Source organism: Callospermophilus lateralis, chromosome 4 (genome assembly GCF_048772815.1).
Source record: "Callospermophilus lateralis isolate mCalLat2 chromosome 4, mCalLat2.hap1, whole genome shotgun sequence".
NCBI lineage: Eukaryota > Metazoa > Chordata > Mammalia > Rodentia > Sciuridae > Callospermophilus > Callospermophilus lateralis.
In genome coordinates, this window is record NC_135308.1 from 125,824,896 (window position 1) to 125,940,740 (window position 115,845).

Genomic DNA, 115,845 nt, shown 5'->3' on the forward strand with positions numbered 1-115,845 from the left:
TACCTACAAATACAATTTAGAAATGGGCCAATCAGCCAGGTGCTGTGCTGCAGGCTTATAATCACAATGGCTTGGGAGGCTGAGACAGGAGGATCGAAAGTTTAAAGCCAGCCTCTCCAATTTAGCAAGGCCCTAAGCAGCTTAGCCAGACTGTGTCTGAACTTTTTTTAAAAATTAAAAGGTAGCTCGGTGGTTAAACGACCCTGAGTTCAAAGAAAGAAAGGAAGAAGGAAGGGAGGAAGAGAGGATGGAAGGGAGGAAAGAAGTTAATAAACTCTCCCCTACCCTCTCCTCCCCTTCTCTTCCCTTCTCTTTTATTCATCCTTAGCAAATCTGGAGAAGCTTTTCTAAGCATAATCAGCACAAGAAGAGAGGGAGATCTTGTAAGAGGAAGTACTTTTTAGGGAATATTTTGCTGTTAGTTGTGGTTAGGGGCTATTAAGGGACCATCCTTGTGGACAGGACCATTTGGGGCCAGGTGCTTGATTTCTCAATCTTCTCTTTCTCCTTTTCTTTAGCAAGAGCCATTTCCTGGCTGCCTGATGTGGTCTGTTGTCCTGTCTCAATCATATTCTATTTGAACACTAATGTTTCCAAAAATTCACTACATTTAAAAATGTCATCCTTACAATTTATAATTTATGGATGAGATTTGATTGTTTCTATAAGGTAATAGAAATCAATTGTCATAAAAAATTATATTTAAATTCTGATGATCCCTCCCTTCTTCACCGATTATTCTTCCTCTCAAGCTAATGAACAGAAAGAAATGAGTTACTACTGTGATCTGGTTTTCTACTGCACTCAAGTATTGGCTAAAACGTTTATTTGCATTTGCTTTCATACCCCTTCTCTAACTTATCAGAATAGTGACTCATTCAGAAGTAAACACTAATCAATGTCCTTAATTTTGACTTAAAAATCATGTGTTTCTCTTCCATCGTGAAGTTTTTGGTTCTCAAAACAAATATCCTTTTAAGGGTATATATGTAAGTTCTTGGTGGAGAAAGAGATAAATATAAAGATATATATATTTAACATATATAAAGAGATTATATATAACATATAAAGACTATATATATTTAGAATATGTAAATATTCTACATATAAAACATAGATATGTAATATATAGATATTATATATAGTATCTTCTATATTTATATTTTATATATGTAATATATATTATGTATATATATATATATATATGAAAGAAGACAAACACAAGGAATGCATCTTATTCCATATGAAATCTAAAATCAGGCAAAATTAATCTATTTTAAAGTTGGTATAGTGGGTACATACACATTTGGAGAGGAAAGAATTAGTGATTGGAAGAGGACATCAAAAAGATTTCCTTGGACCTATGCTGTGGTTACCTAGGAAAGTGCACTTTTAATGATACGTCAATCTTTCCTATCATAAGATATGAGGTTTTTTTACATTCAAATCATACTTCAATTAAAGAATGTACTAGAAGTGAGTTCGTTCTAATTTCAGATTTAATTGGAAGCCATTTTTAAAATAAATTGACTGTTACTTCCTGTTTGCAAACTAATGCTTCCTAGTCGATGGAATATGGAATAGATACATGCATTTATTCACTCCCATTTCCTGCCGAGTATTCAAGTCACTGTTGTTTCTTGCTAAAACTAACATAGTCACCCATTTCTTCCTTTACTACAACCTGTTTTATACAAAGAAAATCAAATCAAATTAGTTCTTGTCTTAAATCCCTCATTACAATGAAAGAAAAATCTAATTCTGTACCACATGACCAACAAGTCTAAGTGTGATCTGGCCCATGCCTCTTCTCTGCATATATATATATATATATATATATATATATATATATATATATATATATATATTTTATCTTCTCCTTGAAACAGACACTAAGCTCCATTATCACCACCCTCAAATATTCCAACTTGCTGGGAGCCACCCTGAACAGGATCTATGCACACACCTTTAAGTCTTGAGCAAGGAGGTACTGGAGTGACATTCCATCTATTGCAATGCATGTGGACTTATCTCTGCTCAGAAAGGTGCCGCTTCAGGAGTGGGCATTACACACTGGAAGTGGGCTGCCTCCTTGTTCCTTTGTAATACTACCCCTCCGCCTAATTTGGACAGAATGTTCCATTGAATAGTTCCCCCCATAAAAGCCAATCTTCAGGGCTTACTCCCTCTCTGGCACCAGCCTCCTGGGGAGGGGGTTCTCTTGCCCCCCTCCCCTTGGGAGCTTGTGGCTGGGGACGGGGAAGCCGTCCTGAACACCCACCCAAAGGTATTTTGTGTGTCTGCGTGGTCATTTCGTGTCACACCAAATTCACTGGAGTGACCCCGGTTCAGTAGCCAGTGCTGGACAGGGGGCTACATCAACTTCTATGTAAAACTCCATTATCCAGATCACTGTAGATCTGTTTCTTATGGCCAGATTGTATGGTTTTCTCCTGGTGGCAAACTGTCTTTGGAGATGATTATCAATAATCCTTTACCTCCAAAGCAGAAACTTTTTTTTCTCCTCTGGAATAAGGACCTGTATCAGCTCTGAGCCTAGCCTTTAAGAGATCTGACAGATTTGGCTGTTCCTGCACTAGAAGCCCACCCCTTACCCTGTTTTATATAAAGAAAATCAAATCAAATTAGTTCTTGTATTAAACCCCTCATTACAATCAAAGAAAAATCTACTTCTGTACCACATGATCCCCCAACCCACCGCCACTCCCAAACATGTAAAGAAATGCATGTTCTCTTGCTGGGAAGGCAATTTTGAGAAAGGTCTCAGAGGAGGAGAGGCTATATTGCTGTTTCAACCCCAGCTGTGCTATATGTAAACACAGCCCCAATGTTGGCCCCTGATCATGCACAGCATAGCAAAAGAAATACCTAGCAGAGTGAACCAACCAATCCAAATGATTGTGAGAAACGATAATAAATTGTTTTGGTTCTAAGACATTAAGTTTTGGAGACATCTGTTTGACAAAAGTTGATAATAAACATTGTCCACACCTTGTGATTTTTTTTCATTAAGCATATAACACATGACAAAAATATAGAAGTTTCTACATTTTTCTTTGCTGAGTAGACAAGATTCAGGGTTGTCTTGGTCCAAACGAAATTTAGTTACTTCCCAGTTAGAATTTATGGAAGGCTTAATTTAGACTGCCTCTGCTGTCCCTGCTCCAGGAGTGTAAACTTCCACTCGTTTCTGACAACCAGCTGGTGGGTTTCACCCATGCTCCCTCTCCAGTGGGTTCTGGACTCTAATCCTATTGAAGGATTATAAGATTGCTGAAAACTCTGCTTTGCTTTCCAGACTCTTTCAGCCTCTTTCTCCTCACACCCTCCAAATTAAACAAATAAGTACAAATGGGTATCCCTTTGGCTCATTTCCCTCATCTCCTCTTCCCATCTCGCCCTTGACCCCTCGGCTCTCTGAGCTTTTATCTGTTTAGGCCTTCAAACAGAAACCCAAAATACTGCTAGTTTCTCTGTTTCCAAAAATTGGCCTCCACCCACACAAAGTTCAGATTTTCAGCCTTAAACCTAGGCCCAGAATCAAGAGGGTCCCAAGGAGAAAGTTGCTTTCATCATACTATCTCATCTCTGTATAGATCTCCTACTCTGAAATTTCAGGCCTGTTGCTACAACAAATTTCTGATGCTCTTAAACCATGTTTTGTTGTATTTTCTTTCTTTCTTTCTTTCAAATTTTTTTTAGTTGTAAATGGACACAATACCTTTATTTTATCTATTTTTATGTGGTGCTGAGGATCGAACCCAGTGCCTTATACTTGGGAGGCAAGTGCTCTGCCACTGAGCCAGGATCCCAGCCCCTGTATTTTCTTTTCCATTTTCTAGTTGCATTTGATGAGTACTTTTTATTAGTGCTTTATAGTTATACATAATAATGTGGTTCATTCTGACATAATCATGCCTGCAGGGAATATAATTTGCTCCATTTCAGGCCCTAGTAACTTTCTTTTTCCTTCTTCTCTTCCCTCTCCTGTTTCCCATCCTCTACTCTGCTAGTCTTACTTCTATTTATTCATTGTTGCTGTTTTGTTTGTTTTTTTTTTAATTGATGCTCTATAGATATACGTACAGGAGAAATTCTCTGTGATATATTCATATATGTAGATAACACAATTTGGTCAATTTCATTCTAAAGAACTTCCTTTTTCTGTCTTTCCTCCTTCCCTATTTCCTTTCTCTACTCCCCTGATCTACCTTCTATTTTCATGGGATCCATACACACCCCACCCCACTTTTTCTGTCCCTTATTTTGCTTTAGCTTCTGCTTATGACAGAAAACCTTTGACTTAAGTCTGGCTTGATGAGAGCTTTTATATCACAAAGTGCTTTATCCGGGAGATGTCAGCCACCACTGACAACAGGCTTCAAGACATCACTTATAGTCTGCAAAGGCCAAGATAAGCTTTTTGATAACTGGTTGGGGGTGCTTTCACGGCATGTCTTTTTTCCAAATTATTCAGAAATCATATGACTATACTTGACCCTTTGATGGTGCAAATTAATTTTAGGGAAAGCTATCAATTCTGAAGAACTGATTTTGATTAGAATTGCCTTAAACTTGTAGATAAATTGGGGAGAAGTTATAGATAAATTTGAAAGAATTAACATCTTTACAACACTGATTATTTCCATTAAGAAAACTGGCTTATTTAGATTTTTTTAAATGTCTTTCAGTTAAGTTAGAAATTTTCTCAGACTTGCTATTAAAAATATTTTAAATTCCCTAATTTATTTTGAAATTTATAGAAACATAAATGTTTTTACATATTAGTCTACTCTCCAGGAATCTTACCAAACTCTCTTATTATTTCTAATAGCTTATTGATTCATTTGGATTAGCTATGACAGTCATATTATATGAAGGGAAAAAAGCAAGTTTTGTTCTTTCTTCTAATCTTTACATTCATTATTAATTTTACTAATAGTAATAGACATTGTCTTCTCCAGTGCAGTGTTGAACAGAAGCTATAATATTTTCTTGTTACTGGTCTTAAATACAATGTTTGAACACTATGCAAATTTATTTTAGATTGCTTTTAATTTGGCTTCATAGTTAGATTATGGAAGTATTCTTTTTTCCTAATTTTGCTAATGTATTTAAACTTATTTAAATTTAAATAAATGTTGAATTTTAACAATTTTAACAAGTTACCTGCATCCCTCAAAATGACCCTAATTTTTTCCCTTTAATGCCTTAATATTAAAACTGCATCAAATGATTTCTAACATAACACAGCAACACTAAAATCTTTAAAGATAGTAGGAGTACGGCAGTGGCCCACAAATCCAAATTTAAACCATTTTTTCCTTCCTGTTATAAATCCAATTTGAGCATGAGATTTCCTTTATAGATAGTTAGAATTTTGTAAAAATTTATTTAGAATTTTTGCATTTAATTTTAGAATTAAAATTGGCCTATAATTTCCCTTCTTTGTTTCTCCTTGTATGATTTTCAACTTCAAGGTCGTAGCAGCTGCAAAGGAAGTTGGAAGCTAGAAACATTATTTCTTTTAATATTTTGATTATAGTTATACAACATTCTGATTATTTCACTTTTGAAAGTTTGGGAGACTTTCTCTGGAAAGCTTCTTTATTTTGGAGTATGTGTGTGTGTTTATAAATTTTAATTACTCATTTAATGATTACATGATATCCAGGTATGGGAAAAAAACAAGCGAATTCTCTTATATTTTCATCTCTGCTATATCTATAGTTATGTTCCATTTAAGTCCTGTCTTTTGATTTGTGCTCTTTCTCTTTTTGTTGATCAGTGTTTATTTAAAAAAAATAGCTTGATTGACTTCATTTTTTGAGGAACAAGAGTTATGGCAGAATGTTTAAATATAAAGGTCTTGGAGTCAGATGAAAGGTGATTAAAAGGATTAAATGTGATAAATCATACAAAGCAATTTGAGTCCCAAACAAGTTAAAATCTCAATATATTTAGCTATTGCCAGAGTGTGGTGGGGAACCATGTAATCCCTGCAACTGGGAGATTGAGGCAGTAGGATCTCAAGTTTGAGATCAGCTTTGGGAACCTAGCAAGACCAGGTCTCAAAATAAAGTAAAATTAAAAATGAGAAGGACTAAGTATGTATCTCGATGGTAGAGTACCCTTAGTTTAATCTCTAGTAGCATAAAAGGAAAAAAATACTATAGTGATTATTATAATTAAATCCTTCATTATTTTCTATCATTTGATCCAGTTTATATTTTTCTTGGCACTTATTGTTACCGCTGTTTACCAGTGACAAGTCCTTGCTTCCCCAATGCTAAAGTATAACACCAGAGAAACACTCCGAGGCATGTTTAGAGTGAGAAGGTAGAAGCTTTATTAAAGGACAGTAGAAAAGACTTCTCCAGGGAGGAAGAAGGGGACCCAAGAGGTAGAATCCATGGAAGGGGGAGGTCTTCTCTCTTTTATAGCTAAGGTCTACTTTCTGCTTTCCCGCACTCCTGTCACATTCCTGTCCTTTGTTCTGTTATCTTGCAGTGAAGGAATGTAGGTGGAAAGGCCCAAAGGGTGGGGATCAGGGGGGGGCCAAAGGAGTAATCTGGGAAGGAAGGGCTTTTGGATTAGCATCTTCATGTTTGCTGGGAGCTGCTTCATTAACATTTCCTTGGGATGGGCTCCATCTTCATCTTACTTGATATTAGATCCTATGTACCTAACTACACTAACTACCTATCTTTAAATCTGACTTCATTCCCCCCTGTAATTTTGGGAACTCCTTACTGCTGTAAGGAAAGGGGGCGATGACCGTTCTGGCTTCTTCGAGCTGAAAGGGGGTGGTGTTGAGAAAGCAGTTTTGGAGTCCCCCTTTTAAAAATCAGGTCTATCCAGTGGTCCATGATAGAAGTCCGATTGAGAAGTAACAGGTTGGAGGGCCATTTGAGTGATGGGCGGTCTATAAAAGAAACAAGAAGTTATTAGTACTGGAACAAGATTAATGCAACAATAAATGCCACAGCATAGGAATATCTTAACGAGTATGATGACAATGACAGAAACTAACAATGTTTTCCACCAGGAAGAACCAGGAGCTAAGATATTGTTCCCATGACAAGGTTGGCGAGGACATGGCTTCTATCTGAGCATATAAATCTTTAAGGATATTTGTCACATTGCCAGAATTGTCAGGGATGTAAACACAACATTCAATTTTAATAATGCCATAAGTAACGCCTTGAGGCCCAGGTTCGATCCTCAGCACCACATACCAATAAAGATGTTGTGTCTGCCGATAACTAAAAAATAAATAAATAAATAAATAAAGTAACGCCTTGAGCTGCAGTGAGGACATATAAAGCCATCCGGTTTTGTAAGATGGCCTTCCTCATAAGTGTTATTTCAGTGTTAAGGAGAGAGATAACTTTCCTCAACATCATGGAGGGCAGTTTGAGTATGATTGTTTAAAGTCTCGACATGCCACATTACATCTTTTAAACCAATTTGTGGGATAAATAGTGAAGCTCGATGATCATACCAACAAAACACAGATCATCTCCATCTATGTTTGAGATTGGGGAGGTTTGCTGGCTGTTGAGCTGGTCCCTTCTTTTGTGTGACCACTCCTAGGGCTGTTCCTCCTCTCTCAGTGACAAATAGGTTGAACTTTTCTTCAGTAGGCAAGCTAAGGGCAGGGGCTTGGAGTAAGGCCCCTATCGATGCCTTAAAGGCTTTAATCTGTTCTGGTTCCCATATCAGGGAAGTTGTTCCTTGGCATAGTGTCTCTTTGAGGAGGCTATAGAGAAGCTTTGTTAATTCCCCATATCCAGGGATCCAAAGCCTACAATATCCAGTTATCCCTAGGAAGCCTCTAAGTTGTCTTATGGTTTGAGGTAGAGGATACTATCCTATAGGAGTTATTCTTTCTGGTCCTAGTTTGAGGGTTCCTTGAGACAGCTGTAATCCTAAATATTGAACTTGTTTTTGGCACAATTGAGCTTTTTTCTTTGATACTTTATAACCCTTATCAGCTAAGAAGTTTAAAAGTTCTTTAGTGGCTTCCTGACATTTCTTTTTAATGGAGGCACATAAAAGTATATCATCTACATATTGTATGACAGTCAGAGATGTTTTATCTCTGATCTCTGTTAAATCCTTAGCTAGGGTTTGGTCAAACAAATGAGGGCTATCTCTGAACCCTTGGGGCAATACTGTCCAACTTAGTTGAGATCCGCTATCTGGTTCCTCAAAGGCAAACAGATATTGTGATTAGGAGTCTAAGTGTATACAGAAAAAGGCATCGTTTAAGTCTTACACAGTAAACCATGCAGCAGCTGCTGGAATCTCAGATAACAGAGTGTATAGATTAGGAACCATAGGGTGGAGAGGAACAACTGCTTAATTATTCTCAGGTCCTGAACTAGTCGCCATTCCCCATTGGGTTTCTGAATTCCTAAAATGGGTGTGTTACATGGGCTGTTGCAGGGCACTAAAAGTTTCTGTCTTTTGAGGTTCTGAATGATCTTCAATAAGCCCTTTTTTGCCTCTGGGCGTAGGGGATATTGTCTCTGATGTGGAAAGACAGAAGGATCTTTTAAGACTATTTTGATTAGAACTGCACTTTTTGCCCATCCAATTTTGCCTTCAGTAGCCCACACTTCAGGGTTTATATTACATTCTAATAAAGGCAAACATAATGCCCCTCACGGTCCCAAATTCATTGTAATGGATGTCTGAAGTTTTGAAAGTAAGTCTCTTCCTAATAAAGGAGTAGGACATTCCAGGACTTATTATCAGAAATGCATGAGAAAACATCATCCAGTCCCACTCACAACTCAGTGGGGGAGTAAACTTTCTGGTAATAGGCCGTCCAGACTCTCCTTGTACTGTTATAGTATTAGAGGAAAGAGGTCCGGGGTAAGAGGTGAGCACAGAATAACTGGCACCAGTATCTAAGAGGAAGTTGACTTCTTCGCTCCCTACGGAGAAACATACGTGATAGGAGTTACGTGAGGGAGCCAGAATTGAGCCTGGCCCCATCAGGCCTGTGTGGAGGAGTCTGGCCTCTAGGACCTTCGCCCCTCAGGACAGTTGCTCTTCCAGTGATTGCCTTGACATTTAGGGCAGGGCCTTTGCAGTGGTCACTTGGCTACTGGGAAATCCCACTTGAAATGTCCTTCCTCTCCGCAATGGAAACAAGTCCCTTTTGTGGATTGAGGAGCATTTTGTCTTCCTTCTTTTTCACCCTGGGAGCTTACTCCAGTGTTTCAGTCCTTTTTCTGTCTCTGAGCTCTTTCTCCTTCTTTTCCTCTTGATCTCTATTATAAAAAACAGAAGTGGCAAGCTGGAGGATGTTATCTAAAGATTGATCAGGGCCATATGCCAATTTTTGTAACTTCCTCCGAATGTCTGGGGCTGACTGAGTGATAAATTTGTCCTTTAAAAGTAATTGGCCCTCTGTGGATTCAGGATCCACGGTGGTGTGTTTTCTTATTGCCTGAGTTTCTCCATGAAAATAGCAGGGCTTTCCTGGGGTCCCTGAATAATTTCTGAAACCATAGAATAGTTAATGGGCTTTTGCTTGATTCTCCTGAGGGCCTCAAGGACCAACATTTGGAAACATCTAATTTTCCAAGCATCTTGCTCATCATTTGAGTTCCACTCAGGATCATTTCTGGGAACTTCCTGTGCTCCAGATGGATGATTTGGTTTGCTCCTAGTCTGTTCTGCTGGGGCAAGAGCAAGGTGTAGGTCCATCTCCAAATTCCTCAGCTGCTCTTAGGGGTGCTTCCTTCTCATTGAAAGTCAAAGTCTGGTTGAGTAATAGCATAATATCTTTCCAGGTGAGGTCAAACACCTGGCATATGTTTTGAAATACCTCAATATATTTATCTGGGTGCTCCGAAAATCTCCCCAAGTCTGTTTTTATCTGCCTTAGGTCTTGAAGGGAGAAGGGAGTATGTACTTTGATTGGTCCAAATTCTCCTCCTGGCATCTCCTGGAGAAGTAATATATTTGATCTGTCTATTGGGGCAGATGCAGAGAGGCCAGGAAAAGGAGGACAGGATGTCCGCTGTTGCACAACAACAGCAGATGGAGATTTTGTGGGTCCTCATGATTCTTTCTCCTCAGTAGGTGAGTCCCCAAGATTTTCTCTCTTCATGGCAGATAGCATAGCTAAGTCTACTTTACATTGTTGGCATAATTTGGGGTTTTCCCTTAGGGCAAAGAAAACCCGGACATATGGCACCTCGCAATATTTCCCTTCAATATGCAGGTAAGTGGTGTACCTAGCATATTGGAGAGAGAAGCTCCTATCTGAGTGAGAAGAAGAAAAGAAAAAAAAAGAAAAAAAAACCAGGACTGGGGGGGGGGGGGGCGGCTGCGCCAGAGAAAACTGTTCTCATTAGGGACGTCTCCCTAAGTTTGAGCTTCCTTATGGTCCAGAAAACCCGTCTCTCACCTTGCTTTGCCAAGGGTGTTTCTGGTCCCCTTTGGCAAAGTGCTAGGGTCTCAGTTTGCCCTGTGCCAGAGACCCTGGGAGGATTCAGACTTAAGGGCCTTACTGCTTTCCTCCCTGCCACTAAAACCCACAGCAAAAGCGAATCGCCCACTCTTCTTGTTGCCTTTTGCTCCATAGACTAAAGGGATCTCCTGAGGGTAAGGGATATTTACTGGTTGTAAGGCATATAGTGCTTTCTATCAGAGCAACTACCGGAAGACTTGATTCTAAAAATGCCTTCCTCTGGCAGCTTAAAGAGAACACAGCACATTCTAAACATCGGAGTGATAATGGAAGATTTTAAAACAGACTAGTGAAAGTTACCTATGTGCATAAGGGAACCTGGGCACCTTTTTACTAATTATCCCATGTCTTTCTCAGTCCTACAACCTGAATTGCTAGCGTTTCTGACCGGCGAAGAAAGGAGAGCATCCAGGAGGGGATGGATGCGGGGTCAGGAGTGTTACACGAAGGCAAATGTAATTGGGGCTTTCCCTCAGTGCCATTCATCTACAGATCACCCTAGATACCCCTTAGGGCTGTCGGGAGGGGGTTCAAGAGAAAGGAACCTTAGGAATACATCTGAGTGTAGCCCAGACCAGAATTCCACAGTTGTTCCAAACTCCTTTCTCCACCTCCATGCATCCAAGGCAGATCGGGATTAGGGACATCAGGATTAGGGACACTGTGTACTCACGCCAATTGCTCTCCGGGCCCAGACAGAAAAGTGGGAAGCGGCTTTGGCAGAACCCAACATGCCTGCTCTGTATGGAACAGGTGATTGAGAGCTGCCTAGGTCGGGAAACCTCTCACCTGAGTCTTGAAGAGTGGCGGCTGCACTAGTTGCATTTAAGTATTCGTCGGGTGCCCACATCACCTTCCAGAAAGAAAGAGAGAGAAAGATGCACCTCAGACAGACATGGGGTGCATGGAGAGGTGCTTACCTTGGTGTAGATCTCGGTGGGGAACCGCCAATCTGTTACCGCTGTTTACCGGTGACTGATGAGTCCTTGCTTCCCCAATGCTGAAGTATAACACCAGAGAAGCATGCTGAGGCAGGTTTAGAGTGAGAAGGTAGAAGCTTTATTAAAGGACAGTAGAAAAGACTTTTCCAGGGAGGAAGAAGGGGACCCAAGAGGTGGAATCCATGGAAGGGGGAGGTCTTCTCTCTTTTATAGCTAAGGTCTACTTTGTGCTTTCCTGCACTCCTGTCACATTCCTGTCCTTTGTTCTGTTATCTTGCAGTGAAGGAATGTAGGTGGGAAGGCCCAAAGGGTGGGGATCAGGGGGGCCAAAAGAGTAATCTGGGCAGGAAGGGCTTTTGGATTAGCATCTTCATGTTTGCTGGGAGCTGCTTCATTAACATTTCCTTGGGATGGGCTCCATCTTCATCTTACTTGATATTACATCCTATGTACCTAACTACCTATCTTTAAATCTGGCTTCATTATCATTTTCTGAAATAATCACTTATATTTATTTTATTGATATATTTCATTTTTAAATTAATGATAGATTTTACCACTCTTTATTGTCCTATAGTGAATGGGACTTTATTTTTTCTGATAACCATTATGTACAAAGCTCAAAAACATGCTCAATACATAGTAGAAAATGAAAGAATGTGAAGAAATCAATGAAAAAATAAAAGCAAATTAAATTGATGAATTACTAATAAATTAGCATCCTGTCAGAATGCTAAGCCAAGAAGAAAATTTTGATGTGCAAAAGACATTGAGCAAACTTTGGGGCAAGGACCTCTATAGAAATGAAAGTGATGTTTAAAACTCAACACGAAGGAATTACATTTTGTCAGGGACTTAAAATGGATATATAGCAATGTCAAAAACAAAGTTACCTACTTTGTAGTTTTGTCTATTTTTGATTTTTGAGTCTTCAACATAAGAGGCATTGTAGAAATATTTGTTGACATGACACTGTCGGCAGAAAGTACTGTAAAGATTTTTAAGCAGTGTTAGGGTAGAAGCATTTTATTTTTTTAAATTAAAAAAGTATTAATCTTCTACATTGATTACCTTATTCTAAAACTCAGAAGAAACTAAGTGAATTCTTTTCATTTTATTTTACTTTCCTCTATTTTAGGAAATCTAGATATTGTTGTACCTAACAGAATGTATCAAAATATTTCAGTGTTGATTCAATTATTTCTTGCCTTTGAAATTGATAAATCAAGCTTTTAATTTTTCTGTTTCATTGACAGAAGATCCAAGTGTGCAGTCAAAAAAGGACACATCTCAGCGAACAACATGTAATCCATTCAGCCTAAGTTTGGTTGTTTTGAAAACATTTTGTCATTTACGTGCATAAGAAATTTCGAAGTGTGACAATAAAGGAACATCTTTATTTAAATGTAACTTATCATCATTTTGATTCAGTAGTAAACTTTCTGTACTCCTCTCTGGTATCCAAATTTAATGTGTGTTTTTAATTCAAAAGATATATTTATTATAGTATGGAAAATGGGGAAAAGTAAAAAGTGTGTGTGTGTGTGTGTGTGTGTGTGTGTGTGTGTGTGCATTAGGGTTCTCTAGATCAACAGAACCAACAGAACCAACCATATAAATATGACTGTAAAATGGGAATTTATTAGATTGGCTCATAGGACCAGAAGCTAAATAGTCCCACAGTGGCCATCTGCAGGCTGGAGAGCTATGGAGGAATCAGTAGCTGCTCAGTCCAAGAATCTGGAGCCTCAGAACAAAAGGGATCAATGATGCAGCCCCAGTCTGGGGACCAAATATCTGGAAACCTCCTGGAGAGTCTCACCAGAGTCCACCTGGAAAAAGGAGCTGGAGTCTGATGTCCTCAGGCAATTGCAGGAACAGTCAAGCTTGTATCTGCTGCTTCTTCCTAGTTCTTCAAACTTTTTTTCCTATGGAAGTGTCTAATCTGTTGAACTGTGCTGCCTACACTTAGGGTGGGTCTCCACCTCGGTTTGTTGTCTCAAATGCCAATCTTTCCTAAAACACCAACAAGCCTCTTAATTTTAGGCATCTCAAAATCCAATCAATTTGAGAATTCAGATTAATCATCACAATATGTATTGAAAAGTCCCTTTTCTAATTTTCTAACGGGAATGAATTGTAACTTAAGTTACAGTAGATATAAGGAATTAAGTATATTTCACACATGGAACCAACCTAGGTGCCCTTAAATAGATGAATGGATAAAGAAAATGTGGTATATATATTAGATGGAATATTACTTAGCTTTAAAAAAGAATGAAATTATGGCATTTGCTGGTGGAATGGATGGAGTTGGAGAATGTCATGCTAAGAGAAACAAGCAATTCCAAAAAACCAAAGTCTGAATGCTTTCTCTGATATGCAGTTGCTAATTCGCAGGAAGGGTGAGGGTTGTAGGTGCTAGGGAAGAATAGGATTACTTTAGGTAGAAGAGAGTAAAGGGAGGGAGGGGATATGGGGACAAGGAAGAATAGTACAATGAAATACATTATTACCTTATGTACATTTATGACTGCATGACCTACAATCACAATATGTACAATCAGAAAAATGAGAAAAATTATACCCCATTTATGTATGATATATCAAAGTCCACAAGGGCATTCTGTTATGTATAACTATTTAAAACAAATTAGAAAGATTAAAAATATATGAAATAGTTTCTTTATATTCCAGTACTTAATTTTAAGAACACAACATTATTTAAAAAATGTTAATGAGGAACGTTTCAGATAGCATATAATGTTATATATTATGGTCATTATCATTAGTGGCTGGGGAACAAGTCGATGGATTGAAACTCTTGATTTAATAAAAGTGATTAAATCAATGGATTAAATGCAAAAAGAAAAATTAACAAACTTTTAAGACTTCACAAAAAGGTATGGAAAGCTCAAAACTTCTAAATAACATGTCAAAGAAGAAATGTCAAGAGAAATTGCAATATTTTGAATTAAATACAAATGAAAACACAATTTACCAAAATATGTGGGATATAGCAAAAGCAGTACCCAGAGGAACATTTATAGCACTGAATTGATATATTTAAAAAGAACAATCTAAAAATCTAAGTTTCACTTAGGAAACTAGGGGGGAAAAAAGAGCAAACAAAATCCAAAGAAAATAATAAAAATCTGAGCAATCAAAAAATTAAACTCAGGGAATCAATTTAGAAAATAACTGGAAAAAAAACCCAAAAGATCAATAAAATTCATATGTTATTACCTAAGTTAAGGGGGGAAAGGGAGAAAGAGCATAAATTACCAACACCAGAAATGAAAAGAGGGATGTTACTAAAATATCTCATGAACATGAAAAGGATAATTGAGGAAAACTATGAGCAACTCTATACCACAAATATACTTAGATGAAATGGACCAATTCAATGAAAGACACAGTGTGCCAAAACTCACAAAAAAAGAAATAGACAATCTGCATAGGTATATAGCTATTAAATAAATTAAACCAATAATTAATAACCTTCCAAAAGAGAACACCAAACCTGAATTAATTCACTGGTAAATTCTATTACCATTTGACAAAATCCAACACCTATTCATGATAATAATTCCCAGTAAACTAAGAATAGTAGAGACACTCAGGGTCACTCCAGGGGAACTGGGCTGCACGAAATAACCATACAAGAGACAGAGATACCTTTTTCTTTGGGGGTCCTGTGATGGCTCCTCTGACCTTAAGGGTCCGCAGAAAGGAGAGCAAGAGTGTGCTGACCTCTTTTATTGAGGAAAAGCCAATCAAATGAGGCAAGGGGTCAGGTTTCAGGGGGCTGAGTCTAGCTTCATAATGTCTGCTGTCAGCAGCTTGACTGACATCTAGGAAGGCCACATCCAAAGGCAGAGCAAGAGAAGGGGACACACAAAGGGTGTTTCCATGGAACATTCTATCCTAAACAGGGCAAGGGGATAATATCACAAAGGAACAGGTGAGCGTAGCTCAACCCATGGGGCTGCAGGAAGCCATGCCTATGCATGAAGACACATTCTGCTACTTCCAGGATCAGGGCAGCTGTGTGGGGCCACTTTGAATGTGACCAGATCACTGGAAGTGACTGACAGAGCCTCAACCGTTCAGGGAAGGAAAATGCTGGTCACTCAGCATGACGGCCCCCCACAGAGGACTTTGTAAAGATATTGATAAATAATATCCACAAAAATCGTTAGAATTAACTTCACACTTAATGGTAAGAATCTTAAAGCTTTCCCACTAACATCAGGAACAAGGTAGACCTCTCTCCCCACTATTTTTTATCACCATATTGAAAGTTGTAGCTAATGCAATAATACTTGAAAAGAAACTAAAAGGCATACAGATTGGAAATAAATATTTTCTTTGCAGATGACCATCATTTGTGTAGAAAATCCAAAAGAATCAACAACAAAAAAGAAAATTAACAACAAAACAAAAATCCTGGAACTGTTACTAGGCAGAGGTTCCTTGGTTTTTGTCTTCTTGAAAGAATAACTTCACTCAAGAGACATAGATAGAAAAAGCATAGACAGTTACATAGTAAAAATAAATTCCAGGGAGAACATAAGGTAAGCCACCCCAAAGGAAGAAGTGGTCTTTTTTTGCTTTGTGAGTTTTTATTATCTGCTTGGGATCTTCCCATTCCATGAACTATTTATTTGGGAGTAGTTACCACAATTGCCTACCATGGCTTGGTGCCAGGAATTTTGTGGGTGCTCTAAAGTTGGAAAGTCCCTAAGGCTGGTTACACACTCATTTCTTAGTTTTAAGAAGGTAGTAATTGGCCATGAGAGGTGGTTTATTGGCAAGGTTTTCTTGTCACTCAAGACCTTTTGTTCTTCAAGATGAAGTAAGCCCTATTCTCCCTTTCTCCACCCCCCTGCTCATATCTGTCAATCTACTCTAACAGATCAAATAAGTGATTATAGAAAGGTTGCAGGATTCAAGGTTAATATAAAAAGTCGATTGCTTTTCTATATATTAAAAATTCACTAGAATTGAAGTTAAAAATATAATATTGTCAGGCATGGTGGCACACACCTGTATTCCCACCAGCTCAGCACGCAGGGGCAGGAGGATCACAAGTTCAAAGCCAGCCTCATCAACTTCGCAAGGTCCTAAGCAACTCAATGAGACCCTGTCTCTAGATAAAAAATGAAAAAGGGATGGGGATGTGGTTTAGTGGTTTTGAGCCCCTGGGTTCAATCCCTAGTAACAATATCCCCCCTCCCTTCCCCGTTGTGATGTGAACTGATCAATATAATCAATAAGTCACAGACATAGGTTCTAGATAATAGGAATAAGATAAGATAACAAGGATAAGCAACAGTAAGACATAACTTCATAGATAAGTTCATCAGGAATAAGCCTAAGTAATAGTAATAAAATCATGTAACTGTAAGACACAGGATTTAAACCACAGGAAAAAGATATGGGACAGTAAAAGGTGACAAGTCAGTATGCCAGTATAGTTATAGATAAATATAGGCTGATAGGGGTTGATTTGGATAAGGTTAATCAATATAATTGTGAACAATTGTATTAGCTTGATATCTATAAGCTTATAGATATCAGTAGTAAAATGATGAGTAAATGAGATAACTGCAAGCATCAAATAAGATACTAGTACTGGGACAGTGGGAATGGAGTCACTGTCGCTATACAAACAAAAAGGTATGGCCAGAGGGACTCCATCTTAGCTGTTCCAAACTCCATCTTAGTTTTTCTGTTATTGCTCCTGTGAAGAGAGACCTGCATGACCCATTTCTGAGAAACAGAAATTAAAGCTGTGTTCTTAAGAAAAAAAAAAAAACTGTTTTTCTGTACTTTGTACCCCACAGAACATACCAAACTCAGGATATGGTGGTGGTCATGGTGAGCTACATCCTGAGTTTGAGTACATTTATGGGTCTACATGACTTTAAAATAGGTTATCGTCCCTGCTCAGCTGAAACTCAGGATACGGTTGTCTAACACTTGTTTGGACTGGAGATGTGATTAAGCTAACGTCTTTTTTTTTTTTTTTTAGCTTCTGTACCTTGCTTTCTTGCATGACACTGAGAAAAGCAACTGAGTTGTGGGCTTTTTTTTTAATCCTTAAATTCCCAAGACACAAGTGAGGAAATTGCTATTCTCCCAGAGTCTCAGTCTCTACAGGAGGGAGACAGTCCCTGGTCAGGTAAATAAAGCTGTTTTTTGTTTGAATTCGAACTTAGAGTGTTTTCTGAGGCGGGCTCCCCATAATATCCCCCCACAACAAACAAACAACAACAACCAACATAATACTATTTATGTTAGCACCCCCCCAAAAAAAGAAGTATAAATCTAACAAAAATATATACACATTTATGTGAGAAAAACCAAAACCAAAGGTTTTTTTTTAAATTTTATTTTATTATTATTATTTATTTTATTTTATTTTATTTTTTGGTACTAGGGATTGAACTCAGGGACATTTCACCACTGAGCCACATCCCCAGCCCTTTTTTGCATTTTATTTAGAGACAGGGTCTCACTGAGTTGCTTAGTGCCTTGCTTTTTGCTGAGGCTGGCTTTGAACTCATGATCCTCCTGCATCAGCCTCCTGAGTTGCTGGGATTACAGGTGTGTGCCACCATGCTCCACAAACCAAAGCATTTTGATAAAAGAAATCATAAAGTGAAAATACTCATGCTACAAATGTTTTCTATATATACATATATGATGTGTTGTATGTAACCAGATTCCAGAATGAATTGGAGTCCCTGTAAAGAAAGCAAAAGGAGACAAAAGCAAGGTACAGAAACAACAGGTTACATTAGGTCACTGGCATCATTACTACATTACTATTCATGGTCTCATTAGGCAAGTTACAGAGTTAGTAACATTATGCAGTTTATTAATCAGTTACAAATTATGTTGCAATGTGCAATGTTAGAAGCTTAGTGTAACTTTCAAGAAAGTCCATTGTTTAAAGTTATTGACATGTGGATAGGCTTTAGGAGCAAGGGAACTGGGTGCAACATTGTAGTTGTCTTACAAGAAAGTTCCTTTATTCCCAGGAGCTGACTATCTGAGATCAAGAGGCTGATAAGACTCTAGCACACAGCTTCCTCATGAAAGGCATTACAGCAGCTAGGCATTCTGCACTTTTGCAGAAACTTTCCAGGCACGGAGTATGTATTAGTTATCTTACTAGTTCCTGGGATAAACTGCAGAATGTTTCAGCAGTGGAAAACAACATGCCTATTATTCCCTGGGAGTTTGTTCATGAGAGGAAATTCGCTGTCTTGTATATTTCCACAACTAAAACCCTTACAGGTCTCAGGACCTAAAATACAATTTGTCTCTTTCCAAAGTCAAGGGCATGAAATTGAGCATACTCTGGGAATGTTTATATAAAAATCTCACTCTTAAATATGCATTATTCCTGTATTTTGGGGATAGGTATTTAGAATTGATGTAGGAACAGAGGAGGCTGGACACCCGAGGAATTTTCGGGACTGCAGCCAGCCAGTCCAGAATGTGGCTTGTGCCTGAAAGATTCTCTGGACAGAGATTTTGGGAATTTTTTGAACTTTATATCTAGTGTGTGTGTGTGGGGGGGGAGGGTTGGAGCTTCACATGACAAGTGCTTTTCGTTCCATCCTCTAGACCAGGCACAGGTTCCACAAGTTTACCAAGAAAACAGAGATAATATCTTTTTGTACAACAAGCTTACAGACTATTCTCTATCATCACACTTTTTGTGTGCAAACCTGGCATTTATAAGAAAGAGGAAGCTTCACAGCAAGTGCTTTCTGCAGATATCCTGCCTGCTGATATTCTTTGTAAAGATCTTTCTGACTAGGGAAGCTTAATTATGGCAAGAGATCTTCTTTTTTTTTTTTTTGATTTTTTAATGTTGAATAATAATTTATTTTTTTATTGGTTGTTCAAAACATTACAAAGCTCATGATATATCATGTTTCATACATTTGACTCAATTGGGTTATGAACTCCCATTTTTACCCCAAATACAAATTGCAGAATCACATCAGTTACACACTCACATTTTTACAAAATGGCATATTAGTGACTGTTGTATTCTGCTACCTTTCCTATCCCCTACTATCCCCCCTCCCCTCCTCTCCCATCTTCCCTCTCTACCTCATCTGCTATTGTTCAATTCTCTCCCTTGTTTTCCCCCCCTTTCCCCTCACAACCTCTTCTATGTATTTTTGTGTAACATTGAGGGTCTCCTACCACTTCCATATGCTTTCCCTTCTCTCTCCCTTTCTCTCCCCCCACTGGCAGGAGATCTTCTGGCTGGGGGTCTGTGGCCTGCTTCAGTATAGTTATATGTATGAAATTACTCTTTATAATCTCAGCAAGGGACAGCATTGTCCAGCCTAGGTTAACAACTTTCAAACAAAGTATTTATAAATTTGGATGCATTTATAAAAATATATTTAGATCTGCTAGTAGTTCATGAAAAGAAAATTAAAAGGAAACAGTTAAATAAACAAAAACAAACACTTGCAAGATAACTTTAGACAAATTATTTTTCTTTTTCTTAATTTTTCTGTTGAGAAGGTATTAGTGATAATTATATCTTAAGGTTTTTATGATCTGAATGAGTTGATACTTGCTAACCATTTGAAATACTGAATCACACATAGTAGTAAGAATATATGAAATGAATTTTAAATATTTACAAACCATATATGAAATGAATTTGAAATAATATTTACAACCCTATATTGTAATTGCTTGGTAATTCATCTATCATCTTTAATTTTTTCCCCCCACATTTTTGTATTGGTGCATTATAGTTGTACATATTAATAGGATTTCTTGTTACATATTTGTACATGCATTCAACATAACAATCTAATTTGACCAATATCACTCCCTTACACTTCCCCACTCCCTCTTTACTTCCCACCCCTTGGTCCCTTTTATTTACTGATTTTCCTTTGATTTTTAGGAGAACCACCCTCACCTTTGTTTTCTTTTTCCTCTCTAGCTTCTGTATATGAGATAAAACATATGCGGCTTAACTGAGTTTGACTTACATTACTTAACATGATGGTCTCTAGTTCCACCCATTTTCCTGCAAATGTCATAATTTCATTTTTCTTTATGATTGATTAAAACTCCATTGTGTATATATACCACATTTCTTTATCCATTCATCTGTTGATGGACACCTAGTTTGGCTAGTGTGAACTGTGCTGCTATAAACATGGCTATGACTTTAATTCATTTATAAAACTGTATGACTATAATTGACTTATAAACATAAAGATGGCTTTAATTTTTCAAGGTACATACTGAAAAGTGGGATAGCTGGGTCATATGGTGGTTCCATGCTTGTATTATCTTTAACCAAAAGTTTCCTATGGACAGACTCCATGTTTGTTAACTTTTGTAACTCTAGTTTCTAGAGTTGGCTCTGACACATAAGAGCTATTAAAGAAATATCTTTTAAATTGGTGAGTGCCATGTCTCGTAATGAAATGAGCTGTCCAGGATACGGTGACTTCCCTGTTAATATAATTATTTGGTCAGAGGATGTGATGATCACCAATCACTGATGTATTAGAAAATGTTTAATCATAGCACTAGTGAAATTGTCTAAAATTTCTTCCAAATCTAAAATTCTATTATTCTATTTACTTGAAAGTGAGGTTTGTATTTTGTCTACTGGTCTTTTTCAATTACCTAACACACGGCCGGGTAATGTATATTAAAAGAATAAAGACATGAACAAAATCATCTTTTGAAGGTCTGCTACTTTTCAATAGTGTGAACAGAAGATAATTTTCATTTTTAAAAAATTATTGGGGATACCTGTGATTGAACCCAGGGGTTCTTTACCACTAAGCTGCAACCCCAGCCCCCACCCACTTTTTAAATTTTTGAGACAGGATCTCCTTAAGTTACTTAGGGCCTCATTAAGTGGCTGAGGTTGGACTCGAACTTGGGATCCTTCTGTCTGAGCTATCCCAGTTACTGGGGTTACAAGTGTTTACCACAGTGCTGGGGTATTTTTTAAAGTACTTTGCTTTTTTAGATATTTTTTAAGGCAACCAGTTACAATGTTTTCTTTGTGGGAAATTTATGTCCAACTGTCCCAGTGAAGCCAGAATTAGACAGGCAGTCAGTATAATTAGGTAAATGGAGTCAGGTTGGGTCAAGGAGGCCAATTTTGAGTGAGTCTGGGAAGTTGGAGACTGTCCCCTGAGGGATTGAAATGTTAATTCCTTCAGAGCCCTTCCTCCCTCTTATCAAGAACCTGCCCTTGCTCCTCTATCAGGTTGTTTGTTAATGTGTGCAGGGCTGCTCCATCCTGCCCTTACCCCTTCAGCCCACCTGTTGGGCCATCCCACCAAGCTCCTGGGCCTAGTCACCTAAGCAGAAAGGAGAAATATAAGAAGGAAAAGGCAGGAGAACAAAGGAAGCCTAGGACATAGGGAAAGGGCAGAACACCTCATCTCTTGGGAAACCAGGATACCAGCTATGGCCCCCTTCTCCATCCTGGGAGAAGTCTATGTTACCTCTCTCCTTCTATGAATGGGACAGTCAGTGGCAGAAGATGAATACTGATATCCCATCCTCAATAGTACTGATGAGAGAACAGAAATATTCTCATTTAATGAGAGTTTTATAATCACTACCTCATCCTCAATCCTGAACTTTCAATTCTTCTATTTGTTTTGTAATTTCCCATAAAGAAGAGAGAAAAATCTCAAGGAAGAAGTCAGGCTTAAAGAGGATATTCTGTCCATAATAAGAATAAATAAATAAAAAGAGCAGGCTACACCTAACTCCCAATTCAACAGTTAAAGATTAAAAGGAATTAAGTTAATTTTTATCAGTAACATAGAAAGGATGGCCACTTCCCCTTGCACAAGTTCAAGTCCTTGAACATGTTAATTATCAGCAACTGGCATTTACCATATCAACCGGTAATTGGTCAATGAAAGATGACACATCATTCTGGGTCAGAAATCAACTCGGGATAATAAATAATTTGCTACACTGCCTTGTGAAAAGCCTCAAATCATTTCACTCAAGTATCCCTTCGATTAGTTCGCAGACATGTATTTTAAGCTTTGTCTGTCACAAGGCTCTGGCTTTCCTGTCCCTGCCCACCTCCTTTTTCCTCCTTAATGCTCTTCCAGATTCTGCTCTCCAGCTTTCTGGAAGATAAGACTTGCTTGCGCAGCCCGGTAGATTGGCAGGTCACAGGGGCGGGCTGGCGCCTGCGCACTGTCCTATCTGCGTCGGATGAAATATGGAGGCCACCAGGCCCTTAGCCTTCGGGTGGTGCGATCAGTCTTTCCCCCTGGCGCTAGGGGGCGTTTTGAAGCTGTGGCTCTGCGAACTGTGGCTTCTCCTCTTGGGATCCGGTTTGAACGCGTACTTTTTGCCGCACGAAGAGGACGTAGACTTCATCAATGAGTACGTGACTCTCCACAATGACCTCCGGGGCAACGTTTACCCCAGAGGGTCTAACCTGCGCTTCATGGTGAGACTCCTGGGCGGTTTCCCAACCTCCCGGCGCTCTAGTCACCACGCACCCCTCCGCCTCCGGAAGTCTGGGCCACTGCCCTGAGGCTTTGGATTCCTGAGAACCACACTTACACCTTAGGTTTCAAAGATAATGTGTAAAATCAACGGCCCTCTAAGACATGTTATTAGGAGGATTTTGCATAGGACCGAGTCTAAGGCAAGTGTGGCACTCACCTGAGGTGCATATTTTAAGAGGGCACCACTTCAAGAAGATACTTTAATGTAGTAGTTTTCTTTTTTTAATTAAAAAGTCAATCAAACATTATTGACTTATAATCAAGAAAATATCAAAATTTTAAACAAAGACAAGGATCCTTGGAACTGAACTATAGAGAAGCAAGTAAAGCACTCTTAGGGCAGTGCAATTGCAAGGTTAGTCTGTTTTTATTTAAAATTTTGATTTTTTTTTTAATCGTGGATGTTTTTCACATTAATTCCGACTTTAAAAAAATAGTGTTTGTCTTCATTACTGAGTGTACTCTCCACGTTTTGCTCCCAAGGGAGTATCAGTCTCTTCCCACTAGTCAGCATTCCTTAGCTGCCCTGCTACCTCTCTCCCAGTTTCGTCTCTCTCCACCTTTTTTTTTTACTTTCTATTTTCATTTAATACCTCATCAACTATTCTCTCCTTGCTAGGAGAATTTCATGATGGTCATTAAAAAATGACCACAAAATCCAACAAGTAAAAGACTGTCCTCTTACTAGACAATCAGGAGTTTATAATTTACAGTATAAATTATATTACAGGTACTACCTCCATATACATATTTTCTTCCTTCAGGAATAGTTCCTGGCCCAAAAAAAAAAAAATAGAGATGGGATAAATAAAAGCATTTGATTTTTAAACATTTGTTACATAGCAATTGCTCTTCTAAAAACTGTGACAAACAGCCTATAAGCAAATACCAGCTATATAGAAGTGTTGTTTTCCATATGGTCACTGGCATTTTCAATCATTTGCTGAATTCATCAGAAAATGATACTTAGTTTTAATGTAAATTTTTAAAGTACGATATGGATTAGACATATTTTAGTTTTTTCTTGTTTATTTTCTTTAACTTTTATATTGCCAGCATTTTCTCATCAAATTATAGGTAGTTCCATTTTGCTGAAGATAGTTTTGTCCAAGTCAGATTTTTATCTTTTTAATTCAATCATAGACTTTGGAGATATTTTAGTATTTTAACTACATATTTTCTATCCATTTGGGATCACTTCTGTTCCTTTTAAAATTGGAATTATCCTTCCTCCTGAAAATTAATAAATTCACAATACTTTTTAATTCGACTTTTCATAGGTTTTTATATCTCTAAAAATTAAGTTAGATATTTCAAATATAAAAAAGTAGTTTAAAGAATAATAAACCTGGAATTCACAATCCGTAATTTAACATATGAACATTTTTACAAAAATAGTATTTTGGTTATAGCTTAAGACCCCACCCTAAATTTTTTCCTGTTTCTTCTAAAAGTTGGTGTATGTTTCCCAACTATTTTTAGGAAATAAATAATTAGTATAAATACTGTATTCTATCATAATAGTATGTTCTATTTAGAAGTTTTCTGTAATATGTTAGGAGATCAGATGTTTTATTTTTTATTCTCTTACTAGTTATTCTTAGCATTTTAAAATATATACCCCATTTTACAAATTCCAAAGTTAATCAGTATCACTGTCACCAGACATGGGTCAGAAGTAGGCTCTCCAAAGAGGAAAATGAAACCCCAAATCACCCTGATTGGATTCTTGACTTTTATCGCTGGAAAGAATATCAGGATGCCTTCAAATCAAGGCACAAAGATTTATTTAAGTGCATCAAAGGTATACACACCCCAAAGGCAGGGTGTAGGTACCCCTTACCTTTTAGAGAAAAGACAAGTGACAACTGCAGGATTGAATTCTCTGATTATGTATATGATTTTCCTGGGAAGAAATGTGCAGGTTCTCAGGAAACCTCCTTTGAAAACAAATGCCATGACAGACATTTGATATTTGGGGTTCATTATGTTTTGGGAGGAGGGTTAAGGAGTCTAGTCATAAATCACTTTGGGGCACACTATTTTCATTTTGAACCTGGTTACATTTAAACTGTTTGTGTTTTTGTTCTACTTGATCTGTTACAAGTATATGCTGGAGGTTTTGTCCATACAACTAAAGAAATAAGCACGACTGGTCATGCTCATAGATCCAGTCTTCATCTATTAAGGGTCTCTTTTTCCCCAAGAATTCACCTATGTTATTAACCTCCTTCCCAATATTAAAATTTTTTATTACACTTAAATTCTTTATATTGCTTTTCTATGTCCATGCTGTTGATGCCAAAGGGACTCTTGGGTTGCTTCCACCCTTTGGCTATTTTGCTTAATGTTACTGTGAATGTTAACAAATATTTGCTCTAGTCGCTGCTTCTCTTCTAGGTATGCACTCAGACTAGAATTGCTGTATCATTTGGTAATTTCATGTTGTTTTTTTTCTTTTTTCAAAGAACTAGCATTTTGTTTTCCATAGTGGCTGCCCAACTTTTGTTCTTACTGGGAATGCACAAGGATCCTAGTTTCTTCATATCTTTGTCAAGTCTTGTTATTTTCAGGTGTTTTTTGGATAATAAATGTCTAATGGGTATGAAATGATAGCTCATTATGATTTCATGATTAATGACTTTGTGCATCTTTTCATGTGCTTTTGGCTACTTGTTCTTCTTCTTTGGAGAAAGGTCTATTTACACAGAATCTCCCAGACTAATGGAATAGAATATAGGATCCAGAAACAAATCACTATACACACACACACACACACACACACACACACACAGACAAATGATATGCTGTTGAACTCATTTTTAAAGTTTTATTGGGGACTTTTACATTAATATTCTCAAAAGATATTCATCTTTAGTTTTATTTTGTTTTAGTATCTTTGACTTTGGTATCAGGATAATGCTGTACTCATAGAATTAAGAAGTGCTTCCTCTGTTAGTGTTAAGTCATCTTTAAGTCTTTGGTATAATTCACCAATGAAGCCATCTAGCTGAAGGACTTCCTTTATTGGCAGATTTGAATTACAGATTTAATCTCTTTACAAATTATGAATTCATTAGATTTTGTATTTCTTCATGATTTAGTCTTGATGTATGTTTCTAAGAATCTGTCAACTTCATCTAGGTCATTCATTTAATTGACCTACATATGTTAATAGCACGAGTGGTCTTATAATACTTTTTATTTATTAAGATCAATAGTATTGTCCTCCCTTTCACTTCTGATTTTAGTTATTTGAGGGTTTACATTTCCAGTTCTCCCAGTGCCATTTGTTGAAGAGGCTATCTTTTCTCCAATATATGTATTGACACTTTTGTCTGGTATGAGGTAACTGTATTTTTGTGGGTTTATTTCTGTGTTTTATATTCTGCTACATTTGTCTCCATGTCTGTTTTGGTGCCCATACAATGCTTTTTTAGTATAATTTTAGTATTATTTTATAGTATAATTTTAGTATTATACTAAATACTAAATATTTATGAAATATTGTGATGCCTCCTCCTCCTGCTGCTGCTGCTGCTTCTTCTTTTTTTATTTTCCATTAAGGATCGCTTTGGCTGTTCTGGGCCTCTTAGTTTTCCAAATATCAGGAGCAATTTTCTATTTCCACGAAGAACATCATTTGAATTTTGTTGGGAATTGCATTGAATCTGCATAGCACTTGTGGTAGTATACCCATTTTGACAATATTAATTCTGCCTATCCAAGAACATGGGAGGTCTTTTCATCTTCTAAGGTCTTCCTCAATTTCTTTCTTTAGTGTTCTGTATTTTTTATTGTAGAGGTCTTTCACCTTTTTTCTTAAATTGACTCCCAAGTGTTTTGTTTTTCTTTGAAGCTACTGTGAATGGGATGGTTTTCCTGATTTCTCATTCAGCTGATTCATCATTGGTATGTAGGAACACAATTGATTAATAAAGTTTAATTTTATATCCTGCTGCTTTGTTGAATTCATTTATGAATTCTAAAAGTTTTTTTTTTTTTGGTGGAGTTTTTTTTTTCGGGGGGTGGTCTTCTATATATAGGATCTGTTGTGGGCAAACAGATCTTGTTTGAGCTCCTTTTTCTTAATTGTATTTCTTTTATTTCATTCTTTTGCTTACTTGATCTGGCTGAAGATTCTAGCACTATGTTGAATAGAACTGGTGGAGATGGGCATTCCTGTTTTGTTCCAGTATTTCGAGGGAATGCTTTCAGTTTTTCTCCATTTAGAATGAGTTGGCATTTGGTTCATCATATGTAGTTTTTACAATGTTGAAATATAGTCTTTTTATTTCTTTTTTCTAGTGTTTGGACCATGAATGGATGCTGAATTTTGTCAAATGCTTTTTCTGCATCTATTGAGATTATCATGTGATTCTTGTCTTTTAAATCTATTGATGTGGTGAAATACATTTATTGATTTCTTTATGTTGAACCTATTTTGCATCTTTGGGATGAAACCTACTTGATCATGGTGCACTATCATTTTAGTGTGTTTTTGTATGCAATTTGCTAGTATTTTATGGAGAATTTTTGCATTTGTGTTTATCAAGGATATTGGTCTGGAGTTTTCTTTGCTTGATGTGTCTTTGTCTGGTTTTGGATTTCAGGGTGATATTGGCTTTGTAGAATTGGCTTTGGAAGTTTGTTCTAGTTCATGGAATAATTTGAGGAGTATTGGAATTATTTATTCTTTAAAGATTTAGTAGAAATTTTCTGAGAATCCACCTTGTTGGCAGGCTCTTGCTTGATGACTTGATGTAAACCCTCATAAAATTAACCTGTTTAAATTTTCTATATCTTCCTGGTTCAATCTGGGTAGGTTATATGTCTCTAGAAATTTATCAATGTCTTCAAGGTTTTCATGGACTGAAAATGGATTTTAGTAATTCATTGGATTTTAATAATCTGCGTTTTTTTTCTCTTTCTCTTGGTTAGGTTAGCTAAGGATTTGTCAATTTCGTGTTGTTTTTTTTCAAAGAACCAACTTTTTGATTCGTTTATTTTTTGAATTGTCTTTTTTAAAATCTTGATTTCATTGATTTCAGCTCTTATTTTCCTGTCTTCTGCTGATTTGGTTTGGTGTTGGTTTGTTTTCTTTTTCTAGGGCTTTGAGATGTAATGTTAGATTATTTATTTGGTATCTTTTCATTCTCTTAATGTATGAGCTGAATGCTATGAACTTTCCTCTTAGAACTGCCTTTATAGTGTCCCAGAGATTTTGATATGTTATGTCATTATTCTCATTACCTCTAAGTATAATTTTTACTTCATTTTTGTTTTCTTCTGTTATACATTCATCATTCAGTAGTGAATTATTTAGTCTCCAGGTATTAGAGTAATTTTTATTTTCTCTTATCATTGATTTCTAATTTCATTACATTTTGATCTGATAGGATGCAAGGTATTATCTCTTTTTTTATTTGATAAGAGTTGCTTTGTGTCCTAAAATATTATCCATTTTGGAAAATGTTCAATGTGCAGCTTATAAGAAAATGAATTCAGTCACTGATGGATGAAATATTCTATATATGTCTGTTAAGTCTAAGTTACTAATTGTAATTTTAGTTCTGTAGCTTCTTTATTTTGTTTTTGTTTGAATGATATATCTTTGACATAAGAGAGAGTTATGTTAAAGTCACTCAGAATTATTGTGTTGTGGTGTGTTTGAATCTTGATATTGAGAAAGGTTTGTTTGATGTACATAGTTGCTCCATTGTTTGAGGCATAGATATTTATGATTATTATTTCTTTCTGTTTTATGAATCCCTTAAGAGGTATGAAATGTCCTTCTATATCTCTTCTGATTAACTTTGGTTTGAAGTCCACTTTATCAAATATGAGAATAGAAACCTATGCTTGTTTATGAGATCCATGTGAATGATAGTTGTTGTTGTTTTTCCCCCTCTCCTTTTACCTTCAGTCTATGGATATCTTTGCCTATGAGGTGAGCCTCTTGGAGATAGCATATTGCTGGGTCTTTTTTAATCCAATCAAAGAATCTGTGTTCTTTGATCGATAAGTTGAGTCAATTAACATTGAGTGTTACTATTAAGATGATTTTATTTCCTGTCATTTTTATTTATTTTTAGTTTTTTAGTTGAGTTATATTCTCCTTTGATACACTATTATTCTAGTTTAGTTTCACCCTCTCCTATTTTTTATTTGTATTCTTCATTTCGTCTTCATGTAATATTTTACTGAGTATGTTTTATAGTTCTGGCTTTCTAGTTGTGGATTCTTTTAACTTTTGTTTATCATGGAAGGTTTTTACCTCATATTAAAATATGAAGCTTAATTTTTCTGCATATAGTTTTCTTGGTTGGCATCCATTTTCTTTCAAAGCTTGGTATATATTATCCCAAGATTCCCTAGCTTTTAGGATCTGAGTTGAAAAATCAGCTGAGATTCAGATTGGGTTATCTCTAAATGTGACCAGTTGTTTTTCCTCTAGCAGCTTTTAAATTTCTATTCTTATTTTGTTTGTTTGGCATTTTCATAATAATTTACTTAGGAGTGCCTCTGTTGTAATTTTGTATATTTGGAGTCCTGTATGTTTGCTATATTTGATTTTCCATTTCCTTCTTAAGATTTGGGAAATTTTCTGTTACTACTTTATTGAAAAGATTGTGCATTCCTTTGGTTTGTAGCTCTGAGCCTTCAACTACCCCTCTGAATCTTAGGTTTGGTCTTTTAATAATATCCCATATTTTTTGAAAATCCTATTCATGGTCTCTTAACATCCTTTCTCCATGATTGACTTTATTTTAAAGATTATGTACTTTGTCTTCGTTGCTTTAAACTATGTATTCTAGATGGTCTATTCTATTGGTGATGCTTTCCATTGAAGTTTTAGTTTGGTTTATTGATTCCTTCATTTTGAGAATTTCCATTTGATTTTTCTTCAGAATTTCTATTTCCTTATTGAAGTGATCTTTCAATTCTTGTATCTTGTCTCTGATTTCACTCCTTACAGTATATTTTATCTCATAGATTAGTTTAGCTATAAGCTTTGTAAATTTCTACTCTGATATTTCCTTCACTGTGGTGTCAGTGGAGTCTGCTATTGAGTCATTCTGGTTTGTTTGGGTTGGTTTTTCCTGCTTTTTCATATATATATATATATTTGTGTGTGTGTGTGTGTGTGTCTACCCTTCTATCCAAATGGATCTGAAGCAGCAGGGCTTGTTTTCTATGTGCTTTTGGTGATCCTGTCAGTTTCCTGTGCCTCATGATTAAGGGGGAGCCAAATAATTGCACCCAACTATGAATACAGTAGATTACATCAAATTAAGTACTAAATTCCTATTTAACACTTACAAAGTTAATTGACACCAGAGAGAGCTATGGTAGGCTCAGCAATTTATAGTAAAACCAGTAAGTAATCATGAATTATATCTGGCATAAAATCAAACAATAGGTGTTTTCTATGACTACTATTGTATTTATTGTTTCTAAAGCATTAGTTATGGGGTCTGGCCTTTTTAAAACCAATTAGTGTTAGGAGGAGTTAGAGTTCTTTAAGAGGAAAGAAGAAAAGATGGGGGGTAGAAAAGGGTTTGTAGATTCAACAGGTGAATAGGGCAAATACAGAGGCGACATAAGGTATGTATTTTTATGAGGGGGGAGAAGAAAAATAGAAGTAAAAGAATTAAAGGAAGAGTGAAAGAGCAATAGAGTTTGGTTGTTAGCAAGAGAAAAGAGAGAAATAGAAATAAAGGGAAACAGAGTTGTGAAATAGACAACACAAAAATCAATCCAAAATATACTAATATAAAACCCCAACCCTCAAAAAACAGAGAAAGGAAAAATGACTACCTTCAAGATATGCTAGAAATGAGGAAGCAGAAACAAACATGTATATGTACAAATGTATAAATGTCCAACATGTATCAATCAGTACAAATTCAAACAATCAAACAAACAAACAGCAAAATAGTCAATGAGAGTGTATGCTTGCTGTCTGTGCCAAAACATTTTTCTCTTTTTCAGCTTCCTTTCTCAGCAGGATGGTGTGGGGACCTGTAGAAGATGCTTTCAACTTCACCTCCAGGGTATAGTTACCGCTGGGTTCTATTAGCTGACTTTCTGGAAGCAAAGCTCCCTGGGGAAGGGATTAGGTCTAGTATTGGTCCAAGTGTTATATTGTGTGGAGAGTTATGGGCTGTAAATGAATCAATGTACTTCTAGGAGTGTACCCTACTCCTCTCCCCAGGGTTCCACTCATTGGAAAGAGCAGTCAGTCCTTTGCTGGTTCTGTTGTTAGGGAATACTGCTCTTTTTGGCTTCTCAAGGACTGCCTCTGAGCTCTGAGTTTATCCACTCCACCAGTTCAGATCCTCTATCTGCCACCTGCCACTGGTCCTGGGTACTGCCAAGTTCAAGGGATTGGGGAAGGGTGAGCTTTCTCCACTCTCTCTGTCCTGTATTATCCCAGGCAAAATGGTCTCCATGCCAGAAATTCTTTGTGCCAGAGATTCTCCTGATTTTCTAGGCTCAGTTTAGATCTTGCAGTTGGTATCTGCTAGATTTCTATGTTGGACTCAGATCCAAATGCACAGATCTAAGATCCCAGTCTAAGTTGATGAGCTGAATAGCCTCTGGGTCAGCCCAGGGCAGGCTGCCCCTCCGATCCTGGGAATAATTTCTCTATGATAAGTATTAGTTGTAAACCAATAGTATTGTATATGGAATGATGTATTAGCTTTTCATTATTGTGACTAAAAAGCTGAGAAAAACAAAGGAAAAAATATTTATTTTGGCTCACAATTTTAGAGGATTTAGTCTCTAGTTATTTGATCCCATTGCTGTGGGTGAGGCAGAGTATGATGGTAGGGAGCACACAGCAGTGCAGAGTTGTTTTCCTCATGGTGGTTGGGAATCAGAGAGACTGCTAGGGCCCCGGGACAAAATATATATTTCAGGGGCACACCCTCATTCCTCAAACTAGGCCTCACCTTTTAAAGTTTTCACCACCTCCCAATACCACCATCAGCTGAGGGACCAAGCCTTTCACACATGGTCTCTAGTAGACATTTTAGATTCAAGCCCTGTCATTCCAACCCTGGACCTCAAGGTTTCATGTCCATCTCATAATGCAAATTGCCTTCAGTCCATCTCCAAAAATTCAGTAGTTCCAACATGACTCAAAAGACCAAATCCTAGATTTCCTGATTCTAGAAAATCTCTTAGCTGTGAGCCCCTGTAAAAGAAAAAAGAAAATTACATACTTTCAATGTAATATGGTGGACAGAACATAAATTCCCATTCCAAAAGGGAGGAATAGGAAAAATTGGCAACCAGAAAACAGAAAGATATCCAGGAGCCAGGGACAAAATATACCCTACAAAGACACATCACAGTGACCTCATTCCAAGGAGGTATTGGAGCAAAGCAAGACTGAAATCCCACCAGGCAAATATTAAACCCTGCAATTCCATGTTCAGCATCCGGGACATATGTTAGTATGGTACAAGCTCCAAAGAGCTTGGGCCAGTCCCTCCCCTATAGCCTTGCCTGCCAGTTATTGTCCACATGGCCACTATCTTGGGGCTGGCTCTACTCATTGCCTACAACCTTCCTTAGCAGACATCCCATGTTTTTGGCATCTCCAACTTCCAGGGTTCTCCATTATAGCTTTGACTTTGCTCTTACAACTTCATGTATCACACTCTCAGACACTACCCATAGGGATTCTAACCCTGCCACACTGCCCAGCCTCCCAGGCCTTCTTTTAAAATCTAATTGGAATTCTCTGTGACCCCACAACTCTTTCACACTGGATACCTACAAAACCAGCATCATATGGATGTGCCAAAGTCTACAGCTAACTCAAACAGTATCTGGCTCTACTTGAACCATGGCTGCAGCAGCCTGCATAGCTGAGTGCCTGCATAGATGAGCATGGTAAAATGATTTCTAAGCCGGTTGTCCTGGTGCTCTCTTCTCAAAGCATTTCAAACAAGTTATAGCTTTGATCGCTTGAGCCTGTGAGGGAGGTTGACCAATTTCACAGATAACCTCCAGGCCTTTTTCTATTGTCCCTGTATAAAGTATTTGGTTTCCTTTAATTAGCACTAATCTCTTCAGCAACCACATCTTCTTTGGCCCCAATTTTGTACAGTGTTTTCACATCTTTTGCCCTGGTTTTTACTGCTGATTCTTGCTACTAATCTATATAAATTAGTCAGCAATACTCATACTAGAGCCTGAATGCTATGCTGGAAATTTCCTCTGTCAAATTAATTATCTTTCATCTTTATAGTCAATTTCACATAGTCTCAGAATCTGGAGAAATGTAGGCAAATTCTTTGCCAGAATCGAATGTGGCCTCTAGTCCAATTCCCAAAAGAGCCCTTAGTCTCGTCTGAAACCTCATGGGCATAGTCTTTACTGTCTGCATTTCTATCAGCATTCTGGTCTTTGAGGTGTAATCATAACTGCCCATAGAGCTCTGCTTACAGCAATCTAAGCTTTCCCTGGGCTGTCTCTCAAAACATTTCCAAACTTCTCCCAGAAACAGTTCTAAAGGCTTATGACCACATATGGTCAGGTATAGTCATATCAGTGATCCTGTAACCATGGTCCACTTTATGCTTTGAATATAGCCATTGATGCTCTGCAACTGTGAATTATTTTTTTAAAAAGAACTATTTATTTCTCTTCCTCTCTCCCTGTTTCTCCTAATCTTTCCTGCTCCCCATTCTTGGGAAACAGGATTGCCTTTCTTCCCCATTCTAAGCAGAGTTATCTATCCATTAGCCACAAACCCACCACGGGAATGAAGTAATTCAGAAGACCTCAGAAATGACTATCTCCCAAATTAACAAATGAATTACAACTCCTTTGCTAGCAAAGTAATAACCTTCTTTTTCCTTTTTCTTGAAACCATGTTCTTGTTATTGAATTGGCATCAGGGACAAGGACTGAGCTTTTGGTAACAATTACACTTTTCATCAGTTTTTTGAGTTAGTCAACTTCTAATACTGTGACAAAATACCAGAGGAAAAAAAACAGAGGAAAGGTTTATTTGGGCTCTTAATTTCAGAGGTATCAGTCCATGTTCAACGGATTCTGTTGCTATAGACCTGTGTCAGGTAGAACACAAGGCACAGAGGGTGTGGTGAAGTAAAGCTGTTTACCTCATGGCAACCAGAAAACAGAAAGATATCCAGGAGCCAGGGACAAAATATACCCTTCAAAGACACATCACAGTGACCTAATTCCTTGAAGTAGGTCCCACCTCCTCAGGTTTCCACTACCTCTCAATAGTGCCATCAGATGGGGACCAAGTATTTAGCATATGGCCTTTGGGAAACAACCATAATTTGTAATCACAATAGTACAAAGAAAAACCAATAACAAAATGCCCATTTAAAACAACCAAACACATTTGAATGCATGTGTATATGTGTGTACATACAGAGAGAAATGTGTGAATAGGTAGTCTTTTGAACAGTGGTTACCTTTGTGGAGGGAAGTAGTAAAGAAATATTCTAAAGGGCTGATTTGTTTATTTTCTCTAATGAATTTATGTACAATCTGTGAAATTAACTAAGAAACCTAAAGCTATCTTAATGTTTTTCAGAAATGTTTACTGTAACATACATACTTAGTATTTTGATGTAATGATTATTCTGTTGATTTTCATAGTATGTTTTTATTGTTGTTAAGTAAAGAACAAACCTAGTTATTTGTTAAATGATAAAAGCATACATCTCTGTATATTTACAAATGGTAAGGGAGCAACATCATGTGGTATCTTGTGACATTTCTGGACTTGCATAAAAGTGTTTATGTATCTTTTTTATAAAATTAACACATGCATTAAAATTTTTATGTATGTGTATAAACATTTTATCTATATACACATATGTGTGTGTTATCCTAACAATAAGCAACTTGAATACAAAATTTATGCTGACTTCTCATTTTAATGCTGATAGCACAATATTTGGTATATAATGAAGGCCCAATAAATAGTTATTAGATGAATTCTATTTAAAATTGTTGTGTTACTAAGTACAAAAAACATGGGATTAAAATATATGTTCTAAACAGACTATACTTAAGAATGTTATAATTTGCACTGTCTATCATTCCACTACTTCAGTTACAAATATATGAATGGTCCTTTGTCCAAGGATATAATCATTTCACTTACAATTATAAAAAAAAAAAAATATTTCCTCATAGAAATTACGCAAACAAAACTCCTAAGTACAAAATTAGAATTCTTAAACTAGAGAATTCCTGGAAAATAATCAAGAGCACAAAAATCCCTATTTATTATTGTTCTGTTTTCTCTGCTTTTTGTGTGTGTGTGTGTGTTTGTTGTTGTTGTTGTTTTGTTTTGTTTTGTTTTCTCCTTACAGACTTGGGATGTAGCTTTATCACGAACTGCTAGAGCCTGGGGGAAAAAGTGTGTGTTTAAGCCTAATATTCATTTAGAAGAAATACATATGGCCCATCCTACATTTAATGGTATTGGTGAAAATATGTGGGTTGGCCCTGAGAATGAATTTACTGCAACTGTTGCTATCAAAAGTTGGTATGCAGAGAAGAAATATTTTAATTTTGAAAATGGAACTTGCTCTAAAAACTGTTCTAATTATATGCAGGTATCTAATTTTTATATTGCTATTAATTCAGTAGACTTCTTAATTGCTTTACTAACTAGTTTTATGTTTTAAATTTATAAGTAAACACAAATGGTAAAATTATTACTTCTAATAAAATTCAAATTCTATTAAGTCCTATCTTCAAATGTCCATAGTCCCATACATATGTAAATCATACAATCAAAATATTCTTTGAGCGCCAGGGTGTAGCTCAGTGGTAGAATGCTTTCCCAACATGCATGAAGCCTGGTGTTTCATCCCCAATACCACAAAAAAGGGACATTTTTTAAAAATATAATAAACCTAACCTTGATACCCAAAGATAAAAGGCAATTTTCTAAAATAGTACACACTGGAAAAGGAAGTAAGAATCTAGTAAATAAAAACTATTTACAAATCATTGAGAATAAAAACAAAAGATGATATGTTTTGCACATATCAGTATATATATTATATTATAGCTGACTGATTAAAGCAGTAATATAGTAGTATTCAATGGAAATTAATAATATTATTTTACTAATATCCAAAAATCCATCCTCATACTTTATACTTCAAGAATATTGAACCAATTTTTATTTATTCATTATTTCACATACCACATTGTTTAATAATCATCTAAGTATATGTCTGATAATACACTGAGGGTGGAGAACTTGTTTCTCATTCACCATATTGTGAACATAAAAATATGACATTATTTAGATCTTCAATAAATATTTGTATCAGAAATTAAGAAGATATTGAACTCCCAAGTTTATTTAAAACATGGTTATTTTTCAGTCAGTATTTCCTGGTGTCATGATTTATATAAAGCTCAAAACTTTGGAATTTATTCACATTGATCTCATCTTTCTCTTCCATCAAATGAATCATTCTCCAAAATTTTTTTGATGAACTTTTTTTTTATTTCAATTTTTTCTTTTTAGTTGTAGATGGACACAATACCTTTATTTTATTTGTTTTTATTTTTATGCGGTTCCAGGGATCGAACCCAGTGCTTCAAGCATGCAAGGCAAGCTCTCTGCCACCGAGCTACAACCCCAGCCCCTTGATTAACTCTTTTCTGTTAGCCCCTTCTTCTTCTAGAAAGTTATAGTTGTTCTACATTGTCTTACTCATATCAAAGTTAGACCCATTAATGTCTTTAATACCTTCAGTAAACTAATCAAATCTACTCCCTGACCTGCTACTATACTCCGTATTTTCTGCTTCTTAATGCCAGTTCCTAGAAATTCTTTTGTCCTGAATTTGGCCTGCTTGACTCCATTTCAATTCTTACAGTATATTTTCTGGGCTTTTTTGTTTGTTTGTTTTGGGGGTTTTTTTGGTACTGAGGATTTAACTCAGGAGCACTCAACCACTGAGCCACATCCCCTATTTTGTGTTTTATTTAGAGACAAGGTCTCACTGAATTGCTTAGCACCTCTTTTTTTGCTGAGTCTGGCTTTGAATTTATGATCCTCCTGTCTCAACCTCCTGAGCCATTGGGATTACAATGTGCCACCACACGTGGTCCTATTTTCTGTTCTTTTAATGAAGAATTCTGTTCTTTTAATGAATAATTTCTCTAAGAAACAAACTTTTAAAAGTACTAAGATTAGATGGGCTGGGGTTGTGGCTTAGTGATATAGCACTTTCCTAGCCTGTGTGAGGCACTGGGTTCAATCCTCAGTACCACATATAAATAAATAAATGAAATAAAGGTCCATCAACAAATATATATATCTCACTAAGATTAGAGATAAATAAAAAATTAAAATGGAAATGGTTCCTCTTTTGCAGAGGTTAACAAAACAAAATGAGTACTTTTTCTTTACTCCAGGTATTAGAAATATTAGAGTTGTACAGAGAATTTTTGGAATCTTTCATTATTCCCATCTTTTTTACTCAAATGCAAAATCTTTATTTTTTCTGAATGAAAAGTCCACATTGTGTATCCTCTTTTGGTACTCGGGATTGAACCCAGGAGCACTTAACCATTGAGCCACATCCCCAACCCTTTTTTTTTATATATATATTTATTTAGAGACACCATCTTGCTGAGTCTCTTAGGACCTCCCCAAGTAGCTAAGGCTGTCTTTAAACTCATGGTCCTCCTGCCTCAGCCTTTCAAGCTACTGGGATTAGGAGAAGCATGCAACACCACACCTGGCACCACACTTTTTTTTTTTTTTTTATCTTTCTTTATTTATTCTTTTTTTTTTATATATTTTTTTTAATTAATTTTTATTGTAGGTTGTTCAAAACATTACATAGTTCTTGATATATCATATTTCACACTTTGATTCAAGTGGGATATGAGCTCCCATTTTTACCCCATATACAGATTGCAGAATCACTTCAGTTGCACAACCATTGATTTACATATTGCCATTCTGGAGTCTGTTGTATTCTGCTGCCTTTCCTATCCTCTACTATCCCCCCCTCCCCCCTCCCCTCCCCTCTTCTCTCTCTACCCCCTCTACTGTAATTCATTTCTCCCCCTTATATTTTCCCTCCTTTCCCCTCACTTCCTCTTGTATATAATTTTGTATACCCCTGAGGGTCTCCTTCCATTTACATGCAATTTCCCTTCTCTCTCCCTTTCCCTCCCACCTCTCATCCCTGTTTAATGTTAATCTTCTTCTCATGCTCTTCTTCCCTACTCTGTTCTTAGTTACTCTCCTTATATCAAAGAAGACATTTGGCATTTGTTTTTAAGGGATTGGCTAGCTTCACTTAGCATAATCTGCTCTAATGCCATCCATTTCCCTCCAAATTCTATGATTTTGTCATTTCTTAATGCAGAGTAATACTCCATTGTGTATAAATGCCACATTTTTTTTATCCATTTGTCTATTGAAGGGCATCTAGGTTGGTTCCACAGTCTTGCTATTGCTGGCACCACACTTTGTATCTTATAATGTAATTTCCTCAACAAAAGGAGAGAGAAATGCTAATTTCAGTCAACTACTCTACTCTTTTTATCTCTTTGGTTTCCCTTTTGTAATCTTATTGTCTCTCTTTTTCTCCTTTTTATTCACAATTTCCATTTTTGCATAAAGTTTTCTCTCCTTTTTCTCTGCCAGTGACCTAGAACTTTCAAATTCAAATGGGTTGAAAATTAACTTATCATGTATGGATTCCTTTGGCTCTGAAGTAATATTCTGGATCAGGGTGGTCAAACTGCTTCTCCTAATACACTATTAGTAGAACCTGTTAAAATGTGTCTCTTAATGTAGTTTTGGAAATGCTGTCCTACATTCACAATAACTTTTAACTGTGTCTAAATTAAAATACTTCATAATCCTTGAATTTCTTGGTTATCGATTATGTGTTAATGGAATATATTATTGTTTAGAAGATAAAATATTAATGTTTAGAATTATGTTTTCTTTAAAAATTTCATTGTAGATTGTTTGGGATAACTCTTACAAAGTTGGTTGTGCTGTTACTCCATGTAGAAGAATTCAAAATATTAGACATGCAGCACTTTTTATATGCAATTACGCACCAGGGTAAGTTACTTTAAGATAATAAAAACATAAAAATATGTTTTCTTAACGTTAATATATTATTCTAAGTGTTTTATGAACTATAAAAAGTTAGGTATAAAGTATTAATTAAAAATTTATGTTGAAATATTTTAAATTCCATAGTGAAATAAGCCATAACTTGTACATATTAATTTTTATTTATACGCTACCCTTGTGTTACATGCTAGAAGAATACTAACTTTAGTATATTTCCAATATCTAGCCTAACTAGTTTAGAATTTAAATTATTTTTCAAAAAATTTATCCCTATATTTATGATAAAAGATAAAAGAAAACAAAATTAAACATGTTAAAATTTATGTAGTAAGGGTTGTTTTACATATACATCAATTTGTAATATGAAAGACATTCAACTGATCACCCAGTGTGGATTGCATTAATTAGGACTTGTCTCTTATATCTAAGGAGCCATAATATCTCTTAAGACAGAAGAAAATTTTCAAAGCCTTCTAATCAAGCTATCCATATTAAATTTGAACTCTTTATACTTATCATGTGATTATTTAGCTTGTATGTGAATATCTGCCATTTATGGGACTAATTACCCTTCATAATAATATCCATCTCTGGGAAGCTCTGTTGGAAATTTCCAAGATTTCTTACAGGCCATTATGACACTATAAATAATATTATAACTTCTAAATAAGTGAGAAGATATTCTAACCAATGTCTTCAATAAAAAACTAAAAATTGGCTTCTTAGTAGGATTGAGAAGGAAGTGCTGCTGAATATAATGTTTTGGAACTAAAGCATAAAGAAAACGAAAAAAGTATTGATTATTGATGGTATTCCAGTATATGGAGAAAACAATAGAACATAACAGTGAATTAAATTCAGAAAACCCTTTCCTGATAAAGAGATGACCACATTTAGTTTATATTCTTGCAAGGAGATAAACCCTTGTTAAAATTTAAACACATAAATAAATAATATTTTAACTACATAATAAAGTGTAACATAAAAAAGCAGGATATGCAAATAAGGAATGGTTGGTATGGAAGAGAGAGTAGTCACAAAAGGAGGTGGCAAATGAAAAGGAAATAGCAAAATAATATTCTAAGTGTAAGGAAGAGAATGCCAGTGAGTAGCAATCATGTTTAGGCTTTGGAAAAAAATGATTATGAAAAAGATACTCTGGAAATTAGAAAATGTGGGAAATAAAATATCATTTCAATAAAGAGATGGAGATTCTGAAAAACAACCAAACAGAAATTCTGAAAATGAAAGACTGAGCAAACCAAATTAAAATTTCAATGGAAAGCATCACCAATAGATTAGACCACTTTGAAGATAGATTTTTCAGGCATTGAGGACAAAATATATAATCTTGAAAATGAAGTTGATCATAAAGAAAAGATGTTAAACTTGGATTCAAGCTAGCAGGCTAGAGAAAGTCTTTATTCCTAGTTGCTCTGTGAGTCTGGATTCAAGCAGCAGTAGTACTGCTTTTTTGGGAGGTGAGTGAAAGAGGAATTTCACTAAAGCTTAATATTGGACAGCCAGAGTTTTGGAGACTCAGAAAGTTGGGTATATTAAACAAAGAAAGACTATATTGAAGCCAAGCCATTTTTGGCTGCAGCCGTAGCAGTGCTGGTCAGCACAGAGGAAGGGAAAACACAGAGGAACACAATGGACAGATTTAGTAGAGAAAACCCTGAAATCAGAAAAGCAGACTGTGATAAATTCTAGCCAGAGAAATTAAGCAAGAGAAGAAAATGAAAGGGACAAAAATAGGAAAGGAAGAAGTCAAATTATCACTGTGTGCAAATGATATGATCCAATACCAAGAAGATAAAACAAAACAAAACAAAAAAATCCACCAAAGACTGCTAAAGCTAATAAATTTGGCAAAGTAACAGGTTATAAAATCAACATGCAAACATCAGTAGCTTTCTTATATACCAAAAACAATCTGCTGAGAAAGAAATTAGGAAAGCAATTCTATTCACAATGGCCTCAAAAACAAACAAACAAAAAATAAACCTAAGAATAAATCTAATCAAGGAGGTGAAAGACCTCTACAATGAAAACTAGAAAACAAAAGAACATTGAAGAAAGACATTGAGGAATACCTCAAGATGGAAAGACCTCACATGATCATGGTTAGGCCGAATTAATACTCTTAAAATGGCCATACTATCAAAAGCAATATACATAATTAGTGCATCCCTATCAAAATACCAATGACATTTTTTACAGAACTAGAAAAAAATAGTCCTAAAATTTATTTGGAATAATAAAGACCAAAAATAGCCAAAGTAATTTTAAGCCAAAAAAGCAATGCTGGAGGCTTCATAATACCTGACTTCGAACTATACTACAGAGCTATAGTAATAAAAGCTGCATGGAACTGTCATAAAAACAGACATATAGACCAATGGTAAAGATTAGAAAACAAAGACAAACTCACACAGATAAGTCTTTTGATCCTTGACAAAGGTACCAAAAACATACATTAGAGAAAATATAGCCTTTTTAACAAATGGTGCTGGGACAGCTGGTTATCCATATGTAGAAGAATGAAACTAGAACTTTATCTCTCACTCTGTGCAAAAATCAATTCAAAATGGATCAAACACCTCACAATTAGACTAGAAACTATGCAACTACTAGAAGAAAACATATGGTCAACACTCCAGCTCAGGCACAGGCAATGATATTCTCAATAGGACCCCTACAACTCAGGAAATAATGCCAAGAGTTAATAAATGGGACAGCATTGAATTAAAAAGCTTCTGCAGAGCAAAGGAAACAATTAGGAATGTGAAGAGAGAATCCACAGAATGGGAGAAAACCTTTGGTAGCTGCTCTTTGGAGAGTGGATTAATTTCTAGAACATATAAAGAGCTCAAAAGCCTTACACCAAAAAATCAAATAACCCAATTAATAAGTGGGCAAATGAGCTAAACAGACACATCTAAAAAGAAGAAACACAAATGGCCAACAAATACATGAAAAAATGCTCAATATCATTAACAACTCAGGAAAATGAATATATGGTGTGTGTATATATATATATATATATATATATACACACAATGGAGTTTTATTCAGTCATAAAGAAACAAATTATGACATTTGCAGAAAAATGGTTGAACTAGAGACCATTATGTTAAGCAAAATAAATTAATTTCAGAAGGTTAAGGATTGTGTGTTTTCGATCATGTGGAGGCTAGTGAGGAAGAAGGAAAGCAAGTTGCTTGGATCTCCTAAAAATCACAGGGAGATCATTAGAGAAAAGGGGTCAATGAATGAGAGATATGGAAGGAGTGGGGAAATGCTGGGGATTGATATTGACCAAATTAGATTGTTAGATTGTGTGCATGTACAAATATGTAGCAACAAATCCCCTCATATATACAACTATAATGCACCAATAGGGGAAAATAGTGAAAGAAAGGGAAAAAAAAAGAAAGAAAAGATGTTAAGAATATTCAAAAAATCTGGGATAACATCGCAAGACCAAATTTAAGAATTACTAGGGTACATGAAGGTTCTGAAATACAAAGAAAAAGAATGCACAATGTTTTTAATAAAATAATATTATAAAAATTTCTTATGAAAGACATGGAAAAATGTCTTATGAAAGACATGGAAATTTAAATACAGGAAGCACATAGAATTCCACATAGGCAGGATCAAAAAAGATCTCCAAGACACATTAAAATGAAAATTCCTAATATTCAAAGTAAGGATAAAATTTTAAAAGCTGCAAGGGAAAGTGGCAGGTCACAATTAGAGGTAAACCAATTCAAATTTCAACTGAATTCTCAACCAAAACCCTAAAATACAGGAGGCTTGGAATAACATACACCAAGCTTTGAAAGAAAAAGGGTACCAACAAAATTACTATATCCAGCAAAATTATTCAGAATTGAAGATGAAATAACAATCTTTAATTATATGCAGAAACTACAAGAATTCATAATCATCAGCCTGCACTACAAAACATACTCAATAAAATATTTTATTTGGAAGAAATGAAAAATAAAACTGAAAACCAGCATAGGGATGAATTGCAGTAGAAGAATGAATTAAAGGAAAATGAAGTCTGGCTTAAACATTAGAAAATAAACATTACAAATAAATCAAAGTGACAGGAAATAAAAATCATCTCTATAATAAGTTGAATATAAATAGACAAAACTCTTCAACCAAAAGACATAGATTGGCAGATTGGATTAAGTAAATACCCCAACAGTATGCTATTTGCAAGAAATACAAAGACATCCACAGACTGAAGGTGAAAGGATGGGAAAAGATATACCATGCAAATTGTAGCTGAAATGGGTAGATATTCTCATATCAGACAAAGTGAACTTCAGCTGCAATGCTGGAAATTTTTTTCTTATTTTATTATCTCTAACCTTCTGAGTCTCTGATCTGCTTTGAATGTCCAGTTTTAAATTCCAGTAAAGCTTTTTTGTTCACTCACCTTGCTGAGAAGCTGCCTGTCTGCTTTCTTGGTTTCATGCCATGGAGAAGCCAGGAAAGTAACCTTCTCTATTCCATCATCTTAAAACCACCTCGACTTCAAGCCAAAATTAACAGAAGAGACAAAGAAGATCACTTCATACTGGTTAAGGGAATTATTCAACAACAAAATATAATGATTTAAAATATTTATTCCCTAAATTATGGTTCATCTACATTCATAAAACAAACCCTTCTCAATATTAAGAATCAAACAGACCACATTACAGTAATACTGGGTGATTTCAACACATCTCTCACCACTAGATAAATCATTCAGATATAAACTAAGATTTTTTTATAGCTAAAAAATACTATTAATCAAATGGATTTAATAGATGGATATAGAATATTTCATCCATCAATGACTAAATTCACTTTCTTCTCAGCAGCATATGAAACATTTTCTAAAATAGATATTTTAGCTCACAAAACAAATCTTAGAAAATACAAAAAAGTAGAGATAATTTCTTACATCATTTTACATCATGATGGAATTAAGTTTCAAATCATTGACAAGATTTGAAAGATTTTTTAAGCTCCACCTGGAGCTTAAAAAATATGCTTTTGAATAGTGAATAGAATAGATAGCAGAAGAAATCAAGGAAGAAATTTAAAAATTCTTAGGAAAAAAACCATAATAGTGATACAACATATCAAAATCTCTGGGACAATCAGAAGGCAGTTCTGAGAAGAAAGGTTAAAGCACTGAGTCCATATGTAAAACAGAAAGATACCAAATAAATAACCCAATGTTATACCTTAAGACCCTACAGGGAAAAAAAGAAAAGATAAAAACTACAACTACAATCAGTACAAGACAGGAAATTATTAAATCAGAGCTAAAATCAAGAAAAATGAGAATGTAAAAAATACAAAGTATCAATAAAACAAAGAGTTGGGTTTTGAAAGTATAAACAAGATTGATAAACTCTTAGCCAAACTAACAAAAATAAAGGAAGATGCAAATGAACAAAATTTGTGATGAAAAAGGAAATATCACAAACACCACTGAAATCAAGAGGATCACTAGAAACTATTTTGAAAATTTGTATTTCAATAAACTAGAAAAATTTTAAGATGTTGACAAATTTCCAGAGACATATGACATACCCAAATTGAACTATGAAGACAGAGAAAACTTAAACAGATCAATATCAAGTAACGAAATTAGAGTAGCTATTAAAACTTTGTGGGAAGATGCAAGATGTCAGGCCAGAGGGAGGGAGCATTCTGTGTTGCACCATGACCTGGGACTCAAGTAGAGAGAATACTGCTTCTCTGCAAGTCATATTCGTGCTCCTGCACAGAAATCACAGCCACCGTGCCCATGAACAACTCTAGGCCTGAGTGTCAGAGTAGGTCTCCCAGCTACTCACCCACACAGGACTACCAGGTGCCTGAGCAGGACCATCAGCATCAGCACCCAAGCAGAACTTTCTGCCACCCACCCAAGCAGAAATCTCAGATGCTGCTCCACACAGGACACCAGCAACTACCCATGTGCAAGAACTCCAGCCACCACTCCCATGTGGACCCCCATAGGGGCTCCTCCAGTCACCTCCATCTTGAGACTCTGTAGCAACAGAGATAGTCCCCTGTGTATGGTAGCATACCTGCACCTTGAAACTTCACACAGGCTCTCAAGATAGTCGACAACTCCACACTACATTGCCATAGAGCTGACTTTGAGCACATCACCCATGTCCAAAGCCATCTCCTGATTCCCCCACTCAAATAGACACCCCATTGCTGAAAGCAGCTGCCTCCATGTTGGGTCACCTTCAACATTATCTTTAGTGGGGGCAACTCCCAGTTTGAAACTCCAGCTGGCTAGGTACCCAGTTTCTAACTCCCCCCTCTCCCCAGCAGTGACTAATCCAGCACAGTGACACCCTGGTTACCTTCACCATCCTTAGGGCAGAGATACTAGCTAACAACAGATGACCCCACCTATTGGATGAGAAGGGAAGCAGGAAAGATACTGATTTCCAACCAAAGCAGTCTTTATTTCTTCCTTTGAGATTTTTTTTCTTCTCCCTCTCTATTCTCCTGCCATCACATCCCCAACATATGTGAAACCAAGTACTTTGCATAAATTAGGATTTTGAGGATTGTGACATCTGAATAGTATATTATACATGTGTTGTATGTTCTTTTTTCTCCAATTTTTACTATTTTAACATTTTTAAATTTTTTCTTAATATATATGTGTGTTTATTTTATGTACTCTACTGTCTTCCTGCTTACTTGTCTACCCAAAATTACTTCCTCTGTATTCTACTGCTATTAACCTTCTCTTTATATTTCTCTTTCAAACTTTCTAAGATATAATAACTCTATATCCTCATCTCCTACTTCCTCAGCATATCATCCTACACCTCACCCCCAGTTCTTTGTCCACTGTCAGAAACTGTAAACCCTTTTACAAACCTATTGATTATATTGTAGATAATAATTGAATTCACCATTTCTGTACATTGTGACCAAACTGTAAATGTCTTACCAACTATTTCTTTTTAGGTTGTATATTGTTTATATTGGGATCTGCTAATATTGTTTTTTCCCTCAAAGGAGAGGTATTGGAACCCTACAGGGGCACTATTAGCCTATAGGGTAAAAAGTGGTAATGCCTCAGATCCACAGTTCTAGAAGGGAAGACACACGAGCAACATGAAAAGGCAAGGAAGGAAAATGCCCCAAACAAATAAAGATACCATATTATTAGAATCCATGGCTGGCACAGCAGAAGAAATTACAGAGAAGGAGTTCAAGTTGTACATAATTAAAATATTTGTGAATAAAAGGGTGATATTAGAAAGCAAATACAGGCAGCAAAAGATCATTTCAACAAAGAGCTACATAAACAAATACAAGAAGCAAAAGATTACTTCTGTAAGAAGATAGAGGTTCTAAGAAAAAAAAAAACAAATGGAAATTCTTGAAATGAAAGAAAAAATAAACTAAATTGAAAGCATCACCAACAGATTAGACCACTTGGAAGATTGGACCTCAGAAAATGAACACAAAATATATACTCTTGAAAAGAATGTAGATACACAGTGAAAATGGTAAGAAATTATGAGCAGAACATTCAACAAATATGGGATAGCATTAAAAGACCAAACTTAAGAGTTGTTGGGATAGAGGAAGGCACAGTGTTTCAAACAGAAGGAATGAACAATATATTCAATGAAATAATATCAGAAAATTGTCTAAACATGAAAAATGAATGGAAAACCAAATTTAAGAGGCATACAGGATGCCAAATGTACAAAATCAGAACAGATCCACACCAAGGTATATTATTATGAAAATTCCTAATATAAAGAATAAGGAGAGACTATTAAAAGCCACAAGAGAAAGGAATCATATTATATATAGGAGGAAAACAATTAGGTTATGTGCAGAATTTTCAAACCAGATCCTGAAAGAAGATTCTGGAACAACATATGTTAAGCTCTGAATGAAAATGGATGCCAACTAAGAATCTGTATCCAGCAAAACTAAGCTTCAGATTTGAAGATGAAATAAAAACCTTCCATTATAAACAAAAGTTAAAAGAATTTACAGCTAGAAAACCTATACTACAGAAATCCTTGGCAAAATATTCCATAAAGAGGAAATGAAAAACAACAATGAAAATCAGCAAAGGGAGATATTACACTAAAGGAAAAACTAATTAAAGGAGAAACCAAGTCAAGTTAAATAACAAAAATTTCTGGGAATACAAATCATGTCTGAATAATAACCCTGAATGTTAATGGCCTAAACTCACTAATCAAAAGACATAGGCCATCAGAGTGGATCAAAAAAAGACAAAACAATATGCTGTCTCCAGGAGACTCATCTCATAGGAAAAAAAAAAAAAAACATACAAAGAACGAAAGTGAAAGATTGGGGAAAATAATACCACTCACATGGACTATGGAAGCAAGCAGAGATTTACATCCGCATATCAAATAAAGTAGACTTCAAGCCAAAGTTAATCAAAAGGGATAAAGAAGGACATCTCATACTGCTCAAGGGAACCATACATCAACAAGACCTAACAATTATAAATATATATGCCCCAAATAATGGAGCATCTGTGTTCATCAAACAAATTCTTCTCAAGTTCAAGAGTCAAATTGACCACAATGCTATAATTTTGGGTGACTTTAACACACCTCTTTCACCACTGGATCAATCTTCCAAACAAAACATGAACCAAAAAAAATATATAGAACTCAATACTACAATCAATAACTTAGATTTAACTGACAAATATAGAATAATTCATCCTTCAACAAGCAAATACACTTTCTTTTCAGCAGCACTTGGATCCTTCTCTAAAATAGACCATATATTGTGCCACAAAGAAATTCTTAGCAAATACAAAAAAGTAGAGATACTACCCTGCATTTTATCAGATCATAATCGATTGAAATTAGAGATCAATGATAAAATAACAAATAAAAATTACTCCAACACCTGAAGACTAAAAAATATGCTATTGAATGATGCATGGATAACATAAGACATCAGGGAGGATAGGAAAAATTCTTAAAGTTATATGAGAACTCTGATGCAACTTATCAAAATCTCTGGGACACTATGAAGGCAGTACTAAGAGGAAAGTTCATTTTATGGAGTTCATTCCTTAAAAGAAGAAAAAGTCAACAAATTAATGACTTAACATTACATCTCAAAGTCCTAGAAAAAGAACAAATCAATACAAAAAGCAGAATACAGGAAATCATTAAAATCAGAGCTGAAATCAATGAAATTGGAACAAAAGAAACAATTGAAAAAATTGACAAAACAAAAAGTTGGTTCTTTGAAAAAAATAAATAAAATTGACAGACCCTTAGCCATGATAACAAAGAGAAGGAGAGAGAAAATTAAAATTACTAATGTTCATAATGAAAAAGGAAATATCACAACAGACAAGTACCAAAGATAATTAGAAATTATTTGGAAACTTTTACTCCAATAAAATATAAAATATTGAAGGCAATGGCAAATTTCTAGAGTCATATGTTTTGCCCATATTGAATCAGGATGATATACACAACTTAAACAGATCAATTTCAAGCAATGAAATAAAAGATGCCATCAGAAGCCTACCAACCAAGAAAAGCCCAGGACCAGACAGATATACAGCTGAGTTCTACAAGACCTATAAAGAAGAACTAATAATATACTCTTCAAATTATTTCATGAAATAGAAAAAGAGGCAGCACTTTCATACTCATTCTATGAGGCCAGTATCACCCTAATTCCAAAACCAGACAAACATACATCAGAGAAAGCAAACTTCAGATCAATATCTCTAATAAATATAGATGCAAAAATTTTCAATAAAATTCTGAGAAATCAAATACAAAAACATATCCGAAAGATAGTGTACCACGATCAAGTGTGGTTTATCCCAGGAATGAAAGTTTGGTTCACCATACAGAAATAAATAAATGTAATTCATCACATCAATAGACTTAAAGAATCATATGATTACATCAATAGATGCAGAGAAAGCATTTGACTAAATACAGCACCCATTCATGTTCAAAACAATAGAAAAAATAGGGATAACAGGAATATATCCCAAACATCATAAAAGCTATCTGTGCTAAGTCCCAGGCCAACATTATTCTATATGGAGAAAAATTTAAAGCATTCTCTAAAAACTGGAACAAGACAAGGGATGCCCTCTTTTACCACTTCTATTTAACAGTTCTTGAAACACTGGCCAGAGCAATTAGATAGACCAAAAAAAAAAAAAAATTAAAGGGATACAGATAGGAAAAGAAGAACTCAAATTAGCACTATTTGTAGACAATATGATTCTATACCTAAAAGACCCAAAAAATACCACCAAAAATCTTCTAGAACTAATGAATGAATTCAGCAAAGTAGCAGGAAATCAACACCCATAAATCAAAGGCATTTCTGTATATCAGTGACAAATCCTCTGAAAAGGAAACAGTGAAAACCACCACATTTACAATAGCCTCAAAAAAAAATAAAATAAAATACCTAACAAAAGAGGTGAAAGACCTCTACAATGAAAACTACAGCACACTAAAGAAAGAAATTTAAGAAGACCTTAGAAGATGGAAAGATCTACTTTGTTCTTGGGTAGGCAGAATTAATATTATCAAAATGACCATACTATCAAAAGCATTATACAGTTTTAATGCAATTCCAGTCAAAATCCCAATGACATTCCTCATAGAAATAGAAAAAGCAGTTATGAAATTCATGTGGAAAAATAAGAGTTATGAAATTCATGTGGAAAAATAAGGATAGCAAAAGCAATCCTTAGCAAGAAGAGTGAAACTGGTGGCATTACTATTCCAGATCTTAAACTATACTACAGAGCAATAGTGACAAAAACAGCATGGTATTGGCACCAAAATAGACTGGTAGGCTAGGTACAGAATAGAGGACACAGAGACTAACCCACATAATTACAGTTATCTGATAGTAGACAATGGCACCAAAAACATATATTGGAGAAAAGGTAGCTTCTTCACCAAATCATGCTGGGAAAACTGGAAATCCATATGCAACAAAATGAAACTAAACCCCTATCTCTCAGCATGCACAAAACTCAACTCAAAATGGATCAAGAACCTAGGAATTAAAACAGAGAACCTGCGTCTAAAAGAATAAAAAGTAAGCCCAAATCTGTATCATGTTGGATTAGTCTCTGACTTCCTTAATAAGACTCCTATAGTGCAAGAATTAAAATAATAAATCAATAAATGAGATGAATTCAAACTAAAAAGTTTTTTTCTCAGCAAAAGAAACAGTGAGGTGAATTAAGAGCCTACATCTTGGAAGGAAATTTTTACCACTCATATGTCAGATAGAGCACTAATCTCTAGAGCATATAAAGAACTCAAAAAGCTAAACAACAAAAAACAAATAACCCAATCAATAAATGGGCCAAGGAACTGGACAAACACTTTTCAGAAGATGATATACAATCAATCAATAAATATATGAAAAAATGTTCAACATCTCTAGCAATTAGAGAGATGCAAATCAAAACTACTCTAAGATTTCATTTAACTGCAGTCAGAATGGCAGCTATTAAGAATACAAACACCAGTAAGTGTTGTTGAGGATGTGGGGGGAAAGGCACACTTATACATTGCTGGTGAGACTGCAAAATGGTGCAGCCAAACTGGAAAGCGGTATGGAGATTCTTTGGAAAGCTGGGAATGGAACCACCTTTTGACCCAGCTATCCCATTCCTTGGTTTATACCCAAAGGACTTAAAAACAGCATACTATAGGAACACACTCACATCAGTGTGTATAGCAGCACAATTCACAATAACTTAACTGGGGAACCAACCTAGATGCCCTTCAGTAGATGAAAGGATAAAGAAAATGGGATATATATACCCAATGGAAGCATTAAAAGAGAATAAAAATCATGGCGTTTGGAGGTAAATGATGGAATGCTAAGTGAAGTAAGCCAATCCTAAAAATCCAAAGGCTGAATGTTTTCTCTGATATGTGGATGCTGATCCATAATGGCGATCAGGGGGAGCATGGGAGAATTAGATGAATTCTAGATAGGGCAAAGGGGTAGGAGGGGAAGAGAGGGCACATGGGGGTAGAAAAGATTGTAGAATGAGATGGACATCATTACCTTAAGTACATGTATGAAGATACAAATGGTATGAATATACTTCACATACAACCAGAGATATGAAAAATTGTGCTCTATATGTGTGATATGAGTTGTAATGCATTCTGCTGTCATATATAACAAATTAGAATAAAATAAATAGATTTTCATCCAAATTCTACCATACCTTTAAAGAACAACAAATGTAAATCCTCATCAACATATTCTATGAAATATAAAAGGAGGGAACATTGGCAAATTCATTCTATGAAGCCAGTTTCACTCTAATACCAAAACCAAAGACATGAAGTAAAGAAAACTTCAATCCAATATCCTTGATGAACGTAAATGCAAACTTCTTAATAAAATTTTGACAAAGTGCATTCAAAAACACATTAGGAAGAGAGTGCAACATGATCAAGTGGGGTTTATGCCAGGGATGCAAGATTGGGTCAACATACACAAGCTAATAGAATTAATAGAATTTAGGACAAATTAATAGAATTAAGGACAAGAATTACATAATTATCACTATAAATGCAGAAAAAGCATTTGACAAAGTCCAGTGCCCATTTGTGTTTAAAACACTGGAGAAACTAAGCTAGAAGGAAATTACCTCAATATTGTAAAAGCCACGTATGACAATCTCAAGATCGACATCATACTGAATGGAGCAAAACTGAAAACATTTCCTCTAACAACAGGAACAAGACAAATGTTGCACCTCCTGTTCAACATAGTCCTTGAAAATCTAGCCAGAGGAATTAGGCACGAAATGGAGATTAAAGGGATACAATTAGGAAAATAAACAAAACAAAACAAACAAAAACTAAAGTCTCTCTGTTTGCTGGCGACTTGATATTATATTTAGAAGACCCCAAAAACTCCACCAGAGGACTTCTAGAGCTAATAAACAAATATAGTAAAGTAGCAGATACAAGATCAACATACATAAATCAATTGCTTTCCTGTACTCCAACAACAAATCTGTTGAAAAAGAAATTAGGAAAACTATCCCATTCACAATAACTTCAAAAAATAAAATACTTGAGAATTAGTCTAACAAAGGAGGTGAAGGAACTCTACAATGAAAACCATAGAATTCTGGAAAAGAACTTGAAGAAGACCTAAGAAGACAGAAATAGCTCAAATTCGTGGATAGGCATTTACTATTGTCAAAATTGCTATACTACCAAAAGTAGTATATAGATTCAGTACAATCCCATCAAAATACTAATGATATTCTTCACAGTAGTAGAAAAAACAATTGTAAAATTCATTTGCAAAAGTGAGACCCAGAATACCTAGAACAATCCTGTGCAAAATGAGCAATGCTAGAGGCATCACAACCCCAGACTTCATATTATTCCATAGAGCTATAGTTAACAAAATAGCATGGTACTGGCACTAAAACAGACACGAAGATCAATTGAATAGAATGAAGACACAGAGACCCTCATGGATACTGTCATCTGACCCTAGACAAAGATTCCACAGATATATATGGGAGAAAAGATAGCCTTTTGAACAAATGGTGCTGGAAAAACTGGAAATCTATAAGTAGAAGAATGATACTTGAGCCCTATGTGTCAGCTAGCACAAAACTGAATTCTAAGTGTATCAGATACCTAGGAATTAGGTCAGAAACTCTGCAACTACTAGAAAAAAATATAGACCAAACAAACACTCCAACATGTTGGCACAGAATCTGACTTTCTTAACAAGACTCCAAAATAAGTACAAGAAACAAAACCAAAAATCAATAAGTGGGGATGGGGTTGTAGCTCAATGGTAGAGCACTTACTTAGCCATGTGTCAGAACTGGGTTCAATCCTTAGAACCACATAGAAATAAATAAATAAGGTGTTGTGTCCATCTATAATTGAAAAAAAATAAAAATAAGTGGGATGGCATCAAATGAAAAACTTTTGCACAGCAAAAGAAATAAGAGCATGAAAAGAGAGCCTATGGAATGGGAGAAAATCATTGTCACCTGATCTTCAGGAGCAGTGTATTTCTAGAACTCAAAACACTTAACACCAAAAAATTTAAAAAACAAAAAATGGGCAAAAGAACTAAACACATATTTCTGTAAAGAAAAAATACAAATGATCAATAAAATATGAAAAAATTTTTTAACATCTCTAGCAATCCAGGAACTGCAAATCAAAACTACATTGAGATTTCATCTCATTACAGTCAGAAAGATAATTAGCAAGAATATTAATAATACATATTGCTGAGGATGTGGGGAAAAGGAACACTCATACATTGTTGATGGAGTATGGAACCACCATGTGACCCAGCTATCCTGCTCCTTGGTATATATCCAAACTATCTAAAACCATCATACTGTAAATATACAGCTACAGAAATGTTTGTAGCAGTACAATTCACAATAGCCAAGTTATGGAACCAACCAAGGTGCCCTTCAAAACATTAATAGATAAAGAAAATGTGGTATATTTACATAATGGAGTATTATTTAATCATAAAGATGAAGGAAATTATGGCATTTGCTGATGGAGACCATCATGCTAAGTTAAATAAACCAGACCCAGAAAATCAGTTTGAATATTTTCTCTTATATGTAGAAGCTAATCCAAAATAAGGTAGGCAAGAAAAGAAAATGGCGGGGGAGTTCTATCAAAATTGAAGAAAGTGGAAAAGTGAAAAGGGATTTCAGGGAAGGAGGATGGACAGGATAAGGGGAAAACATGGAATGAATCTGACATAATTTTCCTAAGATACATATGAATATGCCACAGTAAATCTCACCTTTATGTATATTCACAAGACATTAATTAAAAAAAAAAAAACTCTAAGAGCAGAAAGGTTAATAGAGGGAAGGGAACAGGGGGAAGGGAAAAGAAAGGAGGAGTACTAGGGACTGAATTACAACAAATTATATTCCATATTTTATAATTATGTCAAAATGATTCCTAATGCTATATATAACTAAAAAGAATTAATTAAAAGATAGTGCTTCACAAATTACATTGGGAAACAGTTTCACAGAATTCTCCAAAGTAAAATGTTTAAAAATATGCAGTAGTTTAATTAGAATAAAATGCTTTGTGATTTTTTTCATTAAATTAATAAAGAAGTAAACTATAATCATCTAATGCAAATACTGAAATTAAAATCACAGTTAGATATCTGAACATAAAACAATATTTATTTGATTTTCTAGTTAAGAAATTAGGAGATATTACATGAACATTCAACAAAAATACCCATTAGAAAACTGACATCTTCATTGTTGCTGCCTGCCGTTGTTGTCGTCGTCATCATCATCATCATCATCATCATCATCATCATGCCATTGAACATTATACTAATTAATGCCTCAAATAAAAAATGTTCTGAATAAAAAAGATTATTCTGATTGTTATATAAAGAATGAAGTATAGGGAAACAAGGGTACAAAAAGCACAATTAGGAGGCTATTTCTATAGTAAAGGACAAATACTGCTGTAGCTTAGATTAGGGTTCCAGCATGTGGATTGATTTTCTATTGTTGCATATTGGATTACCACAAATACAGTGTTTAAAACAGCATTCACTTATAATTACAGTTCTGTAGGTCATACATCCAGGCACAGTGTACCTGAATTCTCTACTTCATACTTCAAAGGCCAAAATCAGTGTGTCAGCTGAACTCCAAGTTAGAGGCTATCATGAAAAAAATCTGCTTCCAAGTTCTGTTAGTAGAATTCAATTTTATGTGGTTATGTGATACTATTCCCATTTCCTTGCTGTCTCTCAGCCAGGCCTTGCACTCATCTTTTAAAGGCAATCTTTTATTCCATGACACATTTTCAACTCAGCAAAAGCATTCTGTTTTTTCATACTTCAAAGACATGTTTTCCCTTCTGTGACCAACCAAAGTAAACTCTCAGCTTTTAATAAAACCAACTGGGGAATAGGGGAGGTTGCTTTCTCTGCTGCTCCATGGTGTGAAACCAAGAAAACAGATAGGCAGCTTCTCAGCAAGGTGGATGAAAGAAAGGGAGAAGACTTTACAGAGATTTAATACTGGATACTCAAAGCAGATCTGGAACTCAGGAAATTGGGTATAATAAAATAAGGAAGAAATCCCGAGCAGTACTGGTACTGCTGCTGCCAGAGTCACCAACCAGAGCAAAGTGGAGAGATAAGGGAACTTGCCATTTTAGAAGGACTTAGGCATGTCTGGTTACCAAGAAATCAGAAACCAAAGACGTTACCCAACTAAACTGAAAGGAATGCCGCACAATATCCTTGTGTGGAAAGAAGCTACATCTCTGCCTGCTTCCTGCAGAGGACAGAGGAAGTAACCGTTTTGCAGCTACAGAATTGGGGCTGGCAGCTAGAGGAGCCATTTCCTGGCAAACCTTAGTTTGGCTCAAAATACAGGCCTATCAAACCTACACTGCAAGACACAGAGTGTGCCTAAATGACCAGGAGAAATGTGGAGAGCAGTTTACAAAAAGCAATGGTGGTCATGGAAAACCATCTGGCTCTCCTCTTCACACTCCAATCTGGCCACTTGCAGGACCAGTTGGGAGTGTTATGTAAATCGTGCTCAGCAAGAGACTAAGCACCACTTACTTGGAAGGTCGGAGAATTCAGTATTATTTATGCAATTGGACCCAGATGAGATAGTGTTCTAAACTTCTGGGCCCCAAGCTGAGGTCACATGGGGTTTTTATAGGAAATGACATGATCTTTTAACCATTACAACATTGATGGGATTAAATTTTTGGCCTACATGACCAAAGACCATGTATCGAAATATTACAATAAGTAGTTCATAGGTGCAGAACAAAGTCAGTAAAACAATTGTGTTATCATGAAGTGGCCTTTACCATGATCAACAGTAACTCAAGATAACTTGATTTTATCCCCCTAAGAGCTATATTTCTAAAAACTAAGCCTATAAGGCTATAGTTTAGACAGCAGTTAATTGGCCTAGCAATTAATTATGTAGCTACATTCCTACAGAGTTCAGAAAGTTACAAAGTATTAGAAGAAGTGACTCTTTTTACAGGCATCTGGTGAATATCTGGCCTTGAAAGCCTGGAACAGGGGTGTTTCCATTTAAAGAAGGAGTAGTTGGAATCCTAGTGACAGTTATTTATAGTTCAATAGATAGGGACTCACAGGCTTCCCATAGAAAGGCTGGCAGAAGGGGAGGGGTATCAATCCTTTTCCCAAGTAGTGGTTCTTCATCATAACGCTCTTATCATTTCATTGTATAGTCAGGTCTGATTTTTCTATCATAAGAGAGACCCTCCCAGCTGGTCAGGTATTTGAAAGAGTGGGGGTGGAAGAGATTGAGTTTAGAGACTAAACCCAAGAGAAGGAAATGTGGAGTCCACAGGTGACAGAGCAGACAAAGAATTGGCTCTTCCTCTGCACAAGTGGAACCCAGGGGAGATCCCTAGAGTACAGTCTTCCTGCATGGACTAGCAACTGCAGGGCCCTGGAGGTGGGCTGATTTAAAATCTCCAGACCAGTTGCCATTCAACAAAGAACTCGGAGCCTACCCAAGCGTAAACCTCCAGGAGTTCTGCCTACAGGATTTCCTCTCTCAAGCAACTCCACCCTGAGGGTGGGACAGGCATCAAATTCCAGATCATCCTACCTAACACTGCTGAGAAGGGAAGCTGAGAATCTTTTGAACTCCAAAGGCAACAATTCTTTAACTTTTCATCAAAATCTTTTTTCTTTTAATTTTTCTGTTTGTTTTCTTTCTTTTTCTTGTCTTTTTTCTCTTTTTTTCTTGTTTAATTGTAACCTAAATCATTCATGAACATTTATACATATTCATATTTGTTTTTTCTCATTTCCAGCACTTTTGAAGGTAGCTATTTTTCATGGATCATAGTTCAATAGATAGGGACTCACAAATATTCACAAATAGAATATTTGATTCATATTTTTCAGTTTTGTTTTGTATGCCTTTTAATTTTATTTTTAATTTTTCAATTTTTAAAAATTTTACTTGATATATTTTTTCTTTCACTTATCTGTTTCCCTTGATTCTCTCTCTTTTCTCTGCTAATAGCCAATCTCTGTTGTTCTCTCTTATACTCTTATGTTAACTTTTTACTTCTATTTTCTCTTCTTTCTTATGAGCAAAGACATGATTAAGATAAGTATCTTTTCCTAGATTAAGCAGGTGAGCAATAAATGCCATCACATGTATCTTTATAAAAGAGAGGGAGAGGGAGATTTAGCACTAGACAACCAGAAGAGGAGGAGACAATGTTAGCAGGAAAAAAATCAAGAGGAAAAGATTGGTGTCAGGGATCCATAAACAAAGAGGGTCCAAAAGCCATTGGAAGTTGGAAAGTCAAGGCACAGATTCTTCTGTAGAGACTTTGGAGGGAGCACAATCCTGCTAACACCTTGATTTTGGACTTTAGGTCTCCAAAACTACAAGAGCATGAATTTCTATTGTTTTAAATCACCCAGTGATATTTTAAAGTAGCCAGAAAATTAATACAGAATGGAAAAATAAAACCTATTCAACCATATAGAAAATATGAGTCAAAGATACTTGAAAAATTCCTTTATAACACAGAGAGGAAGGAAATAAGTCAAAACAGATTTGAAAAAAAGAAATATGTAGGGGTGGTAAATCTAAATTTTGCATTCTTAACAAAGAACAAATGAAAGAAATGGCTTTTAAAAGTACACCATTCTATTTACTTCCTGAGAACATACCTAAAATATATTTTCTATAGGGCCAAACAATGAGTTTTGGCTCAACAGAATCTAGACCATTTTCCATGTCTGGCCTTTAAAAACTTTCTACTTGATCTTTCACTCTCTTGGTCTTTCCTCATCTGCCGGCTGGATGCAACAGATCTGATAGAGAATTCAGATATTCTAGAGGATAACAAAGCCATAAGATGAAAACAACCCCATGCCTCAGAATGAAAGCACATAGCAGACACTCTATATAGCAGACATATCTACCACCTGACACCAATTCTGTACTATGACATTAATTCTACTCACCTAGCATGAAAATGATGAGGAAAGATCAGATTCAGAATATTCTTTAAATATGGAATTAATATACTTCCTGGTGAATTTGATTTGGGGGCTGAGTGAAATAGAATATTCAAGGATGACACTTATGCCATTAGTCTTAGCAACTGGATGAATGGTGATGCCATTAACTACGAGAGGGAATACTTTCAGAAGACCAAAGTTTGAAGGAAGACCAAGTATTCTGTTTCTGACCCATTACATGGAGAAATAAATGCAAGAAATGTAAATTAGTCATGACAAGGAAATAGACATATGAATTTTGGGACAGTTTACTAAGTAAAGAGTACTACAGGTACAAAGACCCTGAGTTGGAAATGAGATCAATTATGAGAAAGGAAGAAAAATAAAACAAAAGAGACTTAAGAACTAGCCCTACATGAGTACAATATCTCAACCTCAGTTAGAGGCACCAGCAAAGGTATATGAGGAGAGGCTATTGTGGTAAGAGAGAAACCAGGACTATATGAGCAGAGTTTTTAATAATATTTAGACTCACTTTCTTGCCAGTCCCTTTTATGATATATAGGCTGTTCTGTTTCCATGCTCTTCTGCACAATTTATGATTCAATGCATATCATTTATATATTTTCAACAGTAGTTCAAATATAAATAAATTGAAAACAATTCATATTGCCCATTTAAATAGGGGCTCTGTGAAGAGCTATGACAGCAATATCTATATCACATTCATTGTCCAGTCAATTGTAATTTGAAGACATGATAACTTTAAATAAAGTTACAATATGAAAAGATGTTCATCTGAAACTTAAAAAACACAGTAGATAAATGAAAAAATAAAAGATTTATGAAACAATCCTTATTATGTGTGATAAAACAAATTATATGAAATAATACTTTATTCATGGCTAAGTACAATATTCTAATCTCTTTTGTATTTTAAATTAATGTTTTTTTGAAACACTAGATTTGATTTATAACCTACTATTGGCTTATAACTTGAATTTGAAAAAAAAAATTGGTCAATTTAGAACATTCTATGATGTTTGCCAGGAGAGGAAAAAGAAAAGATGTATAAGAGTTGAGTAAAAGCTATTTTGTTGGTTGCTAATGCACATTTTAAACTAAAGAAAGCCATTGATATATTGAGAGAGGGGATAGAATTAAAAGAGCAAGTTCTATCTGAAAAGAGGCAGGAAAGAATTATACAAAATGAAAATGTGGAAAAATTCTTAATAATGAATATTTTTCATCTCTTCTTAAAATAGGGCTCATGAAGGTTTAACCTATTTTATTGATCTTTAAGAATATGATATTTTTGAGGAAAGATGGCAGCGAAGGGAGTGCATCAACTCCGTGTATCGCGTCACTGTGAGGGAAAATGATGAGTTAGAACGGCTAAAAGCTATCTTGTTAGGAATTTCCAGCAAAATTGGAGTGCTCCAAAACCTAGTGGAAGGATTTTCATCGCACGAGGATCAGCTTCAGGGGCTCAAACGTGAGCGATCTGTCCCTACAGAGGGTCACACTGCTTATTCAGCAAATTGCCCCGCGGCTAGAGTCTGCGGCGCGCTCTGGGAAACGACGAGCTAGCGATGCAGAGATGCAGCGCTGCTGATTCTGCGGGCTCCTGCCAGCTGTGCATTTGCTGTGCTCAGAGCTGAATTCTGGGTTTGAGACGGGGAAGGAAATGGTCCAGTTCGGTTCTCCACACCGGTCAGACCACAGAGGAAGCCAGCGGCCACCATCTTGGAGAGCTGACGTCACCATCCTTGTTTTCGACTGATCGCAGCTCTTTCAGCTATAGAACAGGTAATTTCAGGCTGATATTTGTCTGCGTCTCGCAGACAAATTGCTCAGACTTAGTGCTAAATAACCCACGGAAACTGCTTCTTGGAGCCTGCTCCTATTGGAACACGCACCGAGCCCGGAGCGGCCGAGTTCCGGCTCCCGGAGCTGCTCTGGCCCAGGGCTACAGAACCCGCGGAAACTGCTTCTTGGAGCCTGCTCCTGTCAGAGCATGCACCAAGCCCGGAGAGGCTGAATTCTGGCTCCCGGAACTGCTCTGGCCCAGGGATAAAGAACCCACGGAAACTGCTTCTCGGTCCGGGTCCTGCTGAATACTGTGGAGGCCAGAGGGGCGGAGCAGAGCCGCCGCCCGCGCCTGGAACAGGTCCAGCGACCTGCATGCGTGGCAGTCACGTCACCCCATTTGGAGTAGGGGAAGAGCAGAGCCGAGGCCCGCGCCCAGAACAGGCCCAGCGACCTGCCGGCGTGGTAGTCACGACACCCCAATTGGAGTAGGGGCAGAGCAGAGCCGCCACCCGCACCCGCAAGGTAGGCAGGCCTGTGACCAACTGGCGGATCAGGCCCAGCGGCCTGCCGGCGCGGCAGACACGTCACCACATTTGGAATAGGGGCAGAGCAGAGCCACCGCCCGCGCCCTCAAGGTAGGCAGACCTGCGACCGACCAGAGGAACAGACCCAGCGGCCTGCTGGCATGATAGACACGTCACCCCAACTGGAGTAGGGACAGAGCAGAGCTGCCGCCCGCGCCCGGAACAGGCCCAGCGACCCACCGGTGTGGTATCACGTCACCCCAATTGGAGAAGGGGCAGAGCAGAGCCGCTGCCCACACCTGCAAGGTAGACAGACCTGCGTCCGACCGGGAGAACAGGCCCAGGGGTTCGCGGGCGTGGTAGACACATCACACCAATTGGAGGAGGGGCAGAGCAGAGCCGCTGCCCGCACCTCCAAGGTAGGCAGACCTGCAACCGACCGGCAGAACAGTCCCAGCGGCCTGCCAACCTGGTAGACAGATCACCCCAATTGGAGGAGGAGCAGAGCCGTCGCCCACCCCTGCAAGGGAGACTTTTCAACTATACAAGAGCAATATAAATATATAGGGGGAAAATTTCAAAAACACAACAGTTTCACCAAGCAGAAAGAAACATGAGCAATATGAAAAGACAAAGAAAGAAAGGACCACAAGCAATGCAGGTCAACTCAACTTTAGAATAGGTAATAGCTGCAGCAGATGGAATGTCAGATAAAGAATTCAGGATATATATGCTTCAGATGATGTGGAGTCTCAAGGAAGACATTAGACAGCAAAATCAGACAATGAAAGATCACTTCGACCATTTTGACAACGTATTACATAAACAAATCCAAGAAGCAAAACATCAACTATACAGGGAGATAGAGGTAATAAAAAACAAACAAACAGAAATCCTAGAAATGCAGGAAGCAATAAACCAACATAAAAACTCAATTGAGAATACTACCAGCAGAGTAGAACACTTAGAAGATAGAATATCAGACAATGAAGACAAAGTATTTCAACTTGAAAAGAACATAGACAGCTCAGCAAGACTGTTAAGAAACCATGAACAGAACATCCAAGAAATATGGGATAATATAAAGAGACCAAACTTAAGAGTCATTGGGATACAGGAAGGTATAGAGGTCCAAACCAAAGGAATGAGCAATCTATTCAATGAAATAATACGAGAAAACTTTCCAGACTTGAAGAATGAGACAGAATCCCAAATCCTAGAAGCCTACAGGACGCCAAATGTGCAAAATCATAAGAGATCCACACCTAGACACATTATAATGAAGATGCCCAACATACAGAATAAGGAGAGAATTTTAAAAGCTACAAGAGAAAGGAAGCAGATTGCATTTAGGGGTAAACCAATCAGGATAACAGCTGATCTTTCAACACAGACTCTGAAAGCTAGAAGATCCTGGAATAACATATTTCAAACACTGAAAGAAAATGGGATCCAATCAAGAATCGTGTATCCAGCGAAATTAAGCTTCAGGATGGAAGATGAAATTAAAACCTTCCACGATAAACAAAAGTTAAAAGAATTTGCAGCTAGAAAACCATGTCTTCAAAACATCCTCGGCAAAACATTACAGGAAGAGGAAATGGAAAATAACAATGAAACCCAACAGTGGGAGGTAGGACAGTAAAGGGGGGAAAAATAATCAAAAAGGAAAACAAACCATGTTTAGTAACATAAATAAACAAATATGGCTGGAAGAACAACCCATATCTCAATAATAACCCTAAATGTTAATGGCTTAAACTCACCAATTAAGAGACACAGGCTAGTAGAATGGATCACAAAACAAGACCCAACAATATGCTGCCTACAGGAGACGCATTTGATAGGAAAAGACATACATAGACTGAAGGTGAAAGGTTGGGAAAAATCATATCACTCATATGGACTTCGGAAACAAGCAGGAGTGTCCATACTCATATCAAATAAAATAGATTTCAAGCCAAAGTTAATCAAAAGGGATAAAGAGGGACACTACATACTGCTCAAGGGAACCATACACCAACAAGACATAACAATCATAAATATATATGCCCCAAACAATGGTGCAGCTATGTTCATCAAGCAAACTCTTCTCAAGATTAAGAGTCTAATAGACCACAATACAATAATCATGGGAGACTTCAACACACCTCTCTCACGACTGGACAGATCTTCCAAACAAAAGTTGAATAAGGAAACTATAGAACTCAATAACACAATTAATAACCTAGACATAATTGATATGTATAGAATATAACACCCAACATCAAGCAGTTACACTTTTTTCTCAGCAGCACATGGATCCTTCTCAAAAATAGATCATATATTATGTCACAGGGCTACTCTTGGACAATATAAAGGAGTAGAGATAATACCATGCATCTTATCTGATAATAATGGAATGAAACTGAAAATTAACGATAAAAGAAGGAAGGAAAAATCATGCATCACTTGGAGAGTGAACAATAGGTTACTGAATGATCAATGGGTTATAGAAGACATCAAGGAGGAAATTAAAAAATTCTTAGAGATAAATGAAAACACAGACACAACATATCGGAATCTATGGGACACATTGAAAGCAGTTCTAAGAGGAAAATTCATTGCTTGGAGTTCATTCCTTAAAAAAAGAAAAAAACCAACAAATAAATGATCTCATACTTCATCTCAAAATCCTAGAAAAAGAAGAGCAAAACAACAGTAAAAGATATAGAAGGCAAGAAACAATTAAAATCAGAGCTGAAATTAATGAAATCGAAACAAAAGAAACAATTGAAAAGATTGACAAAACTAAAAGTTGGTTCTTTGAAAAAATAAATAAAATCGACAGACCCTTAGCCATTCTAACGAAGAGAAGAAGAGAGAGAAATCAAATTACTAGCATACGGGATGAAAAAGGCAATATCACAACAGACACTTCAGAAATACAGAAGATAATCAGAAACTATTTTGAATCCTTATACTCCAATAAAATAGAAGATAGTGAAGGCATCGATAAATTTCTTAAGTCATATGACCTTCCCAGATTGAGTCAGGAGGATATAGACAACCTAAACAGACCAATATCAATTGAGGAAATAGAAGAAACCATCAAAAGACTACCAACTAAGAAAAGTCCAGGACCGGATGGGTATACAGCAGAGTTTTACAAAATCTTTAAAGAGGAACTAATACCAATACTTTTCAAGCTATTTCAGGAAATAGAAAAAGAGGGAGAACTTCCAAATTCATTCTACGAGGCCAACATCACCCTGATTCCTAAACCAGACAAAGACACTTCAAAGAAAGAAAACTACAGACCAATATCTCTAATGAACCTAGATGCAAAAATCCTCAATAAAATTCTGACGAATCAGATTCAAAAACATATCAAAAAAATTGTACACCATGATCAAGTAGGATTCATCCCTGGGATGCAAGGCTGGTTCAATATATGGAAATCAATAAATGTTATTCACCACATCAATAGACTTAAAAATAAGTATCATATGATCATCTCGATAGATGCAGAAAAAGCATTCGACAAAGTACAGCATCCCTTTATGTTCAAAACGCTAGAAAAACTAGGGATAACAGGAACTTACCTCAACATTGTAAAAGCAATCTATGCTAAGCCTCAGGCTAGCATCATTCTGAATGGAGAAAAATTGAAGGCATTCCCTCTAAAATCTGGAACAAGACAGGGATGCCCTCTCTCACCACTTCTGTTCAACATAGTTCTCAAAACACTGGCCAGAGCAATTAGACGAAAGAAATTAAAGGCATAAAAATAGGAAAAGAAGAACTTAAATTATCACTATTTGCAGATGACATGATTCTATACCTAGCAGACCCAAAAGGGTCTACAAAGAAACTATTAGAGCTAATAAATGAATTCAGCAAAGTGGCAGGATATAAAATCAACACGCATAAATCAAAGGCATTCCTGTATATCAGCGACAAATCCTCTGAAATGGAAATGAGGATAACCACTCCATTCACAATATCCTCAAAAAAAATAAAATACTTGGGAATCAACCTAACAAAAGAGGTGAAAGACTTATACAATGAAAACTACAGAACCCTAAAGAGAGAAATAGAAGAAGATCTTAGAAGATGGAAAAATATACCCTGTTCATGGATAGGCAGAACTAACATCATCAAAATGGCGATATTACCAAAAGTTCTCTATAGGTTTAATGCAATGCCAATCAAAATCCCAATGGCATTTCTTATAGAAATAGAGAATGCAATCATGAAATTCATATGGAAAAATAAAAGACCCAGAATAGCAAAAACAATGCTAAGCAGGAAGTGTGAATCAGGTGGTATAGCAATACCAGACTTCAAACTATACTACAGAGCAATAGTAACAAAAACAGCATGGTACTGGTACCAAAACAGGCGGGTGGACCAATGGTACAGAATAGACGACACAGAAACCAATCCACAAAACTACAACTATCTTTGATAAAGGGGCTAAAAGCATGCAATGGAGGAAGGATAGCATCTTCAACAAATGGTGTTGGGAAAACTGGAAATCCATATGCAACAAAATGAAACTGAATCCCTTTCTCTCGTCATGCACAAAAGTTAACTCAAAATGGATCAAGGAGCTTGATATCAAATCAGAGACACGGCGTCTGATAGAAGAAAAAGTTGGCTACGATCTACATATTGTGGGGTCGGGCTCCAAATTCCTCAATAGGACTCCCATAGCACAAGAGTTAATAACTAGAATCAACAAATGGGACTTACTCAAACTAAAAAAGTTTTTTCTCAGCAAAAGAAACAATAAGAGAGGTAAATAGGGAGCCTACATCCTGGGAACAAATCTTTACTCCTCACACTTCAGATAGAGCCCTAATATCCAGAGTATACAAAGAACTCAAAAAATTAGACAACAAGATAACAAATATCCCAATCAACAAATGGGCCAAGGACCTGAACAGACACTTCTCAGAGGAGGACATACAATCAATCAACAAGTACATGAAAAAATGCTCACCATCTCTAGCAGTCAGAGAAATGCAAATCAAAACCACCCTAAGATACCATCTCACTCCAGTAAGATTGGCAGCCATTATGAAGTCAAACAACAACAGGGAAATTGCATGGAAATGGAAGGAGACCCTCAGGGTTATACAAAATTACATACAAGAGGAAGCGAGGGGAAAGGGAAAAATAATACAAGGGGGAGATATAACTGCAGTAGAGGGGGTAGAGAGAGAAGAGGGGAGGGGAGGGGAGGGGAGGGGGGATAATAAAGGATAGGAAAGGCAGCAGAATACAACAGACACTAGTGTGGCAATATATAAATCAATGGAAGTGTAACTGATGTGATTCTGCAATCTGTATACGGGGTAAAAATGGGAGTTCATAACCCACTTGAATCAAAGTGTGAAATGATATATCAAGAACTATGTAATGTTTTGAACAACCAACAAGAAAAAATAAATAAATAAATAAATAAAACCAAAATTAACCAATAGACTTAATCCTATTTTCTTTCTCTTATGAGTCTCCACAGAGCCAATATTGTCCATTTCAAAGTCATTTTGACAGTTTTCATCAACATGTCATGAGTCAACTGGCTAATAAAAATAAAGACATGAAGAATCTTAAAAAAAAAAAAAAAGAAGAAGATATTTTGGAATGTATTCAGCATTTCTTATTCTTTTGTTTCAGTTTTATTATTTTGACCTATTCAGCCTTTCCAATGGATTTCTTGGAGAGGTGTGTGTGTGTGAAGAGGCTGTTATATGTTGCTGTTTTTTTAAGTTATACAGCATTCTTTAATTATTGAATATATTTAAAGATTCATGTTTTCCTCCAACTACAATTTTTTGCAGGACTTTAGGATCTCATACAGTATGGCCTCTTTCTCATTGCTTTATGTGGATTATAATTTTCAGTCATTTTAATAAAATATGTCTAATATTCAGTCATTTTAATAAAATACGTCTAATATCAGATATATATTTATGAGAGAAAATTCAAAGGTATCAAGAAAGAAGTAACATTCCCATTCTGTCTTCTGTTACCCTCACCAGTATTTCATCCTAAAAGGTATATTCTGTCTGTATATGCCAAATCATATCTGTCTCTGTGTGTGCTTTTCAGTAATTCAAACAGGAATACACTACACTTACTCTGAGGTTCCTTAATTTTTTGAAGATATCCTTTGGAAATTTTGTCATTTGAGTGCAAAAAGTTTCTGAATTCTAAATTTGCATAGTGTTTTTTTTAATGTATGTACAAAAATGTATTTAAGCAATATTTTCCTTTTAAGGAACAATTAGGCTGTTTTATTATTTTTATTACAAAATATGTTTCTGCAATTATCCAGATAGGTATGTAATTCTCAGCAAAGTATTTGTAATTCACAGTCATGGAATTGCTAGGTTAAAAACAAAATTTTCAATTTTGATAAATATTACTAAATATCTATTTATTATTGTTGCACCATTTTTGTATTATAATACTTCTTATATTTCATGTAAGAGAGGACTTATTTCTTAACTCCCTTGTTAAGATAATGTATTCTCACACATTTAGCTATGTACAATTAGGAAGTCAGTATACTTTTGAGGGGTAGGTTACTGAAGATTGAACCCAAGGGTACTTTACCACTGAACTATAATCCCCAGCCCTTTTTTTTAATCTCAATCTTGAGATCCTTTTGCCGTAGCCTCCCAAGTCACTGGGATTCCAGACATGCTCCACCATGCCTGGCTCATTATATTTCTAATTATCATCTCTATGAAGGTTCTCTACCTCTTGTATGAATCCAGTGAGACCGAACTGTCACACAAGAAGTCAAGCAAAGAAAAGGTATTACTTACAGATAGGCAGGAGGTAAAAACAGAAGTCTAGGATCCAAGTAAGGTGGTCTCCCAAGACTCAGTAAAGTCACTTAGGGAGGATGGTATCTTATCTGTGAATGCCTCATGTCACACCACAGCTGAACACTCTGTCCAGTTTATACTAAGGACACATCTTGACTCACTGAACTCAAGCATTGCAAAATAACCTATTCCAGCTTGGGCTGTTCCAAATGGTTCCTCTTTATCTGGGAACACTACCTTGTCTGCACATTCTGCAGTTATTCTGAGAACCAAAAGTGGGAAGGAAAGTTGAGTTGGCTAGGCCTTCTGAGGACCTGTCCTCTCACAATCTTTATTTCAGGGAAGTTCAGTTATTATTTTGTGCATTTCAAAAAAATTGGATTTCATTTACCAAGACCTGACTGTTCCTGCACAATCAATACTTTTATGTGAAGGTGTCCAATACTTTTAAATTATAGGAATGCTTTATAGGTCAAGAAAAATACCTCTTTTTGTAGTATAATTTATGAATATTTTACCAGTATAATGCTTAACATTTGACTTTATGGTGCAATTTATTTTGTCAAATAGAATAATTTTACTGTAGATAAAAATATGTCAATACTTTTCTTGGGTTTTGAGATTTGTCATTCTTAGATATACTTTCACAAAATATTTTTATTCTTTTTAATCACATTAGATTTTCTTCTAGAAATTAATTTTTAACTTTTAAATATGTGACCCATTTTTTTCTGAATATTTTTTAAGCTGGAATTAAAATCAGTATTCTGCTTAAAATAACCCATAAAGACTGGAGAAAACATAAAACAACTGTTTTCAGGCATTAGAAAACAACCAATATAGGACTAGAATATTTACAAATAGTTAATAACTCAGTGGGAACCCCATATTTGCTCTGTTTTTTCTCCCTAAGAATTTACCTTACCTTTAACCAAAGAGATATATTTCAAGCAAAAAATATATATTTTTCTGAGTAAAAGAAACACCAGTGTCTTTGATGCCTGGTGATATTTAGACTCAGGATACCAAAAAGAAAAGGGCTACGAAGAAGAAACCCTGAAGTCTCTGTAAAATTTCTCTGTGGGCCAAATACTAACCTACACATCCCAAGGTAATATTCTGGAAGGATTATTAGGGAACAGATATTCAGAGGCTGAATACCCACACAGATTGCAGAGGCTGAACAGTGCTGAGAAACAGAGTTGCGATTGAGACCAGGTAAAATGGAGTGATCTTGGCTAAAACTCTGAACATTTATTTCAGAAAAACCATGCCCTAGGATTAAGAACCATTGCCTAAAAGTAAGGACCATGGTAGGAATAAGGTAAACACTGATGTAGAACTATCTAGTCCTAAAACCAGGCCTCAACTGAATTAAGGTTAATTGCCAGTAATTCAACTGCCAAAGTAAAATTCGCCATTTTTTTAAAAAAGCTGATGTGATAATTAATTTTATATATCAACTAAATTAGGATATGATGCCCAATGTTTGTCCAAACTAGTCTAGATATAGCTGTAAAGGTATACTTTAGATGTGATTAATATTTAAATCAGTAGACTTTAAATAAACCAGATTATCATTTATAATATGGGTGACCCTCATATGTTCAATTTAAACTCTGAGTTTATTTAAAGTTCAATATAAACTTTTTCATATTGACTTATGAAAGAAAAATATGAGAATGAAAATTGCCTCCAGATGTTCCCCTTCAGACTCAAGACTACAGCATCAGTACTTGTCTCCTGCCACTGGCCTGCCCTTCTGATTTTGGACTTGTCAGCCCCTACAATTGTGGAAGCCAAATCCTTAAAATTCTCTCCCCCGCTCCCCTCTCTCTCTCATGTGTGTAATCTATTAATTATGTTTCTCTGGAGGATCCTAATGCATATTTGGGTACTAGCAATGGGTTTGAGCCCACAAGTATCTATTAGGCCTGCTGGAATATGTAGACCAAATAGCAGAGCAACTTGCATGGCAGCCCAGACCTGTTACAGATCTTTTCTTGTTCTAAGCCACTCAAAACTAGCAGCTTTTAATGCCACTCAGTAAATGAACTGCAGTAGCATATTTTGCTAAGATGAATGAGGGAGTTTAACAGAAATGTGTGTAAAGTAAAATAGCTTTACACATGCATGGATAATTTGAAGCAGAAAACAACAAAATTCATACTTTCTTTACTTTGAATAGAGACCTGGATTACCTGCTTGATGAACAAGGTAGTAGCAGATATGAATCTAGTAAAGGCAAAGAAAGTTTCCACCACCCCTAGACAGCATCTTTCCAGAAGACTATGTATCTAATAAAAAGTTTTAAACAGTGGTCTTCCAATGGACTTGGGGTCAGAAATAGGATTAGTCATTTGTTAAGCCACCTAAGCCCATGTTCCTATAGGCAGCAAAGTACTGAAGCTAGAAGGCTAGTAAAAGTTCCAGTGGGCTATGTTCAGCATCTGGACTTGCTTTCTATGACCATTTGGTTGCTTCTTTAAAAATGGAAAATGCCCAAAGACAAAATATTTCATATTTCTTACAGCACTGTTAAGGCAACTATGAAAAAAGATGAAAAAAAAAATTAAAAAAAAAAAATTAAAAAAAAAAAAAAAAAAAAAAGGCAACTATGAAACTTCAATGGACTTTGCCAGATTCAGATACTTAGATCTATCTATAGTTTCCTCCTAATCCAGTCCAGCCATTTCAATTGTAGTTGAGAGTTGTATAGTATATTCAGACTTGAATTTATTTAGGTGAAACTTTTTTGAATCTCAGAACTAGAGGGAGATTGACATAGAAGAATATTAGCCTGACATATACTTAAATAATGATTATGAAAATTGAACTTTAAAAAAGAGGTCTAGCCCAGTGGCTTGGGAGGCTGAGGCAGGAGGATTGCGAGTTCAAAGCCACAAAAGTGAGGCACTAATCAACTTGGTGAGACCCTGTCTCTAAATAAAATATGAAATAGGGCTGGGGAGGTGTCTCAGTGGTTGAGTGCCCCTGAGTCAATCCCTGGTACCTCCCCCCAAAAAGTAAAAAATAAAAAAGAGTACTAGTATTGTTGTGTAGTGTGTATCTTTATAGTGACTAGAATTTTTCATAGGTACAAAGGCAGAGGTCCCCCATCCCAGAGGTCTTGGGGAGGATGAGCTTTGCTGTTATGTTGGAGGCATCTGCTTCAGTGAGAAAGAATTAGAGCAATAAAACTAGAATAAGGTGTAGTGAAGTTGACTAGATTGATTCTTCAGTTTCTGGAAGACTGGTGCTCTGGGTAGGTTCTAAATAAAATATATATTCTCCTTGAATAGAACAGTGAAATTATAGAAGTGATATAAGGTCTGCAAATAATCACAAACCTCTGGATATCCTTGATGGAACAGTTGCAATTTTCAGGTATCAGATATCTTACTGGGTATAAGCAAAACCATCTTGATTAAATAAGATATGGTTCTGAGATTTGATATTCAGATTTCTAAATATGTGTTTGTTGTGTTTGGCTATCCTTCTAGATGACCTATAGTGCCTAACCAGGAACCTATATGCCTAATGTTTATTTTTATAACTTCCAATTGCCTTCTAGGTATATATGCAATCTTGTTTAAATGGCAAGTATTAGTGACCCATCCCTGCCACTCAGAGTTATCTTTCACCTTTATAGTTTTTCTTTTGTATCCTAGGATTTTATGTACACTTCCCTTTTCCTTCTTTAATTCTAGGTAATTGATGTAACCATTCTTACTTGGCTCTTTAGCTCTAAACAATGGATTAATTCAACTTTGTAAAATACCACTTAAATTCATTTGCTTGTTTATTTTATGTCTATGTATTTTTCACATGGATTCCAAAGTAATACATGCAGCTGGATCTTTGGGACAACAGGCATTTCAGGATTTTAAAAACTCTTCATGTAATTAACATATCATTTCTATAGAATTTTATAGACATTTGTACCAACCAAAAAGTAATTAATCGTAAAATATTCTATAGCATCCATTTGGAAAGGATGTATTTTGCTACAAAAATAAAAGAAACTTAAATAAAAAAAAACTGCTTAAGACTAATTAAAATTGGTAACTATAGTATTTACATAACATGTAAAAATTGAGTCTTTTCCTAACAATTTTCTGCTTTTTTGTAGAGGAGCTCTGTCAAGAAGGCCTTATGAACCAGGAGTATTTTGTACTCGTTGTGGCAACCGTGACAAATGCACAGATTTTCTATGCAGTAAGATAAAGAAAATAACTTTAAAATGAAAAGAAAAACATCCATAATGCTTAGGACAAGAAAAGTGAAGTGACTGCACACTAGTTTTTTTGTGAAGTTAATATTATTCTTATTATTCTAATGCTATTATTATCAAAGGAGGATTGAAACAGTGTCTTTAGATTTTTCTAAACTGTAGAGCCTTTTCTTCAGAGCTTTGCTTCTATTTCTTCCCCTAAGAATATACCAGAATGTTAGGAATAAGGACTGATAAATAAAAGCTAAACCTTGAAAATGCTTCACAGTTTGACAATGACTGTGTTAAACAAAAGAATATCCCAAAATATTTGCAAGATAAAAAAGTAAAGTAATAAATATTTAATAGATTTTTTCTCGATGTCCCACCCCCCAAAAAAACCTAGAATTCCAAAAATTTTCAGAGAATAAAAAGTAGAAAATGTATTTGATTACACTTTTATTGTTTTTTCAAACACAAAAGCATATATTCCAATAGTATATTTATAGTTAGATTATACAAAGCTTAAAATAAAGTGGTAGGGGATAAATTCAGAGCATATTATGCTTTTGCGTAAAAAAAAAAAAAAAAGCAAAAACAAAGAGAAACTAGAGGGCAGTTTTAATGTAACAACACTGTCACTATTGGGATGAGCACACCCAAATATTTCTGCCTTTGCTTTACTTGAATCAAGATGGAAAATCTTGCTCTTCCTCTTCATCACCAATAAAACACAATGAAATTAAAGCAGTAATAAAAAGCCTTCCAACAAAGAAAACCTAAAGAATTCTCAGTTAGATTTTACTAGACCACTAAAGGAGAACTAATGTCAATTCTTCTCAAATTATTCTATAAAATAGAAAAGAGGAAAAGACTACCAAATTCATTCAATGAAACCTGTCTCACCATGATACCAAAAGCAAATAAGGATACCTTAAGGAAAGAAAACTACCAATCAGCATCTCTGAAGAATATAGATGCTTTTTCATTGCAAAATCCCTCAATAAAATGTTAGCAGTTCATATTTTAAAACACATTAAGAAAAATGTACATCATTATCAATTGATTTCATCCCATGAATGCCAGAATAGTTCAACATGAAAAATAAAAAATGTTGTTCACCACAAAAATAGAAGGAAAAACAAAAAAATATGATCATCTCATTTGATGCAAAAAAAAAAATGTAAATGTAAAAATAGAAGCTAACTGAAGTATGGCTGCACATTGGGTATATTGAGTGCTGTAATATTGATCTCTCCCTTAAAAGTGAGGTATTAGTAACCTGTAGGGACACTATAAGACAATAGGTAGAAGCTGGAATACCTCTGATCTATACTGCAAGAGAAAAAGACACATAGACATCATGAAAAAACAAGGGAGGAATGTGCCCGAAACAAACCAAGATACTATAACAATAGAAGCCGTAGATAGCACAGTAGGTGAAATGTCAGAGAAGGAGTTCAGAATGTACATAACTAAAATGATTTGGGAATTAAAGAATGACCTAAGTGAGCAGATATAGGCAAAAATCCATCACTCCAACAAGAGATAAGAGAACAAATACAGGCGACCATCAATCACACCAACAAAGAGATAAGAGAGCAAATAAAGGTTGCAAGATATTACTTCAAGAAAGAGAGATACTGGAAAAAAAAAAAAACAAGAAATCCTTGCAATGAAAGAAACAATAAGCCAATTAAAAAACTCAATAGATAGAATCACCAACAGATTAGATCACTTGGAAGACAGGACCTTAGACAATGAAGACAAAATATACAATCTTGAAGACAGAGTTGACCTCACAATGAAGATGGTAAGAAACCATGAACAGAATATACAAGAACTATGGGATACCATCAAAAGTCCAAATTTAAGATTTATTGGGATAGATGAAAGTTCAGAGATTCAAGCCAAATGAATGCACAATCTCTTCAATGAAATAATATCAGAAAATTTCCCAAGCATAAAGAATGAATTGGAAAATCAAATACATGAGGCCTATAGGACACCAATTGTACAAAATTACAACTGATCAATACCAAGACATATTTATAATAAAAATGCCTAGCATACAGAATAAGGATAGAATTTTAAAAGCTGCAAGAGAGAAACATCAGATTACCTATAAAGGAAGATCAATTCAGATCTCAGATTTTTTCAACCCAGACTCTCAAAGCAAGGAGATCCTGGAACAACATATACCAATCTCTAAATGATAATGGATGCCTACCAACAGTTTTATATCCAGAAAATTTAAGGTTCAATTTGATGATGAACTAAAGACCTTCAATAATAAACAAAAGCTAAAAGAATTTACAGCAAGAAAGCCTACACTACAGAATATTCTTGACAAAATATTCCATGAAAATGAATGAAAAACAACAATGAAAATCTGCAAAGGGAAGAACTACAATAAAGGAAAAGACAACCAAAGGAGAAACTAAGACAAGCTACATACCAAAATAAACAAAAATGACCAGTAATATAGATCATGTATCAACAATAACCCTGAATGTTAATGGCCTAAACTCACCAATCGAAAAATTTAGGCTGGTAGATTGGATTTTTAAAAAAGACTGCTGCCTTCAAGAGACTCATTTCATTGGAAAAGATGCCCACAGACTGAAGGTGAAAGGTTGGGATAAAATATACCATTCACATGGTCTACGTAAACAAGTGGGGGTTTCCATCCTCATATCAAGTAAAGTAGACTTCAAGCCAAAGTTAATCAAAATGGATAACAATGGACATTTTATGCTGCTTAAAGGAATTATACATCAACAAGACATAACAATTATAAATTTATGTGTCCCAAACAATGAAGCAACTACTTTCATCAATCAAACTCTTCTCAAATTCAAGAGTCAAATAAACCACAACACAATAATTCTGGGTGAATTTAACACACCTCTTTCCCCACTGGATAGATCTTCCAAATAAAAGCTAAGCAAAGAAACTATAGAACTCAATACTATAATTAATAAATTAGACTTACTTGACATATATAGAGTATATTATCCATCAATGAGCGAATACACTTTCTTCTCAACAGCACATGGATCCTTTTCCAAAATAGATCATCCATTAGTCCACAAAGCTACTATTAGCAAATACAAAGAAGTAGAGATACTACCCTGCATTTTATCAGATCATAATGGAATAAAATTAGAAATCAATGACAAAATAAAAATAAAAATTACTCCTACACCTGGAGACTAATAATATGCTATTGAATGAACAATGGGTTGCAAAAGACATCAAGGAGGAGATTAAAAAATTCTTATAAAACCACCCCATTTATAATAGCTTCAAAAAAAATAAAATACTTTGGAATAAACTTAACGAAAGAGGTAAAAGACCTCTACAACGAAAACTACAGCATGCTAAAGAAAGAAATTTAAGAAGATCTTACAAGATAGAAAGATCTACCTTGTTCTTAGATAGGCAGAATTAATATTGTCAAAGTAACTATACCACCAAAAGCACTATACAGATTCAATGCAATCCCAATCAAAATCCCAATGACATTCCTCACAGAAATAGAAAAAGTAGTTATGAAATTCATGTGGAAAAATAAGAGACCCAGAATAGCCAAAACAATCCTTAGCAAGAAGAGTGAAGGTGGTAGCATTACTATTGCAGACCTTAAACTATACTACAGAGCAGTAGTAACAAAAACAGACGGTATTGGCACCAAAATAGAGGAGAGGGTAGGGGAAACCAATGGTACAGAATAGAGGACACAGAGACTAACCCACATAACTACAGTTATCTTATATTAGACAAAAGTGCCTAAAATGTACATTGGAGAAAAGATAGCCTCTTCAACAAATGGTGCTGGGAAAACTGGAAATCCACATGTAATAAAATGAAATTAAACCTCTATCTCTCACCATGCACAAAAATCAACTCAAAGTGGATCAAGGACCTAGGAATTAAACCAGAGACCTTGCACCTAATGGAAGAAAAAGTAGGCTCAAATCTCCATCCTGTCATATTAGGCCCCAACTTCCTTAATAAGACTTCTATAGCACAAGAATTAAAACAAAGAATCAATAAATGGGATGGATTCAAACTAAGAAGCTTTTTCTCAGCAAAAGAAACAATCTGTGAGGTGAATAGAGAGCCTACAGAATGGCAACAACTCTTTACCACAAGCACATCAGATAAAGCACAAATCTCTAGGATATATAAAGCATTCAAAAACTTTAACACCAAAAAAACAAATAACCCAATCAATAAATAGGCCAAGGAACTGCACAGACACTTCTCAGAAGAGTATATACAATCAGTCAACAAACATGAAAAAATGTTTAATACCTCTTAACAATTAGAAAAATGCAAATCAAAACTAAGATTTCATCTCATTCCAGTCAGAATGGCAGCAATCAAGAATACAAACAACAATAAGTTTTGGCGATGATGTGGGGGGAAAGGCACACTCATACCTTGCTGATGGGACTGCAAATTTGTGCAGCCAAACTGGAAAGCAGTATGTAGGTTCTTTGGAAAGCTGGGAATGGAACCACCTTTTGACCCAGCTATCCCACTCCTTGGTTTATACCCAAAGGATTTAAAAACAGCATATTACAGGGTCACAGTCACATCAATGTTTATAACAGCACAAATTACAATAGCTAAATTGTGGAACCAAACTAGATGCCCTTCAGTAGATGAATAGACCAGGAAACTTTGGTATATATTCACAATGGAATATTACTCAGCATTAAAAGATAATAAAATCATAGGCATTTGCAGGTAAATGGATGGAGTTGGAGAATATAATGCTAAGTGAAGTAAGCCAATCCCCAAAACCAAAGGCTAAATATTTTCTTTGCTATGAGGGTGCTGACTCATAATGGTGATGGGGGGTGGAGAGCATGGGAGGAATGGAGGAATTTTAGATAGGGCAAAGGGGAGGGAAGAAAAAGGAGGGGGCAAGGGAGTAGGAATGACGGTGGAATGAGTATGAAGATATGAATGGTGTGAAAATACTTTGTGTACAACCAGTGACTTGAAAAATTGTGCTGTATATGTGTAATATGAAATGAATTGCATTCTGCCATCATGTATAACAAATTAGAATAAATAAATAATTTAATAAAAAATAAATAAAAGGTATAACAGTAATGGAGAGGATGGGGACTAGGGGGAGGAGAGAAGAGGGTAAGGGGAAGTATAAAAGAATGAATTAGACAAATTTATACTCTGTACAGGTATGAATATATCACAGTGAAGCTTATGATTATGTGTAATTATAATTCACATTATGATTCAGATATTAATGATGAGAAGTGAAATAAGATGCAAAGAGGAAATGTGCTATTGCTTTACTGTCATACTAAAGTATCAATAAATATTAATACACAGAATGAAGAAAAATACAGATCATATGGTGAAAGACGCTTTTTAGAAAGAAATCAATGTAAAAACCATTACATAAAATATGAAGTAAGACCAAGTACAATATGCTAAAATATTTCAAAGATACTACATAAAGTCAGTTTATCTCTAAGGTACTTAAGAAATAAATTCTAAATTTTCCCCAAAGGGTAGAGATGAAGCTCTTGTTGATATCATTGATTTTGAACTTTTGTTTTTTGATTGGGTCTTGCTAAATTGCTGAGGCTGACTTGAAACTTGCAATCCTCCTGCCTCAGCCCCCCAAGTCACTGTATTACAGACATGTACCACCATGTCCAGTTGACATTGGGTTTTTTATATGTATGAACTCATTTATCTTTCCATTTTTTCCTACTGAAATTCAGGAATAATTGTTTGACTTTCTCTGCTGAGGTGAGCAGACAAAAAGAATTTATTTCCTGATAACATTATGATCTAGTGGGTAGATAAGGTTCAAAAGAAAGGGAGAAAGCAGGAGAGAGAGAGGAAAAAGAAAAATGCCAGGATGTAGAGTGGTGTTGACTTTGCCTTCTCAGAAATGAAGAACAACTGAAAGTGTCTGAAAATAAGAACTAAATGATAAAAATGAGTAAATTCTTATAAGGAACCTATATAAGGTGAAACAATGATTTAGAGTTAACACTAGAATTCATTTCTCCTCACTCCTGTATTTCTATACTCTCTACCAGAACCGGGTGACTTTTAGTAAATGAGAATATTGGTGATTTATGATTGGCTACTGGTTGGAAAGGGAACATGAAGAATGATGGCATGTTGCCTGAAAACTAAGAGAATGGTAGCACTATTATTGAGGAAATTCTTACATTATAGAGAAAGAAAATTTTTATGTAATTCTTTATAGACTTTCTTTTTCTTTCTAGGTAATGCAGATCGGGACCGAGCTATATGTATGTATTTTTGTTCTTTACTTCTTTGAACAATTCAACTATTTTACTTGAAACACAGCTTTCGATTGCTTCTCTATTTACAGATTACCAATTCTGGTATCCAAGTTGGGAAGTGCCCCGGCCAATTGTATGTGATCCACTCTGCATATTTGTTTTATTACTGAGACTGCTGTTTTTTATTATGTGTGTCATAATTGTTTTAATAGTGCAGCCTTATTTTCCAAATATTTTATTGGAACAACAGATGGTATTTACTCCTGAATTATCTATAATAGAGAGAGGAAAAGGAGGAAGAAAGGCAGAGAAAGAAGAAGATAAAGTGAAATATGAAGATGAAAAAGAAGAGGAAGAAGAAAAGGAAGAAGAGGAGGAAGAGGGAGATGAATTATAATTAACATAAGCCAAAACTATAACATTTTAAAAAGAAAAAAAGAAAATTTAAAACCCTGAGATTTAAAAAGAAAGAAAATATACAAGCCACTATTGCTATATTTTTTATACTATTCAACAAATTTAAATTTTAAAAACAACAAAAAAGCAACCCCAAAACATGTATTGTACAGGAAGTATTAAGACAAGCTCTTAGATACTATGAACAGATAAATATGTGATAATAGGAACTAAGAAGAGATTTGATTAACCTAATTAATCTTAAGATTTCACTTCAGTGTCCTGTTAAAGGAGGGAATTTATGTTTTCTAAATATGTCTCTATCTCTGTTTTAAATGGGTTAATAAATTTCTCAAGTATTAGACAAGATTTAATAAGGTTCTCAGGACCCTTCTAAATTCAGAATAGCCATTTAATAAATATTTGCTTGTTTGTCTTAATTATTACTATCATAGTTGTTATTGGTGGTACTGTTATTCTCCATGTGGTATTAAGGCATCAAACATTTATCTTTGTGATGTATCTTTTTGGAATGACTTAAGTAGTACCTGTACAACCTGTTAGGAGATAAATGTATTATTTGTACTTCATGTTTAATATTTCATTGAAGACTTGCTGTAATTTTTGTCACCAAAGACTAAAAAAACTCAATATTTTAATTAGTTGTGATTGAGCAATATGACTGCTTCCAAATTTATATGATAAAATAAATATATTTAAACTATTTACTTCTATCTATTCAGTATGTTTAACAAAAGTTCATAATTTATGAACTAAAATAAGTTAACTACTTACCACTGGAAATGCTAATAAATTTGAGAGCTTCTGGGCTTTTTTTTTTTTTGTCACATTTACATTGCTTGTTTTTCAAGAGCTCTGCATTTTAGAATAATTTTGTTTCTGTAAAGTCACCTCTTTTCATATACTGCATCCTGAGAAAAAGTCCTAGGTTCTTAGATAGAGAAATGGGGCTGGTTCTCCATCATGTTTGTATTTATTATTATTGTTATTATTATTTATTATTTGTATTCGACATAATAGCTTCCAAAATGCTTTCACATGACTATTTAATATTCAGAACCATTCTGCATAGCTGTTATTTCCTCCATTTTTAAAATGAGAAATCTTGGGTTCATGAAATTGTTTAACCCAAGACCAATAACAAATTAATTTAAAACATTTTGATCCATTTTATAAGTATACATTTTTATGACACCATGTTTAATTCACACATATGGCCAATATGTTATATATCTATCTAAATTTTTTTAAATGAGGAAAGAGGGAGCTTAATTTTTTTTTTAAAGAGAGAGAGAGAGAAAGAGAGAATTTTAATTTTTTTTTTAGTTTTCACAGACACAACATCTTTGTTTGTATGTGGTGCTGAGGATCGAACGCGGGTTGCACGCATGCCAGGCAAGCGCACTACCGTTTGAGCCATATCCCCAGCCCTATCTATATAAATTTAAACCTTCTGTATCTAATTTTCTACTTATTCTTCAGGTAACTTTGTAGAGTACTACCCTTAGCTATGGGTCAATAGTTCTTAACTGGCAACAACTCCTAACATTTGTCAATAACTGAAAATGTTTATATTATCATGACCAGGGAGGTGTTGCAGGTAACTACTGGGTAAAAACTAGGAATGCTGCTAAACATCCTGAAATGCACAGGACATTACCCAACAATGAAGAATTGGTCAGTCCAAAATGTCAGTAGTGCTGAGTTAACAGTTCTGCTACAGTCTTATTTACATCCTGAAGATGTGTAAATTACATATACTTTGGTTATAGTGTCACATTTCCTTAAACTTCAGGAAATTGTTCCATCCTATTTCACATTCCCTTTCCTTCTCCATCCCATTCTTGTATGGTTTCCATGCATACAATCATCTTGTTATTATGATTGCTTTTTCCTAGTTCTGGAATGATTCACTGACCACAGTTGAGGTCAATTATTGTCTTTAGGGATATAGGCAGACATTCAAGGCAGGTCTTCATTGGTAGCTGAAGTTTTAATATGTAAGTTTCTGAGGCTATTTAGCATGACACATGGAAAAAAGAATAAAATACGAATAGAGAGCAGCAGTGAAAGGTTGTTGTCCTAACACCTAGTTTTATAACTTTTCACACTAACTATTTTGTTTTCAACAATACACTAATAGGTTAATCATCCAGTAAATTTTCCTTTTTCCTTAATTATTTTGAGTTGGATTTCTATAACTGACTCAAATGATGGGCCATTCTTAATATATAGTTATTTTCATGAATTTTTTTTTATTATTCTGAAATAATATGAAAAATAATGGCACTAAAACTCCAATTTATGGATATCCTTCATGTCACCACATGGTTAAAGGAACAGAGTGTCCTCTTAGGTTTTGTTTCCCAAGTTGGTGTTCTGATAATATACGTAAATCTTTCTAAACCCACATGCCCATGTACTTAGAACTTTAGTTTGTAATTTTTATTTTTATTATAAAAGTTATTAATTGACCCCCTTCAGTGAGCCTAAGAGATTATTAATATGAATCTCAAGAGAGTTTGGGGAAATTACCCTTATTCTGCTTCCATAGCATTAAGTTCAGGAACGTACACTGACCAGGTTATTCTGGCCCAGATAGTATGGTATAGTGGATGAGCATTTGGTTCATGCCTTAAAGTAATATCTATTCTAGTTTTCACTGTAGAACTCTTGAGACTTTTGAGGTACTCCTGGACCAGGTGATGTCAACTCTAGCAAGAGTCTATACTAAATTATGGGCAAAAAAGTTCTAGCATATGACTAGGCTTAGAGAAAGACAAACATGCTTCTAGTCATTCTTTCATTTATACTTTCACATCTACAAACACATGTCTGCTGGTGAGGTTTAATACTGCCATTTAGTACTCCTGTTTGTACTCTCATGGTCTTGGATAATGTTGCTGATTTGTCTATGTCTTAAAGTTCTTTTGTGTCCTTTGTATAAGTAAAGCCTATCTGATGTTCTGGAGTATTAGTGCCTTGTCTATTTATATTGTAAAGATGGCAGTAGTACAGAGTGGCAGAAAATGGAAATGGTACAAGGACTCCATATTAAATATGGATAAATGTTTATTGGGGAGAACTTGGGTATAATAAAGGGTACAGAGATGATATTGGGTTATCCTGTTAGTTTGATGCTGGCCTTTGATTTAGCTATGGGCTTAAACAAGTATACCAATAAATATTGACAAAATATTAGTGATACAATGATGTTTTCAATCTTCCATTTAAATAGTCAAATATGAGCCAAGTGCAGTGGTTCATGCCTGTAATCTCAGTGACTTGGGAGGCAAAGGCAGCAAGATTGCAATTTCAAGGACTGCCTCAGCAACTTATTGAGACCTTGTCTTAAAAAATAAAAAGGACTCTGTATGTAGCTCAATGGCAGAGCACCCTGGTTTCAATCTCCAGCACCAAAAAAAAAAAATGTAATTTCTTTATTTCAATTGTTTCTTTTGTTTCGATTTCATTGATTTCAGCTCTGATTTTAATTATTTTTTGCCTTCTACTGCATTTGCTGCTGATTTGTTCTTCTTTTTCTAGTTTTTTGAGATGCAGTGTGAGGTCATTTATTTATTGGCTTTTTCTTCTTTTAAGGGTTGAACTCCATGAAATGAATTTTCCTCTTAGTATGCTTTCATAGTGTCCCAGAGATTTTGATATGCTGTGTCCGAGTTTTCATTTACCTCTAAGAATTTTTTAATTTCCTCTTTGATGTTGTCTGTAACCCATTGTTCATTCAGTAGCATATTGTACATTCTCTATGTGATGTAGGAATTTTTCTTCCTTATTTTTTTACTGATTTCCAATTTCATTCCATTATGATAAGATAAAATGCATCCATTGTATTTGCTAAGAATTGCCCTGTGACATAATGTATGGTCTAATTTTGAGAAGGATCCATGTGCTGCTGAGAAAAAAAAAATGTATCCGCTTGATATTGGGTGCTTTTTCTATATATGTCAATTAAGTCTAAGTTATTAATTGTATTATTGAGTTCTATAGTTTCTTTATTCAAATTTTGTTTGGAATATCTGTCCAGTGGTTAGAGAGGTGTGCTAAAATCTCCCATGATTATTGTGTTGTGGTTTATTTGACTCTTGAACTTGAGAAGAGTTTGTTTGATGAATGTAGCTACACCATTGTTTGGGGCATATATATTAATGATTGTTATATCTTGTTGATGTATGGTTCCCTTGAGCAGTATGTAGTGTCCTTCTTTATCCTTTTTGATTAACTTTGGCTTGAAGTCTATTTTATTTGATATGAGTATGGACACCCCTGCTTGCTTCCAAGGTCCGTGTGAGTGGTATGATTTTTCCCAACCTTTCACCTTCAGTCTGTGTATGTCTTTTCCTATCAGATGAGTCTCCTGTAGGCAGCATATTGTTGGATTTTTTTTTAATCCAGTCTACTAGCCTATGTTTTTTGATTGGTGAGTTTAAGCCATTAACATTTAGGGTTACTATTGAGATAAGGTTTGTACTTCCAGCCATATTTGTTTATTTTTGTTATTTAACATGATTTGTTTTTCCTCTTTGATTAGTTTTTCCTTTACTGTACTACCTCCCACTGTTGGTTTTCATTGTTATTTTTCATTTCCTCTTCATGTAATGTTTTTCCAAAGATGTTTTGAAGCGCTGATTTTCTAGCTGCAAATTCTTTTAACTTTTGTTTATTGTGGAAGATTTTTATTTCATCTTCAATCCTGAAGCTTAATTTTGCTGGATACAAGATTCTTGGTTGGAACCCAATATCATTCAGTGTTTGAAATATGTTGTTCCAGAATCTTCTAGCTTTCAGAGTCTGTGTTGAAAGATCAGCTGTTAAGCTGATTGGTTTACCCCTAAATGTAATCTGCTTCCTTTCTCTTGTGGCTTTTAAAATTCTCTCCTTATTTTGTATGTTGGGCATCTTCATTATAATGTGTCTTGGTGTGGATCTCTTGTAATTTTGCACATTTGGCATCCTATAGGCTTCTAGGATTTGGATTTCTGTTTCATTCTTCAAGTCCGGGAAGTTTTCTAATATTGTTTCATTGAACAGATTGCTCTTTCCTTTGGTTTAGACCTCTATACTTTCCTATCTCCCAATAACTCTTAAGTTTGGTCTCTTTATGTTATCCCATATTTCTTGGATATTCTGCTCATGGTTTCTTATCAGTCTCACTGAGTTGTCTACATTCTTTTCAAGTTGATATACTTTGTCCTCATTGTCTGATGTTCTATCTTCTAAGTGTTCTACTCTGCTGGTAATACTCTCATTTGAGTTTTTAATTTGGTTTATTATTTCCTTCATTTCCAGGATTTCTGTTTGGTTTTTTTGTATAACCTCTATCTCCCTGAAGAGTTCATCTTTTGCTTCTTGGATTTGTTTATGTAATTCATTGTCAAAGTGATCTTTCATTGTCTGAATTTGCTATATAATGTCTTCCTTGAGACTCCAGATCATCTGAAGCATGTATATCCTGAACTCTTTATCTGACATTTCATCTGCTGTAGATATTACCTCTTCTAATGTTGAATTGACCTGAATTGTTTGTGGTCCTTTCTTTTCTTGTCTTTTCATACTGCTCACATTTCTTCCCAGCTTTGAGAAACTGTTGTGTTAATGATTTTCCTCCTATGTATTTATATTGCTCTTGTATAGTTCCAAAATCTCTCTTTATTGGAGAAAGACAATGTTAACAGTTCCCAACATCAATAGTACATCATCTAAGCACAAGTTTTCATTACTAATACATTTATAGTTAGACTCTATGTCTACAGACGTTGGCTTCAATTATTATTTAAAAATATAGTCCTTAGTTTCATAAAAGTCATACCATTTCTGGTGGCATATAGAGAACTAAATTTTTGACCTAGGATGAAAGGAGTGAGGGTATGGGGTTAATCTAACTTAGCAACTTTGGAAGAGAACTCTGCTAACCAATAGACGGGTAATTTATAGAAGAATGTATAATTCAAAATGCTATCTGTATTTAGAAAATTACCCTACAAAATATAAATAGTAAAAGTTAGGGGGTTGAAAGGGTATAGAGGGAGTAAGAAGGGGAAAAATAACAAGGAAAGAAAGAGAAAAAATAGAGAGGGAAAAAGAAAATAAGAAAAAAAAGGGGGGGAGGTGGGGCATATGCAATTCCTCTATATTATATTATTCTGGTGATTCAGTTGTTAAAGTCCTATTTCATACAAAGTTCTTGGTTTCACATATGTTGAGGTTGTGAGGACCAGAGGGGGAAGGGTAGAGAAGAATGGATGAATGGATGAGAAGAGAGAGAGAAGAAAAGAAAGCAAAAAAAAAAGTCTCTCAGAACTCTGTTTTCTTTTCTTCCAGTAGGTGGCGTTGTCTATTCCTAGCTTGAGTCTCAGCGTTCAGGGTGGTGGATATAGCCAATGTGAGAGAACTTGAGCTTCCACCTGTAGCCTCCCTACTCTTAGTCTCTGAGATGGAAACCAGGTGCCTGTACAGTTGTTGTTTTGCATTGATAGCTACATCCCCAAAAAGCTTGTGGGAAAAATTTTGAGTTATCACAGCTAAGGATGGGGGATTTGGAAACCGGGTACCTGATCAGGGCAGAACCATGCTGGTAGCCACACCCACCGGTGATGGGTTTTAAGGGTTGATGGGTTTTTCCAAGATGGGTTCCTTCTGTTTCCCTCGTAGGGTGTTTGGTGAGGTCAGGGGTGCTGGGGAGACCTTGTGTTTGTCCAGAGCTCCATCTGGTGACCCGCAAGCAAAGCCTCTGCATTCTCTGCTTCCTCTGGTCTGCACCTGAGCGGCCGGTGCCGGCTCTTCTTCTAATCTCAATTTCTTAAAATCATATAAAGGTGAAGCTTGTCTGGTTTGCTGTGGGACCTCAATTTTCCACAAAAATTAGCAAGAGTGCTGAATTATAATGGAAACTACACAGCAGAAGGCCAGGGAAGAATAGGCATAAGTACAGAATGTTCGTATGGAATAGGCCAAAGAAAATGGGAGAAACTTTGACTCTAGAGGGAATAGAACCTGTATTCATTGAGCACACCCATGAACCTCTTCTGATCACCATTATGTTGTCATTCGACATAATGTTTCAGAAAAACCAAGGTGATCTGCGGAGGTACATTGCGGAGTTGTGGAGGTGGGGACACTGAATAGTACCTTTTCCTTTCCTTCCATGGAAGAAATCAAATTTGTCCTGAAAAAGGGAATTTACAGAAGCACAAGCCCACTAACAAACTGAAAATAGCAACTGGCTGGGAATTCAGGAAGTATTAGAATGTCTAAAAAAAAAATTAAATCTAGGAAGTACTAATGTTATAACTCTTTATTAAGCAGACTTGATGGACCACATAAATAGAATCAATAGAGGAAACCATAATCACTAACCTGTCTCACACAAGTTGGAACAGTGCAGCATTGGTGACTAATTTCCTCAGATTAGCATTAACCAGTACAGAAAGATATGTTTTATATATAATATGTATATATACATATTATATATTTAATATCTAGCTATAAATTATAGTTTAAAGAAACTCTTACTATGTCTCTATGTCTTCTGGCAAGAATATGCTAGTTTGGGGAGCAGAACCACAACGCCTGCAGAGTAGGTGGTCAGCGGGAATGATGGAAATCAGGCCACTCTTGCTTCAAACCCTCCATTCCTACTCTCATATATTGTTCCTGTTGAAGACATATCATGAGGATATTGTGTTTAGTCTGCAATTTTAACTGCCCCTCAAGAAACTGCTCCAAAGCTTTATCAGGCCAGGAATCTCTACATGGTATTATGTGTAATAAAATTGGTGGATTCCACAGTCAGGCTCTTCTCCTGAAATGCCTTTACTGTGAAGTGAAATGTCTGATTGGATGCTAGTGTGTGGTCTTCTGCGCCTCTGGATCAGACCCTGAGTCTGAGAGCAGAAAAGTCAAATTCCATACTCAGAATAGGTGTCTATACCAATAAAAAAGAAGCATTGACTTTTCCCAGATGCAAAGGACTCAATGTACTAAATTTGCCAACAAATGCCAGTTAGCGTCCTCAAAGAATATTGCTATTTTGGGAACGCAGCATTCTTCTCCATTGTTGACAGGCTGTACATGCACAGGTACCTAATTCAGCCTTGATAACCAGGAGTCCATGCAAATGGGCCTGTAGTTAATTTTCATGCATTTCATATGCTCATCACACAAATTCTGAGTGACCAAAGGATAAAGACTGGTCTAGTGTCAACTGATTGTGTCATTTTGACTACTTGATTGTTCAGTGTTTCTATTGCGTACTGTTTTAATTAGCTTTTCATCTCTGTGACAAAAAAATGCCCTACAAGAACAAATTGAAGGAGGAAAAGTTTATTTGGCATTCATGGTTTTAAAGGCCAACCCCATTGCTCTGGCACCAAGGTGAGACAGCACATCATAGGGAAAGGGCCCAGTGAAGGAAAAGTTGCTTCAGCTCATGGTGGGATTAGCAAGCAGAGGAGGGAAAAGGGGGCCTCAGGAAATATGCATCGTTCCAGGGCATACACACCCCAGTAACTTACCTCCTTCAGCCTTGTCCCACCTGTCTATAGTTACCATTCAAATGAGGATGGGATGATCCTCACAATCCAATTATTTCACACTCCTTTGTTAATACAGGATCTTTGAAGGGATACCTCATATCCAAATCATAACATTCTGCCCCAGTTCCCCAAAAGCTCATGTCTATATCACAAAGCATGATGCATTTAGTTCATCTCCAAGAGTACCATAGTCTTAAATAGTTTTAGCATTGCCCTGAGACCCAAGGCAAACTCTTGACCATGAACCCCTTTAAAAATCAAAAGCAAGTTACATATATCCAATATACAGTGGCACAGAATAAACATTTCCATTCCAAAAGGGAGGAACAGGGGCAGAGAAAGAAGGGATGGGGACAAAGCAAGTCCAAACCCCAGCCAGGCAGACTGGTCCCTTAGCTCCAACTGTAACTTTGTACAGCATCCAGGACATATGGTGGTGAAATTTTATTTCCAAAGGGTTTTGAGCAGCCCTAACATGTTGCCCTTACTGGTTTCAGCATGGATAAGCTTGCTTTTAATCTGGCTGTCTCCACAGGCAGCAGCTTTTCATGGCAGACAGTTCATATTACTCTCTTAATTCCTAGGGTCTCCATTCCAGCCTTGGCTTCTTCTGCAAAGCGTCATGCATCAGCCTCTCAGGGGAAACCTGTGTGGACTCTTGTACTACTATACTTTGCCTGACCTCACAGGCCTTACTTTCAAATTTCAGTGGAAAACTCCATGACCACTGAACTCCAACACCCTGCATTCCTGCAAGACTGGCATCATGTGTATGGTACCAAGGTCTTCTACAAGCTCATGCAATACCTGGACCCTCTAGAATCATGGCTGCAATAGCTTCAAAGTGCCTACATAGATCAGCATGGTGAAACAACTTCCTAGGCACAGCCCCTCACACTGGGTGAGCAGGGCCCCCCAGGACCTCTTCTCAAAGAGATCTTTTTCTTTTACATCTTTTAGGCTATAGTGAGTATGTTCTTGCAAATGCCTGAGATGCCTTCAAGACATTTCCTATTGTGTCTTTGTAAAGTACTTAATATCTCTTTAAGGGTTATGATCCAAGTATACCGTCCTTGGCCTCAGAATTAAATGTAATTTTTTGGCCAAACTTAAAATTCTTAAATCCTTTAGCTCTACTTTTTGCTCCAGTTTTCACAGTAAGCCTGTCCAAAAGCTGCCAACAATATCCGTGCCACTGACTGAATACTCTGCTGCCTTGAAATTTCCTCCACAATTTTAATTAATCCATCACTTTTAAATTCAGCCTCACAGGGGGCAACCTGTGGGGACTCATACATTTCGACATGGCCAAAATGCAATCAAGTGCTTTGCCAGAATATAACATGAATAACCTCTAGTCCAATTCCCAACAGAGTTCTCAATTTCCTCTGAAACCTCATGAGCACACTCCACATTCCTATCATCATTGTTGAAAGAAAAGTGACCACAACACTCAGAGCAACCAAGAGATCTTTATTGCAGCAGTGCAACAGAGGAGAAAAGAGAGAAAGAGAAGAGAGAGGGAGAGAGAGAGAGAGAGAGAGAGAGAGAGAGAGAGAGGGAGAGAGAGAAAGCAAGAGAAATAGCAAGAGAGATAGAGAAAGCAAGAAAGAGGGGCCTGGCAGGAGGGAGTTTTTATAGCCCAAATCTAATGAGGTCTCTGGGTCTGCAAGCTGCCTTGTTGGCACAAGGGGGGTTACGTGTTTGGCCTTGAGCAGGGGGTTGAGTGTTCAGCCTTGAGCGGGGGCTTGGGTGTTTGGGCTTGAAGCAAATAGTTGGTAAAGAACAAGACAGAGGGTTTGAGAGGCCAGGCCATCCTTCAGCTAACTTTGTTTGGCATGCCCTGCAGACAGCTCACTCAGCCTGTCCTGCACCTAACAATTGTGATCTTCTGAGCTTCCACAATAGCATCCATTAAACTCTACCTACAATACTTCAAAGCTTTTCCAGCCTGAATTTTTAAGCTTTTCTAAATTCCTCTTGAAAACCATTTCCAAAAGCTTCTGAACCACATGATCAGGTTAGTCTCAACAGCCCCAACCAGCATCAATTTCTGTTTTTATTAGCTTTTCATTGCTGTGACCAACATACCTAAAAAGAATAACTTAAAGGAAGAAAAGTTTATTTGGGGCTCACAGTTTTAGAAGTCTCTAAATCAGACTTCTAAAATTGTTTACAGATAAACAACACCATTGCTCTGGGCCCAAGCTGAGGCAGCATGTCATGAGGAAAGGCCCAGTGGAAGAAAAACTGCTCGACTCATGGAAGGGTACAGAACTGGGGGAGAGGGAATGGAGAACAGGGAAGATGCACTTTTCCAGGTCATTCTACCATGAACCCACCTCCTTCAGCCATGCCCCACTTGCCCACTGTTGCCACCCAGTCCATTTGAACTAGAATAGACTGGTTAGCTTGTAGCTTTCACAATCTAATAAGTTTCACATTTCTGCATTAATATAAGAGCCTTTGAAAGACACCTCATCTAGGGGCTGGGGATGTGGCTCAAGCGGTAGCGCGCTCGCCTTGCCTGCGTGCGGCCCAGGTTCGATCCTCAGCACCACATACAAACAAAGATGTTGTGTCCGCCAAATACTAAAAAATAAATATTAAAATTCTCTCTCTCACTCTCTCTTTAAAATAAAAAATAAAGACACCTCATCTAAATTATAACATGCACTAACCTATAAAAATACATCATCCCCATTCACATATCGCCATCCATATGCCATTGTTTCAGACCCTCTTAATTCTGATCTTCCAATCCTTTTATTTATAAATCTCTGGTGTCTTTTCTGACATGGCAGGCTGTCTTTTCTGATATGGTAAACATTTATAAAGAAAGGTACAGATGGGAAAAAGGTTAGTGGTGACAGAATCAGAATAAAACTACATTTTATCCCTAAATAGTAGAGAACATGAGAATGTGTTTTTAGCATCCTTATCCCATATGTCTGCATCTTCTTTAGGAAGAAGGACCTAGAAGACTCCAGCAATGATTCAACGGTAGCATGGCTTATTGCTGTGGACTAGGATAAGAGGCTGTCCTTTAGGGAGAATAATGAATGAGCATTGTGAATTTAATCAGTTCCAAATGGTATATTGCTGAGAGCCATTAGCCAAGTAGGTATGACAATTTCCTTGCCAGCGTACCCCATGTTGCTTACAGGAAGGACTCGTGGTAAAATGGACTTGCCTTAGACATTTTGCAGTGACATTGCATGTAAGGTGACCTTGCTCAAGGACCAGGGCGGATCAGGGTTTAAGGCTCTCCTTGGATTTAGGGCGTTCCCGGTTTAGGACAATCCAGGTTTAGGGTGGTTCCAGGTTTAAGGTTATTCCTGCTGTGAATAGGGCATATCCTGCTGCCTGAGTTCCCCTTGAGTTCTCACGGGATTCAGACAGTATTTTGGGGAGTCAGAAGCCCAGTGGAGGTGGATTTGGGCAGAGAACATGGATTTCCCCAGAACATGATTGTAGAGTGTCGGTGTGAGATCGGGAATAAAGAATTGCTGTTTGAATCTACAAAGCTGTGAGTGGCTCGTGATTTGTGCCCAGCCAGACTGCGGCAGTATATCTGCAATTTAGAAATAAAAGTGGGAATTGTAGGTTATATAATCAATATTTTGATTCCCTCCCCAACTAAGAACACAAGGGAAAAAAAGTTTGTTGACAAAACAGCCAGGCATAAATGCAAGAAACTTGACATGGTTTGGAAGTTATCAAAGAACTGAAATGTGTAACAAGGTCCTATACACCATGGAAAGAATCTGAAAGCATTTTGCTCTATTACTACATTTTCAGCCTAGGCAAATGGCCTGGCTTTTGCAGAGGGTCTCTAATCCTATATGATAACTATGATCTTGTCAAAACAAAGTGTAATGTTCATTGATCTAGGAAACATAAGAAAAGATCAAAAAGAAACTGATCAAAGACATAATTAAGAAAAAGCAGCGAAATGAGAGCCTATGAAGAGTTTCTGGTTTTGTATCTTGGCCAAAGGTGGGAGGATGCAGTGTTGTGAACTAAACTTGGAAAATCTAAACCTGAACATTTTTAGACAATCGACCTACAGAACTAATCCCTGTGACTAGCTAGAAATATTGCTAATACGGGAAAAATGTAGTCAAATGTTCATAATTAGGCACTATCTAATAAACTGGGAATCCTAACAGAGCCAAAATGCAGAGGATGGTCCATTCTTTCTCTCCTGGTGCTGAGACACCTTCTTTTCCTGTGCTAGGACATTAGAACTCCAGGTTCCCTAACTGTTGCACTCCAGAACTTGTACCAGCAGTCCTTCCACTTCTCAGATCTTCAGCCTTGGACTGAAAATTACACCATGAGATTGGCTGGTTCTGAGGCCCTTAGACTTGGGCTTAGCTAGGCTCTCAGCTTTCCTGACTCTCCAACTTGCAAACTGTTTACCAAGGGACTTCTCAGGATCCATTATCACATGAACTGATTCTCCTAATAAATTTTTTATCTATCCATCAATGTCCTGTTGGTTTTATCTTTCTGGAGAACTATAACTAGTGTATTCCACCTCTTTTTGGTTTTATCTGTGACTGGCTACTCTCTTAAGCTGAGTGTCTATATTCAGCCTAGTGTTTATACCATGCCATAGGCAGGATAGGCAAGAACCTAGAGCCCATAAATACTTTAGGGACCCATGAAAATGCTTTAATTTCTTTTAAAATAAGAAATATGAGTATATAATAATAAACACAATCATGAATTCATCATGGTTTATATTCATTTTTTTAACTTTCAGTTATATAATTTTTAAATATTTTTATAGTAGAAGGAATCTACAAAGGTAAAAATGCCTAAGGACCAGCCCTGCTTAGATATGACACATTTGTTCTTGTTTTTTGTCTTTAACTAAATTTTTGCCTTTTGTGCTTTCAAATGAGCAATTTTGTGATTTCACTTTCTCTCTTTTCTTAGCATATAAATTATACATATTCTTACTTTTTTACTGGTTACCCTAGAGTTTGAAATATACATTTGCCACTAATCCAAGTCCATTTTCAATAATTCTACATTGCTTCATAGGTAATGATTACCTTATTACAAAATAATCCTAATTTTTGTCTCCCACACCTTTGATCATTATTGTCATTCATTTCACTCACATATAAGCATATGTAATATGTGCACATAAGAAATATATATATAAGCATACGTAACCAAATACATTAATGAGGTTTGTTTTTCTTTGTGAAGATCTGAAAAGTATTTTATGGTTTTGTTTTGTTTTGTTTTGTAGTGGTGGGGATTGAGCCCAGGGCCTCATGCATGCTGGGAAAACACTCTACCCCTGAGCCACATCCACAAAACAGACCTGAGATTTTTACCTATATTATTTTCCTTCTCTCTGAAGAGCTTTAAACATGTCTATTTTTAACAAATGCTTATTTCTCTAATCAAGACTTTTTCTCCTCCACTTTTGAAAACAAAATTTTACAAGGTACAGAATCTAGGCTAGTGTTTTTCCTCCTGATATTTTACTCTACTCTCTTCTTGCTTGCATGGTTTCTGAGAAGTCAGATAATATTTGTATCTTTTCTCCTTCATAGAGGAAGTGCTTTTTATAAGGGTTTCTTTTAGGATTTGTTTTTTATCTATGATTTTCTTTAGTGTGGAATGATATGCCTAGATCTAGTTACTTTAGTAGTTTTCTGTTTTGTTTTAGTGGCATTTATCCTACTTGGTATTTTGAGAGTTTCCTGTGAGATAGTCAGGGACCACCACAGGGACAGGAACCACCACAGGGACAAAGGGTAGGTACACTCCTGATGTGTTGAATCATGACCTATTACCAATTCAAAGTACCATAAAAGCTGGATTCGCCCAAGCCCCCAATTATAACAGGGGCTTAGAGAAGTTGCCTTTACTAGAAAGCACAGCCTCTTCACTTGAGTCTGCAGATACTCAACTGTGGTAACTAAAAGCAGGATAAAAGCTTGGCATCTCTGCCTTCCTTTTGTATCTGTTGCCTTTATTACCTTAAACCTTGGGTCAGTTTACTGCTCAGCTCTGTATTTAGGCATGTTAATTATTTAAGGAGTGTTCAGCTAAAACACATAATACTGAGAAACTGATGTGACTCCATTTTTGGAGAAACCAGCCTCTACTTCAGAGCAAAGCCTGTCCAAGGAAGGGGGTGTGGCCCTTTTCCTTCGAAAAACCCACAGAACACTCCTAGGCACATACCACCCTGCTGAGTTGTTTGCCTGCAAATAACAGGAGAGATCTGCGGTGCCACGTGTCCTTGATGCAGCTAGGCTAGGTGAGGACCCATAGCAACCCCCTAGCAACCACCAATCAGCATGGGACAGGGAAAATACCTGGGATGCCAGATGACCCCCCAGTAGTTTATGGTGGTTGATAACATGTTGGGAAACCATAGTAGTTTAGCACTACACCCCTCGTGGATTAAATCAATCAGTTCAAACAAATCCCCCTCTTGTACTAACAATCACCCTTACCCAACTTGTTCCCGCCAGTGAATGTGCTAATCAATGTTAAGAGTTGTTGTTTGACTTTCTCATGGTGTGAAATGATTTCTTGTGTGATGTTGTGACACAGAGAGTATCCCCAAAAATCTATAAAATCTCGCTGAACAAAGGACCAGGACTCACTCCCTGGGACCACTGCGTCGGAAACCGTTGTGAGCCCAGGCTCGAGCTTGCAATAAAGACTCTTGTGTGATTGCATCGGATTCAGCTCCTGGAGGTCTGTTGTGGTCCCACGAATCTGGCATTACAATACAAGGTTTATTAGCCTTCAATATACCTAACCTAACTCATGCCCCTTAGAGACTGAGGACACTAAATGAGTACAATGAGGTATTTTTCAAGATTTGCGGGACATTTCCAGGGACTGTTGCTTTTACAGAGTCCTGCTCCAGAGCCCTGGCAGTCACCCCTGGAAGCCTTCAGTCATTGGCCTTCAGCTTCCAGATACAGGGGAGGCTACAGGCAGATCATCCCTTGATGAGATTGCTCAGCAGTTACCCTCTGACAGGAACTAAGATTGCGGCCTAGGCAAAAGCAATCAGCTCCTGGGAACCAGATGACCCCCTTGAGCAATAAGGACTTCTTTATAGCTATCAGGCAAAATCAAAATCAGGAGATAATGATCAACCAGATCCTAGCCCACCCCAAAAACTTGCTAAAAAAGGTTCTTCCCCTTTAATGTCCAGGAGCAGTCTGATCTCCCTCTCCCTCAGTGCAGTCTCCCCTCTCCTTACGGTAAAACTTGCCAATTTAAGGCTTTCCTTTGCTAAATCCTTGGCCTAGTCTTCTTCTTTTTTTTTTTTTTTTTTTTTTTTTTTTGTCACTGGTCAGAAATCCCCATCTCCTCTATGATTTTGCTCTGTGGTGTGATGTCTAACATTAATTTGGAGGAAATTTTCAGTCATTATCAATTCAAATATTTTTTTTTTTCTGTTTATCTTTTTCTTCTCCTCCTGGTATTCTTCCACATATTTGTAACTTTTGCAGTTATCCTATGGTCCTTGGATAGTCTATTCTGTTCTCTACAGTCTTTGTTCTCCTTGCTTTCCAGCTTTGGAGATTTCTGTTTGATATACCCTCAAGGTTACTGATACTTTCTTTCCTCAGCTGTGACCCAGTCTCCTAATAAGTCAAGCCAAGGCATTCTTCATATATGCAACGGTTTTTTCGTCTCTAGCTTTTCCTTTTGGCTCCTTTTTATACATTTCTATCTCTCTGATTCCATTTCTCATCTGTCTTACATGCTGTCTATTCTTTAGTGCTTTTAGCACATTAATCCCTACATCCCTTCCATACCTGGTTCTGATCTTGTTCTGCCTCTTCAAATTGTGTGTGTGTGTGTGTGTGTGTGTGTGTGTGTGTGTGTAACACCTGTGTGTGTTGTTTGTTTACCTATTAGTATGTCTTGCAATTTTTTTTCTGATAGCCAGACATAACTTTAAGTACTGGGTAAAAGGAAAGCCTATAAATAGGCCATTAGTAATGGGGTAATAAGGTGACAGTGGAAGGGAATTGTTCTGTCATCTGATTAGGTCCCAGTCTTTCAGTCAGTACTGTGAGTTTCCCAGGCAACTTTGGGTTCCGCTCCCCTCTCACAGGAGAAGGAATGGCTAGAGTGAGCTCAAATTGGGTATTCTCCTTCTCCCAGGTCAGCTGGGATGTGATAAAACTACATGAGGTGAGGCTTTGGTTAAATAGTCTCTGCTGAGGGCAGACTCTACTAAGAAAATCTGAGTGCTCTGGGATATTTTAAACCGGTTGTTTTACTCCGCCCCCTGCCTGAAACATGAGAGGATTTTCCTCTGGTATTTACCCTGAGGACCTGGTAGATCTCCTGGAGGTAAAACTCAGAAAAACATTGGAAGCGCCTCCAGGGACTGGGCTTTCCTGAAGGTTTTAACTTGGATTTGTTCACAAGGAGCCTCCAGCAATTTATCAGTTACAATCAGGTTTTCCTACCCTGGCACTGGTTCCTGCAGCAGCTTCTCTTCATGATTCTCTGCACAAGTGAGTTCAGTCCCTTTGTTTGCCTGTCTCTTCAACCTGGGGGGAGACAGATTACTCTGTGTCCACTCCTCTTGAGCGGATCCAAAAAGGGCTGCTGATTTTTCAGTCTGTTCAGCTTTTTCCTTGTCATTAGGATGGAGTGGCGACTTCCACACTCCTTACATGCAGAACCACAAGCCAGAAGTTTCCCTGTTAGCATTTTAAATTAGCCCTGTTGTTACAGGTATTGTGCTTTCACAAAACTGACACTTCTTAATGCAATTCTCCAATTCAGGAAACTGGCTTTATATTTTTCAATTTATTTATGGACTGTCGCTTTTCTTTCTTTCTTTTCGTGTGTGTGTGTGTGTGTGTGTGTGTGTGTGTGTGTATCAAACCCAGGCCCTTGAGCATGCTAGCAAGCAGTCTACTGCTGAGCTACACCCTCAGCTTAATTGCTTTCCTCTGTGGGACCCTATTTTTTCTCTGCCTCTCAGCTTCTTTTCATCCACTGCTTTTCCTCTTATTCCTGGAGGCCTTCTCCCCCACTTTTCTATTCGTGCCCCTCCTCTCCTTGTCATGACACATTCCTGTACTCTAACCACGCAGCACATACATATGTATACATTTGATTCCAGCTTAATTTTATTTATATAAAATTATTAGGACTTAAATAATACTTAATGGTATCAACAATAGGTTTTTTAATGTTAAAGGGAGTCTTTGCATAAAAGGTATACTATCTGCATCTATTATAAAACTAAATTATTGTTTATATTTAAAAACAAAATGATAAAAATCAATTTTCTTAAGCATGTAACATTTATTAAATAATTTTAAAAGTAGTTTATAATTCCAGCTTTAATATGATACAACCTATGATTGCATAACTTAAAAGCAAAAAAAAAAGTATTTTTATAAATACAATGAAGAAAACACTTAATCTTTTTTTAAAACCTCTATGCTTGGGTGTACTATTTCTACTCTGATTCCTTGAGAGTGATAGTAATGTTTATTTTGCTAACTTCCCAGGATGACATCCAAGGAAAAAGAGATTCTGTTCTGTTGCTGTCCTCTAAACTTACAGCACTGAGGAATTAACACCCCAAATACCGGGTTAGATACTGTATTCGATTTCTAGGGTTACTGTAGCAAAGGAACATAAATTGAGTGGCTAAAAACAAGTTTATTCTCTCCCATTTCTGGAGGCTAGTACTTCAATATTAAGATCTTTGCTGAACTATGTTCATTAAGAGGAATGGATCTCAAATCTTCCAGCTCCTGGTAGTCCCAGGAATTCCTTGGCCTAAGGAAGCATAACTCCAACCTCTGCCTCCACTCTCCTGCTGAGGACTCCATGTCTTCACACAGCATTCTCTTCTCTGTATCTGAACTCCTCTTTTTATAAGGGCACTAGTCAAACTGGGCAAAGTCCATTGTAATGACCATGTGTTCACTTGATTACATCTACACTTGATTACATCTGCAAGGGCCCCATTTCCAAACATTCCGAGTTACAATGGGTTAGGGTTTTAACATACCTTTTGGAGGAACACAGTTCAATCTATAACATATCCCTTGGCCACAGATCCTAATATCTCTCTGAAAAACTTTTTCTGAAATGACTCTATTTTTCTACCTACTACACGAAGCAGAAGGTAGCTATCCCCAGTGTATCCTCACTCAAATATAAGAAACGTGCCTTTCTTCCTCCTTTATGTCTGAAGTGTGGATGTGAAAACATAGATGAAACTGCTTGCTGTCTTCTGACCATGAGGTCGAAACTGTGAGTGTGAAGGCCACATTCTAATGATAATGCAGCAAGAATAGTGAGAGAGCTTGAAATACAGATAACATCAGAAATTGTTGCTTCACTGGTCTGGGTTCCTTTTGCTATCTTTGAAACTATCTTTAGAGGAGCTAGCTATTCCTCATTCTGATTAAGTCACTTTAGATAAATTTTTGTGCAACTAACCTACCTTCTCTTTCTCTCTCTCTCTCTCTCTCTCTCTCTCTCTCTCTCTCTCTCTCTGAAAACAACCTCAAAACTGTGAAACTGAAAATGAAATAGCTTATGGTTCAAGACTGTCTTCCTTGTTTCAGTGTCTTTCTAGGCTTCACTGCTATTCAAGCCTATGTCAATCATGTTTATTAGTGATTTAGTATCGGCATATCCTAAAAGCTCAATAGAAACAGCATCCTTTTAAAAAATATAATAAGTAGTATATATTTTAGATCAATTTTTTCCTGATATTTATATTTTAAATCAAAATGTGACTTGCACACCTCTATATCTGTTAGTAAAGTTATAACTTATAGTCTCCTTGGTGACAAGTATCAGGAACAACTTACTTGTTCACAATGTGTCATTATGTCTTTTGTCTTGGTTGACTTTGATTTCATGTCTCAAATGACCTTGGATGCTGCTGAAAAACCAGCCTCTACCTCAGAGCAAAGCCTGTCCAAGGAAGGGGGCATGACCCTTGTCCTTGGAAAGACCCACAGAGCACTCCTAGGCACATACCTACCCTGCTGAGTTATTTATCTACAAATAACAGGAGAGATCTGCTGACTCAGTCAGGCTAGGTAGGGACCCATAGCAACCCCCCTAGCAGCCACCAATCAGACAGGGAAAATACCTGGGATGCCAGATGACCCTCCCAGTAGTTTATGGTGGCTGATAACATGTTGGGAAACCATGTAGTTCAGCACATACTCCCCTCATGGCTTAAACCAATCAGTTCAAATGAATCCCCCTCTTTTACTAGCCAATCACCCTTATCCAACTTGTTCCTGCCAGTGAATGTGCTAATCATATTTTAGAGTTGTTTTATGATTTTCCTGCGGTGTGTGATGATTTGCTAAGAGATGCTATGATGTATGTGAAGTCCCTGTCTTCCCCAAAGAGTGTATAAAACTGCTGCAAACCCTGGGCTTGGGGCCTCTCAACGTCACCAGTTGCTGTGTGCATACGGAGGACAGAGCTAGCTCGCAATAAACACCTCTTTGCTGCTTACATCGATCTTGGTCTCTGGTGGTCTTTTGGGGGTCCCGAATTTGAGTATAACACTGTTCATTGGTAAATTTCCTGTTTGTTTTCTGATCTGGCTCTTTCCCCTCTTCAGCTTTCTCAAACTGACTAAGAACTAAAGGTTTAAACATCCTTGTAACCAGCAGTCCCAGAGAATCCTGACTGAGCCTACCTACCCTGGGGTAATAAAGGTAGTAGCTCACTTTTATTAAATTGATCCAAAAAGGGAGGGTGGGAGTGGCAGTGGAAACCAGAACTAATTACTACTAATAAGAGAGAGAGAGAGAGAGAGAGAGAGAGAAGAAATAAAAAGTTACCAATATCAGAAATATAATAAGGACCTCACTAGAGGTCTTAGAGAAATTAAAAGAATTAATTAATGTAATCAATAACTTTTTTTCTGTAGATTCAAATAGGTAGATGAACTAGTCATATTATTGAATCTAAAACCAGCTTGAGAGGAAAGGAAATAAATTTGAAGAGTCTCATTTCAAGAATTCTGAAAGATCTTAGATTTTTATCCTACTTGCAGGCCACAATTTCAAGGGTACTGAAAGACAAGACAGAACTTTTAGGTCAGTGACAAAGAATTTTACTCCGTAAATTAATTATAGCTTCTTAAAGCACCTTTTTTAAAATTTTCATTTTTATTCAAGATATACTGTGTAATTTAATATACCAAATAATTCTAAAAGTCCTTTGAGACACAGATTATGATATGCTTAAGATAAAAAATAAACACAAGAAGAAAACAAAACAAAGCAATTAAGAATTACAATGTTAAAAGGAAATAGAAACATGGTCGTGGAAACCACAATTTCCTTTGTGAGGAGAAGGTACAGAATGTTTTCCTTCTCTAAAAATCAGCTAAGCTAAAACTATGTATCTACTCGAATAATGTAAACATTAATTCAATGCTATTAGAGTGTATTGGCCATACTATCTCTTTGACTATTTGTATCCTATATTCTTTCCTGTAATATAAACATTCAGATACTCACAAGTTGAGAAATCTATCAAGGTTTAACTCATGAATTACCAAATCTAGCAACACTACCAATATCCTAGAGGTAAGCCATAAACACAAGAATTAATCTATTAGTTAATTTCATTCATTTCTGCATATTTATTTACAAAGTATATTTATCTAAGTTGAATTTATAGTGACTTGAAAATTTAGCCATTAAAATTATCTTCAGATAATTAATATCAGAAGCAATCATTTAAAGCAAGTATAGTTTTTAAATGGAGACCAGACGTTCAAAAAACAAAATGGAAAAAATTATATAAGTGAATTTTCTTTTGAAATATGAAAGTAAACATTTACAAATTGAGTTCATTTTTTCTCATATTTAACAAATACTTTACTGAGGTTTGCAACTATGGACTAATTCTTGGAAACAAAAAGGAATGAAATGATTTCTGCCTGAGGGAGTTGGCATGATTTTTTTTAGCAAAATGGCACAGTAACACAGAAGCTGCGTATTTCATTTCACATTTGCTATTGAAAGTAAAAAAAAAAATTATATACCAGAGATCTTTATCACTTCTCTGAAGATCTCTTACAATCCTTTGACATTTGCATCATTTCATTTTATTAAAAAATAATGGAGTAATTATTTTGTTTTTCTTCAAGAGAATAACTGGTTTCATTCATGCCCGCTCTTTGTCCATGGCATGTTTTTTAATAACATGCATTAATTCTACACAGTAATAGCATACAGTGTGATAATTCCATCCATGCACACAGCCTATAATAATCAAATACAACCATCCTTTTCCCACCATTGCCTCCATCCCCAACCTTTCCTGATCCCTAGTATCATTTATCCTGCATTCATGTTGACTTTTCCTTTAGCTTCCTCATAGGCTGTATTTATCATGCCATTTTGCTAAAATATCATGCATATGACAGATATTCTGTATCTTTCTTGTCTGGCTTATTTTACTAAACATATTTTTCCAGTTTCACTCCTTTTACTGAAAATGACAGGATTTCATTCTTCTTTATGACTGAATAATACTTCATTGTGTATACATACCACATTCTTTATTCATCTATCTGTCTATAAGCAGGTAGACTAATTCCACATTTTAGTTATTGTGAATGGTGCCAGAGTAAGTAGTACAAGCAGGTATCTCTTGAATATGCTGATTTCATTTCCTTTGGAAATATCCAAACATTGGAGAGCTGGATCATATGATAGGTCTTTTTTTTTTTTTTTGAGGAGACTCATAACTGTTCCCATAGTGGCTATACTTATTTACATTGTCACCAACAATGTATGAATTCCTTTTCCTCCATACCTCAATATCATTTGTTTTGTTTTTATAATAGCCATTCTAACTGGGGTGTGATGATATCTTATTGCAGTTTTGATTTGCATTTCCTTGATGGCTAGTGACATTGAGCATTTTTTCATGTATTTTATAGCCACTTGTATTTCTTCTTTTGTTATACATCTATTCAGTATCACTTGCCCATTTTTTAATTAGGTTACTTGTTTTCTAGTTTCATTCCATTGTAATCAGAAAAGATATAGGATATGATTTCAATTTTTTTGAAGTGGTCAAGACCTGTTTTGTGGCCTCATAGTTTATACTAGAGAAGGTTAGGTGTGCTGATGAAAAGAATGTGTACTCTGCAACTTTTGGATGGAATGTTCTATAAATGTTTGTTTAGTTCATTTGGTTTGTAGTGTCGTTTAATTCTGATATTTCTTTGGGTGTGCTGTCTGGATTACCTGTCCATTAAAAGTGAGGTATTAACCAGGAATGGTGCCACATGCCTGTAATCCCAGCAGTTCAGGAGGCTGAGGCAGGAGGATTCCAAATTCAAGGCCAGCCTCAGCAACTTAGCAAGGCTCTAAGCAGCTTAAGAAAACCCTGTCTCAAAATTTTTAAAAAAGGTGGGAGAGGGGGCAGAGAATGTGTCTCAGTGGTTAAGAGCCTATGGGTTCAATTCCTGGAACAGAAAAGGAAGGAAGAAAGGAAGAAAAAGGGACAGGAAAGGAAGGAAGGAATGAAGGAAGGAAGGAAGGAAGGAAGGAAGGAAGGAAGGAAGGAAGGAAGGAAGGAAAGGAAAGGAGAAAAAAAAGTGAGGTATTGAACTCCTTCACCATGGCTGGGCAAGGTTACACATCCCTGAAATTCTAGCAGTTCAGGAGCCTAAGGCAGTAGGATTCCAAATTCAAGGCCAGCCTTAGCAACTTAGTGAAACCCTATCTCCAAATAAAAAATAAAAGGCACTGGGGGTATAGCTCAGAGTTAAAGCACCCTGGATTTCATTCCCAGTACAAAAACAAAAGAAATTCCCCACCATTATCCTATGGAAGCCTGTGTGTGTGTGTGTGTGTGTGTGTGTGTGTGTGTGTGTGTGTGTGTGTTCTTCAAGTGAACTTTACATTTTCACATGCTTTCCTTATTATCCTTCTTTCACTCAAATAGATATAGGATTCCCTTAACATGTTTTATAAGGCTGGTCTGGTGGTCATGAACTCCCTCAGATTTGTTTTGTCTTGGAAAAACTTAATTTCTTCTTTGATTCTGAAGGATAGCTTTCCTAGATTAAGCTTTCTTGGATAGTTATTTTGTTGCAGGATTTGGACTAAATCATCCTGCTCCCTTCTAATGTGTGGGTTTCTGAGGGAGATCCACTGTTAGTTGAATGTGACTGTCTTATGTGAATACCTTTCCATGTGACTTGCATTTTTCTCATGCAAATTTTAGAAATTTTTGTCTAGTACTTTTGACAGTTTGGCTATGGGACACTGTGGTAATGATTTTTTCTAGTAATTTCTATTGGGGCTCCTATATGCCTTCTGTACAAGAATGTCCATTTTTTGTAAGATTATAGAAGTTTTCTGTCATTATTTCACTAAGTAGGTTTACTAACACCCTTAACTTTTTTCTCCTTACCTTCAAGTATTCTGAAAATGTGGGGATTTGCTCATTTAATGTTTTCCCAAAGATTTTGAATACCCTCTTTAGTCTCTTTTGGATATTAGTTTTTGTCTGACATGATTATCTTTAAGCACTTGTCTTCAAATTTATATATTCTTTGTCCTACTTATCAAGTTTGTTGAGGTTTCAACTATATATTTTTATTCATTGAACTCTTTATTTCTAAGATTTCTATTTGATTCATATTCCAAATCTCTCTTTGCTAAATTTTGCATTCCTATCCTGTATTTTCTTCCTTTTTATTTAGCTATTTATTTTTATTCTCTTGGATCTCATTTAACTGTTTTATAGTTACTCTTTTAGAGAGAGAATTTTTTTTAATATTTATTTTTTAGTTTTCGGCGGACAAAACATCTTTGTTTGTATGTGGTGCTAAGGATCGAACCTGGGCCGCACGCACGCCAGGCGAGCGCGCTACCGCTTGAGCCACATCCCCAGCCCTATAGTTACTCTTTTAAATTCTTCATTCTTTGGAATCTATTCCTTACAGTTATTTTATTCTTTTGGAGGTGTTATGTTAACCTATTTTTCCATAATTCCTATGCTTGAATGTTGAGATTTGCACATGTGATGGATCATTAGAAAGGCTTTGCCACTTTCATAGTATGGGCTTTTTACCAAGCAGCTTTTTCTTGAAGATGCATCTTCGGTATCAATTTGTTGTGCACACTTGGCTTTGATTCCAGCTAAGTCCTATACTGTAGTCTCCCTATAGCTGATGAATGACTCTGGACATGGTGCACATCATGGTAGAACCATGGTAAACCTTGTTGTATGATGCTTACTGTATGGCCACTCCTACAATGGGTGTGGTGGCCCCTATTAGGCAAGGAGGTCTCTCCGGCACTGTTGATGCAAGCTTTGTTACTAGCAAGGGCCTTTGACCCTGGCAGACCCTTCAGGTGAGGGCCCTGAATCACTTGTTCTCCGATCAATCAGTGGTATGGGCCCAGATGCTATATGGAGAAGGGCAGTTGTGGGAGTCTTTGGCACCCACACCCATTCCTGACAGCAATTCATGGTCAGATGCGGGGGAGGGGGCAGGGCCAGAAATGTATAAGCAAAGTGGCAGCAGGAATCATGATGTTCCTCTCTGCTGCTTCAGGGGCAGTGGCCACCTGAGAATGGAACCTTGGACAGAGCTGGCCAAAGTTCCTCTTACAGACCCCTTTGGCTATGTATACTAGGGCAGAGCGACTCTCAGGGCTTTTCCCTCCTGAATTCTTCCCCTAGAGTTCTACCTGCAGATATGCATATTTGCTCTCAGGTCCCCTCACCATATTCCTGGAAGCTAATTAACTGCTGGAACCATGGAGTTGTTCAAGGCTCCTTCTCAAGCCCTTTCTGGCAAGATAGCAGTAGCAGAAATCCTGATGCTCTCTCCCAATCTTGTCAGTAACCCGTGCCTGAGTGCTATGCAATGGGTAGGGGTGGTGGGAGCTGGCTGAGCATCTGCCTTTATCCTGGCAGTAGCATGAGTCCACATGCCACTGGCAACACCTTGGGTCTCAGAGGGAAAGCATTCTGATCTCCTGGTTCTTAGGGACCACATCCTCTGTCATAGTCCACGTTGTCACATCATCCTATAAAAGGCAGGTCACTCAGAGGACTTGGACCACAGTCACTTAGCTGGGCCACATTGGGTTCATGAGGCAGCTACCCTCAAAGTCAGTATATGTGGAATGTCTGTGGGGTCCCACAGATGGGAATATGCAGGAGTTTCTGTCTCCTAGACTAGGCCAACTTCAGATAATAGTCCCTTTTCAAAATGGCTCCTGGCTCCAGCAAACCTGGGGTTTTGCTGGGAGATGAGATCCATTACCAAAGTAAGATTTTGTGCAGATTTAGGGTTTCTTATCTAAATGAGCTGCAAGTCTGTGAGGATTATGAAAGTTTCCTGTACCTAGGATTGCCAGAATCTGCATCAAGAGTTTTCTAAGACTCCCTCTTTCACTTTTACCACTGAAAAGGTAGAACTACCCCCTCTGGATGTTGAGCCTAGTGGCAGATTCTGGGGTATTTTGTTTTTCCATGCTGTTGATCAGGTCTCTGAATCTTTCAATGTTCTAGTCTCTTCTTGCTTATTTTCATATTTTCTAATAGTCACTCACCCCAAAGTGCAGCTGTATACCTGTTACTTAGATTCTTCTTTGTGGAGAAAAAGCTGAGTACTATGCATGTTTATTCACCCATCTTGTCTTTCCTGTCGAAAGCTTTTGAATAAATTCCTGAAATCCTGAATCTTTTGCAAGAATTGCAATATCACTTTGCGGTTAATTTCTTATGTTGCTCTTTTCTTGAACTTTTGGATATTGACAGAACTGTACAAATAACAAAAGGCCTACAAAGATTCTGACTCTTCCTCCAAGGATAGTTGTACTTAATACAGGAAGGAAATACAAAAGTTTGTTAGTGTTTGTATGTGTGTGTGCGCTCACATTTATGCAGGAAAATACATGTTATGACTACTTTAGCTTCCCTATGTCACCTTGTAACTTTGGTGCCTTGAATGTGAATCCTAAGGAAATGAGGATTCCTGTGTTTTAATTGTTCTACAAATATAGTTAGAACAGAAATCCATAGAATCTTCTGATAATAGAACACAGTGGCATTGTTACTTATTTCTTCCTAATTTTAATCTCATATTGACTAGAAACTTGAACTTACTAGGTAGTTTGAAGTATTGCAGAGAAAAAAATTATAAGTATAGGTTTATACACAAAGTTCCAATTTGAACATATTCCTAAACTTTATCATTCTGTACTTTTTCATGTTAGTCACTATATCCTTAATGAACGTTATAAATTATTTATTAAAAGCAGCACTGTCTGATAGCAATATAATACAAGCCCAGGTTGCTTTTTTTTTTTTGCAGGTACATAAGAAAAGTAAAAACAGGTAGGTGAAATTAATTTCAATAACATATATTATTTAATCCAACACATCAAAAATATTTTCATTTCAACATGTAATCAATATGAAGACTATTAAGGAGATATTTTGCATTCTTTGTTTCATAACAAGTTTTTTAAAACTGGTGTGTATTTTTTACTTGAAGAACATTTGAATTTAGGCTAGCCATAGTTCATGTGTTTAGTAACCCCATGTGATTAGAGGCTATGATATTAGGCAGCACAGATTTAAGGACTGAGTTCTTGCAAGTACCTCAGCTTTAGAATATATCTTTTCCAATATCTAAGTAATCTCCTTTTAACATGATTTGAGGTGGAAATTCTGAAATAAAGGGTATTGTGAACTGAATATCTGTATCTCCTCAAAGTCATATGTTGAAATTCTAGCCCACAGAATGATCTTGGCAGGGGGTGGCGGGGTATCTCTGAGATGTAATTAGATTCTAATGCAATCATAAGGATGGAACCCCACATGGGATTAGTGTCCATAAAGGAAGAGGAAGAGACCAGAACAGGTACATGCTTTCTCTTCTTCCTTTCTCCCTAACACGTGAAGACGTGATAAGAAGGTGGCCATCCACAAGCCAGCAAGCCAGAAAGCAGATGCTAGCCGTGAAATGAACTGTCTCCTAGAACAGGTGTAGGACTTCTTGCTTCCACAGCTGAGAAATAAATTCTTTCGTTTAAACCACCTAGCCTAGGCTAAGACAGAGGGAAAGACAGTGTGAGGTGATGTGGTAATGAATACAGACTGCTTCTGCTTCACAGTTTAGTAGGAAAGGAAAGCAAGGATGAGAAGGAAATTAGAGAACAAGGAAAGGAGTGGCTTAGGGAAGTCATATAATGCAACATAGAAGAGATGATATTCAAGTTGGGCCTTAAAGGATGAATAGGAATTTAGTAGAGGGAAAAAAATGAGATAATAATACTCCAGTCAAAAGGAACAGGAACACTGAGTCACAAATGAAGACCTTGACAACTGGTGCCTGGTGAAGTGTTTTTGTTTTTAAGAATTTAACCTTTATTTATTTGTTTTCATGTGGTATTACGGACTAAACCCAGGGCCTCAATCATCCTAGGCAAGTACTCTACCACTGAGCCACAACCCAGCCTCTGGTGAGATGTTTTATGAAACTGAACCACAGGAGACAGTTTACATGGTGGTTAGGTAGCCTGAGGGTTGCAAAAGGTTTGTAGCAAACTACTGCTCAAAAATTAAAAGTAGATCTGATTTAAAATGTAGCTGAGCAACTACAGAGTGATGATTCCCACCAGCATCACTTTTCTATTTTCTTTAGTTCCCCACTTAATAGAAACTAAAACATTTTTTTTTTCCTTTGTCAAGGGCTGGCTAAGTTAGCTCAGAGGGGGATCATAAGAATGAGAGTTAGCTAATGATGCTGGTGTGAACACGTTTGTGATTGTGGGTTCCCGGGCTAGACAAAGAAACAATAGGATGTCATTAGGGGTGATAAGCTAAAGAAAACCATGATAATATGGAGAGAAGATTTAGAAACAGAAACAGTGCAGAGTTTAAGCAGTAAGGTGGAGAATGCTGTGATCAAAGAGTAGGAATCTGTGATCAAAGACTACCATTCTAGTAGGAAAAGCCCAGGACATGTCTACATAAGTCTTTTGTTAAAATCACTGGAATAGAGTTGGATAAGGAAGTTGTGGGAAAGACAGAAATTCAAATGGAGATAAAGACTCCAAGGCAAGGTCCAAATCCTCAAGAGTTATAGAGGTCTTAGGATGATGATAGTAAGAATTTAGTATAAATGAATGTCATGTGTCTCCAATTTTACAGAGAGAATAATGTGTAGCACTGGTCTGGAAGCAGCAGTGGGAAGTTGGGAGAATTTTGGTACCAATATCCCAAGATAGAGTGATGAGAGTGAATGAGGCCTTCAGCTTCAGTACTTTGCCAGGGATGATGTCACTGGGGAAAAAAGAAATACCATGGTGTAAAATAGTGGCTCTCAAACTTTGACCATATCCCAGAAACACTAGGAAGAGCTGATTAGAATCACCAATGGACTACTGTGGTGTGCCTGTTCTAATGTTTATCAAAGTCAATGTTTCCAAGAAGAGGGACAAACAGAGTTTAATTCACCTCTTTTACTTATTGCGTGAACTTGAGCAAATTATTTGACTCTGGCTCTCAGTTTCCTCATTAAAAATGTACTTCTAGAATGCATGTCTCAGGATCATAAGGAAGTAAACATTAACAGAATATGCTGTGCTGTACTATGCCACAGCCCGGCTGGCTGGGCAAAATAACCGGGGGGTGATGAATAACTTGTGTACGTTGATACAGCAGGAGTGAGAGCCGTTTATTGTAGGACAGGAGTGGTATTTATAGATTTTACACAGCTTATCTAATTAGCATAAAATAGATACAGCAGTCAACCAATAAGGAATCTCCACACTTAATGGCTCGCTTTTGTTACTTCACAAACCACTCCCTCTGGCATTTGGCCAGGCGCCATCCAGACTTGTTTACAGACTCTAACATTTCTCTGGCAAAATACCAGGTGCCATCCTGACTTGTTTACAGACCTTAACAGTACTATGTCATGAAAAGTATAAGCCTAGTGGTTTTGGGTCATGATAAACTGGCAGAAGATAGCCGCCATTTCTAAGTCAGTGGAATAGTCCAGCAGCCACCTATTATCCTCCCCCACCCATCTCCATCAAGGCTGAAACTTAAGAGCAGAGGAGCAAGGTATGTTACCATGGTAACTCCACATTTGCTCTCATGGTCTCTCCACATGAGAGCTGATTTCCTGCACACAATTTGCAGTCTGTACAAAGGTCTTTGCTTAGCCACAGAGAAGCTGGTAGTACAACTGCTAAAACATATGAATTATTCTCTGAGGTCATCTGAGCAGAGGCACTGAAGAAACTTGACAGAGCACGCAGTGAGAACTTGTCTCTTGCCTTACTCAGAATAGCATTGCTCCGCAGAGGGGAACAAAAAAGGGAACCTCAGGCAGGTGTTTATACTGAAACTTAGCTAAGTCATATTTCAACCTCAAAGCATTCTTACCAAATAAGAAATGCTATAAGAGGATATGAACTTCCTTTAAATGTTTTGCTCTGAAACATATTAATGCTAAAAAATGTTATAAAAGGCAGAGAAAGACAAGTATGGAAATGTTTAATAAGAGTTTAGAAATGCATGTTACGCAATTCTCATCTTAACATTATCCTTCAAATCCAGTTTTTAAAAGGTGACTAACCTGTTCAAGTATGAGCAGAAATGATCCCAGTGCTTGTGAATTTGGTTTGAGAGCTGACTCTTTAATCATACATATAAGAAGTCAAAGGCAAACTGTGGAAGTTCCACTTTAGGGTCCTCTTGGGGGGAGGGGAAATGATACCTCAAGATCAATAAAGAAGAGAGACAAACTAAGTTTAATTCACATCTTTCCCTTATTGTGTGAATTTGAGCAGAAGTTCGGAAATAATTAACTGACATTTAGCATATTAAGGGAGACATTATAATTCAGACCTGGAATTTCCCCCCATAGCTCCTGGGTTGAAGCCTTCATCCCTAATATAGCAATGTCCTGAGGTGGGCTTTGGAGAAGTGATTGGATGTTGAGGGCTGTGAGCTCAACAGTGAATTAATCCATTGATAGCTGGATGGACTGCTGGGAAGTGGTAGAAACATAGGAAATAAGTCACTGGGTCTTGCCCTTGAGGACTGTATCTTGCGCCTGGATCCTGCCTCCCTCTCTTTCTCTTCTTCCTGGCTGCCATGAGCTGAACAGCTTTCCTCTGCCATGCCCTACCACCATGATGTTCTGCCTCATCTCATGCCCAAAGCCAGGGAACCAGCTGACCATGGGCTGAAACCTCTGCAACCATGAGCCAAAATAAGAAGTATTTCTTCCTCTAAGTTGTTTTTCTTCCTGGAATTTCTCACAATAAAAAAAAAAAAAAAAAAATTAACTAACAAAGTAGAGAAAAGAGGAAGTTCTTAAATATGCATATGGAAGAGATGCTTTCTTTTACCAAACTAGTCAAGCTCCTCTAAGCCCTCTTCTCTACTAGCCCTTGACCTTGGACCCTTTGCTAGACCTGCATAAACTGGTTTAAGCAAAATTCCTGTTGAACCAGTTTAGAAAAATCTCTCTCCTGCCCTCCTTAGCTGATTACCCTGGCCTGATTTCAGCAAAAATTCTGTTAAATTCATCTTAACAGGTATCCCCTGTCCCCTCAATGTCTCTTCTTACTAATTTTCTCTCATGGCTCCACTCTGTTCTTAGCAATAATTCCCCCAGTGTCCTCATCATAATTGGAATTGAGCCCAGTTCTATACTGAGATTTCCACCCCCCTTTTTTTTACAATGATTTCTGAATAAAATCTATCTTTACAATATTACCATGAGTATCTGGCTCTGAATCTCATTAACAGTATGCAAAACCAGGTATGCATATGGGTATACTTATTGTCCTAATGTTTAAGAAAATATATGGTTATAATTTGTATATGCTGATGATAAAAATATAAATTATTATAAATTTTAAGAGTAATTGGACACTATTCCTTCTATATAAATATAAGGTCCCTGCCTTATGTTGAATGGCCATCTTAAGTGGCAGCTGCCATTTTAAGAAAAAAATTTTACTTCCCCTGCCCAAGAGCATTTCTGAGAAAGGCTCACTACTCCCTCATACCAACCCAGCCCTTAACTTCCCACAGTAGGAGCTGCCCCCATAAAAGGCCCAGAACTCAAGCCTGCTTTGCCTCCGTCTCCTATAGAGAAATGGCCTTTATTTGTCAGCTCTGACAAATAAAGTCTCGTGTGTATCTCTGCCTGGTCTCCATCTTTTATTTCTCGCTTACCCATCTCTCCTTCCTTTCTTTCCCTTCAATAAAGATGTCAATCATTATTATTAATCATATAGAGAAACTGAATGGAATCCAAATATCCAACAATAATGTTATGTTAATTACAATGTGTTAATATGAGGAAACATTGTATATCCCTTGAAATGTTTATGAAGACTTATAATAATCATCCAAATTATAATTATGAATTGATGGTTAGGGAAAAAAGAAAGAAAAAATTATGATCTCAAAATTCTTCATGTCTTTTACATATTTTTAAATATACATGAGTTTTTATAATATATGTGCATATATGTATCTACATATGTGAGTGTGTGAGTGTGTGTGTGTGTGTATGTGTGTGTGCACAAGACTGAAAGAAGCATACCAATATGTTAAGAGAGATACCTCTGGGGTATATTGACAGATTTTTTTCTTTCCTTTTCCTCTTCAAAAAGTCAGGATTCCTAGTTGCAAAAGAACAAACGACAAACTGCTCTAGTGAACTAGAAAAGAACTTTATTAAAAGAATTAGGAAGCTGATGCGATGATTAATGGGGCTGGAAAAACTGTCTCTAGGCTAAGCTTCCTGATCTCACTGTTAAGAAAACCATCACAGTTGCTGCTAAGGAGTAGTAAATGCTACCAACCAAACTTCTACACTGATGACTGCCAGCCTTTCTAGAAAATTATCACCTCTTAATCTTTAACCCATAAAAGCTCTGTCCAAAAAAAAAAAAAAATGGAAGCTTCATGTAGAGGCTGTTTCTTCATTTTGCTCATTTTGAAATCAAAGTCTTGCAAGGTTTTGAGCAGAGGAGTGACATGAGTAATGTATACCATAAAAGGATAACACTAACAGCAAGGAGGAGAATATAATGTCCGGTGGCAAGGAAGGATGTGAGGAGATTACTTAAGAAACTTAATAATCCAGGCAGTAAAGATAGGTTGATAGAAGGAGAAGCAATAAAAGGTGGTTGAATTTTGGATATATTTCAAAGATAGAGTAAATAGAATTTACCAATGACTTACCTGTGAAGACTGAGAGACAGAAAAGTCAAAGATGATTCCAAGAGTTGCCTGAGACTTTGGATGATGGAATGATAATATGATACTGAGATGGGGGAAGATCACAGGTAGAGATGACAAGTAGCAGCTGAGTACAGGAGGGGAGCACAAGCCTGGATATATGATGTGGAATATAATTCCCATAATGGCTAATGCCTAGTAGCTCTGGGGGCAGGGTTGAGTCAGAGTATAATTATACTCTGTTGAGTCAGAGTATAATTCTGGCCACACTGGGCTTGGCTTGTCAAAATCTTATCTTCATGAAGAATAAAGAGTCTCCTAGGAGGGCATTTATGCTAAGCTTAACCCAGTAGAAAATTCTTTAGATGTGGGCCAACAGGGAGAATTCTGGGCAGCTTGGATACTATCATTTGGATTTATCTCCTGATTTAAGCCCATATGGGAGAGTAGGGAAAGTGTAAGTAAACAGTGAAAGCATCTGGGCAGGGAGCCCTGCTTTAGGACCCATCCTGAGGTTCTGGCTCCTTGAAGCAGCCCTGATAGAAACCCAGAGAACCTTGGCCACATCAGAAAAAAGTCCAACATCTGGAAAGCTGCATAATTGGTCAGTGGAAATGGACTTCATTAGCTAATGTGAAACAAACCTTTGGAAAACCTTTTGTAAGGATTTTAGAAGGATGTGAGGTCCTATGTTAAGTAGTTGTGGGTGAAGTGTCAGTGTTGTATGTGTTACTCTGAAGGAACTACTCTAACTTGATGTGGTTAGCTCTGCTTGGGGAAGAAGGCTCTGGTTCTAATATCTATTATCACTCATAAGAGGGACTGAGGAAAGGAAAGTAGAAAGAGCACTTAAGAATGAATTTCTTCCATTAAGAAGAGGAAAATGAAAGAAAATACAACATAGCCAGATCTTAGTAACCAGAGAGGACTCCGTGTAGCTATAGTAAGGCTTAAATATACCAATATGATTAACACATCCTGAGAACTACATATAACCCATAATCATTTAAGCTAGGCAAAAGACATTAGAGTAAAAATCAACTCTGAAAATTATATATTTTTAAAAAGCGATTATTTTTAAAAATTTTTTATTTGTTCTTTTTAGTTATACATGACAATGAATGTATTTTGAAATATCATACACACACAGAGCATAACTTCCCATTCTTGTGGTTGTACATGATGTGGAGTTATACTGGTCATGTATTCATATATTAAATAGGAAAATAATGTCTGATTCATTCTACTGTCTTTCTTATTCCCATTCCTTTCCCTTCTCTTCATTCCCCCTTTGTTTTTCTAATCCAGTGAACTTCTATTCTTCCTCTCCCCTTTTTGTGTGTTAGGATCCACATATTAGCAATTATTTCTGAAAGTGCATCTTTAATTGTTGAATAGAGAAATGAAATACACAACAAAGTTGAAAACATCAAAGCATAGAAACATAAAAGTGTTTGTGTCTAATAACTTAAAAAGCCAATATTTCTATTTCATGCATTACTTTAGAAGAAACAAGTGCATTTATTAGAGCATTTCTCTGTCCCAGGGTCTTTGTGTGCAAATACCTTTGAATAGGAAGTGGCATTTACCTACCATTTTTCACCTAAATCTCTAGAAATGTTGAAAAACTAAGCATAAATATCATTACAGGTCGTTCAATGTATTCATTTCTACTATCAGTAAAATAAATTACTTATTTGGACTATCCAAATGAATGCCAGATGCAGTTTGTGAAAAAATTACAGGATAATCTATTAAAAACCAACATCATTCTGAATAACTTGTGTCACAATCCATTGTGAATCCATAATCCATTGTGAATCCATAACAGTATTTAAAGTGTCAAGATATGGTTTTTCTAATAACCAACTTAGTTTCCTTCTCTTTTCTAAATGTAATGCTATAAAAGTGAAAATATTCTATGCTAAATATAGTCTCAATTGGAAATATGAATACCTAGGGTCATAAAGGGAAGTAGCAATAACATTAGTTAATGTATTATGTGATAAGTCCTCTCTAAGATCTTTTTACAAATAATTTCTCAATCAAAATCTCATCCATCCAAAGACACCTATTAATAATAACACTACTTGTCATCCTCATTTTATAGCTAAGGAAATCAGAGGACAGACAAGTAAAATGTGCAAGTTCATATAGCCACTACTTAATTTGAACCCAGCCTAAAGAACTCTCTCTTAACAACCAAAAAGAAGATTTGCAATCATACCCTATGGAAAGATCTTACTAGATGGCCGTGGTCTAATAAATTGAACCTCTTTCTCCTCAATATTTTCATCTGTAAATGGAAATAATATATATGCACACAGAAATGGGGGGAGATTATTATGACATCACAGTGACATAATGAGTATGAAAAAGCCCAGCTCCCTGCTTCTCCTCACTGCTGTCGATCTCAGCAAGCATGGTTTTCAACATCAGTTTGTTTTGATAAAGGTGAGGAGCCTCATGCAGCAGGAATTAAGTTAGTTAAAGCCATTTTACTCTGCCCCACAACCTTAATACCTGATAATATTCTACTGTGAAAGCAGATCTTAGACAAATTCTGCTAAATGTCATGACATTCATTAGCAAATAGTTATGAGAACAGTCCTACTCTCTGCTCTTAAACACTCCAGTCAAAAACTCAACAGATATTCTAACGTCAGGACCAGCTAGCCTTTGAGTCAGAGCAGTGGACAGAGACCTCTTGTGAAGTGGCAATTCCCTGGAACACTACCCAATTAAAGATCTAAAAGTGTGGCTACTTCTTTACCTCACTCATGCAATTGCAGGAGGATGTGTTCAATTTTCCCATAAACCATCCATCTTGAATATCACTCATTTTGCCAATGAAAATGATTCCCTAATATGTCATATTCTAATTAACACAATATTTGATGTCAATTTCTACAACCATATCTGAAGTGCTAAGACCACCTTTGAAGGGTAGATTCCTTAAATACTTTTGGATTAACTCTTTAGCCCTCTGATAGGCCCTCTCTAAGATCTTTTTACAAATAATTTCTCAATCAAAATCTCATCAATCCAAAGACACCCATTAATAATAATGCTCCTTGTCATTCTCATTTTATAGCTAAGGAAATCAAGGGACAGACAAGTAAAATGTGCAAGGTCCTATAGACATAATTGTTCCTAGAATGTGCATTACAGTTGACTTGTACACACTTGCATGGCTCAAACTGACTTATAACAAGTAAAATCATACAGACAATATGAATGACCTATTTTGCTGATAAACATCAAACATTTTGCTGATAAATATTCCTATTCCTTTCTGAACCTTCTGTGCCCTTTTCTACCCATGCCCACAATAGAAAAAGTACTATAGTTTTTTAGAACCCAGATGTTTATAGAATCTAATTAGCAAGGGTAGAATTATAAGAAATTCTACCTCATTTCTACCCCCCAAATAAAAAGGTCACCATGTATCTAAATAGATGTGTATAGGATGGTAAGACAGGGTGGGATATTTTCCATACATGTATGGTTTAGATCTGGAATGTCCCCCAAAGATTCATGTGTTGAAGGCTTAGTCCTCAGTGCAGCCATATCTAGAGATGGGGTTTGAGAAAAGTGATTGGATCCTTGGGTCTCTGGGACCTCATCAGTAGATTAGTCCATTGAGGGATTCATAGCTGAATGGATAATTGGGAGGTGGTGGAAATTGTAGGAGGTTGAACTTAGTTGGAGGGAGTGGGTCCTCTGAGGTATTGTATCTTGTCCCTGGCCCCTTCTTTTTCTCTCAGCTTCCTTGACGACACCAGCTGAGCAACTTTCCTGGGTTACACCCTTCAGTCGTTGCCTTGCCTCAGGCCCAAAGCAATGGAGTCAGCTGAGGGAGGACTGAAACTCCTGAAACCACAAACCAAAACAAATCTCTTTGTTTTTCTCAGGTATTTTGTCACAATGATGAAAACTGACTAATACAATACATAATTAACCAACAAACTATTGCTTATTAAAAAGTAATTATTATTGGGATAGAGAGATACATCTTACCATTCAATAATAAGCACAATTAATACATGGAAGTACTTTAATCTGTACATAAGTTCATCAGAATGTGTGTATGTGTCATGTTAACTTATGATGTTAACCAAATACAGCAGTCCTCTCTTGTCTATGTTTTTACTTTCTATATTTTTTTACCCAGTTACCATGGTCAAAAAATATTAAATAGGGGCTGGGGCTGTAGCTCAGTGGTAGAAGGCTTGCCTCGAATGTGTGAGGCCCTGGGTTCGATCCTCAGCACCACATAAGAATTAATAAATAAAAATAAAGATATTTTAAAAAGTAAATTTTTGTGTATATTGTTAATTTGTGCTTGACTTTGAAGATCCCATGACTCTCCAAAATGTTTTATCTTCTTATTATAAAAATAGTATATTCTCACTATAAAAATAATAAAATTAAAGAATAAAAAGGATGGTAAAAATATATCCTAAAATGCCACCATTCAGTAATAATCACTAAAAGCAAATCTCTCTTTCTTAACACATATGCACATTTATAAAAGAGTCTGTGATAAAAATGCAGGTAAGGACAGAAGAACTCAGAACAAAGTTGAAAGTCTCCTAAGAACTGGAGGATTCATTTGCGTCTTGT

At 36.4% G+C, this 115,845-nt stretch overlaps 1 protein-coding gene across 1 annotated transcript; it reads left to right on the forward strand.

Annotated features, from left to right (window-relative positions):
- Nucleotides 1–22,723: 22,723 nt before the first annotated feature.
- On the forward strand, nucleotides 22,724–89,967 carry Glipr1l2 (GLIPR1 like 2). The gene is made up of 8 exons (XM_076855410.1): nucleotides 22,724–22,957; nucleotides 35,396–35,641; nucleotides 39,038–39,141; nucleotides 71,583–71,668; nucleotides 77,948–77,974; nucleotides 78,058–78,349; nucleotides 84,455–84,511; nucleotides 89,904–89,967. Exons 1-8 carry the CDS (start codon nucleotides 22,724–22,726, stop codon nucleotides 89,965–89,967), a joined length of 1,110 nt encoding a protein of 369 aa, XP_076711525.1.
- Nucleotides 89,968–115,845: the final 25,878 nt, after the last annotated feature.

Bases quoted from the DNA above. Each gene is read 5' to 3' on its own strand.
- Glipr1l2 (XM_076855410.1), top strand. From the start codon at position 22,724: ATGGAGGCCACCAGGCCCTTAGCCTTCGGGTGGTGCGATCAGTCTTTC. The intron at 77,975-78,057 runs GTATGTATTTTT...CTCTATTTACAG, and splicing joins AGATCGGGACCGAGCTATAT to ATTACCAATTCTGGTATCCA. The intron at 84,512-89,903 runs GTGGGGCATATG...CATCTTCTTTAG, and splicing joins AAGAAAAAAAAGGGGGGGAG to GAAGAAGGACCTAGAAGACT.